Source organism: Crassostrea angulata, chromosome 5 (assembly GCF_025612915.1).
Source record: "Crassostrea angulata isolate pt1a10 chromosome 5, ASM2561291v2, whole genome shotgun sequence".
Taxonomy (NCBI): domain Eukaryota; kingdom Metazoa; phylum Mollusca; class Bivalvia; order Ostreida; family Ostreidae; genus Magallana; species Magallana angulata.
The window spans coordinates 39823856-39931815 of NC_069115.1; the positions used below are offsets into that span (position 1 = coordinate 39823856).

The 107960-nt window shown below is 33.2% G+C and overlaps 5 protein-coding genes across 15 annotated transcripts; 3 read left to right on the forward strand and 2 right to left on the reverse strand.

The window, feature by feature from the left end:
- Positions 1–5099: 5099 nt before the first annotated feature.
- LOC128185848 (neuropeptide FF receptor 1-like) lies at positions 5100–6052 on the reverse strand. Its single transcript, XM_052855516.1, has 2 exons — positions 5339–6052; positions 5100–5265 (listed from the first exon to the last, which is right to left on the reverse strand). The coding sequence occupies exons 1-2, from the start codon at positions 5927–5929 to the stop codon at positions 5242–5244; spliced, it is 615 nt and encodes a 204-aa protein (XP_052711476.1). The 5' UTR covers positions 5930–6052; the 3' UTR covers positions 5100–5241.
- Positions 6053–14764: 8712 nt separating this feature from the next.
- Positions 14765–49923, reverse strand: LOC128183672 (glutamate carboxypeptidase 2-like). Of its 8 annotated transcripts, none has more exons than XM_052852778.1 (22): positions 49880–49923; positions 48571–48685; positions 45190–45208; positions 29154–29357; positions 27398–27463; positions 26933–27089; positions 26685–26816; positions 25901–26026; positions 24595–24769; positions 23163–23253; positions 22356–22445; positions 21378–21463; positions 20958–21077; positions 20411–20493; positions 19960–20091; positions 19569–19654; positions 18855–18948; positions 17870–18000; positions 16854–16978; positions 16488–16569; positions 15935–16039; positions 14765–15548 (listed from the first exon to the last, which is right to left on the reverse strand). In XM_052852778.1, exons 2-22 carry the CDS (start codon positions 48581–48583, stop codon positions 15359–15361), a joined length of 2307 nt encoding a protein of 768 aa, XP_052708738.1. In that variant the 5' UTR covers positions 48584–48685; positions 49880–49923; the 3' UTR covers positions 14765–15358. The 8 variants fall into 8 exon arrangements, with proteins under 8 accessions (XP_052708738.1, XP_052708740.1, XP_052708736.1 ...); XM_052852780.1 differs by lacking the exon at positions 49880–49923 and adding an exon at positions 48889–48937; XM_052852776.1 differs by lacking the exon at positions 45190–45208.
- LOC128183674 (uncharacterized) lies at positions 43361–66920 on the forward strand. Of its 3 annotated transcripts, none has more exons than XM_052852786.1 (2): positions 43361–43511; positions 65969–66920. In XM_052852786.1, exon 2 carries the CDS (start codon positions 65972–65974, stop codon positions 66482–66484), a length of 513 nt encoding a protein of 170 aa, XP_052708746.1. In that variant the 5' UTR covers positions 43361–43511; positions 65969–65971; the 3' UTR covers positions 66485–66920. The 3 variants fall into 3 exon arrangements, with proteins under 3 accessions (XP_052708746.1, XP_052708745.1, XP_052708747.1); XM_052852785.1 differs by lacking the exon at positions 43361–43511 and adding an exon at positions 51575–51889; XM_052852787.1 differs by lacking the exon at positions 43361–43511 and adding an exon at positions 65591–65612.
- Positions 66921–75846: 8926 nt separating this feature from the next.
- On the forward strand, positions 75847–96333 carry LOC128185910 (uncharacterized). 2 transcript variants are annotated; one of them, XM_052855619.1, is made up of 28 exons: positions 75847–75918; positions 77217–77348; positions 77906–77990; positions 78373–78474; positions 80087–80106; positions 80259–80340; positions 80588–80649; positions 81381–81483; positions 81779–81880; positions 83234–83310; positions 83713–83821; positions 83918–84034; positions 84472–84542; positions 86186–86294; positions 86393–86503; positions 87649–87710; positions 88131–88239; positions 88625–88723; positions 89273–89343; positions 89697–89805; positions 89882–90004; positions 90237–90295; positions 93062–93170; positions 93330–93428; positions 93602–93672; positions 95089–95197; positions 95304–95420; positions 95857–96333. In XM_052855619.1, exons 1-28 carry the CDS (start codon positions 75848–75850, stop codon positions 95908–95910), a joined length of 2544 nt encoding a protein of 847 aa, XP_052711579.1. In that variant the 5' UTR covers position 75847; the 3' UTR covers positions 95911–96333. The 2 variants fall into 2 exon arrangements, with proteins under 2 accessions (XP_052711579.1, XP_052711580.1); XM_052855620.1 differs by lacking the exon at positions 75847–75918 and having other exon boundaries at positions 77339–77413.
- Positions 96334–101755: 5422 nt separating this feature from the next.
- LOC128185833 (uncharacterized) lies at positions 101756–105287 on the forward strand. The gene is made up of 6 exons (XM_052855505.1): positions 101756–101853; positions 101943–101996; positions 102723–102850; positions 103019–103171; positions 104116–104162; positions 105199–105287. Exons 2-6 carry the CDS (start codon positions 101947–101949, stop codon positions 105244–105246), a joined length of 426 nt encoding a protein of 141 aa, XP_052711465.1. The 5' UTR covers positions 101756–101853; positions 101943–101946; the 3' UTR covers positions 105247–105287.
- Positions 105288–107960: the final 2673 nt, after the last annotated feature.

Sequence of the window (107960 nt, forward strand, 5' to 3'; positions counted from 1 at the left end):
ACCAGATGCTCGGCTGTCTCCGTTAATCTCCGACAAGAAAGAGATACAAGGTCACGTGATAGCTTGATGAGGCGACCTCTGAATACTAGACTGACTCTCTGCTTGTCGGAGATGTACGGAGACAGCCGATGGCTGAACGAGACTATAGTGAACTCTGGCGTAGGAATACATACGACTGCAAAAAAATTCTAAATTTTTCGTACTATTTAAAATCTGATTATTTTCCAGGTATTTATAAATAAGTTTCCTTTTTCAAAATGCCTCAGCGTACATTACGTCGAATTTATCGATTATTTTCAAGAACTAAGTCTTGTCAGCGGTGTTGATTTGTGCTTAGGTCCAAATACTGTTTCAGTTTCGGTTTGCAAGAGTAACTGCAGAGAAGAGTTGATTTTTAATCAACTCCCAAAAATGACGTATTGTGTCTTTTTATCACTTACTGTATCATTTTTTAAAATATCGTTCGTACGACTACGTATTACGTACATGATGCATTCTATATCGTACGTGTACGTACGATCGACATATCATCTTCTACGTCATGCATGTTAGTTTGTTAAAATTTATAATTGAAAATGTTTTGTCTCAATTGCCTTCAGATATATCTTTTTTAATGAAATTAAAATCCCTGCATATTGTGGTCTTGACTCTGTTGCCTTTTAGATAAAAATATTTTCCATCCATAAAAATACATGTATCTCATATATATATATATATATCTTACCATACAATTTCGCTTACGGTTTTCCAGTGCTTTCTTTCAAAAGATATATCTATATAATTTTTTTTGTAAATGGTTTAAATTTTCCGCCCCACCCGTCTTCCTTGAAGATATAGAATTAGTATCATGAGCATTGTGAACTTGTTGCTCTGGTACAAAAGACAGTATTTGTCAACTGGTATTCGGAAGATTATAAAAAGTACCCTATTTCGATTGATACTATACATAAACATTTGGTGTAGCAATAATACGGAATATCTATCTTTTTTTTTTTTTTTGGTTTTTACCTCACCTGAGTGAGCATTTCTAATCAAAATTTCTTCGTTGTCTGTCGTCGTTGGCGTTGTCGTTGGCGACGGTGTCGTTGTTGTAAACTTTTCACATTTTCATATTCTTCTCCAGAACCACTGGGCAGATTTCAACCAAACTTAACACATAGCATCACTGGGTGAAGGGAATTCAAGTTTGTACAAATCAAGGGCCACACCCTCTTTAAAGGGGAGATAATTTAGAATTATTGAAAATTTGTTGGTATTTTTCAAAAATCTTCTTCTCAAAAAATATTTTTTTAAGCCAGAAAACTGTAATTTGCAAGAAAGCATCTTCAGGTAGTGTAGATTCAAGTTTGTTCAAATCATGGTCCCCGGGGGTAGGGTGGGGCCACAATGGGGAATGGATTTTTACAGGAGAATGTATAAAGAAAATCTTTTAAAATCTTCTTCTCAAACACTATTTGGCCAGAAAAGCTTAAACTTGTGTGGAGGCACCCCGCAGGTAGTGTAGATTCAAGTTTGTTCAAATAATGGTCTCCGGGGGTAGGGTGGGGCCACAATTGGGGAATCAAGTTTTAAATGGGGATATATAAAGAAAATCTTTAAAATTCTTCTTCTCAAAATCTAATAGGCCAGAAAAGCTCAAATTAGAGTAGAAGCATCCTCAGGTAGTGCAGATTCAAGTTTGTTTAAATAAAAGTCCCTGGAGGTTAGGCCAGGCCACAATGGGTGAATGTATTTTTACATAGGTATATATAAAGAAAATCTTTAAAAATCATCTTCTCAAAAACTATTAACCAGGAAAGCCCAAATTTGAGTGGAAGCATCCTCAGATAGTGCAGATTCAAGTTTGTTTAAATCGTGGTCCCCGGGGGTAGGGCAGGGCCACAAAGGGGGGATAAATTTTTACAAAGGAATATATTGAAAAAAATCTTTAAATATCTTCTTCTCAAAAACTATAAGGTCAGGAAAGCCCAAATTTGAGTGGAAGCATCCGCAGATAGTATAGATTCAAATTTCTTAAAATCATAGTCCCTGGGTGTAGGGTGAGGCCACAGTAATGGGGGGGGGGGGTCGAATTTTTAAATAGGAATTTATAAAGAAAAATCTTTTTCTCAATTAAGTTTTAATCATAGTCGCCGGGCGTATGGTGAGGCAACAGTTTGGGATGAAATTTAACATAGGAATAGATGAATATAAAGGAAATCTTTAAAAATCTTCTTCTCAAAAACTATTAGGCAAGGAAAGCTCAAATTTGAATGGAAACAGATAGTATAGATTTAAATTGCTTTAAATCATAGTCCCTAGGGGTAGGGTGAGGCCACAGTAATGGGGGAGTCAAATTTTTAAATAGGAATTTATACAGAAAAATCTTTTTCTAAAAATCCAATTGTAGAAATTTGTACATAGGAATATATAGAGAAAATCTTTAAAAAATCTTCTTTTAAAAACTAATTGGCCAGGAAAGACCGAATTGGAATGGAAGCATCCTAGTTTAGATTCAAGTTTGTTCAAATCATAGTCTCTAGGGGTAAGGCGGGGCCGCAATGGCGGGATGAAGTTTTACATAGGAATATATAAAGAAAATCTTAAAAAATATTCTTGGAAAGTTTTCAGTCCAAAAAGCAGTTACTTGTGTGAAAGCACATGTTGTGCAGATTAAAGTTTGATAAAACCATGATTCCCTAGAGAAAAGTTGGGCCACAAAATGAGGGGGGGGGGGGGGGTATATAGGAATAGAGAAAAATCCTCTTACAGGTAAAACAACAAATGGGGCGTGGTATTTACCCAAAATAAATATGCAGATAAAAGTTGGCAGATTTTAAATTTTTTTAGCAAAAGCTACTGTACTTAGTTGTCAAGATATTTTGATTTTGATCAGAGCTAAGGCAATTATTGCTTTGGTGAGCGATGTGGCCCCTGGGCCTCTTGTTAATTTTGTGTTTTAAATGTAAGAAAAAAATAAAATGAATATTAATATAATTATATGAGATGATTTATTTCCCAAAGCATGACCAAAACATTAGTCACTTAGCTTTTAGCTTTGATCGTGGGTTCACTGCAATACTGGATGAATAATGAAAATAAAGTACTCTCTAAGGAAAACTCTCTATTTATTTATTTGAACTTATTTCACTGTTCACCCGGTACGTAACCTTAATGTAAATTTTTCATCACGACATGTAATTGATTCGTTCTTTTTTGTAATACACCTTAAGAGTTCACACGACTAAATATATGATTATATAATTTTTTTTATATATTGCTACACTGTAGCTAAATAAATACATGTAAACATCTTGAGGTGAATACATTTTAACCAATTAACCCTTCCTCATTATTTTACCTCAAAAATGAACAAGGAACTTTTTTACAAAGTTAACAATCATTTTCCGATGAACTATTGATGAAAGTACGTTAGAGACATTTCCACGAATGGTACTGTACGAAGCTAACAACAGATGGGAGATACCTGCTGATTTGTAAATCTATGGTGACGAACATAAATCGACAAAACGTGTCTATTGTATGAAGGCTTATTAATTTTATTCATCTTCATTCATTAAAGGCATAAGGTTACAAACCAAAGCTAAGTTCCCCGTAAATGGATCTAAAATTCGTCAACATTGTGTCAAGTTTAACAATTAAAACGAACCAAATTATTGTTTGTTTTATTTTAATTTATCAACTCGTAACTTAGAGAAAAATATTTGCAAATGTAGAACATACAAGGTCGAACAAGGAAGAATTGTTTAAAAGCATTTAAATTACTATTTGTTGCACTTATAAGATTTCCAAACGGATATTAAGATATGCTAATATTTGTTGAATATATCTAACTAATTAGTTTGTTGCTGAGTAGAGAAAATGTCTAATCATTATGGCTGTCATCACCCATGCAATATGTTTTTATTACATATTATCAATAATTTTTTATCAACTGCTAACACCTTTATCAGGGTTTGTCAATTTGACTCACTCTTGTTTACAAATTTTCAATACCATTATCGATTTTTATAAAATGCATTGCACGAAAAGGGGCTGCTTACATGATGAGATTTAATTCTTAACACAAATACAAGTAATGTACTATTCTGCTTGACCCTGGTAATTTGTTTTATCTCGAGTGATGCGTAAATATTTCGGGCACTGAGATTGCTTTAACATATCATGAAGTATATCATTATTTCACATTTCAAACCCTAACGGTAAATAAAAAAATCAATGTAATATGACTGTCAATGGCAAAAGTTAAAATTCAAAACATGTTAACGAAGTTACTAAAGATATTTAGTTTTAGATTTTAAAAGAAAGTTCTATCAAGATAGTGCATATTCTTGCTGGATAATAGACCTACGCTGATAAAGTAACTATTTACTCTGCTTGAGAATTTTTTGAATTTTTTCAGATGGAACATGCAAGATTGCAAGGCTTATTGCTTAAAGTATGGCCTGTTTTTAAGAAACTTTACATTGGTAACTTTCAGAACTTTTGAAGCACAATATTTTGCAACAATTGTACATGTATTACAATTTAATCAATTTAAAGACGACATATTGTTTTTCAAATCATTTTATCATCGAATATGGAACGTAAATACACAAGTATATAAAAATATTGATATCAAGATTCTGTTCATTATGTATATTTTGATCCTTTATACATTAGACTTAAACTAGTAAACTATGAACGATGCTTTAATAAAATGAGCATTGCTTACCAGTCAAATTTGACCGGTCCTTATGTGAAAAGATTAAACCTCATTTCTGCGTGTGGAAAACCTAAATACTTTATGGTAAAATAAAATACACTCAAACCGAAACCTTTCATCAACAAAACAATAGACCAGCGGGTTGGTCGCGTTGCTAAGGAAGTAACCACGAAGAAACACAGGTGTGAGCATGCCCAGTCTGGTCTGTAAGTACAGGTATGTGGAAGGTCGGGTGGCACGAATTATCAAGATGATCAGGTTTGGTAGATATCCGGCATAAGACACAGCCGTTGCAATCAAAAACATGAACGTAATCCGTCGCGTTCGATCCAGCCTGTCTTTACCGGGAAATTTCGATTTATTTGCTGGCTGTTCCAGGGGTTTTAATGTTGATATGTTTTTCACCGAATAAATGCTAGATTCTTCTTCGTGAATCTGATGCAAATCGCCTGCATCCGGTTTATCCAATACTTTATTTTCAATGTCTCTGTCTAGTGTCTTCTGAATATCTTTGAACTGAGCTGACTGACGAAACTTCATTTGGTTGTATAAACTCTTTCCTATAAATGAGTAAGCGACAATACACAGAATAAACATGCCCGTGCTAATCAGTAACAACACAAAAGAATATACCTGGAAGAACGATTGCTGGGTCTCGCTGGCTCCAACAGTACAATCTGTTCCCGAAAGATTCGGAATATCTGTAAATTTTAGCGTCACGTCATACAAATAAATAGAAGCTGTTGACAGAAATATTGAAATTCCAACAGTGACCATGCAGGCGATCTTTGTCTCTCCTTCAGACATCTGTCTTTTAAACGGACAACACGCTTTTCTATACCTCTCCACAGCTATTAGGCACAGCATCAGTCCTGATGCGATACTGACCACATGATTTAAAAATCGAAAGCATTTACACGCGACAACCGAGTCAAACGTATACCCTTGTCTTATGTCTACGATTTCAAACGGCACACAGACTGCACACGCAACAAAGTCAATGGCGGCCAGCCGTACGACGAACACCCGGTGGTTAGAGGGTTTGTACCTGACTTGGTAGACAATGAAAGCATGTCCATTACCAATCGTTCCCACAACACATAGGAAGATTAAGTAAACCACAACAGCAACATCGTCTCTGAGAAATTCCTCTAATTCAAACTGTTCGATTAATAGCTCTGAATAGTTGGAGTTTCTCACGCTGGTGTTGGATGGTCCGGCCATTCTTGGATCGTTCCTAGTAAATAAATTTTCTATGAAGAATTACCTTTTATAAAAGCATTGTTTTCTACCTTACTTTTTCGAAATGGGCTTATTTCTTTCAATTCAAAATAAATTTCCTTGTGGACGATTAAAAATATGTTAAAACTATTAAAACTATTACGAAACTTAATATCAAAGTTGTCCCCTTAATGAATTTCCCGGAACGTGGGTGGTGTATTTAACATACGTAAGTTGTAAAAATTAGTCGTATTGGAAGGCATTAAAGTCTAACGATTGGTATTCCATTTGTCTGCACGGCCTGGTTTGTTAAAGGACGGACGATATCCAAAAAATAAGCTATCAATGCTTAAATATATACAACATCAATATTGAATTGCCATCATAATGATCCTTTCTCAAGTGTTTCCTACTTTGGTGCCATTTATTATGCCGTTAGGCCTTTTTTAAAAAATAAGGATTACGTCGGATGAGATTAAAATGTATGTATGATAAGCATCTAAAAATTCTAAATCAAGAATCGGACGGAAGTCTTCCTCAGTGATGTAATGTTCCTGCTATTCACTTTTTATATATTCTAATATAAGTAAACCTGTCACGATCGATACATAAAATTCAGTTGGATTTAATTTCCTGTTGAAAGTGTGAAAACAAATAGAAACATATAGTACGTGTACATGTAATCTGAGATTTTTTTAAAAATGTAATTTTACGTCATTTTCATACGTCATTTGAAGCTATTTCCGACTAGCAGAAGACTTTTTACGACAAGAACATGTTTTTAAAAACGCCCAAAAAAGTGACGTCAGCTGACCGCACGGAACAGCGCGCCACCATAAAATTGTGTCGACTGGGGTAAAACACCAATATAAACAGAACAAACGATGGAGGAAACAGGAAAAACATCGAAACAGTTCGAGTTTACTTATCCACAAGTGGCACAAGCGATATATTGATGGAGTATGCGTTTGTACTCTTACTTAACGGTAAATGCGGCATATCACTCAGGTAAACCCAGGACTACGACGTTATGGAAACGTCATTATAACTCAACGTTAGACTGGGCCGTGCGGCTTGTTTAGGCAATATATATAATGATAATTTTTATACATATACATTTTTATACTCTATATTGAAATATTATTAATACTTTCCTGATAATGGTGCCGTTAATTTGAATAAAATTACACGTGTTTAAACTTTATGGACAGCCCTCGTAAGTTTGTGGTTGTTGTTTTTTTTTAGTTTTTTTGTTTTTGTTTTTTTGTTTTGGTTCGGGGGGGGGGGGGGGGATTGAGGGATCTACTTGTTTTGTTTTCTTTGTCTTTATCGTTCTGTTTTCTTTCAATTTTCATAGAAGATAGAGAAGGTAAAGAGTGAAGGTTGCAAATTCAATAAAACTACTCAATATTTGCGATTTGCAAAATCTTTTTATACTCTTTTCTTGTAAAGAGGAGAGGAACTTAATATCTAAATATGGCACAATTGTTTGGTGGGGGGGGGGGGGGGGATTAAGGCAATCTCATTTTCTATGGTTCCCAAAACAATTGAAGGATCGGGTAAATTACATTAACAGTGATGTTGTCTTTGAGAAGTCTCTGAGGTTTAAACTGTTTGATTTTATTACTGAATTGGTAAAGCTGCTCAAGTGTGAGTTTGATCGCAAACGATGATCTGTGAACCTTTTCTTTCAAAAATAAAAAAAGAATTTTTCCTGATCTACAGTTTAAAAAAAGCTGTGTTAGAATGTTTGACATCCACTTAACACTTAATGAAAATATATCTGTCATATAGTGTTAAATATTTCAAATAAATGAATTCTTATTTAAAAGCATTAATAATAGCTACAGGCACCTGCCAGTTTCTGTTCTTCGCATACGTTAAAAAAATATATATCGCCTAACGAATAAAACAAAGGAATAGGGTATACTTTTACTATGAAAAAAAAAATCTAACTTCTGGAGCCCATTTCTCAAAAAGGCGTAAATCTGGGCCTAAGTTAGTGCGACAAACGAACTTACGCCAATATTTAGTCAGGTCTAAGTTGTGTTTCTAAAAGAGGCATAAGTTAGGGTTTAAATGTCAAAAAACTTAAAACATTTCACACTGAGTACTAAGCATGCGCATATCGTATTTTGTTTAGCTTTGAGGTTATGATGATATGCGGTCGATCAATTTTCCAATTCAATATACATGTAGTACCCGAAAGTACGCATGTTATATTAATGTGCATAGTTAAAGTCGTTCATAACATTATATTTACATTCACTTTCTTTTCCCCTATTAAATTGCATTGATTGATTTGAGTGATATTCATGCATAACACAGAAGACCCAATCACCAAATCTGGTTCGTATGAATACATTCAGTATTTCTCAAAGAACATGACTGACTCTCCTCGCGACTTCAAACCGGATTTCGACCTGATATTATGCTTACGCTGATTAATATTTCATTGTTGTGAATATTTTCTAAGAGTTAAATGACTTCAGTTGATTATTGTTTTAGTATACTAAAAGTTAATTCATCGGATTACACAATGAAAAGTAAAATTGTGTTACAATGATTTAAAACGCTGTGGACTATTTTTGTCAGCATAATTCGACTGTTCCAATGGCTCTTCCGTTAATTGCGCATTACTCATTGAATAAGGCAGAGATTTTTAAAAATAAATATAGTTGCAGAAAGGGAAAAAATGTTAAAAAACGTAAATACGAGGGTCAATCAAAAAATACGAAGACTTTTGTCATAGCTATGTTACATAACGTCATATCATTACTAAATTTGGAAGACATACTTTAGCAATAGTTTCAAGCAATTTGCAAGAAAAAAAGTTAATAAATTCCTTTATTTTTAAGAATTATTTAGAATCAAATCCTGCAAAAATGAGGTCACGGCTCACGGTCAACATTTGTGTTGCGTCAACAATAAACCATATAATGTTGAAAGTAATATCTCTATAAATTGGGTTTAAAACCTAATAATATTGAAACCTCACATTAAGTATAGTCATGGAATTCCATGTTCCAAATAATGACGAGATATATTGTTTTGTCGAACAGATATTTGTAACTAAAGACAGGAAGTCCTCTTTAGAATTGACTAAAAACATCGACGTCGCCGGACATCACGGCGCAACGAGAAGTACAAACAAAATGGATTTAACCCAGAAAAAAGCCGAAACAAGTTGTGAAAATGCTCAATGGTGCAAAAAATAAGTCAACAATTATTTGTAAGTTTGTGTTCGACTGTAATAAATTTTGTGGGGGTGTTGGTAATTGTATTTTGAATATAAAACAGTCCGAGAGAGAGTAGAATATCTGTAAATATTTGGTCAAAAAATAAGTAACGTCGACCGACGTTCAGGGTTATCCTTACTGCAAACTAATAGATACACGGTTAGAAAATGAAAACTTCGAAGAACTAACTTATGATTCTCGAACAAATGTGTGAAAATAAGATGTTAAGTGGTTCAGTGCCATTTTAAATTGTAAGGAGAAAGGCACAAGAGACTAAGCGTGATATAAAGATGGGGTAAATCTATAAAATGTGCGTGTTTAATCTTGACGTCATGTTTTGAACGTTACCGTGCGCCGTGGTGACAAAACATTTTGTTTTTAAAAAGGGGTAACAAAAATACCGTTTCATCAAATGGACTTACACTTCGCATATCAATGACATAAGTGTTGATGCACCGATTAAAACATTAAGTATGACTTTCATGAAAAAACTATGATAGACAGCCACATTGTCTTCGTATTTTTTGATTGACCCTCGTATAAGCATTGAATCATTATTTTTTGAAAGATGTTGTCTCATAACTGCAACGGTGTATGCAAACAAATTTTCATAACGCGCTAGCGCGCGTTATTCAATTTGTATGCACACAAAACAAAACCGTATGAAAGCTACATGTATTTTGGAATGTTTATGAACTCGCATTTAGATACAATCAATTTTTGTTTGTTAAAATATTACTTAAAAATATGTTTTAGAAGCGTACAGAGTGTGCATCAATTTTAGATCTATTGACAAGCGTCTGTCAAGGTCCTCAAAGATTCTAAAATTTCACATGCACACCTTGAATTTTTGGAAATCAAATTCATTCATCTTATTAATTCTAGGATGAAGTGATCAATTGCGTTCATATTAAACATCGATCGTAATTCTTTTAAAATAGGTACATGTATGGGGCGGATGTACTATCAATGATCTTCCTGCATTTTCATATGCATTGTTTATTTGTACTCATTTAACTGAATTGATCTTTAATTACATGATAGTTTTGTTTCATCATATTTAAGATGTACATGTATGTATATCAAGGGATTTTTTTTTCTTTCTAAGTTGTCGACTTGCAATACAAAAGCGTTGTTTTAGCAGTTTTACAACAGTGTGCATTATTTACAAATTTAAATAGCTTGCATTTGTCATACTTATATAAACAATTGTATACACCCCACCCCAATAACCAAAAGAAGATAAGGAAAAAAGTAAAACTCACATGCACTTGTTAAAACCGCAAATATGCTTAATGTCTTATCCGGAGGGGGATAGGGGATTTTTTCGATGCCTTTTCCATTTAACTTTTAAAAACCTTTATTTTAATCAAGATACTTTATACAGTGTTATTTTCGTCCCGTGTAATTTCCGTCCTTCTACACTTGCAAACAGTTTTGCTCTGTCGTGCCCAGTTACACATGTTACTTAGAGCTGCTTGGTCCGATTTTTTTGTTATTACAGTATCAAATTTTTTTCAATAGAAACTATTTATCTTAGAAAGTTGTGTACTTTCTCCTATTTACACGAGCAGAATCAGTCTCCATTCAAAGTAAGAAATATTCAAAGTAAATAAAAATAACTTTTTGGGGGGCAAACGAAAAAACAAACCAAATGCATCACGGGAATTTTTAGAAAAGGAAACCGTTTCGTTTCGTCCCCCGAATGATTGGGGTTATTCAACCCGCATGCTATACATCGATTGCAAAGAAAACAGACTTCAGAAGTATTCGCGAACAAAACGTACACATGTTTATTTGTAATTTGTCTGATTATTTCGACCTTTATTTAATGCGATGTCGAAGTCGTAATACAACCATACCCGTCTCGTCGTCAGGGGGTGAAATTTAACACGAGGCGAAATATAACGCGGTACCCTTTTATGTCGTTTGTTTGTTAGCAAATTGTGTACATATTTTTCTTCGTTGAAATTAGGCTTAATTGACTAGAAAAAACTACTTCAATGTCTATTATGATACATATACTAAGCATAACTATCGTTTAAAAGCGTGCATAAAATTTGATATAAAATCAGACCAAGCAGCTTTAAATTCGCCCGCTGACAACGATGGTGATATGATTGAAAATTAAACGGGGCGTATTATTCTCGCATAATCACCGGTGTGAGATCGGTTTGTCCGGTGTGAGACAGCAGTGTGAGATTTTTCTGTCTTACACTGTGTATTACTACGCCGTTTTAAAACGTAAACAAACGTTGTCTTCTGTAGGGAAATGCAAAATGGTGCATTGAGATTATCCAATAAGTAATTGTGTTGCTTTATTAATTACAATTTATAATATTTATAATTAAAAAACTGTCGTATGCTCTCATTTTGACTTGCACTATTTGAAGCACGGGGAGGGATAAACCGAAAGTAATCGTTTGAACGTCATACAGAAAATTGTCAAACATCATTTTTAAGGTAATATAATGCGAGAAAAATAATCGTTCATTATATACTCATGTGGGATAGTGAAATTCCACATCGGGGCCAAGATTCACGGTCTAGGACTCGGCAAAGCCTCGTCCTAGACCGTGAATCTTGTCCCCTCGGTGGAATTTCACTATCCCACACTTGTAATAATGAATGATTCTATTATTCCCTTCATATTGTGTATATTACTTTCACACCCCCCCCCCCCCCCATAACAAAACAAAACAAAACAATCAATCGATTAAACCAAAAACAGGAAGGGGAGTTGGGGAGACCCCGGCCTCAAATGTTGATAATTCCTGCCATGTTAATTGTTGACTATTAATATCTTTCAAAACTGTTATCATTTGAATCGTAGAAAATCAAGAATCGTTTTGCGGTCATTGTCTACATTCTTTCAATATTGGAACAGAGGATGGACAAGGTTCATGTAATATTATTTTTACAGTAGATTTTTCGATTTCAGTTGGTTGTTGTTTTACTCATGGTTATATTACTTTTTATATAAATAATATAGTGAATTGATAAAAAAGAATCAAGCCTTATCCCAGCATCTGAAAGTGTCTAAAGATTTACAGTGTATATTAAGCATATTTATCATTCTGCAGACATATTGGGGCATATCCACTGTACCTTGTCCCAGTATTCTATATATATATTTGAAGTTTACACGAACATTGAAGTTAATTTCCATGTATTGTTTCGTTCAATTAATATGTAAGATTCTGCCTCATATCATCTACAATGCATTTAATTGTCACATTTTTTGGTTTCTGAAACCTCTTATATATGCCGCTTTCATATCAACTGTTTTTCTCTAAAATTTCATTATGTTAAGAATTGTATAGGCATTTATTCTACTTTCATTAATATAAAATGTTATGAACAACTTGAACTATGCACATTCAGTGGTAAAGTATAACATGCGTACTTTCGGGTACATGTACTATGAATTGGAAAACTGATCCACCACATATAATCATAACCTCAAAGCAAAACAAAATACGATATGCGCATGCTTAGTACTCAGCGGAGATGTCTAAGTTTTTCGACATTTAAACCCTAACTTACGCCTCTTTCAGAAACGCAACCTAGACCCGACTAAATATTGGCGTAATTTGGTTAGTCGGACTAACTTAGGCCCAAATTTACGCCTTTTTGAGAAACGGGCCCCAGGTGCCTACGATAATAGCCTATAAGTACCATATATCTCTCAAGTTCTAATATTTCTCACTTTATTTCGTTCACGAAGTTTGATAATTTTAACACGGTTGTCGATATATATGAAGAGATAGGACTCACAATCCTTTGCTCTATAGACACGTTTGTTATGTTCTGTTTACGTTTGTTGAGTATACTACTTGTTAATGTGTTTTAAAAAAAGTTATGTTCATGCAGATTTGTCCTCTTTGCTACATGATAGTTCTTAATGAACACAAATCCATAGTATCTAGTGTGTGTTAGTATCTAATGTGTGTTACATTTACGTTAGTTTAAAACCGTGCATTTTTTTAAATTGAATATTAATATTTTACCATGTACAATGTAAACATGAAACATGACCTGAGCCTTTTTCTAAATATCAAAGACATGCGAGCTCTGTATCTCGCTTAAACTTGACGACTGACACTTAAATATTGGTTTAATACTAGAATTACCCAATAAAGTATTGTTTTTATTGAAAATGGAAAAGTAAACTTTTGAATATTTTCAGCCTACATATAGGTCTCTTTAAGCTGTCCATTAATACTTAATCACTTGGCATTATGCGATAAACTTCTTTAGGAATTGATGGTTGCATGTCTGCAGATTAAGAATACTAAGGTTTCATTATTATTCATAGGATTTAATACTAAAGTCTTCTAAGTTTCAATTCACATAAGCAAGATCATTTTGACTATTTTGGATGAAATCCTTGTTGTTTGCATATTGCTTGTATGAACTAAAGTTAAAGTTTATACCACCCATTGAATATAAACTTTAAAAAAGAAAGGGGGGGGGCTAATATAATCCAAATGCTGAATCACTAGTAATTAATAAGTCGATCTGTGCATGTACCCTTTTAATGAGGTCATGAATTGGTATGAATTGTTGTAACTGTCAGAGTTTTAGTTTTTAAAACTCGCATTCATTTAAATAAAGGTTCTTATTTTACTCAACTATTAAGAGTACAGGCAGTTCACGCCAATTAAGCATTTCTTTGATATTGACTCTTCCTATATAAATATCACTTGTACAGCAACAATGAAAAGTTTTCTTGAACATGAATTTGATTTTATTCCCCGATAACACGAGACAGGTGCATCACAAAGAGGAATGTACGAAAAAAACAATGCAAAATATATAATAATTTATTAAATAACTCCCACACAATTTCAATCATAGTTTTTCATTTTAACGCACTTGACACATTCATATCTACATTAATATCTTCCTTTTTTCACAGCAACATTGAAAAAGAACAAATTTTTAAATAACATAATTACATCAAAATAAGTATTATATTCTAAATAAAACATGTATTCGTATTGTCACTGCTATAGAATGCACTATTTTGTCATTGTTAATTTTTATCCTATTCAATCCCTCTTTGATTTTAATTTTAAAAAAACAAACAATAAACATATAGCTACGAGCATTTCTATTCCTTACTAAAAACATTTCTATATTTTTTAACTGCAAGTACAATCAAATGTAACACCGAAGAAGATTTTTTTAAATGCTTCTTTCAGATGTATATCAACAAAATATTGTTTAATTAAAGGTTCCTTTTTTTTTAAAGTGAGACTTAGATCAAAAGTAAGCTCGTCTAAGTTTTATGGCCCCGGGGCCAGATGTTCGGTGAGCAACACCGTTAGAACTAAGTCCATATCGCATTTTCTGCATTTAGAGTGATCTCCTCTTTGGAGGCAAGACGAAATAAATCCGACATTTACAGTGTATGGCACAATTATTATTTGTGTTTATGACATTATATGAAATATCGAAAAGGTAACTGGATATAAATGAACTTTTAATACATGCATTTTCGCCATAAGTAAGCATACTGTTAATTCCTTATTTAACGCGAGTACTTCATTCTGTAATTCTGTTGTTTTGTATCAAATTGCCAGAATTTATTTATAACTCTCCAAAAATTAAAAACAAATTTTCAAACTCCGCCAGAGGTGCTTCTAGCGAATATACATGTACGCAAATATCAATAACGTGTTTAATTAGGAATTAACAATAATCGACACTTCCCGGACCTTTAACATAAATGACATATTATTTCAAAAATGAAGAAGTTGATATGATATAATATATAATTGTGATTATATAAATTAACGCCTACTTATCATGCATGGTTTTTATGTGTTTTTAAAACGTCCCTCATCAACATAATTGATATAAACTTGAGGAATTAAGATAGAAAAAAACAACAATCATAACAAAGTACATACGCTTTTTTTTGACATGTACATTTATGCTTTCAAAAACTTACGATATGTAATTTTAATTGTATTTGAAATTAACTATGCTTAACAAAAACACAAATTAATTTCACTTCCTCTTGTACACATCTAATTTATATAAAGAGGTATGTTGATTGGAATTAAAAGGCTTTAAATACAAGAAATACAAAATTTAATAAATAATTGATAAGTCAATAAAAATAAATTCTAGATTTGAACATAATTATGAATTGAGAATAAATTATGTACAAGAATTTTTAACTTCATAATCCTACTTCTTTTAACGTGTTTGCTGCGGACTGTATAATAAAAGTAGCGATGGATACCTGCTGCTTTAAAACTTCCCACTTTGCCGTGGCATTCTGATTTTCAATCTCGTTCATAGTGTCAACAATGCCCGGGAAACTATTATCGGAGTAAGAGTCGTAAAGACTGGGAGCAAACATAACGTGTCTAAAAAAAAAAGAGTGAAAAAAATTGAAACGGAATAAAACGGCAAAAAACGTTGTCTAAATGAAATTAACTTTTAATTGCTATTACTTTGTGCATTTTCTGACGAACATAAATACTGGTACTCATAACAAAGTTTTGAGATTCATTTAAAACTTTGAGATTATAATTGAAATAGCTTTAAAAGTCCTTGAGTATTTCTGTCGATTTTTCCATATGCAAAACCAGTGACTGTAGCAGAATGGTACCAAAATAGTTGATTAAGTGCTTTACATTTCACTCAGTCCTTTGTACCATATGCTTTTAATGGTTTCCAATGAATAAACACTTATGGTACCCCCATATATCAGCTGAATACTAGAACCATTGTTAAACTTAATTCTACTCACTTGTACATTGGTCGGCCTGGAAGTCCCTCACAGTCAATGAAAGCTCGCTCGAACTGTATCAACTTATCGTTTATCATCCTTTTCTGTAGGACGTTTGCTGCCGAGCTAAAAACATAATATCAACAATAAACTTTTATTTGGAGTTAGTATAATAAACTCTGATTGAAGTCAAACATTTACGTTGCCATGTCTATTTCAGACAACATGTATGTTACCTTGTCTATTTCAGACAATTATTTACGTTGCCATGTCTATTTCAGACAAACATTTACGTTACCTTGTCTATTTTAGACAACATGTATGTTACCTTGTCTATTACAGACAAACATTTACGTTACCTTGTCTATTTCAGACAAACATTGTCTATTTCAGACAAACATTTACGTTACCTTGTCTATTTCAGACAAACATTGTCTATTTCAGACAAACATGTATGTTACCTTGTCTATTTCAGACAAACATTGTCTATTTCAGACAAACATTTACGTTACCTTGTCTATTTCAGACAAACATGTATGCTACCTTGTCTATTTCAGACAAGCATTTACATTACCTTGTCGCGTGCAAACTCTGCACTTTTTGATGAAAATTTTCTGCTTCCGTTGTTAGATTCTGCGCCGCAGACTCAAGCGCACCTGTAAAATGAAATTACTTATTATCTGCATTTTTTTAATCAACGATTTGAAAACTAGCTCTGCAATACATTCTTTGAAAAAAATATAAGTTAAAAATGCAATAAATTGCTGTTGATGTCAAAGCAAGGATTTCAAGACTGAACTTTTCTTTTAACTGTTTATTAATTATTTCAAGTATATAAAGTTCTTAACGACAACTTTTATCATTCGAATGGTAAAATGGAAAGAAATAATAAGAATTTGCTGGTATTACTACTCCACAATATCCAATACATATTGTATACCTATGTTCACATTTTGCTTTGTCCATTGTGCACCGAACTCCGTCTTTAAATTTCCTATGAATTTATTAATTGCTGTTGCATATCTTCTGACATCGAATTTGAGAACTTTTTCGTTTGCAATATTCCTACAAAAACAATTGAGTCAATCAAACAAGCCTATAGAGAGATGGTGATTCCTCTGAGCTCAATCTGTAAACATACTGTTACTCTCTATAACCAACATTATCTTTTATCTGTCTTCACAATTCTTAGATTAAAAGTGTAGAAAATTTCAAAATCAAGATTAAAAAATAACAACTTTCATCAGTGTATTAAGTGTTTAAACAAAGGACTATGTATAATGATATGGGCCTAATATGGCCCCCTAAAATGAACATCATCATTTTACTGTAATTCTTTTGTTTTCTTTGTAGAGGTATATATGTGATGTTTTTACATAATGTTCATTTTTATTCAACTGCCCACAATTAAAAAATATGACATCATAAAGACGACCTTTTCCCGCCTTTTCTGCATTTTTAGCATAAAACAGCTTGTTTCCAAACAGTTTTTTCTTTCAGAAAACATAGAGCACATGCTTGAACAAACAAAATATTTTAATCAGAGATGTATCTAGCCAATGTTATTAAGTGACAAAAAAAATTTCCTTGCTCAAGCATGCGCTCTTTATTTCCAATTCATAAAAAGATAAGAAAAATGTCCATTTTTGACTGATTTTGATTGAATTATAGAAATAGCGTCACTTTTGACGTCATATACTGCCAGTGAGTGCAAATAAATCAAATAATTACACTGTAGGTGAAAAATATATTTTACATCAACTCTTCTAAAATATACCATAACATTTTATTGTTCCAGAAACACTTAAAAAATGGCGAATTATGGGGGCAAAATTTAACTCATATCATATATAGTTCTTTAAGACTGTTAGAGACTGGTATACAAAAGGAAAGTTTCAAAAAACAAAAGAAGGAATAAAATTCCAGTCGTTTAGTTCTGCAGGAAAGGTAGCTTACCAAGCCAGTACTCCCCATAGCTTGGCCATTGTTGCTGTATATGAGTAGCCGGGGTCTATGAAGTTTTCGTACAGGTAAACGGTCTCATACGCCGAGTGATACACTGGGTACGACAAAATGTCCCATTTGTTCTGCAATTAAGAACAGCAGGTATAGGAATGAGTTCACATCAATTTATTGCAAGAACAACAAAAAAATCACAGGAATAACTTTATAACCATTTGTAACAAACATAGTAAATATGAATCCATCATTTAATTGATCAGTTTAAAGTACATGTATAGGCTATTAATACTTCATTCAGATGTAATTTTTTAAATATATTTCAAATTTGCTTTAAATTTGGAATCATCTTTATGCATGTATTTGTCAAGCTTTCAATGATAAATATGTGTATTAAAACGTGTTCAACTTTATTCAGATGTATATTTTTTTAATTTATTCAAAATTCGCTTTAAATTTGGAATCATCTTCATACATGTATGTGTCAAGCTTTCAGTGATAAAAATGTATATTAAAACTTGTTCAATGTAGACCTCTAAAATCAATGAATCACGTGTCCCTAAATACAGCGGTTTCATTAATTAATATTCGTGGGTGATAATTTTGGTGTATTCAATGAAAATCACAGTTTCAAGGATACGTAAATTCGTGGCCAATGATCATATCAATCCAAAATGTTAGGTAGAAATTGCACTTTAATGAAAATTTATTTTCGTGGACCAACTTAACAACGAAATCCACAAAAATTGGTATTCAATGGATATTGATTAAACCACAGTAGTATCTTGAGATCTTTTCTGGACCGGAACATTCATTCATATCTAGAAATCAAGGATTAAAGGAACTTTTGGACTAATATTGCAATAACACCATTATATATTTTGCAGAGAAAAAATTTCAAAGTTTTGTTACATTGTACACTGTATTTATATTAATTTTGTAAATGACAAATTAAGGTTTTGAGTAAAACAGAAGCACTTACTTCGTCGTACGTGAACCACATGTCTATAGAGGGTACACCTGCTCTCTGGTAAAACGTGGCCATATCACTGCCCGACCCCAGGGAGTAATACACACTGAAATGTATTTCATCATCTATAATAAAACTAATTACTCTGTGAAACAGTTGTAGGTTTTTTGTACTTTTTTTTTGGAGTTGAATACCTCGTAAGTTGTCAGACTTATGCCTAAACCTTTTGGTATTTTTTGAAATACGATACAATCTGTTCAAATCAAACCAAATCATAAAAATAGTTTTGTACAACAGCATTATTCAGAGCAAAATTATTATAACAATACCTCTTATTAAATAAATTTAATATTAAGAAAATCAAGTATCACGAAAACAGCTGAAGGGCCTTCTTATAACTATTAGAAGAAAAATATATACACAGTCCTGGATGACTTCGAGTAAAAAATTTAACATAATATTTAATTTAGAGAAGACGCAATGAAACGCTGTTGTTCAGGGGACGCAAACACAACAAGCTTACAGTGTTCGTTTCAAAGCAACGAGAGAAACGAGAAAGAAAGAGGGACAGAGAGACCTTTGGTCAGTACTCAGTATATGTTTAATATGTAAATTACAAATTAATTCAGATGCATTAAATTATCTCATATTTATTAGAAAGGTATGTTGGTCTACCAATTAAACCAAAAGTGGTTTATCACAGAAAAATATTTCAATTGTTTTTACCTAGGTTCAAGGTCGTTCGAATTATCTCTGGTTTTCCAAGCATCGTAAAGCGTCTTATCTGAGCTGCTTGTGTCGGGATTGGGAACCTTGAATTTTTATTTTAAAATTAACATGCTGAAAACCCATTTTTATAGTTTAACACAATGTCTAATTTTAAAAAGGTTCAATGACATGTAATAAGGCAAGCTAGAATTTTTTTCTAACTGACACTAAGAAAAGGATTTATACACATGCATTTGAATATCGTAATCTTAATTGCTAAAACAATAACGTTTGTTGACACCTAAAAAAAAATCGCCTATTTCAAATCTCTAAACAGAAAACGAATGGGCAAATTGGAAATTCGAAGCAACGAGGATAATAGTTGGAGGTTGGAAAACAGCAATCTTACTAGTTTTGTGGCCTGGTACAGAGAATCCTGTAGGAGAGGGGACGTCCCTGCAAACAGCACATAGTTGTAGTCTACCGCATAGTCTACATTAAGGTAGGCCACGGCCCGCTCATACAGCACCTTCATGTACTCCTACAACACAATTTAATTATCATTCATTAATTGGTCGTAAGTTCTTTTGTAAAACGCAACACAGGCTCACAAATCGCTAATGTTGTGAAAAAAAAATTCATGATTTTTTGTTCCAACTGGTTCTAGACTCGTGAAGATTTCAATTTGTATGTAACGCATGATAACTTCCAAGAGTCATTTTTTAAAAAACATATCAAAAAGTTAAATGTTTATTTTCATTTTTTTAAACCAATGACTGTATTTTGTTTTATTATATATTTTCATCTGTCTGAAATGCAACATGAGATTGACGCTTGAATTGTTATAAAAAAGAAAGTACCTCGACCCACTCAGTAGAACCGATCAAGCCATGCTCCTCGGCTCCCCAGGCACAGAAAACTATCGTACGGTCGGGGCGGGTTCCTGAATAACAGAAAGATAAAATCCCAACACTCCAGAGAATAATTGTAATATTCAAAGTGGAACTTGTTCGCAAAAAAATCCCTCCAAGTTTCGACCCTATGATATTTTTTTTTTTTCAATTAACGTTGCGGCTTGAATTCAACATCGGTCAAAATCAAGTTTAAGATTTACAAAATATCTTTTTTGATATAATTTGCTAGGAATACGTAAAATTTTTAAATGAAAATCACTTCACATGACAACAAAATTACGTTATATAATACAGAACTATATTACAGGTATATATACAATAGACATGGTATTTTTATCGTGTGGTTTTCAGATGAAACGTTATCTCACAACTGATTTGGACTCGTCTCTCTTTTCAGAGGGACGCGGTGCAAGTACCTTAAAGTTTGGCGCCAAATGATCTAGTGATGATAAATGAAATGAATATAACCTCAAGAATACAACAGATAGCTTACCGGATTTCAGCATTTCTCCGAAAACCCTGATAAGTTCTGTCAGGACCGCTGTACCAGAGAGAGGGTCAATGGCGCCAAATACCCAGGCGTCGTGGTGGTTGCCAAGGAGAATATACCGGTCTGTTTAGGGAGGAAAGAAATTTTGTAAGAAGGATTATGAAAATATTACAGAAGACAAACTATAATTATTCGCGCGGACTTTATTTCGCGATTGACGACAGATAATATTTTTTCGCTGCTACAAGTATTAATGATATGCAGTCTATGTTTAAAATTTCAAATAAACTTCGAATTAAAAGATCGGTTGACTAGGAGAAATATTCACTATTACATAAACGAGGTTCTCGCGAATATCATCAATATGGAACATATTATTAATTAATTTCATAAATTAAAGAAACTTTCTAAATGCTAGTTCACCTGGTTCCGTTTTGCCTTTAATGTAGCCTATCACATTTTCGACAGTTCTCTTCTCTTCAAAGTTGTTCACTTCTAGTCTTATCTTTCTAAAAAAAAAAACAAAAAAAAACGGAAGCTCCGCATTAATTCATGACATTATTTTCTTATTTACTCAAAGCTAGAGTCACTTTCATTTAGATAAATAATTAGAAAGAAATTTCCACATCTATGTCGAAAAAATATCAAATGCTTTTCTTTCTTTAAAATGTGTAATGAAATTGCTCTAACTAATTTATGCTCAAAGAAAGAGAAAAAAAATATGACCTGAAAATCCTCGACAAACTTCTTAGGGTTAATCGTTTTAATAACCTCGCAATTGTTTTAAATGATTTAACTTGGAAAATAGTTATAGCTACTTTCTAATATCTTGTTTGATGCTGATGACACTTAATCTAATTACAATGATGTGATAAGGAATACTAACTACTTCAACGGAGTGATTGAATATTGTTGGTGTATAAAAATAAACCACATGTATTAAAAAAGAGTTCATTATTTTAATTTACGAAAAAAAATCCTAAGGAAATACAACCATGCTATACAAATCAATATTTCAATACATGTACTTAAGTTGAAGAATTTTTTTTTCAAGAAAGGCCCTCCTTAGGTGTAAAGATGTATATTTCTCTTGCATTTAGAGCCGTTTTAATCAAGACCATGAGCTTTGGGCGAACCTGTCTTTTTCACTGTTGATCATTCAGTTAACAACAAATGGAAATCAACTACAGTTTTCTTCCTTTTGGCTATGTCAATGTAATTAGTGCGTTAGCTGTGCCTATGTCATCAGTTCATGAGTCATCGGTGCATAAATTCTATCAGGCAATGCAAGTGTTTTAATGCTAGAACTACATGTACAATATGATGCATATGCTACGTAAACTTCACAGTCTTGTTGAAATGTCTTTAAATTATATCTATCCTGATAGGAGATCGACTTACAGAGAGGAGTTTCGGAAGCCTGGTCCTATTCTGTAGGTGATAGGTAACGCCCCTCTCCATTCCAATGGCGCCTTTTCTCCACCCATCTCGCTTTATTTTTAAAAATAAAAAAATATTATCATAATGATCATTGTTACACAATAAAACACATGGATAACATCAAGTTATTGATCGAGATCAAATTTTGAGGGGCGTGGGGGTCCGGGGGGGGGGGGGGGGGGGCAGAAAAGGGACCTGTATTAAATCCGCAAATACCATCTTAATTATACTATATAAACAACTTAAAATTTGTATTAAAAATTGTATCATATTTTATCTGAAAAGTCTTAATCAGTATTATTTCATTTAATATGGAGACCTAGTTTGGAATTTGGCTTTTATAAATAATAGAATAACACAGATCGGAACAATAAATCATAATAAATAACATATTAATGAATTTATTAAGAAAAATTAATTTTTAAAATCCTATTTTAGTTACATGGTTTGTAGTTGATCAATATGGTTTATAAGTGGTCAGTGAAATCCATTAATGTATGCAGCAAAGGCCATTATAATACAGAAACTTATTATTGAATACGTCAAACTGATTTTCAGTAAATCATGTAAAAATCTACAGCTCGCATTCACTCCGTTTTATAAAAGAAAATGATTATAATTATTAGTCATGCTTTCATCTTGAAGTCTTGAGAAATGAAGCGATTTTTTTAAAAAACAATTTTGACGAAATTCTCATAAGTTAAAGCTGATAACATTAGTTTGTATAGTTAACATACATGTACACATGTATATACAGTTTACTGATACCTTAAAAAGTGTTGGGCGTCGCCATAACTAATGGGCTGAGCAGGAATCTTTATTCCGGAGACATCGGACTCTTTTACTCTGTATGCGTAGTCTTAAAACATAAGTACAGTAATTAATAAATACAAGTAAAATGTGCATCTTTTCACAAAAAATTCTGACAATTTTACGATAGACTTCGTTAGAATCTCGGAGAGATGTCGTGTGGGAAAAAAAAGATAAACTTATACCATATTCTAAAATTTATGATAAAGACATAGAAATTTCCCTTTCAGTGGCAAAATGGAAATGTGATGGTTTTAGTAACAATATACTATTAACCAATTTGATTAATATCAGCTGTTACGCTAGAACTCAGAAACAGCTGATTTTAATCAGATTGCAATATAACCCTTTCAGGAAGCAACAGTGAGACAGGGTTGGCATTAATTAAGCCGCCCCCCTCCCCCTTTTTTGACAGTGTTTAAAACATAAAACGGAAATTATTGGGAGACCACTTGCATATAAATCAAATGAAAAACACGACGAAGTAACACCCCTCTTTGTCAAGATGTTTGAGAAGGCATCTGTTCGCATACGCTAGAACTCGACAACACCTGATTTTCATCGGATCATAGCAATATATTAACCTTTCCAGGTAGCAAAAGAGATCGAGGCGGCCCAAAGCACCCCCATCTTTATGACAGTGTTGAAAGTAAAACGGAAATTATATGGAGACATCAAATATATAAATCATATTAAGATACACGTGCATGTGCAGTAACGCTCTTTTTTGTCAAGATGTTTGAGACCTAGGTTTCTTCCATCGCCCCCCCCCCCCAAAAAAAAATTCCCTTTCGAAAACGATGATACGTTCCCGCCTTTGAATTATAATACAAAATGCCTGTTCAGTAATTTCTAAGCTACTATGAAAATTGGATAAATAGTTGCATCAAAAAAATTTTGAAGTTATATATTTATGTACCCGTGTAACCGTTTCCAAAGCAACAGATTTTTCAATCAGTTTATAATGAGATCCTCGATCCGCTCCTTGTTTCGCTACACGTACGAGTAGCGATAATAGAAAAACAAGGAGCGGATTGAGGATCTGATTTTAATCAGATTGCAGATTTTTCGGCTAATTATTTTTCTTCTATAAATGGAAAACTTGATACCCCTTCCCATCAAACAATTTAAGTAGAACCTTTAAGTTTTTATTTTTACTTAGCTTTAACACCCCCTTTCGATCATTTACTTGTGGTTGGATAGTTTACATGTGGATGGATAATTCACGAGTGACAGGATAATTAATTAACTATGCCTGGATAATTTGCCTAAGGAAGGATAAATTACTTGCGGCTGGGTAATTTACCCAAGGATTGAAGTTTACTTTTGGCCGGATAGTGGACTGGTTAATATTACGTGGACGGGTATTTTTAGTAATCGGAAAATTTACCTGTGGCTGGGTAGAGAGGAGTGAGGGGGTCTCCGTCACCCCCCACCGTTCCTCTCTGTAGCCCCGAGGGTGGCATCCACCAAGAGTCTGGGTAGGTCGAGTTTCCTCTATTGAAATCCGATGGGTCGGTGTACATAATAATCCCTGACGCGTTAAACCGCTGTGCATTCTTCACCTTGAGAAAAAAATAATTAAAAAACAAATACATATTGAAAAACCAAATTTGATTTTTTCTTAAATCTTATTTATTTTATCAAATAAATGTAATTTGGATGTTTTTCCTCCTTTTTTCAAGATTGCATTTTTTTCTAGAATTAAATATTTAAAAATGTCTACAGTGCATGCATGTTTATTTGGCATATTTTCCGATTTAATTTTTCAAAATTAAACTTCTCGTTTTTTAAATTAAAAAACAAATCCCAAAATATAAATGTATTGCAAGTTTGACCAACCCTTGAACTATTCATTTTCATTTCTAGTTGTCTCTTTGATGCAATATGTAATCTTATGTATTAAAAAATCAGATCCCATGTTTGACTTTTTTTCATAACCCATAGTTCTGTGAGAATTTTTGCGATGGCATCAAGTAGCTATCATTTCTCTCTAAAGGGTCGTTAAAATCCACCAGAAAGCAATTTAAAAAGTCGTTGAGTAATACTATACTTAATCCAAATACCATTATATCTTGCATGCATACATGAACGTGAAATATATTAATTAAATGCAATGCCCTAATATTAATAATATCGGTGCATAACTCTCAATTGCGGTTTATGTCCTCCTAAATCATGCAAAATGTCTGGTTTTAAAAAAGGTGTAACGTCAAGCTATAGTAAAATTAATGCTTCCTCTTCCGCGAGACTCTAGTTGCACTTATTACATAAGTAGTCCCACTCTGTTATTTAATCCCTCCTCTACTCCCCTCCCCGTAGAGTACACGCAAAAATCTAGGGATCCCTCATTTAATTCCCCTCCTTCATTTCCACCAAAAACTTACCGCCAAATGAACGCATTCGTAACTTTTCGGGTGTTTCCAACACGCATAAAAGAATTCTCCGAGCTCTGTCGAAAACGTCTAGAGAAGTTGCGGTTGCCAATAAATCACAACTAACACCACTTGAGAACGTGAAACTACCATGTCAACAACTTCCGGTATTTCTCCAAAAGCGTTATCATTGTGTCTACTTCAAGTCTTTTTTTATATAACGTTCAAAATATAAGAACCCATTGACACATCCTTCTGTATATTTACTTCCGTTGTTTCAACCTCCTTCTGAAACTAGCAAAAGGCATGCGTAAGACGTACCTTGTCACCCCTAAAGATCTTGCCGTATCGAGCAATTAAGGTCTTCCCCTTCAGATCAATGGACATGTTCTGGGTGAGGTATAAGAAATCTTCTATCCTACCATAGTTGACATACACCAAATCGCCCTTTGAAGGAAAAAACCATTAAATTTTCATTTTCCAGTTTTTTTGTCTGTGACAACACAAATAATATACATGTAGCCACGAATCGATTTTGCGTAACTTATAGCCCAATAAAGTTCATCAATGACGCGAATAATGTACTGTTGGGGCGCAAGTAGGGATTGCATTATTATATGAAATGAAAATAAGGTAAAATTGTCAATAATTTAATGTTTAGTTAAACAAAGGCTGAAAATCAAATAACCAAAATAAAAGTTATGAAACATTCTTTGAATATTATGAGGTGATCAAATACGGTCGGTCGTGATCAAATATCCCATAAAGCCCTTCGAACTTTATTGGATTTGATCAGCCTTGACCGCAATTGATTCTCTCACGATACTCAAAGAATGATTCCTTGTTCCTTAATTTGATAAATGTGCCGAAAAAAATAATAGATTGGGACAATGCAAAAAACAATATGTAAACTTAATTAAAAATGCATTACACAATTGTTAATTTTCAAAATATAGACTCAATACATTTATTTATCTTTCTGGAAAAAAATGGTAAATATTATTTCAAAGAGTGAAACCCCCAATCGGAACATCGCTCGGCCTTTTCCGTCAAGTCGAGTTGACGGAAAAGGCCGAGCGATGTTCCGATTGTGAAACCCCCTTACCTCGCTGATTCCTGCCGCAGCGTAGGCATTGAACGGTGGAATGATTTCAGAGTTATTACTGAGACTGTCCAGAGCAGGCTCAAATAAAGCAGACTGGAAAATCAACTGTCCTGATGACGTCAAAAGTTGAACCTGAAACAACGACAATTAATAGAATGTTTATGAAAATGAACTTTATAAGTTTAATTTCTGTTTAGCTTCAGGCTGCCTCTTTGGAGAAAGTGAAGAGCAGGCTTTCAGATGTATACCCGGTTTGGATTCGTCCTGTTGGGGTACGACATCAATACGTCATAAGGAGTGACCCTGACCTCATCGATACCGGATGACCTCCACGCTTCCTGTAATATCTGCACCAACTCGTATCCGCCCGGGGTTCCGGACATGCGCGGACGACTTGTATATTTCCTATTACGACAAGTTATCTTTAAAATCAATAAAACTCTTGGTTTCTTGATTTAATCATCATAATGCGTAAATTTAAAATATTTTAAACAGTTTTCATAAATATTAAGGTTCACAGGGAAAAAAAACTTTCCTTACAAAATGTAATATATACACTCTCTTTGGTACAGATAGAATTTTTGTCAATAAATAAGATTATAATTTGTTAAAATAATTTTTCAAAGCTTTTTAAATATATATTTAATTTTGGACATGAAATGACAAAGACTTGAATTAAAAACACGCGATTCATTCTAAGGAACTGCCTTTACCATAAGTTTTGTTTGATGTTATCCTTGTTGATACTACTGAGGATGGTATCTATAGGATGAGGAGATCTGAAACAGAGAGAAAAACGATCTTTATCTATTTTCTTTAAAGAAGCTGCAATCTCTTGGACTAGCACAAGTTCTAAAGATGAAAGGCAGTATAATGCCGAAATATCTTTTGGAGATCCGCATACATACAACGCCTACTATCATAAACTTTGCTAGTGTTGAGGTCAGGATGACATGTTATCAAAGGTTTGCTTCGGGTTAACTTTAATTTATCAACAGAATATAAATCTGTACAGATCCTTCAAGTTTCTGAATCTTTCGGGGTTTTTTAAATCATTTATCAAAGTTGTTAACTGAGTGATCCCTGATGTTTCCGGACCAACCGGGGAAAGACAAAAGTTTTTATCGGCTACCTAGTCGGCTGAAGAGTCGAAGCTGTATTAAACGGTTAACTGTGTATTCTTTTTAGCGTTGTTGGCCGTAAATGGCGTCCGCTAAATCAAGTACATCGCCAAATTAATGTGAAATATATAAGTAGGTACATGTAAATAGGTACATTCAGAAATGTGCTAAATCAAATCCAATTTAACTTGTTGAAAAATCATGTTCCGCCAAGTATCGTACGTTTGCAGTACATGTACAGTATAAAGACGAAAACTAGGTGAAAAACACCATTCCAAAATACCACACACAGATGATAAAAATGATTTAGAATCTAATATTATTTTATTACATGTCTATAAATCATGAGATAGTTAAAGTGCTGCACGATTTAAATCAAAATAGATCAAATAGGTTTTGTTTTTAGATATTTTAAATTAAAGACTTCATTGAATGCCCGAGAAAAAAAAGTATAATTTATAGTAAGTTAACTATTAGTCGAATATTTCAGATCTACTAGACCACCTGTGCCAATGCGTTTTTACCTCCAAGATTGGGGAAAAAAATATTATTTCATCATTTTTATGTTGCTCTTTAATTAAATATAAATGGTTCAGTAAAAGAGGGTCTTTGGTCTTTGAATGTTTAAAATTGGCATTATTACAATTCTATTAAGTTACCTACAAAATCAAACCGTGCATTTCAGAAAAAAATGTAAAATTGATTGCACATCATGCCTCTTAAATTGAGTTCACTGAAAATTCGATACACATCGTTTACAATTAGATTTTATGCATTCCGTGGTAGGTTGTTTTTTTTAATTCAATCCATACACGTAAAAAAAAAATGCTGAATCAGCAATGTGGAAATTCAGGACATGCTGGCGTGTGAATATATACTAAATAATTTTATTATATGCCATTGGATCAAAATATTCTAAAATATTATTAGGTAAAACTTATATTTAAATCAATATAATCTTATTAAAAAAACCGGTTACTAGTACTGTTGTTAGGAAAAAATTCCCCAAAAAATGCTAATCGTCCATCTACAACATTTCATATACTAAAACGCTTGTTCCCATAAACTTGCATCAATGAAATACAAGGAAAGGGGGAAATTGCAAGTTGGAAAAAGATTAAAGTCCTCGCAACACAGATTTATAGAAAATATGAAGATTTGATATTAAGCTATAGTTATACTAAAATAAATTTCAAGGTGACAACACGCCTCAACTGAACAATATTTCCCGTATCTTTCCATAGAGCTCTTCTTCTCAAGGAGATAAATATTGTCTAAAAATTGGTCTTCTTAAATTGGTGATTTTTAACTTTGTTTGACAACAAGTCACGTTAAGGCGTTTAAATACCTGGGGGGTTTTGTCGCCGTCTCCTGGGCGGTGTCGCCTGCCTGTGGAATGTTGGAGTTGGAATTGTTCCTGCCGACTGCATAGCCTATCCCGATCCCCATCCCCATGAATAGAAGGGAACACACGAAGACCACCGCGTACTGACTCCTGCCCCATCCTGCTTTCTTGTACACACCCTCATTGTCAATGGTCATGTTGGAGAACCTTAAAAACAAAAGGCGTATCAAATCACTAAACTCAACGTACTAGAGTGACAAAAAACCTATTCATGTACAACGATCTGCATATATAGTTATCTATTTGGGTCATCGTTTTAGAAAAAAATATTGATACAGTGATATATATATATATATATATATATATATATATATATATATATATATATTTATATATATATATATAAAGATCTGTGTCCTGTTGATGATAAAATGTTCGACAGACGTGTTTACAGCAATGTATAATATATATGTAACGCTCTCGTATTTTATAGCTTGCTTTGATTTTAAAATAGTCAAAATTAAGGTCACATGTTGGAAAAATTACATAACGAAAATTTGCCAAATCGATCAAACATTCCAGCGTTGCTTGTTGTAATGTATTTGTAAGTATATTTTAATACGATTGTCTCAAAGTTGCTTGCACTTTTATTGCAAGTTGTTACTACGCAATATAAAATAATCGACGTCATTGTTTGAGCCGTATAATGAAGAAAACATTCTTTTCTTTTCTTTTTTTAAAAAGGGGGCTTTATTTATCTAAGAATTGTGTTGATGTAAATAAAGTTATGAAAATCTGGCGACATTTCGGAAGGAAAGAGCGTACGTATATATGAGGGGATATGCGGATTGGTGCCAACCGGATTAATGTTAGGAACTTCCTCAAATGTATACTGAAGATAGTAATCGAACGATGACTGCCTCGTTCGAGTGTCCCATGGGAATAGCAGGAGTAATGTAAACCCACAGTGACACTCAACTCTGTACAACAATGTCAAGTACATGTACTATGCAATTTTCATCAATCAATATAATAGTGTTCTTCGACTTTAAGAATTATATTTTTTGACAATATGATGCCTAAATATGAAATGAATAATTAATTGAAAACAAAATAAAATGCACCAGTATAAAACATCCACTTGCAGTTTCTCAGCGGATCTAGTTTGACAAGTGCATTTTTGATAATCAACAATGTTAATATACGAGATAGAATAATGCCTAACCTAAAAAAGGAAACGATACACACTAATAACAAATAAAACAAAAACAACATCTACGTTAACTAATTAATCCCTAAAATATTTTTTAAAAGTTTAACAAAAATAATTGATTACGATTTTTCTTTCTGACGTCATGATAATTATCGTAATCATTCAACTTTATCATCTCTAAAAAAAAAAATCAATTTTAAAACCGTGCATTTTGAGGATAATCAAATTCTTACCAAACGTTTGTCATTAGTTTTCAACTTATAATCCAACTCGTGAAAACACTGCGCATGCAACTGAAGTCATGTAGAGCTGCGCTTTAAGACTATACGTGTAAATTCGGAGGTACCGGAGTAGTGCCGGCACGAGCTCTCTCGGTACTTACTAGGTAGTAATTAAACCAATCAAAGAGCGGGGGAGCCGAATCAAACGAACTCCTATCGCAACGAACGTACCAAAAATAAATGCCATGCGCGGATCTAAAAAGTTTCCCATGTGGATTCTGGAGGATAATTTTGTTTACCAAGGGGTCATAGGGTCTTATTATTTTTTGTTTGGTAATTTACTATACGAGTTTTCTATGTTTGAATTTTCCTAGGGGAGGGGGTGTCCGGAACAATCTGACCCCCCTTCCCCCTCTTTGGTCCGCGTGTAAATATAGAGTCGGAAAAAATCTTTTATAAAGACGTGCATGTCAGTGTCATTATGTAGGTTCTATTTGTAAAATTGAAAGGATTTTTTTAAATTAATGGCAGTTTCCAGATTCTAAGTAGTAGCAGCAACGTTTGACCTAATGAACCATGAAAAGCGTTCTCATAAAGATCTGGTAGCAGTGGTGTTATCTATAATTTATTTGTTCTTTGCAAGAGAAAAAAATTTCGGAAAATTGCTCTCACTGATAAAATAAATAAAATGATAAACAACCTCCATAAACAGCTGAAATGCAAGTCGTTTTTTGTTAGCTTTCGTGGTTGCTTTTAAGTTTAAAAAATATCCATTATTATGACTACCTGATGTTGTTCAAAATATTTTTTTCTGATAAAAATTGAAGTTAAAGGATAGGACCTGTTAAAACCTTACTTTTGCCTTTGTCGTCAAATCGCAGGGAACACTTCCTGGAAGTACTAGCTACGTTACCAATACGATTTGCTCAGACAGTTTTACACATTCATTCAGTAAGTCAAAATATATAGTTTTCCCTTTTGTTTGGGAATTGGTGATGGCCTATCCCTTATTTCCTTTAGGATCGGCTATCATTTTTCTTTTCTTTGAATCTAATTCAATTTAAGAAATAATGCTTAGTAAGTACACTGGGAAAAAACCAAGTTGAATTGACTCAGAATTCTTAAAAAGACATTGACTCAACAAAGATTTGTGTATATATTATGACCTATTTAAGCTGTTTTGTATATTTTTGTTCATGGCTGTGGTTTCAGGAAATGATAGGAAATTAGCTCTTGGTCGTCAGTGAAAATGGTTTTAAATAATATGTATAAGGTTTTTACAAAGGCTATAGAGGAAGATATATGTTGAATCATTCGGAACGCCAGCCCGTTAGAAGAAAAACATGTACCTCTTGATATTTATTTTTCTCGCAATAAATTAAACCCCAAATATCCAAAATTAATAATACACTGTGGTACTAAACTATAATTTTTTCATGTGGTAGTGATATATTTTTATAACAGTGAAAATGTATGTAATGTGTTTGGAATATACAACTGAAAATTTTCATTTGACCCTTTTTTTAAAATTTATTTTGCATATTTCTTTTGATAATCAAATATAAACCTTTGTTACTGATTCTGTTAAGGTACTTCACCACACCGATACTTATTCTTTTTAAGACACTACGTCACAAGATGGCGATTATAATGTTTTGTTAAACTGTTTGTATCAATCGATTCAGTTGTATATCGTAATAGCTCAGTGGTTAAAGTATTAGGCCAGTAAACAGCAGGTCATGAGTTCGAATCCGCCTGAGGCTTTTGTTCATGTTTACTGAATGTTGAAAATATCATTTTTATCTAAAATTGCACATTTTTTTTCGCCTATTTGACACTTATACCTCTTATCCATCATGCTATCTATCATAATCAAGTAATTTTCAGGTGATTTGAGAAACTATTTCAAGGTGTAGTGAGGCACCTTATATACAAAACTTTTTTTTCACAAGTTGTCTTAGAACGCTTACCAGTAGGTAGTATTCCTTAAATTATGGTCCATAAGAAAACCTATCCGACGTCAGTTAATAAATAAAAGATCATATGGTCTGTATCATTATCGGCAGCATGATAGCCAATCAGGTCACGCAGCCCTCCCGGGTGTTTAGTGAAATGAACAATAGGTGAGTTCATTTTACTGCAGGCATCCTTATTGCTTTTGTCTCAATGGATTTGTGTTTAGCTTAATAACAGGAAGGAGAGTTTTACGCACAAGAAAACCACCAATCGAGTCATCGCTACGTTAAAAAAAAAGGGGGGGGGGGTGGCGCTAAGCCCCCCCCCCCCTCAACGTCTGTGAAAGAAATTCACCAATCACTATTTTACTAAAAACTAAACAAAATCCCAAAAGCAAATACAGCATACAATGCGACCTGAATTTGGATTCTTGATTCCCATGTTTTCTATGTTATTGTTTAGTAGGAGTGCAAAACAATTAAAGGTGGAATAACACATATCACAAAATGACTGACCGCTGATCGAAATTATTTAAAGAATTTATGGACTGAAACATGTAACATACTCCATAGCCGAGTGGATAACGTGTCGAACTAGTGATCCGTACATTCCGAGTTCGAATCTCGCAGCTGGGCTTTTGTTGCTACTTACTGGAATAATTATTTTAGATATGCAATTTTTTATCTTCAAACTGCAAATTTTTCGCTTGTTTTGATATTTGTACAATTTATTTATCATTATATCTTTCATTATCAAAAAAAATTCCTGTCAATTTGAGTGACTTAATATTCCACTTTAAATAAATTCTTGTCGTTAGCTTACAACAGGTGATGCCTATACGATGATTTTTTAATGTAGTTTTACGGTCCAATGCCGTGACCCACCAATTACTTCAAAGCGCTAACAAATTTTTGCGTGAAGTGGCTCAGTGAGTAAAAAACATTTTTCATAACACTGTTCTTGAACTTTGATTCACTCTTGATCTGCGGGGGTGGTGCCATTAAAACGCCTTAAGGCGGTCGTTCATTGTCTTTCAAAAGCAAAATTTGAAATCTAAATATAGTTTGAAGCGAAAAACAAGCAACGAGAAAAGAAATACTTTCTTAGCTGTTGACACTGGACAAAGTTACCAAAATTTAAAAGGAAAACAAAATTATTGCTGGAACCATGTGTACATTCACCCTAAAGGGACGGTACCTTTGTATTAACAAAAAATGTCAACCACTCCCAAATAAGCTTCGTCATATCTGTATATAAATTGAATTATATTTCTAAAGAAACTTGAAATTTCTGGCGTTTAACCCAGTTATTCAAGTCCTACTGAATATTATTTCACAAACTTGTTTTACACTATCCATACATGTACATCAAATTCAAAAGAGTGATTAACATCAATCAGTTTCACATGTAATATGTAAACACAAACACATTCCGATGGAAGATTGACTCTCTCTCTCTCTCTCTCTCTCTCTCTCTCTCTCTCTCTCTCTCTCTCTCTCTCTCTCTCTCTCTCTCTAATTGAGCGAATTTTACATCGGGAAGAGACATTATTCACATTGACATAAAAATTATTCACAAATGACAAAAAGATTTGATTAAAAAATATATATATAATTAAAAAGGAAATAATTGTGTTTCGCTTCAAAAATAAAACTCCACAAAAAACGTAGAAACACATAGATGTAGGTACATTAATTGTACTATATATACCGCACTCACTTGTACTGGTGTCTTTTTTTATCCATTTTATCATAAGAATGCGACCTGGACTGGAATTCTTCGACTCAAATTCAATACTAGGCGTAATAGTGAATCAGAAATCCATTTAAAATATAATTGATGATCTGCAGAGTTCACAAACATTCCTTTAAAAGTTGTGAAAAAACCTCCTACGCCCTTATTAATTCGACTTGCCCTTTATAAGGCAGACAAGTGTTAGCGATAGATACTATGACAATCGCAAACAGTTTCAGTAAAATAAACACAAATATTCATCTAGCTAATATGACACATCACTGACGAGGTCATGAAATTGAAATGAAATGGTCATAAACCAATGTAATAAAATTCACATTAATCCTAAAACTGAATCAATCCTCAAGGTTCAAAAATAGGTAGTAAAACTTGTACACTATATCAAAAACTAGACTGTCCAAATGGTTGGCGAAAAAGTGCACTATGTAAAAAAAAAATAGGCAGGTTCTCGAAGGGTCCCTGACAAAATTCAGACTGTTGATCACAATTTAGCTGGACGAGACGATCAGAACACAAAAATGCCCAAGGGATGATTGGTTAGAAACCGTAGACTTAAAGTATATGTATACAATTATAGGATGTCTAAAAAAGTAACAATCAACGCAGGAAACACACTGGGATAATCAACACTTGTCAAACCTGCTTACATTTTTTTCATGTACCTGCATACAGGTATTTGTACTACATAATCATACAGGTGACATCCGTACAATGTTTTATTTAGCAGGCCAGGTAAGGTGATTAACATTCATTCACCTTGTTGATGATTCAATGTTTAAAAAAAAAAGGTCATGTGGTGCACCATATGCAAATCTGTCATTCACCTTAATACAACATATCCGCATTGCTTAAAGAGTTTACCAAAATAAATATGTCGTTTAGAGCTGATCCTTGCGATGAAGGAGTGACATGTTATAATTGTATTTTATAGTATACTTGTTTGATAGTTTCCGGGCTTTTTTTTATAAAGTTAGTTGCTTTGCTCCTAGAATTTTATTGAAATTGTTTATACTTTTAGGTAGTATACTGAACACAACATATGTAGTTAATTTAATACATGTCCCGTTGACTCGAATTAAGCTTTAACATTGTTACTGTATACAGAAAAATATTCGCCCGCTTCATTTTCGCCCTTTTCTCCCTTCTATCTCCAGGCAAATTGAAGACTGTGCGAATTCAAAACATACTCCAAATTGCAGTGCTAACTGGGAAAAAAAACATCAATTTCTAACTGCATCTGACGAAATCAATATGGGGTGAAACGATTTGCAAGTATGGAAGGACGAAAATAAAAGCAGGGCGAAAATAACTGTTTACAGTAGTTTGAGTCAAAAGAAGGTCACAAATCCTGATACAAGAATTCCCCTGTCAGATTATGAAGGACACACGTGAATTTTCTCATTTTTATATAAATTTCCATGAAAAATTGTTTCCTAGTTTATTTGTATCAAACCCTGTTTAAATATGCCCAAAAAATGTAGGTTAAATTAATAGCAAGCTATTTTTTTCATTACCGCATGCAAAAATGAAATTGAATGCTCATTTATTTCAAACAAAATTATAGCATTCTATAATCAAATAAAAACTTAAATAAATAAAGTTTAATTACGGAATTACATAGTGGAAATCTTTACATTGTAATTTCAATTTTGGAAAATATAATGGAGGATATGATGCGTTTGACATTTGATAATAATACCCGACAAATCATCTGTGAATTTTTGCTTCTCCAGTGATTCTGAAATTTGTGTATTTACCTTTAAATCTACAGTGTGATGTTTTAAGAAAGACACGGTTCGAACAACTTCACTTCGTTACCGGCTGTATTTTGAACGTCACTTTATTTCTATTTTCTTCTATGCTATTGTTGTAAAACGTCTTTTGAACGTCACTTTATTTCTATTTTCTTCTATGCTATTGTTGTAAAACGTCTTTTCAACGTCACTTTATTTCTATTTTCTTCTATGCTATTGTTGTTAAACACCAAATCGCCGTCAAATTCTCTGCCTTGGGTCTAAAAGTCATGAGATCAAAGTCAACTAAGGTATTAAAACATTTTATCTCTTAGATTTTTTTTTTTTGGGGGGGGGGGGGGTCATCTTTATTGCAATCTTAAAGTGCCTCTTATACCACCGTAAAGATACATGTAAATACGATATCTGAACAAACAACCAAATTTAATTCGGAAATATTTATATGAAGCTCTATACATTATTTATACATATAAACATGAAGAAACATGAAGAAATTGATGATTTAGCAAAACGTCACTCCTTATTGACTAGGTATGAGGGTGACATGTGGTTTTTGGGACCTAAACCCACAAACATTGAACAAGATTTCGAACTTCAAATTTAAGACTCATTGGTATGATGTAATATAAAGGATATTGAAATCAGAGGAGCAGCTAGATCCAACGATTCGATTGCCCTAATAAAGTTACCCTGTTTATACATGTCATGTAAATGACCGATTTCTCCTGATTTAAATTCACAGGTAGGGGATCCAGACAGCATTCTTTCTGAAAAAAAAATTCCAATTGCTCCTATTTCGAGAAAGGGGCATGTTTCCCAGACTCAAAAATGTCAAAATTATACAGAGAATCACCATAAAACACCGTAAATACCTCAACTCGTTGGCTACTAATGCAATAATAAAAATTGTTTTCAAAAAAAATATGCCTTTACATTTGGTCAAGTTCTCATGATCTTTAGGCTTTCACTGTCTGACATACATGTATTTTCGTAGTTCAAAGGCTATTTGAAAACGTCATCATTTCCCTACTTCAAAGCCATCAATCCCATTAAAACAATTGACTTTATACACACCATCATATCCTTATCGGGCCAATGAGATAACAATGTGTTTCAAAAGCACTTGTACTAACACATTAGTATACAGAATTTTCAAAAAGTGGATCACCGTAACGTTTCATGAAACATGCATCGTGTATACATGAGGACAACATTTGACGCTCTTTTTAACAGGAAATGGGCCATGACATCTGCTGCATTGCATAAATATTACATAAATTAACTTTAGATAACACGTGATTAATTCAGTTTAAAACTATGGTATGTCATAGCAAAGGTAGTCTTAAAGGTGTCTATCATTATCAGTAGATTTTGAATATGGTAATTACCATGAAAAAAGCCATTCATGAATTTATGAAATTTACGCACGTAATGTTTTTGTTACCTTAACTTTTCCCGTGAAGAAAACATGGCGCTTCTTCAATAATTCAAGACGGAATAAACAGCTATAGATTTAAGATCATATCACTCACTCACAGGTAAAATATGGCAAAGCACAACGCAGGAAAACATCCGCTATACTCGCGTCTCCATTTATAACCATTGAATAACAATCTCTTTAACTTAATGTGTTTAACCGCTTTAAACCGGTCAGATAAAGTGTACAAGTAAAATTAATATTGACTAAACTCCAATAGATTCCATTAAAGCCTGGTTAAAGAGATCCATTTCAGATATTTTACCTTTGGTGTATAGATTCTGCAAAACATTTTCAAAAAATGCAAATGGAACTCGATGATTTCAGATAATTTTTCATAAATCGCCTTTAAGTAAATGATTTTTCCTTTAAGTTTCGATTATTAGAAATTACTGGAGATTTCTTCGACAACTAATTTCTCATTCTGCATTTTTCTTAAATATACTTGCATCCTCGATGAAGAAAGTCCAATCTTGCCAAGTTATAATGATAACATTTTAATTCTTCGACTATTTCGCTGCCATATTATTATTCAAAACAAAAATTGGGGAAATTCTGGTAGAAATCATATTCGCTTGCCAAGGGTGACGATCTCTATTCAGAGAATTCGATGAATGGAGAAACACCGTAGATAGTCACCCTTGGCTAGCGAAGTTGGGTCGGAATTTGTCGCAATGATCTTTAGATAAAATTATCGAATGACTTAACACTTACCGACACCGTCAACTTCTTTTTTTTTAACCAGCCACGCAATGAGAAGAAGAGAACAGAAACACACAAATTCCGAAAAATGCACTCAAATTTGGGGCACTTAGAACTTTAAGAAAAACATGTAACCCGTGACGTATGACGTATAATCGCTTGAAAGTATCAACATATCTACACATGTATACATATGTACTTCTATATGAACTATGATGAAGAATTTGTTATAGTATAATCTGATGACGTAACAACCGACAGTGCACCAAAGCTCTGACGCGAAGCATTTGCAACAGAACTTCTAGCTACTGTATACATGTATAGCTATAAAACATCATCCTTGTCAGCCAAATCAACTGACATTAATGGTAGCGAGAATATCAGGATACTGAACTTCGCCGGGTGTACATGTATATATATTTTGTTCTTCAATGAACGAAAGTTTTCTGCAAAAGCTTTTTTTTTTTAAATTTTTTGGCCTGACACTGAAGGGGGTCAATGGCATTTTCTTTGTTAACAACACCAGACTATAGAAATACTGTCTTCATCCGAGAAGAATTTTTTGCTTTATTACGGGAGGTTATGCCCGGATTTAAGATACTTAAAATCGTTAGGAGGTTGATATAACAAACAAAATATTTGTAATATTTGTTCAGATCATTCCATCAATGACATTTGACGATAAACACGCCTTATATTGTCACCTATCCACGACAGAGGTCGGTAAATGACAGTAATATGTAGAGACTTTAGTTCGTGTCAATATTATGAATTCTGCCTGATTTTGTTGTCATATTGAGATTGTTCTGCGCAGAGTTACAGGTGACATACACCCTTGCATCAACTAAAGAAAATAATGTCTTTCTGTTTCCGAGCACCTGTTTGAACTAGACTCATCAAATCTTGAATCAATACTCGTTTGGAAAGATTAACTGAAGAGAGGAGATATATGTATTGAATCCATGTGTTCTGCGTATCATCTCCACTATATCTTAAAAATAAACGATTATGGTTAATAGCTATTATTAGGAAACTGACAGGGGTGAAATCTACACGATGCAGTTCTAAGCAGTTTATCGATCGATCGACCCTATCAACAAACTACACGTAAGATGAATTCGCCAATTCTTCTAATTAACGTACCGATACACATCAACAATGGAATTTTTCTATAAATTGTCACTGAAAACTATTTGTATCCATTTAGTGCAACAGTCATTCATAAACTGTATTTCATTTTTTAAAGAGTTTAGTTATTTGTAGTATTCTCGCAATCAAGAAAATCTCAATCATAGTGTAAAAGTTGAAGGGATTTTTGTTAAGTTTTCACAAAATATTCAATGGCCATTAACGCAAAAAGTAGGTCATTGACCTAACTTCATAGAAAGTGAAAAATAACACTACAATCAAAGGTCTTTCACATACAATAAATGATTTTTCATTATCATCTGTGGATTTTTTTTTCCATTCTGAGTAAACGTCGTCCTCAAAAATGACCCGGCACTTCTTTACCTTGTACATGTAACACGAAAGGAAAGATAACCCTCATCTTGGCATAACTACTTTGTGGTTGGCAACTAGTTGCATGGCAACATGTTGCAAACTTTCATACGGTATATCATTGCAAATGTTCACTCAATGAACATGCAGCTCTGAACAAATTGCACCCGGCCTTAAGTAGATACATACCTAATATTAGTATACATTGTATGAAGCGTACGGCATGAACGATATGGTGGTACACACATAATATGCTTGATTAAAAAGATTGAAACAGCCGCCTTTTTGCGTCATTTCACTGTATGTTTCCAAAAACTCTTTCTAGTAACAAAAGTCCTGAATTGCCCATATGATTATTACTTTTCTTATCAATAATTCACAAAATTTCTAAGCTTTTAACCTTCCCCGTGTTGACTTGTTCATTACATTCAAAAATGGCAGTTGGTTGTTGCCGGTACGTCAAAAAGTCAATACAAAATAATTTTAGAAAAAAAAATGTCAGTATCCCTGTTCGTTCGTAAAACGTTATTAAAATTATAAGCAGATATTAATTCTGTTTTTAATCTCAAAATCTGGATGTAAACAAGAATTATCGACCGGTCGCGATAAAGAGATATGTACTCATAAAAGGGAACATCAAAAAGATTAAAGGTGTGTGTTTTTCTTCACCAGACAAGTAGTATACAGAGGAAGAGAGTTAAATGTTAACGTAAAGATCAACTAAAGTTATCTTCATAAGTTTCTAACAATAACGGAACTTTGTGAAATGAACTTGCATATAAAATTTGGAACTATACATACTTTATCTACATCTTGTACTTTTTCGGAACATTCCTTTTCACGTCATTAGAAAAAAAAAAAACACACACACAAATTCTCCAAAAACAACTGTTGAGCTCAAAGTCGGTTTTGCATAATTTCCTTTTTAAATGCAGTAAAGTCATCAGCTAGGGAGAAAGCATCATTCGGCTAAGATTGCAGTCGTTGAACACAAGTTATGAAATCAAGTAAGTGCAAATAAGAGCTTTACGGAAATAAGTTCAATAATAATACAGCTGTAACAATGTTCGTGCAGTTCAACACAAGAGTATCAGGGTGACAAATAAAATAAAAATAAAAACTGTAAAAAGGGTTTTACGGTTTCCGAATCCATGGGATACATTAGTATCTCTTTGTAATAATACAAACGAGAGTGATTTCATACAGTAAACAATCCTTTTGATAAAAGCCCTTCAATATAAGTCTACATTCCTACAACATAAGTCTACAGCCCCACAGTATAGGTCTACAGCCCCACAACATAGGTCTACAGCCCAACAATATACGTCTACAGCCCAACAATATACGTCTACAGCCCCACAATATTGGTCTACAGCCCCACAACATACGTCTACAGCCCCACAATATTGGTCTACAGCCCAACAATATACGTCTACAGCCCAACAACATAGGTCTACAGCCCAACAATATACGTCTACAGCCCCACAACATAGGTCTACAGCCCAACAACATAGGTCTACAGCCCAACAATATAGGTCTACAGCCCCACATTAAAGGTCTACAGCCCCACAACATAGGTCTACAGCCCAACAACAATGGTCTACAGCCACACAACATAGGTCTACAGCCCAACAATAAAGATCTACAGCCCCACATTAAAGGTCTACAGCCCCACAACATAGGTCTACAGCCCAACAACATAGGTCTACAGCCCCACAACATAGGTCTACAGCCCCACAATATAGGTCTACAGCCCAACAATAAAGATCTACAGCCCCACATTAAAGGTCTACAGCCCAACAACATAGGTCTACAGCCCAACAACATAGGTCTACAGCCCCACAATATAGGGCTACAGCCCCACAATATAGGTCTACAACCCCACAACATAGGTCTACAGCCCCATATTAAAGGTCTACAGCCCCACAACATAGGTCTACAGCCCCACATTAAAGGTCTACAGCCCCACAACATAGGTCTACAGCCCCACAACATAGGTCTACAGCCCAACAACATAGGTCTACAGCCCCACAACATAGGACTTCAACCCCACAACAAAGGTCTACAACCCCACAACATAGTTCTACAGCCCCACAACATAGGTCTTCAGCCCAACAACATAGGTCTACAGCCCAACAACATAGGTCTACAGCCCCACAACATAGGTCTACAGCCCCACATTAAAGGTCTATAGCCCTACAAAATAAGTCTACAGTCCAACAACATAGGTCTACAGCCCAACAACATAGGTCTACAGCCTCACATTAAAGGTCTACAACCCAACAACATAGATCTACAGCCCACAATAAAGCTCTACAGCCCCACAATAAAGGTCTACAGCCCAACAATATAGGTCTACAACCCCACAATATAGGTCTACAGCCCCACAATATAGGTCTACAACCCCACAATATAGGTCTACAGCCCCACAACATAGGTCTACAGCCCCACAATATAGGTCCACAGCCCCACATTAAAGGTCTATATCCCAACAACATAGGTCTACAGCCCCACAATATAGGTCTACAGCCCACAATATAGGTTACCAGCCCCACAATATAGGTCTACAGCCCCACAATATAGGTCTACAGCCCCACAATATAGGTCTACAGCCCAACAACATAGGTCTACAGCCCCACAATAAAGATCTACAGCCCTACATTAAAGGTCTACAGCCCAACAATATAGGTTAACAGCCCCATAACATAGGTCTACGGCCCCACATTAAAGGTCTACAGCCCCACAACACAGGTCTACAGCCCCATAATATAGGTCTAAAGCCCCACAGTATAGGTCTAGATTCCTACAACATAGGTCTACAGCCCAAAACATAGGTCTTCAGTTGAAGCACTGGCAACGTTTCAATGTGATTTAAATATTCTTGATAAAATAAGCAATCAATCGAATTACTGTTAAAGTGGTTATTTATGTGCCATCATTACCTCATCTTTGCTAGTCGAGGGTTTCCGATCCGCCTCTCACTTCTAGTTGGGCGGATCAGAAACCCTTAGCTGGTGAAGATTACATTTCCTTAGTATATTCAAACTGGAAATTAGAAATTAAGCTTATTTTGTGTTTAATTTTTTTTAAACCACTCCGATTCATGTTTACGCTTGAATACTTAATATATAATACACTGTACCTTCATGCCTTTTCCACGTCTACACCCCCCCCCCCCCTCCCCAGGAAAATATTTCTGCTATTTGGCATTAACGATAAATGATAACCATTTAATTTACTGCAACTCCTGGTCGATATATATCGGGTCATCATACTGATCCATCAAAAAGTTATTACAGTTTAACATCAAATCAATACAATGCGCTACGCCTTATTTTGATACATTATCAAAATAAAGTAATTTGTTCCCTGAGAGAGATGTAATGAAAATATAAGGTGCTTTTATATAAGATGTTGACCAACGTTACAATAGTTTAACACAAAAAAAGCTATATAGTTAGTACGTACTTCATTGTTTAGACTTTTTGAGAAGATACCACAGGTATAAGGCAGCCGAACCTGTTGCCCGATGTAATTCAATAATCATCTTAAATAAATAAAGTCCAAATTATAAATTGCAGGTGACAGATGGGTAGTGAAAAAAGAACCCAGTATCTAGTCAAGTAGCTGGGTAGACGGGAGAAGACAGGCAGGTTTCATTGTCATTTCGAGTTGCTCTGTGCTGATGAATAGATGTGATGACAAACAAGAGGGAAAATGTGCAAATCTGATAATACTTAGTCTGGAGACGTTTAAACTTGAAGAAAACAGCGCGTCAAACAGGTATTTGAACTGTTTCTTCTCTAGAGTCTCTAAGATATGTGTTGCTAATCCCTGGATTTTGCCACACATGTAGGGGAATTAATGCAGTGGTCAGTACACTGTTAATTTTCGCTATCTATTGTTTTCAAAAGCACGCATGAGTTCGAACCCGCTTGGGGCTTTTGTTCATGTTTACTGAATGAAATTTTTGAAAATATCATTTTTCATCTAAAATTGCACATTTTTTCGCCTATATATGGCACATACACCTCTTATCCATCATGCTATCTATCATAATCAAGTAATTTTCTGCTGATTTGAGAAACTATTTCAAGGTGAAGTGAGGCACCTTAAATTGATTTACTTCTAACGATAAATGATTGTGTCTTTTTTATTGGTTCCCCGTCACCATATATGTAGGTATTTCCATAAAATTACTGTCTTCAAACTTTGAATCTGTTTATTTTAACGTATCTTTTTTCAATGTCATGATTATGGTATTGTTGTTCTGCATGGTACTACTTTGGTGACCCCTCTAGTAAAATTAGAAGTAAAATCGTGCGAGAAGCTAGAATAGACACCAGTTCATCTCGACGGTTATTTATTCTAGGGGGATTTTGCGGAGCGCCAAAATCTTGAAGGCGAATAAACTTTTAATTAATGTTCGTGTTTCTTTGTACAATCTACCAATCGGTTGCTTCAGCGATCGTTAACGATATTATATTTTAGGTATGAAGCGACACCTCTTTGTCCACTTAGATTTACTTTAATTTTAGCCAGCTAACACTATATTTTCCTATATATTTTTTTATTTTATTTTCTCAAACACATTTTGATAAAAGATTAGATTTTATACATAAATATGCTGAAAAGCATGATTGGTTTTAAAGACTGAAAAAAAACTGAACACAAGTAAAGTGATCTCTCTCTCTCTCTCTCAATCAATCAATCAATCAATCAATCAATCGATCAACCAATCAATCAATCAAAAATACTTAATAACGTATTTTCAAAGGACAACATAATGTGCACACTATCACAACATGAATTTTTTTCTAAAACTCAATGTGCATCATTTGTATTACTTACTACTCTATCTTGCTTAGAGAAAGGTAAAAAACCATTGAACCAAGCAAAATTAATGCAAAACAACAAATTACACCCAATCAAGTTCAATGAATCTACAAGGTTACTAAGCTCAATTGTCTCTTTGCCACAACCCATTTTCTTACACATGATTGTGTTATTTTCCTCCTTTTTTCTTTTGGTAGAGTAAAACTTTAAACAAATGTTAGTAAGGAAACGAAAATAATTATGATAATAGAAAAAAAACCAGAAGTTTGAAAAGTCAGGTAACTGTGTTAACCAATGAGAATCGTATTTGAACCAGAGATGTGCTGCCACCAAAAGATAGATAACTTTATAGGTGCATTTCTTTTTTAAGCTCGAAAGTATGATCATTTACGACTCCTAGAGCATTACATACAGGTAAGATTTAAATTAAAAAAATGGAAGTGAAAATTTTTGAAGAAATTGATGTCACCTGGTTAGACTTTAAATTTTTCGATATGAAAACCAGAGAAAACCGCACTTAGATCTATTAGAAACTATCTAACACAAAACGAACACAAAAAACCTCTTATTAAAAAGCACGGAAACATAGAATTGATAGACAAACCAAACTTGAGTGTATACATACGGTGTCCTCTCCATCTCTCCTACAAATGGCAAAACAGTTCTACATATGTACATAGAACCATTTTAACAAGACCTTGGACTTTCGGGTTGACGTAGTTATCTAGTTCTTGCGTCAAAACAAATAAAAAAAATGACGCGGTTGCAAGCGAAATATGCACAGATTGCGTAGTCTTCGCTCAAAAGCCAGACAAATCTTGTTGATATCAAAGAGCCACGGCTGAGTGCCCAGCAATGAAATAGACAGGTTTCCGTCACATTGCTATTTGACAAATCTACGTTAAGTCCAAGCTCTTGTTAAAATGGTTCTATAAAAGTGGTTTATTACGCTGGAGGTAAAGTACACGCTTTGTGGGTTCAAACAATACGCGTGGGTATCAAATACGCGGATACGTGATTTATATATAACATACGCACGGTGGAATTCTTCTTCCCAAGTCAATGGTTTCTGATCCACACTCTCCTCACAAACAGAGGGGAACAAAGTGGACCGAAAACGCTTGGCTAGCGAAGATGGGTGGAATTTAGCTTACCGCGAAACTAGTGTAAATTTCCGCTAATCGTAAATGTATCATGACGTACATCCGGCCGCGACATAGTCAATCAAAATGTTTGTTAAAAATATAACCTTAAATTCCTGAGCAAAAATCGATCATTATCATGCTATGTTTCACTTTCATTGTTGTGATGTTTTCAAAGAAGAAAGAAAAGTTCAAAACTATACATAAATAAACGATAATTTAAAATCGTTTCTTGCATGTTTGTTAAATATATAGCATTGAATCATGATTTTTTGAAGTATACACTCTCATAACTGCAGCGGTGTGTGCATACAAATTGAGTAACGCGCGTTAGCGCGTTATGAAAATTTGTATGCACACACCGCTGCAGTTATGAGAGTGTATACTTCAAAAAATCATGATTTAATGCTTATATTTACATTTTTTAACTTCTTGCCTTGTCTGCAAATGTGATTCATACCTTAAAATTCCTATCTTATCCTAAGGGTAAGTTAATATTAATGGAAGAGCCACAGTAACAGCCACAAGCGTGAACTTTGATTTTCGCTTGTGACGTTGCAGTTTACAGCGTTAAACGCTTGTGACGTCATAATAAAACTCGCCAATTTGACCTTTGACTACTTGTTGCATTTAGAGGCATTTGAAGATCACAGAATTTAATGGAAAAACACAGTAGAATGTAAATAATATGCGACAGTGTAGTTGTTTCGTTTTTTAACACAAAATGTGTGCTATAGTATAGTATGTTGTAACAATGTTGCATGTAGTTTTTTTAGAGTACATGCATTTATTTATTTTTTCTTTTCACGTCCACCCATTGACCAGTTTCTTTAAATTCTTGCAAATTATGCCATTTGAATGTATATCGTCTTTCAATCTAATTAAAATTAGAAGTAATTCCTCTCCTCTACGTTACGCTATACAAGTATAGCGTATCGTAGAGGAGCGGAATTACAAGTCTAATTTTAATTATACTCTGTCCCAAGATATCCTGGATTTACATTTGGCTTAATTGCTTGATATTTATAAATACCTCAAGGTTCAAACGATGTTCATTCAAACGTATGAAAAATTTCCAAGATTTCTCAGTCGAAACGCCCCTGTTAGCTTATCAGGTTTCAATACAACGCTAAAAAATGTAATGTCTACGGATATTTTGTATTTCAGCAAGCCCGGATGATACAATGAAAAATTGCGCGATGTATTCCGAGTGTATTCCGAATGAAAAAAAAGATGTAAACATTTCCCATTATAAATATCCGTATATAAAGAATCTGTTTTCGTTCCTGTGAATTTTTCCGAGTGAAAGATGATAATGTGTCAATGAAATTATCTTTGAAAATATCCCTTTCAACTATTTCAATGGTACTTCTTTCACAGGTATGTGTATTTTTATTAAAAATCGTCCAAATGTGCTGCATATATATCTTGGGACAGACTATAGATTGAGTGTGTGTTTGCTTCATTTTTATTTCAGTAACACTTATTATTTGAAAATTAGGTTTAAAATCTTTATTTATCATTGTTACATCATAAAATGAATTATGTCTTACAAACTTCTCACTAATTTCTGTGGGGGAGAAGTGTAATAAAGTATAAAATTTTGCCAAATGTTACTCCTCAAATGAAACTAATTTGAACAGTTTACGCGTCAATTTTCCCAATTCTACGGACCCTGGACCGCCGACCCAGTTTAAAAACAGTCGGAAAACCCCTGACATTGTTATCAATTTTTACAATACATGTACATGAACATGATGTATCTTATACACTTTATTATCATAAGGTGAGAATCTCCTATCTGTACATACAAGATGGCATACAAGATGTATTTTCTCATCACAATCAAATGCTTAATCTAGACGATAAGATATATATATGTGAGGTTAAAATTCTTATCTACCTGATAAGATGGGAGATTCTTTAAAAATGGAATCTATAGATTCGGTTAACGTGTACATACCGTATACAAAGTATATGCACAGGTTCCTATAGCCGGTGCATGAGTTCATTAGCGTCTTGTTTGCGCAATGTTCTTATTATATTGTTACAAAACAAGCACCTGACATTATATTTTTTCCAAAAAAAAAATACATTCCTATCTTATGATAATACATCATAAGGTAGGGGGTATATTTTTTTAATAAATAGGTAAAAAATATATCAGTTAGGTATCTGTGTGTTAAAATTGCTCATGTGAAATGGGGGGGGGGGGGGGGTCTTCCATGAAGCAGGCTTGAAGACCATCAAGAAGGTCAATTATATTTAGATTTTGAAATAAAACACTTGTTTGTACAAACTACAGATAGGATTTTGAGGTGTTAAAAAATAAAAAACAATATTAATGCTAATGCAATACTGGCCGTGGTTTGAACTTCTTCTATAAACGTTACCAGATGTAAGATGCAAAATGGGGGGGGGGGGGGGGGTCGAGAGATTTATAAACGCATTGAAGAACTGAAGACAATAGAACATTACAAAAAATGGAACTTGAGACGATAGCTTAATTTAGTCTCTTCGTCTAAAAAATTAACTATTGTGTGTTATGCTCTGTGTGTGCTGCATGGTTTCTTAAAAATACAAAAATATAAATTTCTGATAATCAAATAAAGTTGTATATAACGAACATAAACAAATTTAGATTATCAAGATGTTCAATTTTTTGCAAAAAATAAAAAAAATGGTTTTGGTGGGGGGTTTTTAACAATTGGGTAACAAAACCTGTTCGCCTGGCAGTGACTCACATTCACTTCTATAATAATTAACACCAATCTGATTAAAATCAAATCTTTGATCCGCTCCGACAATTTCGGTGTCGTTACACAAAGTAAATAAACACGTGGTATAGTTTATAAAAGACTTACGGTCTGCTCTCATCTTGTCCCGTGTCCTCTGACCTCAGTGGTTGATAAGTAAAAGTACTATCGCGCAGGCGGGATAGGCAGGATGTTATAGGCATCTAAATACACAGTTCATCATCTGTCATCAAAAAAAGAGAGACGGAAAAAAATTAAGTGGAAAAGTCTTACTTATTACATTACCAAGTTATTTCGAGCGAGGGGTATATTGTTACATGTAAACCTGATAGAATTATATGCAAAAATTACATAACATTGATTCAATAAGTTTCTGACAATTTTTTTTATCTCAATCTACAGGGCATGCATGTATACATATTATACCGTAATAAGGAAATAAAAGTCCATATCAACAAGAGTCAACACGTAAAAGACATAGTTCCTTTGTTGAAGTGTATTCTAGCGCGTGAGAAAAAAATTCTTAACTGGAGAAATCCGGTCTAATTAACTTATAGCATGTGTAGTCGATATTGGTCTGTTCCTTCCCTCTAAATCGGTATAGAAGTTTTCTAAACTAATTAAATAGCCACAAAGAGCAAGCCGGCAGGTGACTTACAAGTTAACTTCAGGGTTCATTCAAGGTCATTCACCCATGCTGTAGGTACGAATAAAGCGTTAAGAAAACAGCTGTTTTATTCACTATCCAACATCATCGATTATCGATTTCGAATCATTTTTTTTTTCATTATTAACTGAAGGTTACCAATCAAAAACGAAACTTAGAGTAGGGGTTATACCGGGACTAACCCTCCCCCCTTTTACACCCCCCTCCCACATTCTCAACCTGACGTAAATTATCAACAGAATTATTTAAACTTTTAGCAGTCTAAGATCGAAAATCGTGTATAATCACTGACCATTGAAATTGTTACAATATTTTGTTACAATGTTTTCAAAGTATTCTATAAATGGATCAAAATTTCAAAATCAATATATATGACCCTATGTACATGTATATAGAAGGATACTGTATGATCGATCAAAGACAGGGGGCAATCACATGGATATAGATATAATATTGATAAATATCTGTGACATAATTTGTACATATCTGCGCATGAATCTATGAAAAGAATACTGATAACGTAAGGCTCAAATGAAAACAATACAAGCATGGCGTATTGTAAACAAACAAATCACATGTGGAGTTATCCGTCCATATTTACATACATGTCCAAATATGGTCACTCGTTGACACGTCATGTATGAAGCTAAGCCGATTACCCACAAAACTGCGACTTACAGGTACCGAGTATTATCGTTAATATGTTAAAAGAAATCAAATAAATCAAGCCTCTAAGAAGTCTCGACTTACCTCATATGCACAGTTTGTTGTTTCCGTCCTCAACACGAGTTGTTCCCCTTTGGTCATGAGACGCCGTCCGACATGTGCAAATAAGCCATGTAATATATGCGTTTTATTCAGAAAATACATTTGTATTGTTTTTAAATGAACAGCTTATCAACATTTTAAGTTGCCCAAGTAGACAAGTATGACATTATTACAACTACAAGCGAAAGACATGCCAATGAATGGTATAAAAATTATTAAAGTATAACAATTTCAGTAAATGACAAACAATATTGTATCATTTTAGTTAAAAGGAGCACTATAGCATATGCATGGAGTCATTTATTTTGATTGAGAATTTCCTTGTCTTTAATAATTGAATAACTAAATTTCAGAAGAAAAAAAGTTTTTGATCATTATCTAAAGCTGAAACTTTTATTTAGACCTAACTGAAGTATTTTTTTTTCTTTGGTGATCATATTTTCCACATGTAATAAAACAATGAGTTTTATCTATACTGCTAGAATTAAAACAGTTTTATGATGAAAACAATACCCCGAGGGTTTGGAGAACCTGATATTTATCAAATCATTTCTCTGTTTGCAATAAGCTTTTAACGGTTTTTTTTTTATGGAGGTCGGATCTTGCTTCATGAAAACTTCCAGATACTGTTAGGTGGACCCCTACATGTAGCTAGATACACAGTCTATCACGCTATTTTGGAACATTAATTTTTGCGTTATATTACGACCAACTTTATTTTACTTTAGTTTTCTGAAATAGTACTTTTCAAGTTCAACTAGTCTTGCATGTACCCTGTAGCTGAGGATGATAGAAATAACAATGTCATCTGCATGCAATAAACAGTTAACATTCATAATAAGTAATTTGACCTTTAATCCTGTATATATAACAATGTCAAAAGCTTTGTAAAGTAAGTAAAAAAAAAAAGCATAGAATTTTCCTTCATTTGCAGTATTTATCAATTAAACATTTTAGCACAAATAAATGATCAGATGTATTGTTCCTGCATCTTTGGGATTTGGGATGTGTGAATTAAATTGTGGTGTTTTTTACGAAATTTATATAATCTAGAATTCAGAATGCTGTTGAATAACTTGTCAAGATACGTATGATTTGATACAATTTAGCAACATGCTAAAACATTTCTACATTTAATTTCTTTTTCCGTTTTTTACATTCATTTTCGCTTTTAAGATGAAATAGCTTTGCACACATGTACATTTCATTATGTACACCCCCCCCCCTCCTTAACTAAGTAACGGTTTGTCAGAAATGTGGATGATTTATAACAAATCTTGAAGCAATCAATCACTCCCTCTAACTACATGTAGAGTTCGATTTTCCGTCCAAGGGAAATTGCAATAGGATTGCTATCTAGATGATTATATATGTGCTTCGATAAGGGAAAAGAGTACACCATCATCCAACGATATACCGGTCTCTCTCTCTCTCTCTCTCTCTCTCTCTCTCTCTCTCTCTCTCTCTCTCTCTCTCTCTCTCATAGGGCCCAATAAACTACTAAACCACAGCGGCACAGAAATTAGTCAACTATTACTCATATCTCATATTTTAAATAATTCACAAAAACTAACAATCCATATGTTGCAGTTGTCAAAATAATGATAAAAAAAGAGATCGTTAAAAATGACGGCTGTTACATTAACGTCCCGAAAGGTAGCCGGCGGGACAGTTTGTTCTCTATGGGTCAGATTAATCGGGAAATTAGGAACGGAACCGCTTGGTAGTTGCTGCAGAACTCTAGCACCTTGACTATCAGCGCCATAGTTAACCTGTGCATAATTATCCCCTGCATAATTTCGGTCATTGTAAACACATACGTCTCTTTCTTGAGAAAGCAGAGTGGTGCAAAGCTGGCGATGTTCGTCTGCCAGAGTTAGCGCGCGCAGTGCCGAGACGTTGTCTGCCTCTCGTGCCGCTGAGGTATCATAGTTTGACATAGCTAGGATTATTTTCTTCTTGCAAACGGGAGAGTTCTCTTGTGGAAAAGAGGTGAGAACCATTTTGTTTTGCATTTTTTTCATTTCTGAATGTTTTCATTTGAAAGTCTATCTATTATCGTCCATCTCTGCCACTGAAGATGTCAGATTCATCGCTAATTTTTCAGCTTCTTGTGTGATATTGTAAATATCCAATTGGGTTTTCATTAATGGCTGTAGAATTTACTGCTAGAGCGCTGATAATTGATCATAGTTCTTGCGATGCTTGATTACTTGGGGAACAGCACAGCGGAAGCAGACGACCACGAGAGAGAGAGAGAGAGAATGTCTAGGATCCCTAGTTCAAGTCTTTCTCCCTTAATTCTTCGAGCAGACTATGAATATACTAGTAATTGATTATTCAAAGATGGTAAAGGCATATTCGTTGATAGCTTCATACAAATGTCACTGACCAATATGCATGAACCATGGGTCATCATCGAACATCATCATCACCATCATCATCAATTAGTTACCTGTTTTCTTTTCATTAGCCACGGTGAAGTTAATAGTTCTGATAGCTAGGCTTAGTGTGGCTTTTCCTGAAAAATTACGTAATCCAGAAATGCTCTCGTATTTCGGCACTCAGTCATGATGTTTCTATACAAAATCGTTTTTATCGGTATTCGGTATAATACTTATGACACGAGCGGGAATTTGCGGGCATACTTTGATGCTAAAATATGTGCAGGTTATGTAACAGCCAATAAAATACAAAAGGAAAAAAAAACAAGGCACTTTTATTTCAATTGCAGCAATTCTGTATGTATATTTTAATATTTTGGCAATACATGTTTAACACATTTTATAGTCACTTCAAATTTTTTTTATAAATAGAAAGTGTAGTGACATAATACCTAGTACTTAATCACGTCAAATAATGTAATTTGTTTATCGATCCCGACCAGTAAAAAGATGTAACATTTTATTAATGTTGTTCCGTCTTATAAGTGAGAGTTCCTCCTAAGATTGCCATCACAAACTGTGCTCATCTCGGCAAACTGATTAAGGTCTTCCGTTTCCAACGGAAGACCTTATAGTTTTCGTACGATTTCTTCTTATTATTATTTTTTTCCACAAATTTTGTGCACGCGATTTCTCGAAAACTATTCTACTGATTTCAATCATTTTTTCACAGAAGATGGGACTTGATGTAAACTTCATACATTTTTGAGATTTTTTCTGTCCTCACTTCCGGTACCGATTTATCGGCCATTTTGCACATTTTCACGACCTATTTTGTGCAGAGCTGATCTCAGAAACTATCAGAGATATGACTTTGAAATTTTCAGGATAGGTAGTTTATAGTTTGAAGTTGTGCACTATTATGTTGTTTTACGCCAGTGGCGCCATTTCTTGGAGCTCGCCTGGGCTCGAAAATTTAGTACGAATTTTCATTCAAAATTTTCATACGTTTTCATCTGTTTCTTTTTATCAGTTGGTATTTTGTTAAGACATATATAACAAAAGTAGTAGATAATTAAACGTTCTTTCCAACAAAACCAAGAAAAAGGGGCTGGCCCCTTAAATTAGGGGCCAAGACACTCGTAAACTCTATTACCAATAACTTAAAAACGATCAAAATGTTGTAATGCAAGATAGAAGCAAAGTTGTTGATTGTAGCAATATTTATCAGGTAAAATCATTTTCACACCCATTTATGACGTAATTAGGGATTTTAAGGGGCCAAAGTACTTAAACTTTGATGCAATATATCTTGAGAAGGAGACATATTTTGTTAGGCAATGTAGAAAAGAAAATGTTTGCATTGATGATTCTAATCGATTCCACTAATCAAAACTCTAAAGTCTGCCCCCATTAAGGATCTAGAGGGCTGGCCCCTAAAATATTCAATCATTTGTATCTCAAAAATGAACAACAATTTTAGATGGGTGTAAGAACAAAAAATGTTAGTATTCGTGAGACCTTTCGATTGAACTCAAGAAAAAGGGACTGGCCCCTTAAATGAGGGGCCAAGACACTCGTAAACTGTATTACAGATAACTTGATAACAATCAAGATTTCAAATATCTTTGGTACCTAGCCTTTTTACAAAATTGATACCAGCGAGATTTTAGTCACTGTAAGTGATTGAGACACAAACTTTTATAAATGATAGACAATCGATTGAAGATATATTTAACGGGTTTTCTTTTGTCAACCGTCACTTCCGGTACTCACTAGAAGAGTTCAAACAATTTATTTTTTTCACAAGTTTAACTGATTATCTTTGGTGTTTCATCTTCCATGATTAACAGTGGTGTACACTAAACAAATGTAATATGTTTTACGGTGCGACCGTTGGGGTGAGCACAGCATGTGACCAAACAATGAATTATAATAAATTAATGAAATAAAATTAACAACGTGAAATTTGAATGCCAAAAAATAAAACATACCTATTTTTCAGTAAATTTTCATTATTCATAGTTTATAAGATTTGTTATAATTTATTTATTTATATGTAGAACAATAGTTTAATCTCAGATACAATGTTGTTAAATAATAAAGATTTTAATATATAAATATTCATTGCACTGCATCTCCTCTTTTAAAGTGATTGTGATTATGATTGATTGATTGATTTCCCCCCTTTTTTTTTGCAGTAGACATTTTTTCTTAAACTTAAATAAAAAACTTGACTCATCATAGAGCTCCCCCCATGCTAAATTTTTGTTCATTTTTGTCAATTTATACTTAGAAAATCGACTTACCATGGATTTGCCCCTCCACTTAAAAAAAATAATTAATGTTAAATTTTATTTTTAATTTTCGCTTAAAAATATTTGCTTATCATGTTAAAAGAACATGGTGTTGTCCCCCCCCCCCCCCCCCCCCCGCATGTAATAAATGGAAGACGATGAAACCATTGAACTGCTAAAGGGCTGAAGGATTAGAATTTTCATGATTTATTTTTCTTTTTGCTTGCAAAGATTTTTTGGATGAGGCTGCCATCCACCCACCCACCCCCTTTAAAAAAAGGCACTGCTACGTATAACGTTACGTTTCAGGAAATTACCGTAATTATAGTGAATAAAATATTTGTGAGCATTCATCCAAATTAGTGCAATTTACAACTGTTTCCTGTATCTGAAGAAATGTCCTTATTCGTCAGCTGTTCTTTATCTTAGCCTTTGCAAGATTTTGAGAGGATTTTGGTCATTTCAGCAGATTTACAATAACTTCAATTAGAGTAATTTCCCCTTATCACTGCTTATTGTGACGTCAAAGCTGACGTTGGTTAAGTGTCGTCTTACTCTTTAAAACTCCCCTGAGAAATAAAAGTATGCGAAGTATACTGTTTTATTTACTTAAAAAGCATGATGTTCTTAAAATTACACATCTTATAAGCTTTTCAAAGGTTTTACTTTGATTCTCGGGAGAACGTGATGTTGGAACGTGAGGTTGGAAACCATTGGTACTATGAATTGTGGGTCAAAATTTACTGACTCCGAAAAAATATATCGGATCAATGTGTAAACGTTTGTGACGTCACACGATTATTTTTGATTGAAAGTGTACTGAGGTGAACTTTGAGGTAACATTGACTGTATGTCGCTTACATCGTTATTGTTTTTACTGTCTAAATTTGTCTTGCTGATTCTCGTGAGAGTGTGAAGTGATAAAAATTGCCATGATTACAGGGAACTACTGGGACGATTAAAACGATGCATTACTGGTCCGATTTACTGACGCCAAAAAAATCCGTTGAATGAATGTGCAACTAGTCCGAATTTTCTATTCACACACGCCTTGCCGGTAGAGCTCGCTTCGCGCCGGCGCTGCGCGCCGGCGAGCTGCGCTCGCTATAATGAAACCTAGCTTTTATTTTCATAAACCTCTTATATTTGTTCGTCCGTTTTCGGTCTCGAGACAAAAAACCTAGATTCACCAAGATCGCAGAGTTTTTTTGCGCCATTGGCGCCATTTCTATGAGCTCACATAGACTCGAAAATTGGGTACGAATTTCGAATCAAATTTTTCATACGTTTTGATCTGTATCTTTTTATGAGTTGATATTTTGTTAAAACATATATAACAAAAGTGGTAGAAAATCAAAAGTTCTTTTCAACAAAATCAAGAAATAGGGGCTGGCCCCTTAAATTAGGGGCCAAGACAGTCATAAACTCTATTACGAATAACTTAAAAACGATAAAGATTTTGTAATGCATTATAGAAGCAAAGTTGTTGATCGTACCAATATCTATTTGAAAAAATTATTGCCACGCCCTTTTATTACGTAATTAGGGATTTTTAGGGGCCAAAGTACTTAAACTTTGACGAAAAATAACTAAAGAAGTATACATATTTTGTTAGACATCACAGAAGAGAAAATGTTTGAATAAATGATTTAAATTAATTCCACTTATCAAAACACCATTTTCTGTCCCCATTAAGGATCTAGAGGGCTGGCCCCTAAAATATTCAATCATTTGTATCTAAAAAATGATCAACAATTTCACATGGGTGTAAGAACAAAAAATATTTGTATTCTTAAGACCTTTTCACACAAATCAAGAAAAAGGGGCTGGCCCCTTTTTTTAGGGGCCAAGGCGTTTGTAAACTCTATTACAAGTAACTTAAAAACGATTAAGATTTTGTAATGCATTATAGAAGCAAAGTTGTTGATCGTACCAATATATATTTGAAAAAATCATTGCCACGCCCATTTATTACGTAATTAGGGATTTTTAGGGGCCAAAGTACTTAAACTTTGACGAAAAATAACTAGAGAAGTATACATATTTTGTTAGACATCATAGAAGAGAAAATGTTTGAAAAAATGATTTAAATTGATTCCACTTATCAAAAGACGAATTTCTGTCCCCATTAAGGATCTAGAGGGCTGGCCCCTAAAATATTCAATCATTTGTATCTCAAAAGTGATCAACAATTTTAGATGGATGTAAGAACAAAAAATGATAGTATTCATGAGACCTTTCGTATAAAATCAAGAAAAAGGGGCTGGCCCCTTAAATTAGGGGCCAATAGACTCCTAAACTCTATTACTCATACCTTAAAAATAATCAAGATTTTGTAATGCATTATAGAAGCAAAGTTGTTGATAGCAGCAATATCTGTTTGTAAAACTCATTTCCAAACCCATTGATGACGTAATTAGAGATTTTAGGGGACTAAAATATTAAATCTTTAATGTGCTGTATGTTAAAAAGCAAAACTCTTTGTTAAGCATTTTAAAGGATATTGACAATCGTATACATTATCTAAAAGGAGGTGGTTGAGGGAGAATTCTGAAATTTCATTGATATTTTAATCGAATCGTTTAAAAAATTAAACGGAAGACCTACTCGTTACTCGTAACGAGATCGTATCTAGTTCTGATACTGTTGGTAACACCCATTGTTCCGTACGTCAGTCTGGCTCTTTTTTTTTTTGCGTGCATAGTTACATAGGTATAAATGGGTAGCCAGCTAAGTGAGTTAGTGAGTAACTGAATTCTTTTGAAGTTCTGAGCAATGTCCTTTGTACTGACGACAATTGGTGAATTTGTTGTTGGTCTGTGCTACACCTTGTTTAGATTTTTGTTCATTAGCTCTTGTCAGGATGTCACTAGTACCAACAAGCTTAAGGGTCTAGACGACTCTTACCAATGATTTATGGTCCTGGTATTGCCAGCTTCCTTCCTTTTCTTGACTTCGACCCATGGATTTTCAATTCCCCCCTCCCCCGAAAGACTTTCTGATGCAGTGCGTCTGATTTGAAAAGGCTTCTTCCTGCTAATCTGCTGAATCTGTTTGTAATACACGAAGTTCAAACTAGAAGATGTTTTCTGATAGATTTTCAGTTCATTGTGTATATGCATATATAAATCATTTCCAATATTAATAGCTAAAAGCTATCTACGTTTAAAAGATGTTGTCTATCACATAAATTGCTTTTTCGTGCAAAGACATTTAATATTTCCGGAATCTCTTGCATTCCTTTAGTACCATACTTTCGCCGCGGAGTTTTCACGTGCAGCATACGCCTTTATCACATCGTAAAAACAACAGAACCCCTACAAAATACAAAGAGGGCGGCGGAGTTACATAAAGCGATGCTCCATAGAGATAATTACGCAAATATCAAGCCAGACCAGCTCCATTCCATGCGGAACACCTCGGGGTTCGTCGACCTGACAATGGGGAACGATTATTTTTTTTCTTTGTTTAGAAAAAAGCGTTCACTATTTTCTGTACATTTCCTAATACTTGGCAAGGTTTTTATGTATAGTCTTGGTGAGTTAGTGCAAGAAAACGGCAGATTCTCGCTGTAGGTAGACCCTCTGTCAAACCATCTGGTGCAATTACACAGAGTACACCCGTGGTGTCCAAATACGAGCTCAATCACCCCTTTCCTCTGGAGTCAAGATTCTGGTTGGCATAGAAAGCACACATCCTTTTTGTTACCTTATGATATTGAAAACAAAATTATAAACTTCAATATTCTAAGACAAGTTTATGATAAAATTGTGACGAAGTTGAAAGTTGAAGGTGTTCACTGCAACTTGTGTTCTCCTTTAAAAAGTTGCACGGTTGTCTTCTGAGTTATGGTCTCTCAGCTGCCGTAGCATTACCAGGGTCACCAAGCCGAGGAAATGTAACATGTGACTTGCTGGCAGAACCTATTTGAGACGATGAGCATGAACTCGAAGTTTTGTTGGTGAATCTATGCATATATATGTGACCGTCCAAGAAACACGGTCAACCCTCGAGATTTGACCCATATATACTAGTTCATTAGGTACTTAAAGTTTGTTATGCTGTGTATGTTGTTTTCATTTTCTTATTCTTCTTCTCTGTTTTCGTTTTTTCATGTCTTTTGAACTTGTTTACTTGTAATAAAGAAAATAGGTAAATCGTACCTAAACATCCTCTGCGGTTTATGTGTTGTTTATTTGGCTGTAAACTAAATACTCGTCAAGTTGGTTGTGTTGTAACTGACTTGGTTTCAATGTGTCAGTTCTTTGCCTTTCTCTTTGGCAGACTGACAATTCTATGGTGTTTGAGGAGGGAAAAAAAAGACGAAAAGACGCAAAACCAACAGAAATTAAAACAAAACATTATTATATACACGCATATTGAGCGTTACAAAAAACTGTGTCATGGGGGTCTCTTTTTTCTTTCTTTTTTTTTTTAAGTTTGGAACATAGACAATGGCTTGTATGCTTACCTTTAGCAACATCTCAATGATTTCCTAATTTTTAAAAGTTTTTATACTCTATTTGTGGTTGTTAACGATATTGATGATGAATGCAATAACACATTCAATTTTATGTGTTCAATGTGTTACATTGATTATTGCTGTTGGCACCGTTACCTAGTTGTTCAGTATACATTATGATTGGGTGTTTGTTTTGTGTGAGAGAGAGAGAAAGAGAGAGAGAGAGAAGATTAGCAGAATTAAGGCTAACAAATCTGAGGAAAAATAAAAATAAGATGTGGCAAATTTCTTGCCATGGATACTGTTACAAGCAAATAGTGGTTCATGATAAGGATGAGTAGAAACGTAATTAAATCCTTTAAAAACATATATCAGAAAACCCTATATCTTCACTTCCATATCTTCCAATGCTTGTGCTAATGCTTTCATGAATATAAATAACCATTTTCCTAAAACTGGCGCAACTGTCATGGATTATCGTTAAATGACATCTTAAGACATACTAAGAGTCAAAAGTTCTTCACACCATAGAGAGAGAGCACTCTCTCTCTCTCTCTCTCTCTCTCTCTCTCTCTCTCTCTCTCTCTCTCTCTCTCTCTCTCTCTCTCTCTCTCTCTCTCTCTTTGGATCTTATAAGTTTATAGTTCCTAGTCAATGTGTGTAAACTGAGTTTATTGCAACGACATAAAGTTTTGAAAATTTTGAAAGGTACTGTATTGAATTTTGATTTTGGCGATTCCACAGAAAGTGCCATACATATAATTATCATAGAATAAAAAAAATTACGATGGTAGAACGAAAGGAATAAAAACAGGTCATGTTTCTAAATTACACACTTCGAACTGATCGTCTCAATCTTAGCAAACAGGAGCATAATTCACCGCCATTCAATACACGCCAAGAAATTACCAGTTCACAATTGTGTTGTCTTTTCTGTTAATGGTCCAAGTGAAAGATTCAACAGGCTGAACTAATTGCTTCGTACTTGAATTTGGCTTTGTTTTTGTTCCTGATTAAGCGGTAGCTCGCCAGATGTTTGTTCCGTATTTCTCCGTTTCCATCCGACCCGTAGCCATGACATTCCATTCTTTCCTTTCATTAGTCCCATTAGGGCGCACTCTTAATACCTTTGTCATCAAGCGCTTGAATACGTACGAGAGGGGTTTGAGGTGTGTTTTTTGAACTCTCGAGGGAAATTAATTTTGTTGTTGGAAGGAATCCTTGAAATTTGTTTTGCAATTTGTATCAAGGGAATCTTTTGATGTTTTTTTTTATCGTTTCGCGATTAAGTTAAAACATTACAGCGAAAAGCAAGAATCGGATGTAATTAAAACATACATATGTATCATGTATATTAAAGAAACAGCTGTATAAAAATGAAATAAAATGTCAAGACCAATTTGTATTTAATTATTTCTCGATTAGGAAAAAATTCATATAAATTGTGATACATATAAGCAGTTGCGTATGCACATGCACCTTTGTATGTGTTGTTTTGCTTAAACATTGCCATACATGTAATTCAAATGTTTTGTGATAAACTAACACTTTCAGTTGCATGCGATTGGCATGCACGGACTATGCAAAGGAGAACACTCGTTCATCACAAATGCAAATGGTGCTTTGAAGTAAAAATAATCTGGTACTAATCGCGATAAAAATAACAACAAACCCCTTGTTGAATCAATGCTAGTCTGCCCCAACAATGCAGATACGGAAAGTAAGCCATGGTTGCTAGAAACTCACCGGAACTCTTGGGGGGGGGGGGGCATTATGCGGTTTGCAAATCGTTGTTTATGCATCGTTAAATGGTTAACCAGCGCCAATGAGGATTACATGTGTAAACTAAAAGTTTTCATTTTCTATGTGATTTGCGATTGGATAATATCTGAGGTGGGGGTAGAGAAAAATAAATAAATCATCTCTAATCATATATTCATTGATCATTTCATATGTACGCAATTTGTTTGACCGGATTCATAACTGGAAAGGATTGATGGGAAAGATAATCCGAAGCTTGTTGGCCAAAAGGTGATTTTCAGAACCCTGTTGCACTCTTATTTGCTGTCTATGCTTGTTTAGAAGGTCATCTACTATTGCAGGAGTAACTTTTATTACTTGGGTCACAAGGGCATCTTATCCTTTTGTTCTCTGCTCTCTATGGCATATATTTATATAAGATGTGCTTTGATGAACAAAATATAATTTTAAGCGAAATAAATGAAACATATAATTGAAGTGACTCTTAGTTTTGCGGCTAGGTTTGGCTGAATATGAAATCTCTCTCGGGGGAGTGCTTTTGGAACGAATCCAGGGCATTTTCTGCAAAATACATGTCAACAAATCAAGTTTCGTAGCAAACACTGCATCAAATCATGATAAAAAATCTTCAACACTAAAAAGAAACTTGATGATAAAACTTTAACTCGGTGGCACAAAAAGACTGAGTAATTAAGTATTTTTATCTAAGCAAATGCATGCAGTAACTAAATTTACAAGGGAGATTATATTTTTTAACGAATGAAAATTATTTTCTCTATTCACATTTATGTTGCAAAAAAAGTAAACATTAACTGGTTTACAAAGAATATGGCGAAAAACACGTATTATATGAAATAATATTGGTTGCTCCGAAAAAACAATTGCACGTATTATATATAATAACATAATCATGGTAATCGATCTTAATATCTACTGCTTGCTCTGTCTTAAATTAATCAAAGTTTTCAAGGACGCCATTTTTGAAAAAAATAAGATGAAAATCAATAAACAAACAAAAAAACCCAGATGCACAGAGCAGCAAAGTCCAATACATAACCGAAATTCTCATACAGATAAGGAAATGATCTCGTGAAAATGACGGAGAGTTTGTCGTAATTGGTTTCATTGTTTATGTTATTGTCAAGCCTTATCATTTTTTCATGAACTGTTTAAGAATGTTTCAAGGACCATCTTGTTTTCACTATAAACCTGGCAATGCACAAAAGCTCCCTATGTATATTATCAGCGAGATGTTTAAAGCATGTGTCAAATCTTGATTTTCCTTCCAATAGTTGTTATTTATTTATTTATTTACAGTGCATTCCCGAAAAACAGCTGTATATTAACACAAATTGCACTTTACGTGGAGGTATACGAATTGCTTCCCAAGATGAAATTAAACAAAAAGAATTTAAATGATGATGCAAACAATATATATATATCAAAAAAGTAAACACTAATTGACTCAATTAAATGAGACCAGATATCTATATATTTATCGAAAATGTTTACGAACATATACATGTACAATATGTAAAACGCCATTAACCATATGCATATTAACGATGTGAAATCCATTTCAGAACATTTAGGGCACTTGGGTAGCGTTTGGTGGGGAGTGTTGTGTTTGTGTTAGTATTCAATCATTATAAAGAACGCCATTATTTAATCAGAGTTGCACTATTCATTTATAACATTTTCCAGGGCAGTTATTAACATTTGGTTGAGAGGGTGGAGGTTGTATTATATAAACTGCCGAGTTCACATGCACTGAGCTTGAGGAGAGTATTCTGAGATGCTCAGATCTGTTTTCTGACATGATGATAGTTGGAATAGATTTTTATATTAACATAATTATGGTAATGTGACGCACGTCCCCTCTTAAATTTATTTTTCTTTTGTTGCATAGTTTACACTGTCTTTATACCAAAGTTCCAATAATAACAATCTATTTTGAAATACGCGGTAGTTACTAGTTAGTATAAAACTTAGAATTTGAATTATGAAATAACACTGTATATGATAGCAATGTCTTAAATACATGTACAAACTTAGACAGGGATTCAGGAGAGAGAGAGAGAGAGAGAGAGAGAGAGAGAGAGAGAGAGAGAGAGAGAGAGAGAGAGAGAGAGAGAGAGAGAGAGAGAGAGAGAGCTGTAAGGAGAAAGGGTCACACTAAAGTTTTTGATAAACCAAAAACACAAATGTAATGTGCATTTATTACATGCTGGGCGTTTTTTATTTAACTGCCTTTAAAAACATTTGATTAATGGTTTTCCACTGAAAGGTTTCAGAAGCCCTCTCTGTGCGTAATGATACAAGCAGGAGGGATTGAGATATGCAATGCATACTTCAATACGGATTTCTTTCTTATCTTGATTTTCGAAATGAGGAGGAAAGGGAATTATTCTCAGGTGATAACTCTTAGGAATATTAGTGCTCGTGCACCCTTAGGTTGTTTTGCAATGTGCTATTTAGAAGCAACAGAATGTAAGTGTTTGCTCGTTGGATTACTGGATCTAGAAGGGGGTCCAGACCCCCTTGCAAAATTCAAATTTCTTTAAATTACGTTATATACCAAAAATATGCATCGGAACCCCCCCCCCCCCCCCCGGCAAACTCAAATAATCGAACGAGCCCCCACCCCCGGAAAAATTTTCTGGATCCGCGCATGCGTTGTATTTTCAAAGAAAGGTTGAATAATATTTTAAAGTAGTTGTTATATAACTAAATAGTTGATAGAAATAAGTTACCCATTAAGTTCATGTATTGAAGAATAGTTGATTTATTAATTGCACCAGTAAACTTTCATTAAAGGTATACTGCTCCAAACACTCTAAGCACAAAAAATCTTAACATTTTTGGGTAAATCTTAACCTCTTCCAGCATCCAAAATCTGCGGGTCAGATTCTCTTTCCAATTCTGTGAAGTTCATAAGTATTCCCAGCTAGATGCACCATGCATGCAGGTTTGGTGAAGATAGGACAAGTAATAAGTAGTCTAGATGCAGGCTCCATGCAAAAACTTTCACCAGGCCCGGACGCCGACACCGATAGTACAGAATATGACACAAACTCCCCCGATTTCGTCTCGGTGAGCTAAAAATTGTACAGGGTACGAAATGGCAATTTTTTTTATAAAAAGAAAATGTTTGGGAGCGATGGAATGGTCTAAATTACTGTCACTTGAAACAATAAATTCCTGACTTAATTGAAATATCACTAGTTTTATATCATAGTACCAAGCTAAAGGCTACATGTAATGTGAATTTGACATCGAATGAATTATTTCTATTAAATTAAAACCTATATTTATCTCAAATGTTTTTTTGATGAGCAATTAAAAAGGGTCAGTTAATTGTTTTATACACGTGTGAACAATTTTAATGATATGATATACGCATGGACGTACTACACATCATTAACGAAATAACTACATGTATTTAGTTGTAAATCCGATATTCTATCAAACAAAGCTATGCTGTGTTTCACAACTAATTTACAAGTGGTATATATTTTCAGTCTTAAGGATATATCTTCAACGTGCAAAATTCTTACACCTTCTTTAATATCGAACAATATCAATTCAAGATTGTTAGAATGATTTACTACTATTAAGTTTAAATATTTGGAAGCTTACGAATAATGAGTATTTCGAAATTGGGTCGTAAGTTTTTCTGTAAAACGCAATTTCTCTTTTATTTCTTTGCCGGTGATTAAAACAGTATATTAGAATGTTTTTTGGTATGCAAAATGTTTCTCTTTTCAATATCGTTATTGTCTGCAGCTTGAGGGCGATTTGGTGCAATGTTAAATTAAGCAAAACGACCTATAGCTACCGACAATATCACCTGTGTAAATCAGATATATACACAAATGTTTCCACGTTAGACATTTACGCTGTGACCTCGCGTCCATTTATTTTTAGGAACAGACAATGCAGACTCAGAAATAAAATGTACTAGACACATGCGCAGATACATGTAAATTTTGAGAGATACTTAACTGTATCATGGGCATGTTTATCTGTATTCAGCTCCTGTTCGACAAACAAGCACCTGCTGGGCATGCGTGCTTTTAAAAATAAGATCAGGATAAATCTACAACGGGGAACCAAAGATAAGCAGGAACAAAAATTTGTTAAACGATATTTATGCTATTTCGCTTTAAATATGCAAAAGATAGCGAAAGCACTGACAACCACAGGAATGCAACTTTGTTTTTTATCTCCATTTTAAATTCAACTTTCTATTTTTTTTTTACATACATCGGTAAAGCTTTTATACTTCAAAGGATTTGACTCCATTTTTATGTGGAAGATTATGCATACATGTACATACAAACTTGTATCCTGTATACTCCTTTAATATAATATTCTTTCTTGGAGCCAATATCGAATGTATACAAGTCATTGTATACACAACTTTATTTATTTACGGGAAGCATTTAGTAAGTTGGCAATGGAGGCCATCAACCCCCTCTTGATTTGACACCCAACTGTTCTTCAACATCACAGGGGCTTGCCAAGAGAGAACATCCCTGAACAGGTTTCTGATGGGAACCGTCTCACACACACGTGAGAGCCGACAGGGATTATCCATTATCCACTGCGAATCTGCTAAGTGATTCTCATTCTCTTAGGATTAATAGCTCTAAAGAACAACCAAAAACACCGCTGTTCCAGATTCTCACCTGGCTCTGTGTGTTCATTTAAATCCAAAAATTATTTTAAAAATGTTCCTTTGAAGTTAGGAACTCGAAGGCAAATGTCTTGTTTGCCTTGATAAGCCAACTGTATATATTTAATATTGTGTGAGTTTGTTTATTATTTACCATTTACATATTATATCCTAGCATATTATGAAGTTTTCAGTGTCACAATACTGAAGATCTTTCGGGACGTTTAAATTGTGTGTGTGGGGGGGGGGTGTCTTTTTGGCAAGCAGACACAAGGTGTTTCTGATGTTTACTTCGTTCATGCAAATCTAGCGTGCAACGAAAAGATTGTTATTTGTCTTATTTAATATCTATTGATCAACTAGAGAATTCGATATTGTATACTATCCGCTGACGAGCCATGATAAGAAAGTTTTTCTTCGCATGCCTCATCTTTTCTTGCACATGAAAAATTAGAATCGTAAATTTCCATGTTTTCTTTATTTTTTCAGGAGATGGGAACACGAGTACACGACCCGCTGTTCCACTATGAGACTCACTTTCCTGAACGACTTTCTCGTTTGCACTTGACCCCTGACCTTGGGCCACAGTCTCCACAGAGGAGGAATCGTCGAACGAGGTCGTCCCGGCAGGATGTCCGGTATAAAACACAGCCGGTGACGTTCGATGAAATTCAGGAAGTGGATGAAGAGAACATTCATGACGAAAACGCGGCTGAAGAAATCAAGTCTATGCAGGCATTTTCTAGATCAATGGACGGTCTCTTGCCGAAAGTCGGCACCAAAGCGGGAAAGAAAGCGCCCAAAAATGCGGAGTCTAGATTAACCGAAACTGCGGAGGATGGGCAAAACAAAGAAAATGTCGACAGACCTGTTAGTGAGAAACAAACGAACACTAACGTTTCTGGCTTGCCGCCAACTGGACTGTCACGTGACCCAAGACGCCAACGGATGACGGCGAAGGCAAAGCGCCGCCAGATGATGGCGGAGGCGCGGGAAGGGGAATAAATTTTATTTGTTACAAGTGTAATTTATTTTTTTTTTCGTACCTTGTGGAATTCTATTTGTACAGTATTTTGTGATACTGTTTTACAAGCTCGTGCTACTGCAAATAAATACCAGGCGAATATACCGTTTATTTCACAAGTTTTGTGCCTAGTGTTGCGAACAAATCAATCAATCTGATTCTATACGTATTTGTGGAAGTATTACGTCTACAAACATGAAATATTTATTTTGTTACCTATATTGACTGAATTTGATATACTGTGATCATAATATCTTATAGGTAAACCGGTATTACTTTCTTTAAAAAGATATTCATTGTTAGACTATGAAGCAAAAGATGCATGTATATAGCTGTCTGAATTCATTGCAATGCATTGCAGGAATTTCATATTATTCATGGAGGTTTAGAAATAAATGGAGAGCTACCTAACGCCTATTTGGTATTGGATGTGCTTACTTGCAAAGTTAAAACTTATTTCAGAATGTGCAGTATTGCAATGTGGATGCAGTCTTATCAAAACCTCTATGCAGTCTTTTGGGACAAGTCTTAATTATCAGATTTCAGCACTACTTTTGCCGTTCCAAAACAAAGGTCACCGCTTGCAGGATTTATGGTTTCTGGAAAAAAATTATAAAATGTTGTTATGCATTGTCAAGACTTTTTAAATTTTTGTTGTCTGGTTCCAAACCATCATACATTACGTAGAAAAGAATCAAATTTAAAGAATTATTTTATGACAAAGAAAATGAAAGAAAGAAAATACTAAGTGGATAAAGATAAAACAACATTACAATGGGTAGGGTCTGCTATAATTTTAGAGCAATAATATAATGGAGAAACATTATTGCAGATTTCCAAGTGTTGTTCATAATAGAGTGTAAACTATCCTATTTGATAGATAAAGGAAAAGTGGATTAAAGCATGAATAAGTTTCTTATCTATTCCCATCCATCAAACAAATACTGATTGATTAAACATTAGTTCAACCAATTTTTGTATGAATACGTAAAAGAAATCTATAATGGTACTCATTTATCACGACTGTTTTCATTGCAAAAACAAATGTTGCATAACAAGAACTGATGCAGGTCATGGATTATTTCTACGGTGTGCAACCGTCATACCCGTATGAACCAGCAAAGAGATTGGATACATGTAATATTGCTCTTTTGACATGCATGAGACATGAAGATTTCTGGGAGGAACGGAGCTAAGATAAAGATAAAGTTTATTAGAATGTACATATGCATTATCCAAAATTGTTTACCCAGTACCAAATGCACTGCTAGTAAACTTTGTGTTTTAAAAAAGACCACTATGGCCTGATACACGTGTAATTTCCGTACTACCTTGCACTGAGTAGCGACCAACTCTTTTAAGAACTTTCGAAACTTCAATTACCCTAAAAGCTTGCAAGGAATTTGAAATATTTCTCTTTCAGCACATCGCACATTAACAAAAGAAACATTATTGTTGTATGACTTTTGTAATCAGTTAAATCATGATTTAGGAGCCAAAATCTTGAGCTACGACGTGGAATAATGGTCATGGTTTGCATATTATATAATTGTATAGGTATACTAGAAATCACCTTATCATGTATCTGTTGTTGAGGGCATCAAATATCTCAAATTCCTATTTTGTTGAGAAATTTTAAACCGCTTCCAAAAACAAACGCCGTGAGATGCTTTTTCAAAATGGTAACCGCGTATATTAAAGCCTCTTGATGTTTTTCCAAGCACCGGCCAAGAGGTATATCGAGCAATGCTCTCCAGAACTGTGCGCGATCAATGCACGTGTGGCTAATTAAGAAAGACTTGGGATTACTGCAATGAGTTCCAGCGTAATGAGATTCCCGTACAATGGATCACGGTTGTAGTTTGAGTGGAATACGCACACATTGTATTTACCGGTGTTCTAGCATAGATCCCCTTCCTGTATGGTCTTTACCGTAGGAAAAGAAAGACCTATCAAGGTTATACTTTCCCCGGGAAATATGCGGCAAGTCCATTTTTCTTTTGGGAAATACTATACCGGGGATGGGTTAAGGGGTATACTAAAACACCGAAACACGTTGTTACATTTATACTTTTGGGAAGTCTTAAAGAAATGACGTCGAAAAAAAACTCATAACTCAATGTATAATCAACTTTTGAGGTTACTGAATCAGCCACCTTAAGGTTTCATTGGTTGGATCTGGGAACCGGTTTTTTTTTTTTAGAATTTCTCTGGAATTGTTTTATCAAAATGTCTTAATTAGAAATTCGCTCGTTAGAAATAGATTGCGTTATGATATGTGGTATTATTGAGGTATGTATTTTGGAAGATGACATGCATGTCGTACTCAATCATGTACGAACAGAATTTGTAAAAACTCGTGTCACATAAGATAACGTTCCAGGAAAATGTTAAAAAGATCGTTTACTATAGGTGTCAATAAAGCAGAGGTCTGATGAGACAAGGTAATATTTCGCCGAGTTAAAAATTTCGCTGATTTTCGTTGTACCTTTTACTGGCAACGTACAGTTTCTACACATATAAATGTACATGTCTCGATTTTAAACGATTTTAATAATATTAATTAGTCCGAGTATACTGATATATCTTTCCTTGTTGGAAATTTTTAAAACTGCATTAAACAGTGTTCAAGTTTAACATTTTGGTTTCACATTGGGAGACAACATTAATTCAAGTAAATAAGACAAAATTTTGAATTTACATTATACATGTATGTTGCATCTTGCCTTATGCCGTTTAGATGTTGACTTCGCGCGCGTGGATCATTTCGTGATCAATCAAAATAATAAGGAAGCCGAGTGGCTAACAAATTAACCATCAGAACTTCTTTAAGGGGGAAGTGCGGCCATCTTGTACATTTGAGGATAAGAATGTAAACATTTCTTGAACTGGCCTTGTTTCTGCCCGAAACTAGCCCAAAAAAGTTGCCAAAAGATATAAAAGCAATAAATACTAAATTCTACATGTCATTTTTTTTGGGAGTTGATTTTAATCAACTCTCCTATGCAGTTACTCTGGCAAACCGAAAGTGAAACAGTGTTTGGACCTAAGCACAAATCATCACCGCTGACAAGACTTAGTTCTTGAAAATAATAGAAAAATTCAAAGTAATGTATGCTGAAGCATTGTTTTTCAAGGAAACTTATCAATAAACACTTTGAAAATAGTCAGATTTTATATTATATTACGAACAACTAAGATATTTTTATAGTCTCATGTTTTCCTACGCCAGAGTATAATATAGCCTCGTTTAACCAAACGCTCGGCTGTCTCCGTAAATCTCCGACAAGCAGAAGGCTCTCCTGCTTGTCGGAGATTAACGGAGACAACCGAGTGTCTGGTTGAACGAGACTAGAGTTCGATATCAATAGTGCTTGGATCCATAAAATTTTTAAAATTGCTTCGATTACTTATACATAGTTTGAAATCTATCTTTAAATATTACACAACATGATTCATATGGGGTTTCTCGAAATTCTTGTCGGAAAAGTCTAAAATTCATATAATGAAAAAGTGCGTAATTCAAATACAGATTAGACACTAATTGCCATGCAAGATAAGTTGATTTAAAAATAAATGATAGTTCATAAAATCAACTCCCGTCAGTACTTCAGTACTTTGATTTTAAATGTATGCATACAAGAACATGACTATGCCTTTTTAATTATTTTGAAGATTTAAAAATTTGGAAAAAAAATCAAGGGGGTTCATTGGTGTCCTCTCTACAACCATGTGCTGAGAAAAATGTCTTAGCTTGCTTATTTAAGTTGTAACTTATTTTTAAATCTTCAAAAAAGGCTGTAGCTGCGCGGTTCGACAGCTGTTCTATGTGATTAAAAAAGGAATAGTCCTGTTCTTGTATGCATACTTTTCAAACGAAATGACATGTAGGACTTTATATTTGTTGCTTTTATATCTTTTGGCAACAATTTCGGCCAGCTTCGGGCAAAAACAAGCCAGTTCAAGAAATGATTACATTTTTATACTCAATTGTACAAGATGGCCGCACACCCCTCTTAAATGTTAAATAATATAATTTGTTTAGCTAAAATCTATATCACTGACAGAGAGAAATATCACAATATTTTTGTTTTAAAATTTGATCATTTTTCTATATCTTTATACCGAGCTCTTGTTCTTTAAGAAAATGAAAATAAAATTTCCAGATAGTAGTATATAAACTCCGTATATGAATAAATAGTCTCTTTCCGCTGTGTAACATACTGATAGAAAATTACGGTAATTTACATAATTTTACTCACTTTATATAAATACTTTACGAGTTTTTCTGAGAGAGAGAGAGAGAGAGAGAGAGAGAGAGAGAAAGAGAGAGAGAGATTACAAACAATAAAAAATTCATACAATTTTTTGCTCATACAAGTATTGAAAATATCATTGAAAAAAAAATAACATACATACGAAGAATGCATGTTTCATGCAATGCTCACTACCACAACTGAAATTAAAAGTATATATTTTTTTTAAAATAAATTACGGGCCGTCGTCCAAGTACGTATACCTGACTGGTTCGAAATTTAAAACGGCACTGTACACTTTCCTGTGTGGTATAACAAATTACTCAGTGCATTCACAAGTAATATGGTATATTTGATGCATGATAAATAACAATATCAAACCAGAAAATCACATCATCATTTTATTGCGCTAGCTTAATATTAGATTTTCGTTGGCAAAATAATGTTCAAAGTTGAAAGAAAACTAAGAGGGTGGGCCCATTTGATCAGATTTTGATCTCGTTTTGGTGGTTCCTGCATTGCATTATCTAAGAAGACGCACGCATAACTCGCTGCATCTTCAGACTGAGCACTACGATGCGGCATCTTCTATATTTTCGCAATTTCCCAGGACGGAAATATGCAGAAAGAGTTGGTATGCGTCATAACAATAGCATCTGGTCATCAGTGTGTTTGCCAGTGATAATATAAGAGTGACATAGGATATGCAGATTAAGGTGCATGGTGATGCAGCTTTGTGCATCTATTATCGTCTGCTACATGCTACTAAATATTCATTATAGCGAGGTTGACATGTAAAATTCTCGGAATTCGCTCGCACGTGCTAAAGGTGTAAACGCACTGCACGGTTCAGCTCTCGAACGAATAGTCACCTTGTACTATATAGTCACTGTAGTAAAGTACTAATAGGAGGATTATGCAATTTATTGATTATCGTTCTTAAGAATTTAATCAAAATATCAATGAAAATTTTGTCCTTCTGTATGGACATTTTGGAAGTTTTATACTGTTTAAATCGCTTTTATTGGTTAGATGTTTTATGGTAAAGAAAAAAATGGTCACAATTACTTTGCTTTCGTTTGTACAGACACCATTTATACTGTGCATAACACTCTGCACAAAGAGGTATAAACTGATAAATGACTTAATTGCATGCATGCATCTTCGTTTATCAGTATTAGATGTACTCTTCCAAATGGAGTTCCGTTGTATCGATTTTTTTTTATGGAAATGAGATTTTTAAAAAGGTTAATATCATAAAACTTTCTTACCTTTAGGGTACCCTAATTTAAGTCCCCTTTTTGATCGCTGTCCTTTTGGTGGTCCTTATTTCTGAAACACCTGTATAATTTAATATTCATAAAAACTGATTAGCATTTGTGACAACCATACTCTCTCTCTCTCTCTCTCTCTCTCTCTCTCTCTCTCTCTCTCTCTCTCTCTCTCTCTGTGCGCACGCGAAAAGGGATATAATTCTCACATAAGAAGGCAACTTTTTGATCATCTGGTATTGGTTCAGCTATAAAATATGTGTTAGTGAGTAATAGTTGTAATCACGAATTTCGACTTTGGTTATAACTATGGAACGCCTCAACTGCCTCATGTAGGTAATCTTCATAATATGATGATACTTCAACATTACATGATGGTACTTTAACATTACATACTGATATTTCAACATTTCATGATGGTACTTTAACATTACGTGCTGATACTTCAACATTACATGATGGTACTTTAACATTACATGCTGATACTTCAACATTACGTGATGGTACTTTAACATTACGTGATGGTACTTTAACATTACGTGCTGATACCTTAACATTACATGCTGATACTTTAACATTACATGATGGTACTTTAACATTACGTGCTGATACCTTAACATTACATGCTGATACTTCATTATATGATGATACTTCACTATGCAGTGGTTCTAAAAATAGGGAAGTTTTAACATTGGGCTGTTTCTCTGTTTCAGAGATTGATCATATAAGACTAAGTTCCACTGAGACTAGTTTAGATCATGTCAAAAAGCTGGAACTACAAATAATAAACAACATGTTTCTGCTTGAAAATATATGTTATTGAAAAACTGTAGATACTCAAATTATGAAAACCACTGGCAAACAAGTTTTATGACATATGTGATTGCTTAAACTATTCTCTCTTTTTTTAAATTATATTGACTTGTGAACAAATATTTTGATACATGCACTCCCTTTTCCATTGTATTTTTTTATCTTCTATATCTCCCTTTTTCTCTTTTCATTTACTGCTATTTTTTTTTTTATCTATATATATTTTTTGCAAGAAAACACGTTTTCACACAAACGGATAATCGATTTCCTTTAGATTAATAAGATATTACAATATGTAGAATCTTGAAATGTATGAAATATGTCTGAAATATGTGTGTACTAGTATGTGGATTTATGTGTAAACAAAAATAAAAAAAAAAAAATTTAAAAACCCCAAAAAACTGGAACTGAAGAAGTACACAATACACTACAGCTCATGAAAGAGGATCTCTACTAAATAAAAATATTGTCGAAACATAAGATTTGTTTTGGTGCAATGTATTTAGGCAAACGACAACCACACATGCAACTTATAAGACCATGCAAAGGATAAAGCATTGCATTGCTGTTGAATCTGATTTTAGCAGTAACTGTACTGTTGAACAAATCAGTGCTTTCATTGCCCACTCTTTCACGTGGATCTCCAGGAAGAACCCATTAATCCCCATAAGTCCAATCTACATGTAACATGAATGACAGAAGTATTTGTTTAGGTGCTTTTTAAAAAAATTAGCTGTTCGCTCTGACTAAGCGCCAAAAGATTAGGTTCTGAATGCACATTTTTAGACCAAAATTCCCTGAAGGACTTTTGGTACCCCCTGATTTTTATACGCTGAGCCCCAATGAACTCACAATGCAGCCATTCTTTAAAATTTAAAATGACCCATTTAAAAGACAACACTTAATCAAATAGTAGCATTTGTTGAGTATCTCGATTTAAACAAGTTTTAGTGGACCTTAGTCCAATCTGATCAATCTCTGAAACAGAGAAACAGCCCAGTGTTAAAAACTTTACATTCACGTGTTCTGAGTTTTAGCGTATTTCGTTCCCTAGGCGACGCTTCCATAACCCTATTTTTAGAACTACCGCATTGTGAAGTACCATCATATAATGAAGTATCAGCATGTAATGTTAAAGTATCAGCATGTAATGTTGAAGTATCAGCATGTAATGTTAAAGTACCATCATGTAATGTTAAAGTATCAGCATGTAATGTTGAAGTATCAGCACGTAATGTTAAAGTACCATCATGTAATGTTAAAGTATCAGCATGTAATGTTGAAGTATCAGCACGTAATGTTAAAGTACCATCATGTAATGTTAAAGTATCAGCATGTAATGTTGAAGTATCATCATATTATGAAGATTATCTACATAAGGCAGTTGAGGCGTTCCATATATTTTTACCTGACTTACATGTATGTTACGTTGACTGGGAAATTAACTGGCAACACATATATATGCATTTAAGTAAACGATGTACATTTTTCAAAACCCACAACACATTCAATACACATGAAGCATTGATTAATTTACATCGCTGTGTTCCTTTAATTAACTTACATGTCAAGTTAAAGTTCGGATTATTCGCTCAAACCAAATATATAGAACACACCGAAAAAAATACAAACCATCAGAGGTATACATACATGTACATTGTAATACAGGAGAGATAGTAGAAAGTTCATTCACACAAATGCTTTTTTGCTTTAGTAAATGACCCAGTTCTTGATATTAAATTATAATTTGAATTCTTTATCATTTCTAAATAACTTTCTTTATATAATAAAAACTCTTTTATGTTGCACCTTTGGTAAAAATCATTAATTTTCTTTTATTGACATTAACATTAAGTTTCCATTGAGTACAATAAAATTCGTTGAGAGAGGTCATAAGCAGATTCCGCTATTATGGCGGTGTCATCGATGTAAAATAAAAGAAGAAGTTTCAAATGCATTGATAACTCGTTTTCAATTTCATTACTTATGCTTTGCAAACAAAAAATGTTATTTTCCAATAGCAGGCACGTAGCATCGAGGGGGGGGGGGGGGGGGGGGCAGGGGGTAAAAGATTTTTCTTTAATTTACATACAAAAAATTGAATTATCATGGAGTTGCCCCCCCCCCCCCCCCCCACACTTTTATGGGACGATGTAAATAATTGAATTGAAAATAAGGAAATAAACAGTGAAATTGAAGTTAAAGGTATACTACTCCCTTCCTTCCTCCCAAACCCACGGATTAGGATGTTCAAAATTGTCGAAAGTAACCTTTTCACTTTAAAAAAAAAAATTTTTTTTTTTGCTTGTCAAGATATTTTATTTTGGATGAGTCTGACCCCCCCCCCACTTTCAAAAACGATGCTACGTGCCCGAATAGAAAGCTGAATAGAAAGAAAGAATGTTGTTAATTATAATGTACAAAGAATTTTTTTTAAAAAGGGGGAAAGGTTTTCTTCTTGCATTACACCTATATAAGTTGGGAAAAAAAATTGAGGAAATACCATTTAGTTTTACTAATGACTTTATACCCATACATACATGTTTTAAAGGTGCCCTATTTATTTATATGATGCTCTTGTTTTACGTGTTTTATACATGTATATGTTATAGAGTATATATATATGAGATTCTTTTGCAAATAATTCGCCCAGGGTTAAACATTTTAATACAATTTATTCAAACTTTATTGCATGCTGTATGTGAAGCTGGTAGCGAGCATTGCAGATCTAGAAAAATACACTTATAACCCATGTTAGTCGAAGAATGATATATAATTCTTCTTTAAATGACAAAAAATGAAAAATTCGCTTTAAGAGAACTTGAGCCGTTCGTCCCTGTTGGGAGCGATTAAAGAATTATAAACGTTATTAAATTGATTAATCAATAGACCTAAAAATGCGTCACGGTACAATTACAAACAGCTTTATAATTATTCTACAACATCGATTTTCCTGATCCGAATAAGTAATGAACAACTTAATTAATATCTTAACACAACAAAAATGGCGACCTCCATACTACGGAGGTTGCATGATTTTATAACACTGCGCAAGCTCTCCGTCGGGATGTACAGGTACTAAACGACATTGTTAAGAATTGCTTTGGGACAACTCTATATTCTGCATTAGAGTTATTTCGCAAAAATCATCCAGCATTTCAGGCTTTCCAAACACAAACATTTAAGTTAGAGGAAATTCGGACAATAATGAAACCAACGTGAAAATAGTTTTGCATATAAAAACATTTTAAATCAAAAATCAGCTCGCAAGTTTATAGCTAGTCACAGCTTATTGATAAACTTGTCATCTAAATCTTTTTGAGTTATATTGCATTTCAAACGCACATATTTTCAAAAGCTCTATTACATTTACATTCTCTTGATTTAGCTATAAATATAGTAAGTGCATGTAGCTTGAATGAGATATATGGTTTATTAAGCTAATTGTAATTTTTTCAGCAGGTATAGAACTTAGAGTCCAGTGATCATGTTCAACTTCTTTTACTGTTTAGAAGAATAGTATCTAAGATTTGTAAAAATTTTCCCCTTAATATTGGTATTTGTATACACTGTCATAAATGACATATTTAGTTATTTACCCAAGAAAAATATCACTTCTTGTAGTAATTGCCTATTTTTTGACAAAAATAAAATGCATGAATGAATTTTTGTTCATCTCTAAGACAAACATTATGAAAATGATACCCTTGTTCAGAACAAACCACCTGATTATTATACAGGAAATACTTCAAGTGCATGATTGCTCCAACACCTTTTTTTAAATTAATATGTTATTCCAAATCATATGACAATAACATACAATGTATGTGAAAATGCTTTTGGAGCAACATTCTGCTCTATACTTCCTACTGTTTAATATGAAAAAAAACCCTGATTTTAAAAAATATTTTTGAGAAATGATGGGAAATGGTCCAATTATGTGACGTCATAGAAATACAAAAGAATAAGCGATGTTGTAAAACTTTAAGATTTCTTTAACTTGCATATTTTGTTTTATATTTTATTAAAATATCTGTATAATATGATATATATCTATTAAAATTTGTGGAAAAAGGGAGGCAGAAATTGGGCCTTATTGAAGATGGTCCTTTGAGCAACGTTATTGTTGATAATGTTGGATTGGATGCTTAGAATTGTTTACTTAGCATGGTCATAAAGTTAAAAAATTTTACTTTTTATAACCTAACAAAGTGACTATTCCTTAAAATATTGGATGTATGAAAAATCACTCCATATTTGGGATTTTGTTTACCTCATGTTTGTTACTTTGTATATAATATTAGTCTATGTTTAGTTTTATGTTATGACCGTATATGCCAACTTGGTAGCTACCTGAAGAATTAATTTTTCAGACAACAGTATGCAACTTATTTCTTGCAAAGACACATTGTGCCCCCAGCCCGTACATCTGTCAGATTCTGTTCCAATACTCCATCTGGTGAATCAGGATCACGGCAATCATCGGCTCAATCTCTATCAGACAGGTAGGACAAAAAGTTAAAAGCATGGTCATCCATCCACCTTTGTTTTGGCACCAAAATAAACAAGGGTATGGTACATGAATGGTACATCTAATTTTATAGTACATGTACTGTAGTATGAAAGCAGAATGCTTATTTTGGGATCATATCTCGTTGGTTTTATAATATGGTAGTAAGTGAAGAAATTATATACAACTGTAACAGTACAATGTAGGTGATGATCGATATATAATAGAGTACAGTAAAACATGGTTATAGAGAACACGCTTATAATGAATTAACGCTTACAGCGAAGTGATTTTCGTTTCCCGTGACTGTATTACATGTTGTAAACTTGACGGATATAATGAATTACACTTATAACGAAGCAAATTTGCCCGTCCCTGGCACTTCGTTATAACAGTGTTTTTTACTATATAGTATAAATAGATGATAAATTTAATGAACCATGGTATGAGACGAAAATTGATTGAATACAAAAAAATCATAAAACATAATACAACATTTTGTAAAATGAATTTAAATTACCTTTATTTGTAATATAAATCCATTTTTTTCAGAGTTGTGGAGGAGTTGTATATACCTCGAGAGAAAGCTGATTTCCTGCTGAAGGATGATGCCATCTTGCGTGATATACAGAATCAGGTAAAGATTGGCCTTTATTCGGAATTTTTTTTTAAGAACATGGGACATACATGTAATTTATACTGAATACATGCAATGAATAGTCTCATGTAAAATTTCTATATTGAACTACACAGAAGCTTTTAAAAGGCAATAACTTCAGAAAAGTTTCAACAAACTGTTTTCACTGACCCTTGTCCAATCTGCTCGTAGAAGGCGGAGTTCATTTAAGACATTGCTGATGGAGAAACTTCAAGAGTACACTGTGTTAGAATGTAGCAATGAAGGCTTAACTGTATTTCATGTTTTCATGATTTTTATTTTTTTTAATTTTTTTTGGATAGGGAGTGTCCCAAATGTCAATGTTTTAATTTTGACATATGATGCCTTTTTTTGTTGTCAGACTGCTACTGAAATCAAAGTGAAGTCAGATGCGCAAAATGAGCCAATCTTGCTAGTAGTAACTGCCACTAGGCAGGAGAATCTCAGTGAAGTTGAGAATAAGGTAAGCAAGACTGTCAAAGTTGTTTCCATTTTCTGTTTTGAAAAGCTCCAAATGGAATAAAGCTTAGCCCAATCATAAATTTAAGAAAAAGAACTTGACTTTAAGACAGTGGACAAGAACATGTATCTCTATAGTTTTGAAGGCAGATTAAAAAAAAAAATCAAATGTTTACTTCATTATACATGTATTAGATATTTCTAGGTTTAAGGTGGCTCTATACACCCACAGTTTATTCCAATTTTCAACAGAAGACCACAAAACATATACTTATCAAATATTAAAATGATGATAGGGGTACTATAGGTATTTTTAAAGAATTTTTTAATGTTTTTTCGTGTTTTTGTAAAATAATTTTTAAAAAGTTAACTATTAACAAATTTAGAGAATTTTTTTGGTCATATGATGGATATTTCTTTCGGGCACCTAAAAATAAATACAATACTTCTTAACATTCAAAAATTTTGTTATTGCAATTTTTTTTAGTATTTCCCCAAAACATAATTTTTCATATTTTCTTACTCTGTTGACAAATCATCTAAAAAAAGCTGCTTGATGTTATAAGAAAATGTATTTCAATAACTTAGACATAAAAAAATTGAATGAAAATCATTGCAAACAAACACAAAAAATATTTTGAATTTTATTTGGTATAAAAGTTCCGCAGGTAAGAGTTATCGTTCTTAAGTCCCAAGGCCCAAACATCTTGGGGACTTTTCATTTCTGAGTTGAAGAAAACTTCCTAAATATCACGATGGAATGAAAAATACACACATATTTCATTATAGGCCTATATATGTGAATTCATTCGCTTTAATGCAAAACTAAGTCAAATAAATAACGAGGAAAATTAACTAATAGGATCTATGTATCCCAACCCGAGAGAAATTCAAAGCCACCCACCCATCCCCTTATAATGGTTAGGAACATCTGTCAAAATTAATGTTGATCAAAGTATATTATAATTTAGATACTTTCACCGGTTTAGAATTCTCTTTCACAGTATTCAACCAAAAAAATACGTTTAATAAAATTTTGCAAATTAAATTTTTTTTTTGTCCTGTACGGGATTCGAACTCATGACCTACAGGTTTGAAGTGAACCTACTAACCCACTGCGCTACGCGGTAAGATATCAAATGTCGGAAAGAAACTATTTAAAAAATTATACTTGATTTTATTGTTTATTTCGATAAATAATACGACACAATTTGAAGGAGTCACATTACTTGAAAGTAATAATTTTTCCAATTAACAAATTAAATCTAAGACTATTCATTTAACAATTTTTTTAAAAAAGCGGTCCCTATACAACTCGCCTCAGTTTAAATCAGCCAGTACCAGAAAAGCATGCTTCCAGATTTACTTTTTTGCGTACTGCGTCATCAAAAATTGGTGTATAGAGCCACCTTAAATAAATAATCTTTATTTTTATTTTGGGATGAGAGTGGTCCCCCTTTAACTGCTTACCAATAGCAACAACTCCATGTACACTGAAAGAAATAAAATATACTTTCAATTGTAATTTTTGTAACTTGTGAAACAGCATTTTTTATTTTTGGAAAAAAGGGTATTTTTATTTTATTTTTTAATCATTGACTATTTATTACTTTCAGATAGCAGCCATATTGAAGAGGTAGGAGCATGCACATTGCAATTTTACTGTAAACTAGAATGAAGATCAGATTTCATGTATTTTCCTTGTCTTCAAACTCTCAATGGCGATATGTAAACATTGCAAATTTAATTTATTGTTGCTGCGTCAATGGTAGATCATTTTTCTTTTAGATCTAAAGTGAAAAAAACTGAAAGAAGATCAAAAGGCAAGGGTACTGATAACATTAGCAGAACTCGTCAAAATCTCGCTCAGGTATGTTTGGGAGCAAACAACCTAAAGTAGTTCTATATGTAGTTAACTTAAAGGTAAAATACTGGCAAAATACCTGTAGATGTCTTGCTGCCAATTTGAGATACTGAAAAGAAATTGAAGATGTAAATCTGTTAGAAAAAATACTCTCAATTTGAATATAAAACTATCACTCGTACAATGTCAATGCCAACCTGAATTTTCAAATCTTTTAGACATAAAACAAATACATGTATTCTACATCTTTTAGATTCATAAAGAAACTAACCAGAGGGTAACACATACGAAAGTCAAAAACAAACAATTTTTAAGGTATGTCAGTTGTTTGATCAGAGATACTGTAAATGTATTATATTTTGCTGTGTATTCTATTTAGCGTTTCGGGGGGCAGAAAACTGCATCCACTTAAGGTACTTCACTACACAGAGACTTATATTTTTTAAGACACTACGTCACAAGATGGCGATTTAAATGTTTTGTTAAACTGTTTGTATCAATCGATTCAGATGTATATCGTCATAGCTCAGTGGTTAAACTATCAGACTTGTGAACCGCATGTCATGAGTTCGAATCCACCTGGGCCTTTTGTTTATGTTTACTGAATGAAATTTTTGAAAATACCATTTTTTATCTAAAATTGCACTTTTTTCCGCCTATTTGATAAATATACTTCTTATTCATCATGCTTTTTATTATAATCAAGTAATTTTCTGCTGATTTGAGAAACTATTTCAGGTGTATTGAGGCACCTTAATCAAGTACATCACCAAATGTAAAATATATAAGTATAGATAAACAGGTACATTCAGACATGTGCTAAATCAAATCTACGCAAACTTGTTGAAAATTGTATTCTGCCAAATATGGTACACGCTAAATATAATATGTTTACAGTAAATCAATTTAAATGCCATTGTTGCTCAGATGAGGGACGTTTAGGGTTTTTATTTTCTTCACTGACAAGAAACTTTTTTTTCTGCCTTTATCCTTTATAACAGCTTTTGATAAGATAATTTATAATTTATGATGTTTATTGTTTCCAGTAGGAAAACAAAGAGATTTGAATTAACAACTCAAGATTCACAAGGTCAAAATATTTTTATTGGTTTTGCTGACGTAAAACGTCTGATGGAAGAACTACAGACGGTAGGTTACAAAATTAAAAGGGCTGGGTGATTATGCATGGTCATTGTAGACAATATAAACTCCTTTTAAAGAAGAGCTTTGTATATAAAGATTAAGGAATATTCAAATCTTAAAGTTAAAATGTTTGGTATTTTTTCTTTACTAAACAATAGTTTATGGCTAAGAATATCATATCCAAAGTTTTAAGGCAGATATGACTGTTAATTTGTTTACCATCCAACTTCCTCAAAGACCTGACAATTATACACTCCAAATTATTTTCAATTTATAATTATGACCTGTATGTTTCTTGTAGTTAAACCCAGCTTTGACAGTGTACTACCAACAACATAAGGCCATTCTGCTGCATTACCCAGGTGGGACTGAAGGCAGCACATTAGAGGAAGCTGCACGTTTAGTAAGTTGTGGTACTGTATTCAGGGTTATTTTCTCCCTGTGTTATTTTCAACATTCTGCACTTGCAATTGGTTTCACTGGTCTTGAATTCGCCCAGACAAAGTAGTGTTCAAAGAGAGACATTTTTTGAGGAATTCGCTCAGTCTTAAATTCACCAGCTGAAAATGATGGTGGAAAGGGGCAAAGATAAAACGGGGGCGAATATTTCTCTGTTTACAGTATTATCAGTAGGTTACATGAATAAAATGAACGCCAAATTGTTACCTCATTTATCTAAATGTTTATACATGTACTCATGTAGTTAATTTATCATTTTGAAAATATCTGTTTTCTAAAGAACTGTATTACAGTGTTAACTTCATCTCTTAAAGTAGTTTAAAAAAATCACACTACGTTACCATACACGTTTTAAAGCAGGCTCGACTATTTTTAGTTCACAGTGTGTTGATATAAATGTTACCATGAAATGCTGATATCATTTTTTTCTTGGAATTTTGGCCATTTTGAACTTAGAATTTTGGCCATATAAAGTATATAGTAATGAATAGTTAGTGCGAACAGCTCCTCTTAAATGGTTGCAAGGAACTTTGTGAAACTTTGTAGGTATAAAGGACACAATGTGTAGATGTACATATACCAGGAAATTTCAATTCCATTATTTTTCCTGACATTTTGGTCGTTTTGAATTTAAAATTGTTTTGTTGTTAAACACAATGGAATATTTATGCATATTTGATGATTGATGATTTCTTGCGAGTTATGACCTTTATAGAATTATTTGGTGTATTTTAGTTTCCATCATGAAGTTGTAGGGGTTTTGCTAGTCAGATTCATGTTCCATGTGTTCAGTATCTTCACTTTATAAACCACAAGTTGATTTTTGTTTTAAGGATTCTTTAAATAAAGAATAAATAAACACTCTCAGTGCATCCTTCAGGGAGAGGGGTATTTAACTCTCTGTTTACCGTGTCGATGATGCTAAAATCGTGTTTCATCTTTATTATATGAAATTATGCATAATTAATATTTTTTATTAAAATTTTAAAAATTATATTCATCAGACGTGTAGCAAAGTTTAGAGACAAATAACTAAAGACAGAACATGTTTTACATCACTTCCTAGAGTTTGTGAAACATCCGATTATAAGAAGCCTGATATATACATGTACCAGTATTTTTACTCAAACTCATGTCAAAAATTTTAATCCAAATACGCCACATATACCTTTAACAATATTTGACCAAAAAATAAATTTCTCAAAGGTAAAATTATAAAAGCCCCATCGGAATACGAACTTATAATTATGTTATGAGTGCATTTATTTATCAAAATTTTATTGTGTGTGCCTTACAGATTAACAAAGAAATCGACAAAGCTACATGTAAGAATGTTCCAGACATTTTTGTGAACGACATTGAAGACTTTCAAAGGTATTAATTTTATTCGTCAACACATGCAATCTAGACTTCTGATAACGATTTACTCAACTGAAAATTGTACGTAAGAATGAAAACTTCTGATAATGATTAACTCAACTGAAAATGAAAACTACCTTTGACCTTGATTTTGACATCTTTTATCTTTTAAGTTTAATGAATAAGCTTAGCCCAGGTGGTCCAAAGACTTTGTCATTTGCAGCTTGAAAGCTGTAGCTGCATACTAGGAAAATTTGGTGCTATAATTGATCCCTTTTCGGCAGATTATTGAGTCTATAAGAGTGTGTTAATATTTGTACATTTATTTAGTTTTTTATATTCATCTTGCATTTTTCGTACTATTTTTCAACATTATCTCTTACAAATGCTTTTTAAAAAATATTTTTCATTTTTTAGACGCAAGCATCAGGTTTTTCATTTAAAAACCCAAAATAAAAAATCGTGGAGTCTTCTACTAGGCAGGATTGGTATCCACTTCAATCAAGTCGCAAAATATGTTAAGAAGGTGGCTGATTTAGAGGGAGTATACACCTTGAAATTCAACTACAAATCATGAGGACTTAATTAACTCCCTGTTCTATACTCTGTGTGTCTGTTTCAGATTGACCCTTCCCTGTATCTTCGTATAATCAAAAAACGTGGTTCACCGTATGATGGCATTATCCTTTGGTCAAATGGAGATATTGATGATGAAATATTTGAACGAGCTGTGTCAGTTGTAAGTTTTTGTTACAACAAACTTCTAGAGTAAAGATTATAAAGGTCAGATCTAGTAAATGAAAAGAGCCTAGAAATTTTAGATTTGAATTCTTTTAACGATGCTTCATAACATAACTCCGTTTTATATGGAGCTTAATTTTCAGAATGATAAACATGGTACTTAAAGGTTGTGTTTTAAACTCTCATTTTCAATGAAATTTGAAAAAAAAACCAGTCTCAAATCTAGGAAGTTTTTTTCTGTTTATGACAAATAAAATATGTCCAGAATGCCTATAGCTGCAGGCCTGTAGATGGTAAACCTGGCAGCTACAGTGCCACTCATTGAAAAAATTACAATTTTTTTTTTAAAAATGTCTTTATCAATGACAAATAATCAGATAGGATTGAAAATTTCTATCTTTAAAATTTATAGTGATAAACGTTTGTGTCTTTCAGATTAACAAAAATATAGACTGGCTTGAGAATTTGTCAGATCTGGTTGTGAAGGATATTAATGACATAAAAAGGTATATATAGATTCTATCTCAAGGAGGCTGGAGAGTCAACAAATTAATCATCAGATCTACCTAGTCTGGCCTAGATCTTAAGATTATGAGTTTTTTTAGCTATACACTGTTTTTTAGTAATTAAAGAAAAAATCCACATATTTTACCTTTTTAAATTTGGGTTTTTCCCTAAATGTAAATTTTTACATAGAGCTCTTCTTTTGAAGAAGATCAATTATACAGGCTGTCTAAATATCTGATTGACATTTTCCCAAATGAAAATCATCAAGAAAATTCAGTACATGTATAAGGGGTAGAACAATTTCAAATGAAAACTACCACAGTATAGGGATTGTTCTCGAAGAAAAGGAGTTTTATCCACCTAATTGATTTTGATATATCAAATCAATAAAAAAAAATTCAATGAATGCCAAGAAAAGTTTGCTATTTCTAGAAAAAAAGATTTTTGCAAATATCTCTTATACTAATTATAGGTAAAAATTTAATAGAATTTTGATATGACTTGATATTTAATCTTTGCATGACAAAAAAAAAAAGGTTGATAAACATTCAAATTCATGACAGATTTTGAAACTCTTCTTTCAAAGTGCATTGAATAGGTCCCAAGTTTGACCCACTATGAAAATAAAGTCAAAATGCATTGTTGGTAATTTAACATGCTCTTAAATTTATTCTAAGTGCATAGATTTTTTAATGTTCATTATTGTCATGCATTTTGCCATTTTTTGGGAGTTGATTTTAATCAACTCTCCTATGCAGTTACTCTCGCAATTCGAAAGTGAAACAGTGTTTGGACCTAAGCACAAATCATCACCGCTGACAAGACTTAGTTTTTGAAAATAATAGAAAAACTCAAAGTATTAAATGTATGCTGAAGCATTGTTTTTCAAGAAAACTTATTAATAAACACTTTGAAAATAATCAGATTTTATATAATACGAACAACTAAGATATTTTTATAGTCTCATGTATTCCTACGCCAGAGTGTTGAACCAAACGCTCGGCTGTCTCCGTAAATCTCCGACAATCAGAAAGGCTCTCTTGCTTGTCGGAGATTAACGGAGACAGCCGAGCGTCAGGTTGAACGAGACTAGAGTTCGATATCAATAGTGCTTGGATCCATAAATTTTTTAGAATTGCTTTGATTACTTATACATAGTTTGAAATCTATCTTTAAATATTACACAACATGATTCATATGGGGTTTCTCGAAATTCTTGTCGGAAAAGTCTAAAATTCATATAATGAAAAAGTGCATAATTCAAATACAGACTAGAAACTAATTGCCATGCAAGATAAGTTGATTTTAAAATAAATAATCGATAAAATCAACTCCCGTCAGTACTTCAGTACTTTGATTTTTCATTATTGTAGAGCTGGTTAATTTGATAATCATCGAGCCTCCTTATCCCAGCAGTATTGAAATGCCTTTGGGTTCAACTGCCTTTACTGTGTACTTTTAAAATTGTTAATTTAATTTAATTACCTGTGCAAACTATGTACTTAATTTAACGGAAGCTGCTTTCTACCAAAAATGCTAAATAGAATGCACAGCCAAATCTAATACCTAGGTATGTTTACTGTTCATCTAAGTTAATTGTGTGTGTGTGTGTGTGTGTGTGTGTATATTTTTTTTTTATTAGTGGCAGACACCAAGTTTTTCATTTTGAAACCAAAAATGAACGTGCATGGAGCGTTCTTCAGGACGCAAATGGTTACAATTTCAAAGGAGTCGTTCAACGTATAAAAAAGGTGCCCCATTTATTTAAGAGAGTATACATTTTGAAATTTTGACCTTAGATTGTTAGCAAATGTCCTAAGGCTACCAATTTATTTGTAAACTGTTTCAGATTGACCCTTCCCTGCATCTTAAAATAATATATGATTCACCATATAGAGGCATTGTTCTGTGGTCAGATGAGGATATTGATGATGAAAAATTTGAAAAAGCTGTATCAGTTGTGAGTTTTTGTAAAACAAATTAATTTTTTCTATATGTGTGCTGATTATGACGAGTTGTTTTTAGGTTTTTTAGCTCATAATTTGTCAGTTTTCTGTCATTGTTGTCTTCAACTTTTCACATTTTTCACAACTGGGCAAAATTCAACCAAATTATTGTAATTGTTTGCATAGGTAAAGGGGCTAGACACCTAAACAAGGGAAAGACATTGAAAAAACATATTTGAAAAAATATATTATTTTTACTGGAAGGAAAAGTGCAAAATTCATGTCTGGTCCGTATCTTTATTATGAAGAAACATAGGAAGTTCTTACTTCACATAAAGATTGCTTATCACCGGGTGTGTCATGATTTTAACCCAATGTCATTTTGGCAAGTTCAAGGTCACTGGAAGGAAAAGTGCAAAATTTGTGTCCATTCCATCTTTCTTTTGGAGAATAATTAGAAGTTCATACTTCACACAAACATTTAATTTGTTCATAATATTTGTCTCAGAAAATGCTGGCGACATCAATTGCACTCTTATATTGACTTTAAGTGATCAGTATTTCTTTCTGTATTGTGTGTATATGTGTTTTCTGACAAATGAATATGTTTGAATGGAATGTTGGTTAGGCCTAGGGTAACCCGACCTAACCTACAAAAATGCCCCGTTCCTACCATTTTTAGATGTCTGTTTTTATCCGATTGTGAATTTTATATTATTTCTATTAAAAAATCCGTTTTTAGATATGGCACAAACAAACATTCTTAGGATTCATGCAGAAAAAAATATGATAAAATTAAAAAAAATCCCTACCTACCTAACCTAATTTTTTCATCAGTGTTACCCTAAACACACAATTTTTTTTGTAGGCCTTACTTTCATACTGCCAGCTCAATGTGTATGAATTTTAAGGAGGCTGGATGGTCAACAAACTAACCATCCGATGTACCTTAGATTTAAAGATTATGATTTATTTAGCTATATACTATTACATGTATTTAGTAAAGAAAAAATCCATATATTTTACTTTTTAAATTGTTCATTTTCCTATATTTTTATATAGAGCTCTTTTTTTAAAAGAAGATCAAAACAGTCTTAAAATGACCATGATCATCGAGCCTTCTTAGAGGAGGATATAATAAAATGTTTCATGTTTGTAGGTTAGGCATGAAATTGATGCAATTGATGTAATAGTCTCAAAAGGAGAAGCAGGCAATAAAAGGTATATTGGTAAACGGCGTAAAGATCTGTCGTAATTATGTGTATTCATTACTGTTTTCAACAATTAATTTCTCTAAAACTTGCTGTGAAATTTAATTGCTTTTAAATTTTGTAAAAATGAAATATGATTATGATTTAGAAATGTAATGTACGTATTACGTTTTATTTTGTTTAAAGATTGCTATGTACCTGTCATTTGTTCAGTGTCGCTAAATTTACGTCATAATGACATCATATAGCACTGCAGAGTAAAGCCATAATGAATAAAACTTGACTCATGGTTTATGTTATAATTTTGGGGTTTTATTTGTTAATAGTGTCAAAGTGATGAGATTTGAATTTAAAAATCAAAATCCTTTAGCAACATATAAAACTTGATTCATGGTTTATGTTTTAATTTTGGGGTTTTATTTGTTTTTAGTGTCAAAGTGATGAGATTTGAATTTAAAAATCGAAATCCTCTAGCAACAAGTTTTTTCGTGGGGAAGGATGGTAATCATCTAAAAGATCTGCGTAGAAACCTCAGGAGGGTAGGTACAGAGAATGAGGCAGAGTGACATGTATCGACCGACTATTGGGTATATTTTATACAGGGAAATATTCGCCTCAGTTTTATTTTTGCCTCATTCACACGAGTTCCTTGTCAATTGAGGAATTTAAGACTGGGTGAATATCAATGTCTCTAACTATATCTCTTTATTAAACAAACTGTGTCTAGACAATATCAAGACAGGGCAAACTGTTTGCAAGTGTTGGAGGACGAAAATTACTTGGGACAGAAATAACCCTGTATATAGTAATTCTGATATGTAATCTTAAGAGAAAGTTCTTAATGACTGAACTTTTGAACCATAACAAGATTTTATTTACAGTATTTATTAATATTACCATTATGATTAATGTTTATCTTTTTAGTTGAGCCCAACGCTGAAATTCAGTATACATTTAAAGGATTTGTTTATGGTATATCCAGATGACCTGGATGAATACACGTTAAACAGAGCTGCAAACTGTGTAAGTTGTTTTGTATAAGGAATAAGGAATCATTCTTTGAGTATTATGAGGTGATAATTTTGGTCGGGGCGTGATCAAATCCAATAAAGCCCGAAGGGCTTTATGATAGATTTGATCACGCCCCGACCGAAATTATCACCTTATAATATTCAAAGAATGATTCCCTATTACTTATATTTATATAATTTTAAGCCATCGTACAATTAAATATTTTAATATGAATAAGCAAACCCCGCTGGCGCTTCAATTTGGCGTCATTTGTATAATGGGTTATATAGTACAAAATCGATACGTAGTGTTATACCAGGGAAAGACACTGGAAAATGTAAATATATTGCAATCAAGTCAGACATGTTTACAAAAATTGCTAATATGCACATTGATCAAAATTCTGTTTCTTTAAAATTTCGTTTTGGTATGAGGTCAGACTTCTAGAATATAAGATAAAGCTTCATCACCATATATTTGAGGATTAACTGAAATGGCGATTCAGTGCTGCAAATTTGATAGTACTATATAATCAAACTACAGTTTGATTTTGTTTTGCAGGTTGACAAAGAAATTTGCAGGGTTGATAAATTTCTGGACATGTTTGTGTCAGATATCCAAGATATACAAAGGTATAGATTAAATAAATTTTGTGTGTATATATATTATATGATACTTGTATGGACCATCTTTAGATTATATATAATAAAAATATATAATTATATATATATATTGTACAGTTGGCCATTTTATACATAGTAGTTAGATTTTACAGGTAGAAGAAATGATGGATCTCAAACCACAACCCTTACTACTGTTAATGCATTATACATAACTTTGTACTATCATTAATGTAAACCAAATTTTATTTGCGCCCGAGAAAATTTCGTGAGGTTGGGGGAAAGCCATGTGTCGTCACAAATATTTCTTGCAGCGAACCAGTCATTAGACATTCTCTTGTCAATTTTTCGCAACTTTTTTTTAGAAGTCAGCACCGGGTATTTCATTTTGAAACTGATGATCAAGAACCATGGGCTATCCTGCTTGCCAAGCATGGTATTAATTTCGATCGAGTCACTCAACGTATTAAGAAGGTGCCTGATTTTGTTCTATCTGACATTCAAAGACAAACAAAGCTATGGAAACTTTAATACCCTACTTCTTTTTTAGGTTGATTCTTTTTTACGTGTACACGTCATCAGAGATGGTAATTATTCACATAAAGGCATTGTTTTGTGGTCTACGGAGCAAACTGGTATTGATGATGAAAAATTTGAAGAGGCGGCCTCAATCGTGAGTTGTAAATGAGGTGTTTGGTGATGAAAATGATTGCATTACCTTTTTATTTTCCTTTTGATGCCCTATAATTTGTCTGTATAATTGGTAAGAATTAGAAATATATAATCAGGTAAATCATGAATTATACATTTCCGCTGTAATGTTTATCGTTGATTGGTTTGAAAATGTTGTTTCTAAATGAAAGAATAGTCAATGGGGACTGTTTATTACCGTACTTGTATTTTAGATTAAGGAAGAGATTAACCTGATTGAGAATATTATATCTGGTGGTCAAGGCAATCAGAGGTGAGGGAAAAATCTTCTTCTTTTTTTTTAAAAACAATTCCACCTGAACATCTTACCTATGGGTATTCAAAAATAACAACTTGTGGCAATTTATGCTTTGTAGCAACCTCTGATGATACATCGTCCACTAATGATATAATGTTGCATTAGTGGTAAGAATGTTGACCACTAATGATATAATTTTATCATTAACAAACAACCTAACTGTCCGCTAATGATATATTTTCAGATTTATATCATTAGCGGTCAAAAATCGTAACCTCTAATGATATAGGAATTTTTTTTGAAATAAGTACTACATTGACTACTAATGATATACATTTGCACACATTTTGACTTGCATTAGTGGATGGATTTGCAACATATATATATATATATATATATATATATATATATATATATATATATATATATATATATATATATATATATATAGATATATATATATATTATAATATGTGTGCAAATAAATATCATTAGTGGTCAAGGTAGTACTGATTTCAAAATGTGTTCTTATAACTTTGGAGGTTACGATTTTTGACCGCTACTGATATAAATCTGAAATTATATCATTAGCGGACGGTTAGGTTGTTCGTTAATGATAAAATTATATTATTAGTGGTCAACATCCTGACCACTAATGCAACATTATATCATTAGTGGACGGTGTATCATTAGAGGTTGCTACAATGCTTTATTAACTGCGAAAAGATTTATGAAAAAACCTTTAATGTACCAAGTTAGGTTTTACTCGTATAAGAGAAAAATATAAAATTAAATCCTCATAATTTAACCTTCTAACATTAAAGAATGACATTAATTTGCACAAAATTAAATGCAACGTCAAGGAGATTTAAAATGTGTTTTGTGTGCACGTCACTTTGTGAAGTAGATATTAAGTTAAGTTATATGATAATATCATAATGATATAGATGAATTTTTTTAGCCAATCAAACAAGCTTTTACAATAGATTCTAAATTTAAAAATTAGTCAATGCTAATAACATTGAATAACAAAAGCCATTCCTTTCATCTATATAATAAGCTTGATTTTAAACTTTTCTAGAATATTATACATTTTGTTTAGTCTTGCACATAATATTTAATGCACTGATTTTCTACCTTTTCGTGAACAAAATAGTCTTACAGATTTTGGAAGAATTTAATTTATATTTATGCAACATTATTTTCTCACTCTCTCTCTCCCTCTCTATCTCTCTCTCTCTCTCTCTCTCTCTCTCTCTCTCTCTCTCCATTTTACTTTGACTAAATGATATTATTTCTTTGTTTTAAATGAAAGACTTTATGATGAAAATTGTGTTACCTTACCATAACCTTAATAATTATTTAATACCAACAGCTTCATGCTACTCATGTGATAATTTGAACACAAAACTGTACACTGGAATTTTGGTGAAAAAATTGTACATTGCCCATCAAAAATGGGTACAAAAATTAAAAGGTACTAAATATCATTTAAATTCTTCTGATAAGACACCTTATTTCTAAACCAACAAATGTACATGTATATTGTCGCAAATGTCAAAAAAACGGTACATATACATGTAACATGTATGCCTACTTCTATTATAGAAGTAGCGTATGGCATCAGGGCTTTCCTTCCATTTCTTTTTTTGTCTAGCTTCTGTTTTGCTGGCATTCAAACTACATGTATATATGCAAACCAGTTGCATCTTCTTCTTTTATAACAGTTTCTCTCCAGGCATTCTTTGGTCTTCCTCTTGCTCTTTGTCTTGCTTGGTTAGCCATCCCAGGGCTACATTACAGTCATCATTTTGTTACATGTATCTCCTTTATGTGTATCTAATCCAATTCCATCTTCTAATATACAGCTGTATATTATATATTCCACAGCTGTTGGTATTTAGTTCTGATATTTCTATTATACATGTATAACCTCTTGTTGTGTGTTAAAGGGACATGGTCACGATTTTGGTCAAATTCTACTTTGCTGTTTTTATTATTCACAAGGCTTTAGAAATGCATCTCTAATTATCAAATGAAATTTGAGAGTCAGTCGTAGAAATATAAGCAAGACACATGGCTAACAATTCTTTGTCGTGTAATTAAGGCTCGTGCCTGGTTCTTGTTTACAAAGGTGCAATAAAGCAGTAAAAATCTTTTTCAAGCTAATTTGACTATCATCTAATTCATTATATGCATAAATAAACACGTCCTTGCGTTTTACACATTTATTTTAGGTCTAAAACTGTAATTGCCCCATCAGCATTCAAAATGTAAACAAAGGCTTTGTTTACATAGCAAAGAATTGTAAGGCCCGTAACTCAACTTATAACTCAACGAATGACATTCAAATTTTGGTTGCCGATTAAATGCCTTACTGAAGCATTGTAAACATCAAGATAGGAAAAATAATTTTGACCAAATTTTGACCATGCCCCTTTAAATTGCCTTCCAATTTTTAGCATTCTTTTTTGGGCCCTTTATCTGGGATGCGTCTTCATTTTTTCATCAGTATTGCATCCTTACGATATTAAAAGTCTAGGTGTTCCTTCCAAATTGTTGGTATCATACATGCAGACATTATTTTTTGATTTTCTGAGACAAGTTCTTTGATTCGTATCTCCCAGGTGTTGGTTTTTATTTTTTAAATACGTTTTAGGAAACATCTTGATGCATCTTTTTGGAGATTTTCATAAGGCTTAGCGTATTTGTTGTTTTTTGTAAAATTATTAATATAACTGTTTGAGTTTGATGTTTAGTTTAATTAATATTTTTTTTTAGTTGGAAATTGGTGGAATTTGAAATAAAAAGTCACCATCTCCAGTCACTGTATCGTTTAATTGGCGATAATGTTAGTTGGATTAGCCCACTTTTGGAAAACTTAGACAAGGTACGTTAGAAGAAAGCTAGAACAGGCAGTATGGTAATATTTTGTTTTATATTGTGTAGTTTGTCATGTAATGATATTGAGAAATATACTGTGAAATATAGCCGAAATACCGTAATTCCGTCGCTGCTTATCATATTAATCAAATGTCTGTTGCTTCAGTTATATCCATCGCTGAAATTGATTGCCACACGTAACACCATTTTCCTTGTGTGTCCAGATAATGTGGGCGATGACGTAATAAAGGAGGCCACATCTCTAGTAAGATGTACAGTTTTGTGTAATGTATATGTTTTTCTGAATTTTCTTCATCTACTTTCAAGTATTTTGAATGTATAGAACCTGTAGTCTGAACTGTCATCTAGATTTCAATACTTTTTTTGAGTTATTTATAATTATCGTTATCAACCAAGTGAATGTTTTCTGTCTTTTAGATTAATCATGAAAGGGAAAAGGTTGAGAAGTTCTTTGACATGTTCATATCAGACATCGAAGACCTGGAAAGGTATTGCTCCCATTATATAGTAGCAAAACTGTCCAAGTACAAAACTTAATTATCAACCAACCTTGTTGTGTTCGCAACTTCGATAAACAACTTGCATGTAACATGGTATTTGTCAGCGAATGAATTGTTTCATCTTTTATACGGGAGGAAGGTTCATGATATTCTCAGTCATGCTTTAATAAGTATCAAAGCCTATACTATTAACTAAAGATAACCTTATTAAGTCAGGGAATTTTTGCCGGCGCAAATGTCTGGGAGTTTTTGGAGCAGGATTTTTTCCAGGTAGTTGTATTTTATTTTCGGACCAGTGTTGCGTTGAAGGTGCATGAACAATTTACAGAATATTTTTTGTACTCGCCATGTTTCAGGTGTTACAGTTTTATCAAATTGCCAGATTGATAAAAGTTTCATTCTAAAGCATTGAAGATATGCCATGTTTTAATATTAAGGGGTGATACATCTGGAAGCGCGTGATAAAATCCATGCTTCTGATGTTGAATGTGATGAATTTTTATGCCCCCCCCCCCATATTGCTTGCTGCTGTCCGTCTGTTTCTATTGAAATAAAATTTGGTATACAAATTAATCATTGCTAGCGCTCTCGAGCGCTAGCAACTGCGTTAGTCTTTTTCACTGGAATACGCATGCTCGACTCCATAATAGGGGATTCTGGGAATGCTGTACTACTGTATATAAACTGTACCATTTGAATTTCGTTTTATCATTTTCACATGAAGTTTTTCACACTCCAGTACAATTCCAGTACACCACTATGCGTTCCTATTTAATTAATCGATTCAGAAATATAAACAAATGTTTTAGAAACCTGCTTCTGTGTTTTATGATGGCTACAGCGCTAGCTCACCAAACTTTTTAAAAGATAAGCTTCTAATAATATCTAAGTCAAGTTCGATTTTCAGTACCATTGAGCAATTTTCGACAGAGTTATGCCCCTTGAACGTAGAAAATTCCCAGTTATTTTCAAGTTCCGTTCATTTTCTTTGCAGAGGATGCACTATCATATTGAAATGAAATTTGGTATACAGATTTATCATAATAATATCTTGGTCAAGTTCAATTTTGGGTACGATCGAGCATTTTTTGACAAAGTTATGCGCCTTGGACTTACAAAAAAATCCAATTATTTGAAGTTTCCGTTCATTTTCTACATAGATGTTTCCAAGGGAGGGGAGCATTAGTGTTTCACAAACATCTCTTGTTTTAAATGAATGAAAGGGTTAAAGATTTTGGTGCGGCTAAACTTACCAAGTATTTCGTTTAATGAATAAGGACAACTTTATCAGTATATTATACCACATCAACTTCATCATTATTACCCACATAAAAAAAATACCTTTGAAATAAACTTTTGTTGAATTTACTTGCGTACATTAGCCTTTTTTCTTCATATTTGCAGTGGCAAACATCGAGTTTTTAATTTTGAATCTGGAAGTATACAGACATGGGAAATCCTGCTTGGCTTTAGCGGTAGCAACTTCGACAAAGTTGCTCAACAAGTGAAGGAGGTACCTGATTTTGATGAAGTAGACTCTAAAATTTGACTTTATTATAAACTTGTGTAACCCGAACACTATGTTGTATACTTTGTTGTTGATTTTTTTTTATTTTAAGATTGATTCTTCCTTGCATTTGAAAATATTCACGCCAGAGGATTATACTTATGAAGGCGTTATTCTGTGGTCAACTGAAAATATTGATGATGAAAAAATTGAAGAAGCTGCGTCAATAGTAAGTTTATGAGTCTGGTACTTCAAAGAGGTTGTATGGGATAAAAATATATAATGGCAGGCCAGTGGGCGGGCGGCTGCCAAAAGGGTACCCTTATTGTACCCATGAAAAAATACTAGCTGTTGATTTTAGTGGGTTTTTTTGGCCAAAACCTGCACATAAAGTACTCCATTTCTCTGGATAGGTAGTGTTTATTAATTCAGGGTTGACAAGTGGATTATGGATACTGTTCACACTAAAGAAAACCTTGTTTGCTGTCACATAGACAGCTTTTCTCTTTTTTATGCGTACAACGGAAATATCCATCTCACGAGTCTTTAAAAGCGAATGTGATCTAAAACTTACCGGCAAATTCCACTTAATTCAAATGATATTTTTTGCTTTGTAAAACATATTTTATGATATATATTTCATATAAATACTATTTTTCTTACAGGTTAATGGACATATTCGGGACATTAAGAAAAGTGTAAAGACGCAAAGGCGTTAAATTTACAATTCTCCTTTTCTTCAAGACATATAAAGTACATGTATTGTGTAAAGTATTTTGGGAGTTACTTATATGTTTTACCCAGAAAAAAACCCTGAATTAAGATATTTTACCATCATTATGAACGCTATTTTTATTAGTTGGAATTGTTGACTCACATTCTATAGACCGTAAGTACAATTAAATGGATGTGTTCTTTTACTGATGTACTGTTGATATAAGATTTTACTCTACTGTACTGGTATGTCTCTTGATAAGTTGTTTAACATTTTGTTAAAAAGATGAATTATAATGTTTTGAATAATGCTATATGATTGTAAAAATATGATGCATCAATATATTTGAAGCATTTTCCATGTTTTGCAATTTTATCAATTGAATTAAATTGCATACAAAACTGTGAAGGCTTATGGTTTCTGTAAAGTCACATACCAGTATAAAATCATACATATTTACGTTTTTTGGTGTCTGTCACTACAAGTCAAATATAACGTAAATATACTTCAATACATTTCATCAGTTAGCGAAAGACGTACTGTTGGGGCACAAGCGGGGTTTGCATATTAAATATAGGAAATGAAAATAATGTAAAAATGTCAATATATTTTTTTTTTAATCCAATTGTACATTTAATTGTAGAATTGCTGAAAATAATAAAACTGTAAGTGACAAGAAATCATTCTTTGAATATTATGAAGTGATCATTATGTTGCACGTAATTATTATAAAGTCCTCGGGCCATAGTTGATTTGATAACACCCAGGCCATATTGATCACCTCATAATCCTTAAAGAATGATTCTTTGTGCCTCAAATATATTACATGTACTATTTCATGTGAGTTTTAGTATCATAAAGTTAACATGCATGCGTCACGACACCAAATGGCTTGATAAACTAAAGGGGCATGGTCACGATTTTGGTCAAAATTTATTTTCTGTTTTTGTTATTTGCAATGCTTTAGGAATGCATTTGTAATGATGACCCAAAATGTTAGAGTCGGTTGTAAAGTTATAAGCAAAATATAGTGCCCACAAGTCTGCGTCATGTAAACAAGGCTCGTGCCCTGTTTTTGTTTACATATGTTCGATATACTATTAAAAAACTTTTTCAACCTGATATATCTATTTTCTTATTCATTTTAAGCATAAATAAACAGTTCCAAACGTTTAAAACATTCATTTTAGGTCTAAAACTGGCATTTTCTCTTCAACGTTCAAAATGTAAACAAAAACTTTGTTTACATAGCTAAGAATTGTAAGCTCTGTAACTTGCTTATGACTCAACAAATGGCACTCAAATTTTAGCTGCTTATTAAGAATGCCTTACTGAAGCATTGTTAACAATAAAATCGGAAAAATAATTTTTGACCAAAAACCGTGACCATGCCCTTTTAAAACAAAGTTGGTGCTTCTGACCAATTTTAGATTAAAAATATATATATATATATATATATATATATATATATATATATATATATATATATATATATATATATATATATATACATTTATACAAAAATAAATTTTTAAAGAAAATTTCAAATGGAATGTCAAATATTGCCCCGGGTTCCACATGTATACCCTTATTCAAACTACTTTATACACGGAACTTTTCGCCCCGTTTTATTCCCCCCCCCCCCTTTTTGCCCTTCTTGCCACTGGGCGAATTTAGGGCTTGGCGAATGATCTCTCTTTTAACACATTTTGTGCGCATTTAAAACGGGGCGAAACCGATTGCAAGTGTTCAAGGGCGAAAATTACACGGGGGAAAAATACCCCTGTATACAGTACTACATGTAGCCCCCAATGACACGGTCATTGCACTAATCTAAGGAATAGATAATCACTCTACATCCCTTTAATAAAACCCTTTCAAAATTTGCGCATGAAAAGAGGCGACAACAACTTTATACACGGAACTTTTCGCCCCGTTTTATTCCCCCCCCCCCCTTTTTGCCCTTCTTGCCACTGGGCGAATTTAGGGCTTGGCGAATGATCTCTCTTTTAACACATTTTGTGCGCATTTAAAACGGGGCGAAACCGATTGCAAGTGTTCAAGGGCGAAAATTACACGGGGGAAATATACCCCTGTATACAGTACTACATGTAGCCCCCAATGACACGGTCATTGCACTAATCTAAGGAATAAATAATCACTCTACATCCCTTTAATAAAACCCAAAATTTGCGCATGAAAAGAGGCGACAACATATTCGTGCGACCGACAAATTTAGATTTGAATCACTAACTTTTGCCGAAATATTCACAAAAAAGTACGAAATTCGCATGATCTTATGGGACCGTTTGGCGATGCAAACGCATTTAATTAAATTTTGCGTCTATTTGGGACTGTTGTACAATGAAAGTAATGCGGTAGGAATGCGCAGGTGATCGGACTATTGAACGTGCGCCAATGTGATTGAACGTGCGGCGCTCGTGCCGTCATGTTATGCTCGTGCGAGTCAGGTGGGGGTATATATACTGGTATATTTAGTACCTTCATAACCCGCATGAATCATCAAAGAAAGCATTTTATTGTTTATATTTAAATCTTTCTTTTTACTAATTAATAAACTTTATTGTAAAAAAATAAGAAAATCAACTAAATTATTAATGTACATCAGTGCGTTAGATAATAATAGAAACAGTCAAATCCGTCCGAACAAATCCTAATTCGTCCAAAGAATTACCGGAAACTTATTCGTCCGAACAAATCCTATTTCGTCCGAACAAATAAGATTTAATTACTTTTTCATCTGGCCCTTCCACGCCGCCGTAAACAAGAGACAATGTATATATGTATAAATATAAGCAGACAAGACAAATCTAAACTGATCAGAAATAACATCTATCAAAAAAAATTATGTATTGATTTTGCAGTAACAAAGGCAAATCGCATGTTTAGTTATGTCGAAACGCAAAACGAAATTGATGTCACGTGGCACGCTTTGTAGAGACAAGTAACAATTATGAAAAGTTATGTTAGTTAACATACGAAAGACGAATATGGCCACAAAAAAATATTAATAATTACGTACGAGAAAAGATCTCGTTATTACGTGTTGATTATCTCGTTATTACAAAAAAAGTTCTTGTTAATTACGAGAAAAGATCTCGTTATTACGAGTTAATTATCTCGTTATAACGAGAAAAGATCTCGTAATTACAAGAAAAATTTTAATATCTCGATATTACGAATTAATTATCTCATAATTACGAGAAAATAATTCGTTATGATAAAATACAATAATAGTAGTTTTTTTTATTCATTATAGTGAAAATATAATAAGTGTTCCTCGTTCATCAGATTTAGACCTCTAAGTGGATTGGTTCACCCTTTCAGTCTATTTTTTTTTTCAAGAAACATTAATTTAATTTTGATTATTTTTTAATAACAAAGATCATTATGTATTAATTTCTACATAAAATGATCGGATTTTACATAATAATAAGTGGAAAGAACTTGATGTAATTTTACTTTTCAACGTATACTACAATCCCTCTGCAATGTAAAAACCAGACAGTCCTAGTCATACAAACACAATTTCATTAGCTACAGATAACTATATAGTTTCAATCATGGATATACGGAATTTACCCCGGATTGTGTTTTATATATTCAGGCACAACCTAAATTGAAAATAACTGTTTTTATATGTTAGCATTTCGGAGTCTGAAAACGAATTATCCTTCATAATAATAAATTGGTCAAGTAATTTATTAATCAATCTGCTTTGCTCCTTATTTTATGAATTTCTTAATATATTTTCATCCATTTTACATACAGAGACTCATAGAATACATGTGGAACAATGAAAGCACCATTTTATATAGATCGTTTCTTGTTATAACGAGATATTTTCTCAAATTAACGAGATCTTTTCTCGTAATAACGAGATAATTAACTCGTAGTAACGAGATCTTTTTTGTAATTACGAGAACTTATCTCGTAATAACGAGACATTTAACTCATAATAATGAGAACTTTTCTCGTTAAAACGAGATAATTATCTCATCATTTTAAAATGGAAAAGGCCAACTTTACTTTTGCATATTTTAAAAAATTACATACCGATATCTGAGTGCAGTGAGGTACATTGTTTCCCTTTTACATATATATTAATTATTTCCCTTTTACATATATATTAATATATATTTTGACAAATACACTGACTAGCTGAAGGAGAAAACTGTACCTTATTTAGACTCAAATCCTTCAAACCCGATGACATGAACTAACTAACTGATTTCCTCAAATTGAATTTCTTAATAAAAAGAAAACTGGACCACTTCCTCATTAAAACTTTTCGGCGAGAACAAGTTTACAACCTCATCATAAAGAATTACGACTGCATATAAAGAAATTACCATTCCATTGAACTGACCTCATAACAGAATGACTCAACAACGGCATATATTAAAATTGTCACATCATATAAAGGATTTACAATTGCATGTAAAACTTTCCCCACAATATACAAAGGTTTTACCACCATACATAATGGTTTTAATACACTATAGCATGATGTAAGTACTGCATATAATGAACTTATCACCAATGTCAAGAAGTTGCACTGCATAAAAGGATTTTGCAACTGCACATGAAGAGTGTACCACAAAACATAACAATTGAACAACAATACTTTATAAGTTCATCTCTTTATGAAATGAGTTTGTCATATCATATAAAGATTTATTCATAGCATATAATGAACAAACTACTGCACATAATGATCTGACGACATAATATAATGATAATGCCATTTCATATAAAAAAAATTACCCCTGAATATAATGAATGTAATCACCGTATATGATGATGTTAGCAATGTATATAATGATGCTAACACTGCATATAATGATGCTAACACTGCATATAATGATATTACTATTGCATATAAATGAAATACCAATTCATGCAGTACTTCCTCATTTCATCATTTAATTTAAACACTGATAATTTTAATTGAAAATGATCATTATTTCAACAACTTATTCAGCCAATCACCTAAGCCCTACCTTTTTCTGCTCGGCTCAATCTTGTATTAACACTTGTCTGATGTAAACAGCCGGTGCATTGGTACTCTCATTCCTATAAGCGTATACAACGGAGTGGACAATTTTTTTTCTATGGTCTGTTGAGTCGAATCATGCAAAAATACTACAAGGGTACATACACTTAACAAAACGTCTACAAAATAGAATAATTTGAAAATTATCAAATAAAATGATATGAAATCTTCAACATTTTGTTACTGATATGTCTTCTCAACAAGAGAACACATAAAATAAGACAATATTGATTGGAGTCAGTATCTTGTGACGAAACCTCAAAACAAGAAGTTAGTTTTCAGCATGTGATTTATATAAATGACATGATATGCGATTAATTTAAGTCTTTAAATGAAAAACACTTAAATCTTGCCGACCGACCATTGCTACATCGTTCTTAACCACTTGAAAGGTAGATGGAAATCACCTACCCCAACGACAAGACAAACGAAAACGTTTATTTCATATGATCAATAAATTATATTGCTTGAACACTTAAAGCTTTGGTTCAATGTATACACTTCCTTATTATTATGAAAACATGTTTATTTGTATTTATTTATCTAATTTGCAATAATATGAACGTGCCAGTATAAACAATTATGAAACATGTACATGAACTACTAAACTAAGTATTCAGAACTAAGTGTGCCGAATATTCACTTTTGAGTTCCTATAATCAACATTATCTATACTGTTCGTGGACTTTATATTAACCTATACATTTTTATATATTGTATTATTGCGCAATTATATTTTACATTTACAAACGTTGTTCTTACAGCCTTGAAATTCATTGTGCCCATTATTCGCCTAGATATAACACAACTCTTATCTGTTTCCAATAAATAACGGTTGTTCACACAATCTTACCATACCACGTAAAACAGGTAACAGTTTATGAAAAAATTCAGTTTGCCAATGCATTGAAAGTAACCTATTAAACATAATCTCTTCTTCTTTCTCGCTCAATTTTCAGCAGGATGCAGTTACATGCTGTAGCGTTTGCCAGTTTTATCTCCATAGTGCTTTCGTAAGTAGTTTTACCTAACAGTACTGTAAAACAACATTGATTGATCCTTTCCAAACAGAAAATTACAGAAGAAGCATACATGTAGTAACCATACAAGTTTTAATTAAATGTATGATATAAGAGCCCAAAATGTACTATTTGAAATTGCTTAGATTTATACATATATGTATAATTAGAAATTTCTTTTTTTCAAATAGTTTACTCACAGGAATGATAATTCAAAGCATAATGTTTATGTCTGTATGAAAGTTTTGGTAATAACTTTTAAACCACAGTATATGCACAACGCATAACATAATATGTACATATGTATACGAATATTTCAAGTTGGTGATAACTTTTAAACCACAGTATATATACATGTACACAACGCGTAATGCAATATGTATGCGAACATTCCATGTTTTGATGATCACTTTTAAACCATATGAACTACAGTATACGCGCAACTCATAATAATTTACATAATAATATTTGGCGATAACTTTTAAACCACGGCATATGCACAACGCATAATATAACTTAATTTTTTCGATCAAATTTACACACATTTTTATAACCACATTGACTAATTGAAGGAACTTTTAATAGACACATTTTGATTCTTTTTTTTTTTAATTTCTGATGAAGCTTGGTAGAGTTGAGGTTTTTTTTTTCACATCTTAATGTTTTGGCCTACTTGGTACAGTAACGGACACTCCAAACCGAAGATTGATATTTTTTCAGTCAAAGTCATCATCATGACATTGCTTTAGCTGTGGATAAGACTTTTGATTTGATTGATTTCAACCCCAAGGACGGACACTTACAATATCAGGAGCTTAGCATGGGATTCGATTATATGGACACTAATGGTAATAGAATTTTATCATTTTAAATCTAAGAACCGTGCAATATATGAAAATATGAGAAGCTTAAAACAAGTTTTATTCCCCACATTGTTTATTTAATTTTCAATTTAAGTGAGTTTTTTGCTTGATCAGATTAATGTTTATTTCTTCGAATAAATACGTACACTGCAGACGATGGCGTGCTTTCATTTGAGGAATACATCAATGTTACAAACTCTGACCCAATTCAGCGAGACATCTTCAACCACTATGATACAAACAAAGATGGAGTCCTTCAGAAAACAGAATATGTTGACACTCCATTCAGAGCAATGGACCACAATGGTTAGTCAATAGATAGCTTGTACATTTCATGCTTCTTTTTTTTTTTTGCTAACGTTAGGTAATGTTTAAGATTCAGTGAGCCAAATGATGATGCAAAACTTTACTCAAGGCTTTTAACTACTAGTATACAATTCATTGGTTAATATCTATACATACAACTGTTCCTTTCCAACAAATATGCATTTAATCTTTGAAACTACTTTTTGGAACCATTTCTTTGCCTTTGCCTACTTGTAAATCTAGTAACAAAAATGTCCTTTGTTTGAAACATACTAAATTTTTAAGAATTGAGTTATTTAAAATTCATTTTAAGGAGGCTAGATGGTCACCAAATTCACCATCAGATCTATCTCAATCTTTAAGATATGATTTAAAAGATATGAACTGTTAAGCTATAAACTATTATTTAGTAAAGAAAACATCCATATGTTTTACCTTTTAAATTTTGGTATTTTCTTATATTTTCATTAAGAGCTCTCTTCTAAAGGAGACTAATATAGTCCGAAATTGGCCACTACCATCGAACCCTCTTAAAATGAACTTTTCAGAAAGAATGTTGTATCTCGGTCAATACATATTTTCCAAAATGATAACCGATTCGCAGTTTAACTTAACTACTTTTTAAAGATTAGTTATAAAGTATCAGTAATTTTTGGTCTACAGTATTCAAATTGATACCACTGGACATTATTACCCGAAACTACACGTGTCCTTTGATTGAATTTGAATTAGAGAATAATATAAATGATGGTAATATTATTTCCTGGTACGTACCGAGTTAATCAGAAATCAAACATCAATCTAGTACTAAGTAAAAAGAGCATAATTTCTGTCATTTGTCATGAGATCCTTTTTGTCAAATTGTGTACGGCTTATTAAAACACATTTGTATCATCTAATATGATCTATTAGAATTTGAAAATATTTTGTCTGATATTTAACAGGGGACAACGTAGTGACAAGACATGATTATGATCACTTCTACACCAATGTAAGTAATCTAGTAACTAACTAATATTCATTTGAAAATATATAACGTTGCTTGATTTGATTGAAACATATCGAATTATGTGTAGAATGAGATTTGTTTAAATTATAATCCCGAGGGTAGGTGGGACCACGATTGGAGTTTGAATTTTTAAATACATGTAGGAATAAAAAGAGAAAACATTTGTCCAGTAAAGCTGAAGCTTGTGTAGAATCATCCTCAGGTAGTGTAGATTAAAAATTATCAAATTCATAATCACCAGGGATAAAGTGGGGCCTCACTGAAGGGGAGTTGATGGGTTTGAATATTTACATATGAATAACTGAGAAAAATATTTTAAAATATTCTTTAAAATCATTTCACCAGAAAAGCTGACACTTATGTCAAAGCATCCCCAGATAATGTAGATTCAAGTTTGTTCAAAATCTTTTTAACAAGATTTACTTTACTTACTCGTCCATATATTTTGTGTTTGATACCATAAAGTATGACTATTGTTGTTCAGGTGAGCAATGTGGCCAATAGGTCTCTTGTTTATGTATGTGTAAACATTGTGCATATTTTGAGAATGTTTATGTTTAAACTACTTGATACATTCTGCAAATGTTGTGTCCACTAAACATTGAATAACAAATCTAAAGAAATCGTATGATTTTAACTTTGAAATGTGTCTGTCTTAACCTAGCGTTAAATTACATCGCCTAAAATAAATATATTAAAAAATATGTGTATGCATAAAGTTTAAAATGAAAGAATCCGTCCGGAATGATAGAAAACAATGTGTCTCAAATAGTTCCGATTTTCTACAAACAAGACAAATAACCTCCTTCAGAATTTTCTTTATTCCTCTTAAATTTTCCTAATTAACGCATATATGAAACACTCTCTCTTGGTAAATTTCATTTCATTTTTTTTTAAATTTAAAAATAGGTACAGTTGGTGTTAATAAAAACCTAGAAATAATTGTTTAAGTACTTCGAACATAGTATAGATTTGGTTTGAAAGAAGTGTAACTTTCTCTTCTTTACTTTTCTTGTAGATGATTCATCATATTCTACAGCAGCAGCACGGACATAATGGACGTTAGGGATCCTGTAAACCTGTACACTAAATAAACGATGAATTATTCATGTGAATTTGAGTTTTGTTTGATAAACTTTGTCTAAAATTAATGTAAAATTGTGAAATTAGAAGAAATTTGAAATATAGATTACCGTCGCCCTTTTTAGTCTTTTGTTGGTTTGTAATAATATGTAGCTTTGTATGACGTATTTTTCTCACCCCAGTTAATACCTCTGGTCGCTTACTGGAGGTCCAACTGGTGAAACAACCAATTTTAATTTCAAGTCTGTTTCAAGCAGACGCTTTGTTTACGAAACGCTTTGCAAAGAGAGTTCGAGTTCAAAGTTTTACTGAACATGTTATTTAAAAGATAATAAAAACAGAATTAAATTAGATTAAAAATAACGGTATTGGTGTTTCGTATACATTTTCAAACACATTTCCAAAACCAACAGATTCGAAAAAAAGATATTTTTGCGCCCTACATATTGAGTAAGGCATAACCATGCAAATTTTGTTGATGCTGTAATTAACCTAATTCTTCTACTTTCAATAAGCATTAATCAATTTCAAAATTCAATTTCTAATTTTAAAGAATTATGATGAAGTTCACAAGAACAAAAACCCTGTTCATGATATGTAAATAAACAAAACAAAAATCCATTTTCTTTAATTTGATAATCAAGCGGGCATGTATTCACACAAATGTAAATGTGGTGGACCATATATTTGTTTATTGTAAATGCATAAAAACCATGAACTTGCTATACAACGTTTGAATGAAACTGTCTTTAAGTCTTTTCCGAATGATTGGTAGGTAAATAAAACTGTTTAAATTACTTTGGTTGTTCCACATGTAGCCAAGTCCCAAATTATTTAATTGGTCTTAATTGGTATTTAATTTTGCCCCGCTTTTATTATTTTGCTTTTTCTTTCACACATACAATATGACCAGTCATAAGCAGCTCTAAAAATACAATTTTTTAAACCAGAACTTAAACATTCGATATATACGAATGAGATATAAGGGTAGACGCCCAGTCTCAAAGTATAACATAGTTGTATTTGTAGTTATACGGACACCGAGCACAAAGCGTAAAAACACAAGGTTGACCTTTTCAATATCTTGTCCCTTGTGGGAACCCCAAACTTCACATCCATAATTTAAAATGCTTCACACTTAAGTATCAAAAATAGAAAAAAGTACAATGGTTTGAATAAAGCTGATTGTTGATTTGAGAGCAAACATGGCTTTGCGACCTTGTGCCGCTAATTGTTTTTGAATGGTGAAAAATTGAATTTACCGTTATAATTGAACACAACGCATAGGTAAACAAACTGGACCACTATTTCTAAATTTTCAACGTTATAAAGCCATTTCTCGTTGGTGCGTTTATTCCCACTATTTCTATAAATAACAACTTTAGTTTACTAAAACATTCACATCTAGGTTCTAGTCACTTGTATAGAACTGTAAAGTATTCAACATGTTCTGCAGCTCATCAATTGACAAACAATACCATGTCATCCGCATACATAAGAAAATAAAGACTCAATAATTGCAGGTCAGTAGGAGCAGTACCTTTTATAAATTCATTTTCAAGATCATTAACATATAATACAAACAACATGAGAGACAACACTTCGTGTAAAAGACCAACATGGTTTTCAAAGAAATAAGAAATACGAAGAAGATTTAACACACGATCGTATTCTGGAATACACTGAACGAATTACTGCATGTAACTTTCCCTGTATACCGTAATACTTTAATTTTCTGTACAATTTCTCCCTATTGATAGAGTCAAAGGCCTTCTTATAATCAACAGAACAACAATAAAACCGTTTTTTAGTTTGAAGTGCTTGTGAAACCAGACAAGGATGGGCAAAAATGCTTCTGTAGTACCTAACATACATTGTAGGTTGAAAACCAAACTGAGCATCTGTGACAATACTATTAGAAGATACCCATAATATAAGTCTACGATTCAATATTGGGGTAAATAATTACAAAAACCCGCTAATAAGACTTATACCTCGATAGTTTTTGGGATCAGCTGGCTCACACTTTTTAAAAACAGGAACAATAACTGCATCTGACTATTGCGAAGGAAAATAACAGGATGATAGAATACGATTAAAAATACTATGTAAATATGGCTTAAGTATACCTTTGAATTCTATAAAATTTTCATTCAAAATATCATCGAGACCATGCGATTTGTCTCTTTTTAGATTGTCTATAGCATCCGATATTTCTTTTTCAGAAATTTCAATGTCTACATTTTCAAAAACGGTAGTTCCGGTGTCCACCGGGGGATTCGCTATCGCTTAAAAAAGTAATAAGAAGGCATAAACATATATGAATAACATTGACCGGTCAAACATAAATTATATTGTTGTTGTTTTTTAAATAAACCATTTCTGTTAGAACCATTCTATCAATTCAAGAAACCGTTGTTGCTTATTTGCTGAGTTAGTGAGTAAACCAATTTTATCGTGACAAGTTTTTTTTTTGTTTTTGTTTTATTTTGGGGGGGGGGGAGTTTAAAACACTGAAAATTTTATAAAATTGTTGATTTGAATACATGGTTGATTTGAATAAATGGAAATTGACTAAACGACTTGCAAACAATTAACAAGAAAAACAAGCTATGAAAGTATTAAGCGGGGCTTTCAAAACAAAGCGAATTTCAATATCAAAGGAGGCCGGTGAAAAAAAAAACAACCAGAATAATA

Excerpts from the sequence above, each read along its gene's own strand:
- LOC128185848 (XM_052855516.1), bottom strand. The coding sequence starts at position 5,929 with ATGGCCGGACCATCCAACACCAGCGTGAGAAACTCCAACTATTCAGAG. Across the intron at positions 5,266-5,338 it reads CCCAGCAATCGTTCTTCCAG|GAAAGAGTTTATACAACCAA; the intron begins GTATATTCTTTT and ends ACTCATTTATAG.
- LOC128183672 (XM_052852776.1), bottom strand. The coding sequence starts at position 48,665 with ATGCCTATAACATCCTGCCTATCCCGCCTGCGCGATAGTACTTTTACT. Across the intron at positions 29,358-48,570 it reads GGACAAGATGAGAGCAGACC|GTTCTCCAACATGACCATTG; the intron begins GTAAGTCTTTTA and ends TTTGTTTTTAAG. Across the intron at positions 22,446-23,162 it reads GACGCCCAACACTTTTTAAG|CGAGATGGGTGGAGAAAAGG; the intron begins GTATCAGTAAAC and ends TTAAAAATAAAG.
- LOC128183674 (XM_052852786.1), top strand. The coding sequence starts at position 65,972 with ATGGGAACACGAGTACACGACCCGCTGTTCCACTATGAGACTCACTTT.
- LOC128185833 (XM_052855505.1), top strand. The coding sequence starts at position 101,947 with ATGCAGTTACATGCTGTAGCGTTTGCCAGTTTTATCTCCATAGTGCTT. Across the intron at positions 101,997-102,722 it reads TTTATCTCCATAGTGCTTTC|TCAAAGTCATCATCATGACA; the intron begins GTAAGTAGTTTT and ends ATATTTTTTCAG. Across the intron at positions 103,172-104,115 it reads CAGAGCAATGGACCACAATG|GGGACAACGTAGTGACAAGA; the intron begins GTTAGTCAATAG and ends GATATTTAACAG.
- LOC128185910 (XM_052855619.1), top strand. The coding sequence starts at position 75,848 with ATGGCGACCTCCATACTACGGAGGTTGCATGATTTTATAACACTGCGC. Across the intron at positions 81,881-83,233 it reads TAGAGGAAGCTGCACGTTTA|ATTAACAAAGAAATCGACAA; the intron begins GTAAGTTGTGGT and ends TGTGCCTTACAG. Across the intron at positions 87,711-88,130 it reads GGAGAAGCAGGCAATAAAAG|TGTCAAAGTGATGAGATTTG; the intron begins GTATATTGGTAA and ends ATTTGTTTTTAG.